The 144,179-nt window shown below is 32.4% G+C and overlaps 9 protein-coding genes and 4 long non-coding RNA genes across 19 annotated transcripts in view; 3 read left to right on the top strand and 10 right to left on the bottom strand.

The window, feature by feature from the left end:
* The window catches only part of LOC117682700 (uncharacterized), a 4,267-nt gene extending 3,516 nt beyond the window's left edge, over positions 1–751 (bottom strand). The window contains exon 1 of one of the 2 annotated variants that reach the window (XR_010713613.1): positions 101–751. This is a non-coding gene — a long non-coding RNA (uncharacterized lncRNA). The other variant, XR_010713612.1, reaches the window with a different exon arrangement.
* Positions 752–3,398: 2,647 nt separating this feature from the next.
* LOC136275137 (uncharacterized) lies at positions 3,399–6,016 on the bottom strand. Its single transcript, XR_010713660.1, has 4 exons — positions 5,795–6,016; positions 5,447–5,682; positions 4,718–4,868; positions 3,399–3,876 (listed from the first exon to the last, which is right to left on the bottom strand). It is a non-coding gene; the product is annotated as an uncharacterized lncRNA (long non-coding RNA).
* A 22,042-nt stretch (positions 6,017–28,058) lies between these two features.
* LOC105329350 (uncharacterized) lies at positions 28,059–31,641 on the bottom strand. Of its 2 annotated transcripts, none has more exons than XM_066083241.1 (5): positions 31,193–31,258; positions 30,448–30,671; positions 30,030–30,177; positions 28,777–28,908; positions 28,059–28,281 (listed from the first exon to the last, which is right to left on the bottom strand). In XM_066083241.1, exons 2-5 carry the CDS (start codon positions 30,565–30,567, stop codon positions 28,238–28,240), a joined length of 444 nt encoding a protein of 147 aa, XP_065939313.1. In that variant the 5' UTR covers positions 30,568–30,671; positions 31,193–31,258; the 3' UTR covers positions 28,059–28,237. The 2 variants fall into 2 exon arrangements, with proteins under 2 accessions (XP_065939313.1, XP_065939312.1); XM_066083240.1 differs by lacking the exon at positions 31,193–31,258 and adding an exon at positions 31,387–31,641 and having other exon boundaries at positions 28,060–28,281.
* Positions 31,642–34,788: 3,147 nt separating this feature from the next.
* LOC105326679 (complement C1q tumor necrosis factor-related protein 3) lies at positions 34,789–35,820 on the bottom strand. Its single transcript, XM_011426830.4, has 2 exons — positions 35,531–35,820; positions 34,789–35,315 (listed from the first exon to the last, which is right to left on the bottom strand). The coding sequence occupies exons 1-2, from the start codon at positions 35,802–35,804 to the stop codon at positions 34,876–34,878; spliced, it is 714 nt and encodes a 237-aa protein (XP_011425132.3). The 5' UTR covers positions 35,805–35,820; the 3' UTR covers positions 34,789–34,875.
* A 10,638-nt stretch (positions 35,821–46,458) lies between these two features.
* LOC117682702 (multiple epidermal growth factor-like domains protein 11) lies at positions 46,459–61,682 on the bottom strand. Of its 4 annotated transcripts, none has more exons than XM_066081152.1 (7): positions 61,473–61,682; positions 51,770–51,942; positions 50,954–51,097; positions 50,448–50,561; positions 48,604–48,669; positions 48,348–48,440; positions 46,459–47,980 (listed from the first exon to the last, which is right to left on the bottom strand). In XM_066081152.1, exons 1-7 carry the CDS (start codon positions 61,544–61,546, stop codon positions 47,913–47,915), a joined length of 732 nt encoding a protein of 243 aa, XP_065937224.1. In that variant the 5' UTR covers positions 61,547–61,682; the 3' UTR covers positions 46,459–47,912. The 4 variants fall into 4 exon arrangements, with proteins under 4 accessions (XP_065937224.1, XP_065937225.1, XP_034306773.2 ...); XM_066081153.1 differs by lacking the exon at positions 61,473–61,682 and adding an exon at positions 54,986–55,074; XM_034450882.2 differs by lacking the exon at positions 61,473–61,682 and adding an exon at positions 53,455–53,832.
* Positions 61,683–73,570: 11,888 nt separating this feature from the next.
* LOC136275005 (uncharacterized) lies at positions 73,571–78,274 on the bottom strand. The gene is made up of 5 exons (XM_066083242.1): positions 78,148–78,274; positions 77,203–77,426; positions 76,793–76,934; positions 74,540–74,671; positions 73,571–74,043 (listed from the first exon to the last, which is right to left on the bottom strand). The coding sequence occupies exons 1-5, from the start codon at positions 78,221–78,223 to the stop codon at positions 74,000–74,002; spliced, it is 618 nt and encodes a 205-aa protein (XP_065939314.1). The 5' UTR covers positions 78,224–78,274; the 3' UTR covers positions 73,571–73,999.
* Positions 78,275–81,614: 3,340 nt separating this feature from the next.
* LOC136274409 (uncharacterized) lies at positions 81,615–82,656 on the bottom strand. Its single transcript, XR_010712729.1, has 2 exons — positions 82,361–82,656; positions 81,615–82,144 (listed from the first exon to the last, which is right to left on the bottom strand). It is a non-coding gene; the product is annotated as an uncharacterized lncRNA (long non-coding RNA).
* A 1,916-nt stretch (positions 82,657–84,572) lies between these two features.
* Positions 84,573–90,344, bottom strand: LOC105326671 (complement C1q tumor necrosis factor-related protein 3). Its single transcript, XM_066081151.1, has 2 exons — positions 89,738–90,344; positions 84,573–86,076 (listed from the first exon to the last, which is right to left on the bottom strand). The coding sequence occupies exons 1-2, from the start codon at positions 89,973–89,975 to the stop codon at positions 85,637–85,639; spliced, it is 678 nt and encodes a 225-aa protein (XP_065937223.1). The 5' UTR covers positions 89,976–90,344; the 3' UTR covers positions 84,573–85,636.
* Positions 90,345–92,709: 2,365 nt separating this feature from the next.
* On the top strand, positions 92,710–97,614 carry LOC105326660 (testin). Of its 2 annotated transcripts, none has more exons than XM_020066577.3 (7): positions 92,710–92,931; positions 94,286–94,374; positions 94,492–94,792; positions 95,151–95,378; positions 96,215–96,430; positions 96,705–96,802; positions 97,329–97,614. In XM_020066577.3, the coding sequence occupies exons 1-7, from the start codon at positions 92,779–92,781 to the stop codon at positions 97,582–97,584; spliced, it is 1,341 nt and encodes a 446-aa protein (XP_019922136.3). In that variant the 5' UTR covers positions 92,710–92,778; the 3' UTR covers positions 97,585–97,614. The 2 variants fall into 2 exon arrangements, with proteins under 2 accessions (XP_019922136.3, XP_011425112.3); XM_011426810.4 differs by having other exon boundaries at positions 92,717–92,931; positions 96,705–96,863.
* A 966-nt stretch (positions 97,615–98,580) lies between these two features.
* LOC105326651 (guanine nucleotide-binding protein-like 3 homolog) lies at positions 98,581–112,755 on the bottom strand. The gene is made up of 17 exons (XM_066081150.1): positions 112,694–112,755; positions 109,333–109,385; positions 108,955–109,015; positions 108,661–108,743; positions 108,428–108,556; positions 106,663–106,752; positions 106,089–106,224; positions 105,720–105,823; positions 104,785–104,929; positions 104,185–104,272; positions 102,878–102,989; positions 101,624–101,689; positions 101,350–101,492; positions 100,712–100,842; positions 99,801–99,976; positions 99,146–99,323; positions 98,581–98,753 (listed from the first exon to the last, which is right to left on the bottom strand). The coding sequence occupies exons 1-17, from the start codon at positions 112,713–112,715 to the stop codon at positions 98,662–98,664; spliced, it is 1,809 nt and encodes a 602-aa protein (XP_065937222.1). The 5' UTR covers positions 112,716–112,755; the 3' UTR covers positions 98,581–98,661.
* Positions 112,756–114,494: 1,739 nt separating this feature from the next.
* On the top strand, positions 114,495–129,243 carry LOC105326638 (uncharacterized). The gene is made up of 7 exons (XM_066081148.1): positions 114,495–114,632; positions 115,477–115,567; positions 115,723–115,855; positions 116,449–116,580; positions 124,231–124,396; positions 127,084–127,206; positions 127,509–129,243. The coding sequence occupies exons 2-7, from the start codon at positions 115,553–115,555 to the stop codon at positions 127,849–127,851; spliced, it is 912 nt and encodes a 303-aa protein (XP_065937220.1). The 5' UTR covers positions 114,495–114,632; positions 115,477–115,552; the 3' UTR covers positions 127,852–129,243.
* On the bottom strand, positions 126,924–139,510 carry LOC105326628 (alpha-1A adrenergic receptor). Its single transcript, XM_011426767.4, has 2 exons — positions 139,050–139,510; positions 126,924–130,009 (listed from the first exon to the last, which is right to left on the bottom strand). Exons 1-2 carry the CDS (start codon positions 139,475–139,477, stop codon positions 129,289–129,291), a joined length of 1,149 nt encoding a protein of 382 aa, XP_011425069.3. The 5' UTR covers positions 139,478–139,510; the 3' UTR covers positions 126,924–129,288.
* LOC136274408 (uncharacterized) lies at positions 137,038–139,178 on the top strand. Its single transcript, XR_010712728.1, has 2 exons — positions 137,038–138,789; positions 139,053–139,178. It is a non-coding gene; the product is annotated as an uncharacterized lncRNA (long non-coding RNA).
* Positions 139,511–144,179: the final 4,669 nt, after the last annotated feature.

Below are 144,179 nucleotides of genomic sequence, written 5' to 3'. Positions count from 1 at the left end.
TGTTAAATTAGAAGATAAAGAGTGTAGAGAAAATTAAGACAATACGGATCGTATCATATATATGCTTTGTATGATTGCAACTTTTTCATTTTAACTTTACCTAAAATATTTTCCAATTGCCGCACTCTGCTCCAATAGTCGGCACAAAGATGGGTGTAAACCTCGCAGACTCCAGGCTAGACTCGTCCCCTATCATAGACTGGTTCCCTATCAAGTTACGGAAGTATTCCTTTGGCCAGGGTATCAGAACACATACCAGAGCACGGATTCCACTAGAGAGCCCGTACCTTTATTTTTTCAAGTTATCCTGTATACAGATGAATTTATAATATTTTTATTTGTAAAGACACTTAGCATCCATACTGTGGAATCATTTCACTTCACGGTAGCCAATTTTTGTGGATTGTGGGTGTTTTGCTTTTTCGTTGGAATTTTATTTCGTAGATGCTTCTGTTTTCAGTTTCAATCAAGAAATGATTTTATTGATTTTTCTTTTGTTCAAAATATCAAAGGGAAAATTAACCGGAAATCTTTATCAAGGCGCATCGATGAAGAATTTTCCGGTCAGTTTCTCATTTGATACGTCCATTAAAAGAAAAATATCAAATTCATTTCCATCATTTTTAAATACTTAAGAACATTTTTAGATCACAAAATGTAAAGTGTCATTCATCAAAGTTGTAAATAACGCAACTAAAGCGACGCTTATCAATACACAACCATTACAGCAACAATATTCCAAATATATGCGCCTTCAGCTGAAGCTGAGGTTTTGAGCTGAATTACGAATAGGAAGATGAAGTCTGAGTTGGCTTAATTAAAAATGAAAGAAAAATGCATGCGATGGCTTTTGATATTATTCACTGTGCAGCAAAATTCGTTAAAACTGGTTTTATTGCGAGTTAAATCGCTGAAATTTGCAACTGGGCATAGCCAGATGCGCCAAAATTATGTCAAACTCTAGATCTTGAAAAATTTGTTTTCGTTGAATATGTAAACTTGTAAGGGAGGGTTACCCACTAATACCACTAAAATTGAGCCATCACGAATTCCAATGATTCCACAGTACAATTACTATAGTAAGTAAATTACGTTTAGATATCAAAAAGTGATATTTGTTCGGTGAAAATGTCTTATTTAACAAATTGCTTAAAATCATTTGATGTCATTACGTTGTTATATAACTGTAAGATTTGACAACACTTATCTAAATTAATACGACAATAGATATGTTTACATGCGATCATCGACGTCTGAGCAGTTTGAAGCAAAGTGTCACTAAACATTGGTTGTTACTTGCATTTGCTGTAGTACATTAAGTGACTCGACAGTAATGAGTTTTGTTAACATATTTCAATGATTGGTTTTAGTTTATTTTCAAAATTTATATCTATTCAAATAAAAAGAAAATGTTTCGTGAAAAATTGCGCACAGAAAACGATGCCTGAAAATAAACATCAGCACAAATTATCGTGGAAAAAAGTGGTTATCGAAATACCTGCATTTTCATATAAAATATAGTGTTAATAAAGCAAACATATTAGCTCAACTCGTTATGGGTAGAAGAGGGTCTCGTACTTAATACCAATAATTAATGGCCACGGGCGAGCTACTTATAACATATAAATAACAAAACCATCGGTACCTAAGAATGTGATTGCTTTGTTTGAAAGGCAAGCTGTTTTTTACAACAATTAACACTCGTGCTGGGCAATAAAACAGGTTATTGTCTACCAACCGTTAATTTTAAGTGACCACTTAAATTAATCAATACCTAGTTAAGGTTTATAAATTGATAATTAAAATCTTGTTCTCAGTATACTATTTTAAAATATTTCTATGATATAAAATTACTAAATATAAAACAAAGTATAAATTTTAAAGGTTTTTCTTTACTCAATAATACTTTATAACTAAACAATTCAATTCTTAAGAATTTATGTCTGATATCTCATTTAGATCTGATGGTTGACCATCCAACTTTAAAAATAAACAAGTTGAATATGTTCGCCATGTTTACTGCTCTTGATTCGTTTTGTTTCAGGACAGCCAATGAAAATGTAGAAGCAGATCGTATTATAGAAATAGGAATTTTGCCGTTTTAAACATAGATAACGTGGAAAATATGATTTTTTTAAATTATGAACTCTTTTCTCTAATGATGATATTTACAGATACTTTATCAAGCCTATCCAAACTCCAAGCATATTTCCCATAAAACCAGGCGAGAGTTTTTACGGCCGCTGAAAAAGAAGACTTTCTGATGTGTTTTTGTTCTGACTTACATGCGTTAATTAGTTTTTTCACTCTATTTTGTCTAAACGTAAAAATAAGGATTTCAGACTGACATAAAACTTTGAAAAGTGATAAAAAAATATAAATAAAACATTTTAGAGTGCACTTTAAATTTTGAATAAGACATACTCTTATCTATATCTAAAAATACCTTACCATTTGTTCCGGTCGCGTAGTGTTCTTTACGCCTGTCTTTAAGTTCACTTGATTACATAGTGTTCTTTATGCCTCTCTTGAAGTTCACTTGATTACAAATACAGCCCTGAGTGTCCTTGTTATTTGATTGTTTATATAAGTTGTACAACGATGTACATTTTTGTCCCTTTAAAATATGACCATTACACGGTATTTTTTTTAACTTAGAATACAGTTTCAAGAAGTTCACTTGAATTTATAATTACAACAAACAAAGAAAGAAAAACACTACAGTGCAGTAAAAATAAAAAGTAATTCCTCGATGTTGACAAAATAATGGAGAAAAAGTTTTCAGTTTTCGAAAAAAAACCAATTACGGCTCTTCAATGACACAGACCATTGGGCTAAGCAGTTAAAATAAATATACAATGTTTAACGACATAAACATTAAGGTTTACAATAAAATGGAACACTTGTAGCAAAAAAAAACAGTGAGTAAGGTAACATACCCTGGTATATACACTTACCTTACATTTATCCTTACTTCTATGTCTACGTTAGAGTTTGACCGAGCCTCAAAATCGTTTGTCCTTGAGAACCCCAATTGTGTCAATTGTACCTGATATCGTTACTTTCTTTCAAATAACCTTGGGTATTCCGCAGTTTTCAACGCAGTTCCAAAGACAAGGATTATGTAAATATACCAGGTGATCGTAAATACCTTCGTTTCTTGTTTTTGTGTAATCCGGTTTGCAATGTACGGCACAAACACAAAGGTGAAAAAAAATCCGTGCATTCGTTTATAATGACTCTTATCTTTATAAGTATTTGCCCGTAAAAAAGGATCAAGATAAATATTTTGATTTCTGTCATTCTTTTAAGTCTTCATATTTCTGGATGCAAAAATGTATTTTATTGTTGAAATTATAAATGTTATAATTTTAAAAAAAATAAAAACATACATGCATTTTACAAAAGGAGTTATAGAATTATAAATGTTATAGGCGGAAGACTTCGTAATTGCCTTTTCTCAGTGACAAAATCAATATCTACCATGTAGATTGCAAAGTATTTTTACCAGTATTGTATTATCAATATAACGAAGGAATAAAAAAATACGGTATCTGCAAAGGTTTCAAACAATTCCTTTGAATATTCCATTAATTTCAAATTCACATTTATTGTTTCTTTGTTTGAAGGAATTTTGCAATTTTTTAAAGCGAATGCTAAGATATCAACTTGTTATAGAAAAAAAATATCATACAATATCACCAACACCAACTTATTACTGCATGAATTTTGTTTAAACGAGAGCATCTAAATTATCTTGAAATGAAGTTTAATATTTGGTTTTATTTTGGATATAGCGGTATAACTTATAAGTTATGTACAACAGAATTAGTCCTCCAGTGCCTCCACCGATCGAAGCAGACAGAATCAGAACATCTAGGTAGAAAAAGAAATCGATGAATTAGCAAACGAGATATCTAAATGGTAATTGTAGTTATATTTTTGAAGAACTTTCTAAAACCCACATGTAAAACACAATTTTGTTCGATTTAAATATATACGAGTTCAAAGAGACATTTGTTATCATTTTTTATTGATTTACTTTTTGCGATCCATTTATTAATTAATTAAAAGAAATTTGTAACTAAAACAATTAAATGCTTTCTTGGATGATTCAATCGCGATATGAAGGTAGCGTTCAAAGCAGAAACAAAAATTACATAAACCGCTTAATCTGGTTATGTTCTTTTTTCTGCAGGATTGTTACTATCATATTCCGCACGAATCAACCAACCCAAAAAATATAGAATTGTTTCAATATCACGCTTTCATAAAGAAATATGTGATACATTTATATTTAAAACAAAATACCTGTCTAGTTTCAATTTTGTCTTTCAAAATATGTACCTTAGAGGTTAATAAAAGAGTCTTAAAACGTGTCAATTAGTCTAAGAATGATATGATGACATTTGACACCCTAGTTTATATGATTTGATAAACGTTTTAAAGACGGAAATACAATTCTGTCAGTGCTAGTATGCATGAAAGCAGTCCATTTTACTATCCTTATAGGCTTTTACCACACTCGACGTTAATCATCCCAATACCTTTCACTTAAACCACCTTTATCAAGATCCGGAAATTATATTTCATATGTAACATATGCTCACAATATGTCTTGACTTAAGCAAACACACTAGTATAAAAAATCTCTTAGATATCACTATCTACTCACAGTTCCACGATACATAAGCAATACTTTTTATATCATACTCACAATCTGTCTCAAGTTCGGCATACACTTTCATTCTAAATTTGACGTTTTTTGTTGTGTTGGCATTGGTGTTTGATTTGATCTGTATCTTGAACGCGACATCTGTATACTTGTTACAGTATGGCGAAGGTGGCATCACAGTGCAATTAAACACCTAACAAGAAGATGATGAAACATATATATATAAAACTAAAACTAACCAACGACACGAACAATAAAGTAAAATATTGTCAAATTTTCGGAACAACCTGTCCCTTCTTCAGGACAACAACAACAAAAACTACATATGAAAGAAACCTCTACAAAATTAGCACTAAATAAAAACTAAATAATATATAAAAACTAAATAATATATAAACACCGGATCGGAACGTGGCAACTACATCTTTGTATTAAATATTTAAAGCCCGAGAAAGAAAAACCCCGTCCGACGCAGCGGACGGTCTGTGTAGAAGTGCTAAAAGATAACGCGAACGAAATCATTTGTATATACTGCTCCTTACAATAAAAGAAAGTCACAAACAATACTTTAACGAATGGAGATTTCATTTTGAAACAATCGCTCATGAATGACAATTGACAATGTTTACCAGAGGATCAGTTATGTTTTATCAGAATATTGCAAAACGGTTAAATTTGGAGAGAAAAAAAAAGTTTTACTGATACTTCATTATGTAAAGCCAAAAAGAGTGTAAAAAAGATGATAAAAATATTTCGGATAATGGTCCTTACCCCAATTTGGTCAGTCGCGATAATGTATCCAAACCAAATGGCACAGTCTGGGTCCTCATAATGTAGAAGGGAAACACAGACCCTGTAAGTGTTTATGCGTGAAGAGTCCCCGCCACTAAACTTCATCATGCTACAAAGTAACGGGTCTATTGGAGTACCGTCATAGGTCACGTGATAAATAGTATCCGCACCAACTGACCTTTGACTGAAAAAACAGGCATCTTTGTCGAACGAAACTGTTAACAGAACCAAAAAATTGTTTATATTGCACATGTTTTATACTTCTGAAATTGTTTAAAATTCAATACATTACATATGTATTTTGATATAATTAAATTTCAATCTGACCTGTGATATTTGCTAAAGAATAGCAAACAGATGGTAAAATCAAAACTAGAATAACAACACAAACAGTCCTTGCTTCCAACATCATGACGATGTTTCTGATTTCCCAGCTTGCATTTGCAGTCTCAGTAGAAAGTTTACCAATCAACGTAAGATATTCTAGCATATAAGGAGTGTTCCATTACTTCTATCTCTGATGCTGTTCATCCTTTGTTAAGCCATAGTGTTCCTTTATCAATATCTCTTCAAAACAACCTTCTTTTAGATACTAATGATTCCCCCTAAAACATTACATAAAGGACGGCAATATTGCTTTTGTCGAATGAATATCGACCTACCAGTTCTAATATGAAAATATATTGAAAACCTCTAATGTTAAACAGTATCTTTTTATTAAGAGTTTTTCAACATTATGAAAAAAATGTTTCAATATACAATACCACAAACCTTATATTAATCGTTTTCGTCATTTTCACCCAAAAATGTACAGAGTAACGAAAAAATGTTCTAGCTTTTAAAAAAAAAACAGTTTCAAACAACGGAAATTTTAATTTCATTTTTCATTAAATTATGCGTATATTGTACATAATCTTTATTCATTTCACAAAAACAATAAAAAAGGAAACGAATTAAACAAATATGTTATAAGGCACTCGTATACAAAAAAAAACACCTTCCCGTTAATTTTGTCATTTCTTTGGCAGAAGTTCTTGAGAAAAATATTTTAACCCTTTTTATTTTCTCTTTCTTTTTCATCTACATGTACATGTTTTTTGTTTAAAACATGTCATTTATTTTCACAGTTTATTTTGTAAAAATTATATGAATATCTACAGCTTATCAGAATTTGTATAGCTGATCATTTTTAAAGATAAATATTTAAAGCAGTATACGAGAACAAATCTTACATTAATTATTAAATGTATATACTGGTATACTTGGACAAAATTCACAATGTTCATAACACTCTTATAAAAATAATAGTTACTGTATTCATTTATGGAAACATGATCATATTTTAATTTAACTAATAGTGATATTCATCTGAGGGTCAGAACCGGAAAGCCCTACCAAAAACACAATGTCAAGATCAGAGTGCATTCATTCCTGCAAATGTGTTCGGAATGTTTTCTTTGTCATATATAAGTATGTAATAAATCCAGAGGTGCTCGAATGAAAACATGCGGGACTTCCCTGAGATTTGTTCAGTTCCTGTGAAATTTTGAGTGGAAATTTAAGTATTCGGACAATATTCTCAAAATACATAAGTTCCCGTCGTTTTTCTAATCAAATTCTACTTTGATTTATGTTAAAACATGAAAATCTATTCAGAAACATGTCATATTTCATCATCTAACGGTCATTTAAACTAAACGATGATATATTTAACAAGGTTACCGTTCATGTTCGACCACTCTACACGTGGTTGAAAATATAAACGTTGAAATGCTTAATGAAACCATAACCATGCTTAAAGCTTTTGGTGTGCAATACCATGCTCTTTAAAGAAGAATGGAGGTCTGTCGTGTATAAAACTTACTATATCCAATTATAGCCAAATTAAAGGAACATTCTGCATAGTTTATTGATGCTAGTACTCGGTCAGGGGCGGATCGAAAATTAATCCTTAGTGGGGATCGCTACTAAGCATGTTAATTGTTGCAATAGCAGAAAAATAACTTCATTTTCTATTGCCATGTTTATCTCTAGAACTCATTTTATCCACTAAATAATGAAGATAAATTTAAAAGATAAATAAACGTCTAGATCTTATTTTGGACTACAAGTACCCAGATTGTAGAAAATAGACTATAAACACGAGGCATGGTTTTTACTGCGAGACTGAAAGATCCCAATAAAAACACGCGGTCTTAATTTAAATGACAATAACATTCGCATGGGTGATACGAGTGTCTTTAGACACTCGTATCTTCAAATCACTCAGTTCAAATTTTTCTTCGATAAATCTTCAAATTTTGAGCATTTCTTTCAATGATTCTCATTATGTAACACAAGGAAGCTATTTTCCTTCCACTATACGTCACAAACATATGCAAAGTGTAAACTCAATCATTTGTTTTAATAAGGATGCTCTCATGACATCGTTGTGGAGAGAAAGCGCTTGCCATTTTTGCAGACAGCAATTGTTGAAAACAGATGTTTTAAACAAAACGTACATTGCTTAATTGAAAATATGTTAAATTAAACAGTTACCTGCAGATAGGCAACCATTTGCATGATGGTATAATCTTTTACTGCAATCACATTTTTCTTTGCACTGATTTCAGAAGAAAGGATACGGGCAAAACTGTCGTTTATTTTATTCATGATATCATGAAGAACAATCTTTAAACGAAGAGTCATTTAATAAAACATTTTTCAATAATAAATTGACAATCATTTGTTATTTAAAACCTACTTTTTATTTATCTCTAGGGTGCTTGTTATGTACTTGTACGTCAATATGTGCATCTAAGGATGTCAATTTATATTCAAACTGTAAATAATTCACTTTAAGAGTGGTTACTTTTTTATTGCTTATGATTTAACGTGAGTTTTGTCTTTACGAAATTTAATATTTTTTTTACCTAAACGTTTTACAACCATAGTATACATGCTCAATATTATTTTTAAAGTTTATGTTATAACTTTGCCAATATCCTCATCGGTATTTTTAAAAGTTCTTGGACATTTTACTTACTTGCATGTCATACTCTGAAACAATAGCTAAAATAACTGCCACTGATCCAAAAGCAGACAAAATTGTAAGAAAACAATCAGTCATCATTTCAGATTATTTTATGAGAAAATGTGTAATTTATTATACTTTGCGTTCGATGGTTTTTACTTTAAAGGAAATTAAGAACAAAGCGGGATGAACGAATAGAACCATACTTAATTCCACATGTATTTTTCCTTATAAGAGTAATTCTTTCGCGTTTTATTAAAAGAATGTTTTTTAATGTATCCTCAATTATCTTAAAATATTAGAGATGCAACAGTTTTGTACAAAGAATTATCTGCATTGATTAGATTCTCAATTTATTAATCATAAAACAGGGTATCTTTTCAAAATATTGCACAGTTTTAGAAATGTCCATTTACTAGAATCTGTTAAAACATTACAGTTTTAAGGTCGTACTAGCAGCTAATAAATACAAATAAACAAATATCTGGGTAACAAAATGAATAGGACAAACAACAAATGGACGAACAATCAACAGAGTTTTTGAGATGAACAGTATGGGTACTTGTACTTAAACGAACAAAACTTAGAATATAGGTTTTATTACATCTATTTGAACGATTTCGATGTGGTTTTTCTTTCTTTATTTTTTATACCTGTTTTGTAATTGACTTTTTTCATCTTTTTTGATGTATGAATTAAATTAGGAAACTCTATGTTTAAATTTTATTGTTTCTAAAACGAAAAATAATAATTTTTAATTAGCGTTTTAAAGCTACGTTTATTTTCATAATATCGCTGCCGTGCCTAGAATAAAACAGAACGAAAACAATGTGTATTTCCTACTTGAACTGGTTTAAACCATTGAAAAAGCCAAACAAAACATTGCCTAAAATTAAGGTTAAAAACGATTTAACTTATTCTGTTTTGGTTTTCAATTCATTACCTTTAAACCATAACGTTGAAAGAAAAGACAAAGACTTTAATCTGAATTTTCTACAATAATTATGTTTTAGAATATATAAGTAATCGCATCTTTAGACTTGCGGAAATCGGTATTTCTTTTATATTAGAAATTATATGAAGACTTTTATTTTAAGCATGTATGCACGTGAGGAAATGGAGAGACCAGATAAACAAGAGGCCCATGGGGCCACATCGCTCACCTGAGCAACAATGGGCGTTCAAAAGATATTGTGCCATATGGCCCTCGGTAGAATAACAAAATAATAAATATTGTAAAGTATTCGAATTTTACACTTATTTTTGCATACACGTAATCTTTGACATTGTACCTTCATGAAATACTGTTTTTACACAGAATAAGAAAATCCTACGCAAGATATAAAACTAAATATTTGGTAGGGGTAAACTGTTAATTAACTTCTAATTCCCTGTATTTTCGTTCTGGCCCCTCCCTTAATAAAGCGAACAAAATATATGAGAGCATATGAGTACATTTTCTTCCTCAACTACTTATAGTTATTGTATTTTATCAAAAAAATCCTACATGTATATATGTGAAGAAGAAAATTGCACCTCAATGCGCTCAATTTCTCAAATTAAAAATATTCAACAATTTAATTTGTTTTCTCCATTATAATTAAATAACTGTTGTTTACCTCGCGTAAACACGTGACTTTAATAACTTTACTCACACTTGATTGATGAAAACACTGGAATGAAAAATGTTGTCACGTGACATGTTAAAGAGCTATGAAAATCAATGTTACCGTATTGACAGGCACATCACTCTAATTTACTATGGCCCATCCATTATTTTTATTTTTATTCAAAAATAACAAATGGCTACAAACAAGGATTATTTTCCGCTGTAATATTTTCTTAGGAATAGCGATAATTCTATTCAACAGAAATGTGTCAGAACTATGGAAACTGTTTTAACGATGTCGTTTTTATTTACTCACATTTCACATTATTCATTGTTTAAAGAGGGGCCCCAAGAGAGAAGTTTATATATACAGCATATCATTCTTTAATTTTTTTGTGTACAAGTATTTAACATACTCTAATTCAAATAGAATTTCTAATGATCAACCAAAATTTCAGCGTCAATGGTAGAATTATAAGCAAGATGAGCTCAAAATTTTGCTAGGTTTGAGTCATAATTTGTTCACATGAGTTTATTACATTCAGCTTAAGATTTTTAACTTGGTATTTCCTATTCGGCATTTAAAATGGAAGAAAATGAATGGCCTCAGATCTGTGTACAAACATAGAATTGTGAGCAAATCTCTGTATCTTGCTTACAATTCGAAGCTTAACAATCAAATATGGTAAGTAAGTAGAATTTGTAAACAATTAAACACAAGAAACATGCACTATAACAAATAAAGAACTCAATTTATTTTTCAAAATGAATCATATACATGTATATACCTATATATTTCCGTCAGCGATTTTAAACTCTATTTAAACTGAATAAACTCGAGAAAATGCCGAGCATCTCAACAAAACATATTGCATTATTCTACCATTACGCAAAAGATGATACCGGAATTACCGATAGCCTGAATGAATTGCATTTTAGTTCTTTCTTAATTTAATACAACAGATGTTGCTTAATTTGTGCAGGTAAACAGTAAACTGTTTGATTTACCGAAGTCTCTGTTTGATTTGATACGTAAAAATCAGGAAATACAAGCGACAGTTCCCAGGTAAACGCAAATCATAATTGAAAACGAAACAAAAATCACAACAAGCTAACACCACCGTCATATGTGAAAACTGTCAACGCATTGAAATATTTAGCCTCGTTTTACTTTACAAAATCGGCACCGATGTATTTTGCATGTTTCAAAGATTCCCTTCGCACACGAACTGTTGCACAACAAACAAATTCATCATTGTCAGATCGACCCGTTTATCATATAGTGTTATGGCTGCTTTAAACAAAGAACCTCGTTTTAGAATTATGGAATACGAGTCTTGGTAAAATGGGTAAGCAAACCCTGGCCGGGGCAAAATAAAAGCCGGGGCAGATCGGCAATCATCAATTCCAATTACGCATTATTTTGCAGCAATATTTACAGCGAATACTGGTATACTGGTCAGTAAATATCTTGAATTCTAATGAGATTGGCAGATTAATAACTGTCAATCTTTTGTTTTGCCCTGGCCTGGTCATGCCTACCCATTTTACCAAGACTCATGGATGCTATAAATTGCTTGAAACACACATTTTCTTTCTTATTATTTTCGTAATAACTCAGATTTGAAACAGAATTAGCCCATAATTTTTGCAATTTATATTTTCCTTTCCATAAGGATTACTTATGCTAAATTACATTGAATTTGACTCCGTAGGTCTTGAGAGGAAGATTTTTAAAAATGCACCCCCCTTTTTCTACAGTTTCGATGTTTTCTCCGCTTTGAATGAAGACCTGTCTCATTTTTGCAATTGATATATGCCTTTTCATAAGAATGCTTTGAGCCAAATTTGGTTGAAATTGGCCAAGCAGTTTTAAATAAGAAGTTAAAAATGTAAAAAGTTTACATACGGACAGACGGACGGACGGACAGACGACGGACAAAATGTGATCAGAATAGCTCACTTGAGCGTTCAGCTCATGTGAGCTAAAAATGAATAAATTGTCTTTTAAGAAAAACCAGTATGGCAATTACTACGACAAACAATGGAAAACACAATAATAAAAGCATGCACATATGTACAAAAAAAATAATAGAGGCAGGAATTAACAAGTCTTTATGAGTTCCATGTCACTTGTTTTTCTCCAGGTCTATACCACTGTTCAATTTTGAACGCAAAATTAATTTACAATCTTTAAAAAAAATCCGTTGCAAAATATCATATACAATACTTAAAACAAATGTTTTAAATAAGTAAATTATTTCCTAAAACTATATACTTATATCATTTTTTTCAACGACTCTAAGATCAAAAACTTATTTCAAAATGGTGTTACGCATGCGCATGTAGCAGCAGTTGCGTTAATTTCGCATTTCACGACCTGTGTTACGTTGCATGAACGAAACCAAGAGATGTGCCAACAGCAATACACCCACGAGGACCCCGACGGAAATGATACTGATTTCAATCCATTTATTCTTGCTTGTCTCAGGAATGTCTTTGAATGCAGAATCCTCTTCTAATTTCTTCGCAATACCTTTAAAATTGAATTCATTATGTGATACCCTGCCATTATGATACAATATGTGAGGAAATATTAGACTGGGCATTTATACATTTAAAGAGCGACAAAATAAACCCTACGAGATGTTCACTTTCGTACCATTGTATACTTTTTAAATTTTATAATGTAATCCGATATACAAAGAAAATATTTAAAACATTTAAAACACATCTTTAAACAAAGGGTTTAATATAATAAAATGCAAAGTTTAAAGTTCATATATGATATTGCCGCAGCTGTATTTAAACAGTTACAAATATCAACAAAATGTAATAAGATATCTTAATATACTCTCAAAAAAGCTCTTTTTTATATAAAAGAAAAAATGAAGAGAGCTTACCTTTCATATTTTCATGTTCTCTTGACAATTGAGATTCTTTCTTACGTTTTGAAGTTTTGATTGAAGTTGTAAGACTTGTATGAACAGATATGCCTTAAAAATAATTCTTATAATCACTTGTCCAATTTTTTTCTGTTAACGACGTATCGTTGTTTTAAAAAAAATTATTTTGCTTTTTGAATGTTTGTCACTTTATGCATCAAGTTTGATTTAAAAAAGATATTAACAAAATAAGCTCAGACATGTCGGATGTAAAATGAAGGTTAAATACCTGTTGTGGGAGTTGGTTTGATCAAAGTTATGTTCAAATTTGTCGTAAGAGAAGCGGACCCAGTATCTGATGAAAAAGAAGTCAATGTTGGCAATGCTGTATTGTGTCTATGAAATGTAAGGTTTATGAAAAAATGTTTTTAGTATATTTCTACAATATCAAGAAAAGAATTTACAAAATAAAAATATCCCATTGTAAAGTTTTTAAGATTGAGAGTAAAATGGCAGCACTCTTCAACTAAAAGACAGATGGCCATTTCAATGTTTTTGTTTTTTATGTATGCTTACCCCCTGGCAAATGATACTAAAAACTTTTTAGGTTAACAAAATGGATAGTAATTAATATATTGATAATTATCAAACTGTTATACCATTGCAATGTGGCTTTAATGTGCAACTATTCCAACAAATCAAGACAATTCATAATTGCACATACTAACTTTTGTTAAAATATGCCATTGAATTATATTGAATAGAAAATAATGTAGCTTTTTTGATTTTCCAAACGTTGCCTAAAATCCAAGGTTAAGGTACATTGTAATGATCTGATTTAATGTTGCAATGTAGTCATTACATGATATTTAAGGATATATTTGCTCTTCTTTTAAAAAAGAATTCATAATGCAATAAAAGTTACTAACGAGTGGTTAAAACAATAAGAAAATGCAGGAAAACGTTTAAACAAAAGTAACTGTCGGCGTTTAGTTCAGGTAATGTTTTAAAAAAACATTGTTTCATAAAATTGACCCTACCTTAATATAATTAAAGAATTGCTAATATCTTTAAAAAATAATTTAATTATTTTTTCTGCAAATATTTCTATGATGAAGTTTCAACGAACGTATAGGGAATTGTTCTAACAGAAATGTTTTTTAGTAGCATTGCCTATATCCTATTCGGTTCACTCTATTTCTTTGTTTGTCTTTGATTTTTGTTTTGACCTCTCATTTTAACAAAACTTACAACATTTCACACAATGAATAATACAAATTTAATGTTAAGTCGTCTTTTGCACAAAAAATGTTCTCTTTGCTAAAGTTTCCTATTAAGTCCACCTGATCGGCTTTTCTTTAATCACTTTTACAGACAGCACAAAATATAGAATAAGCAGCCACATACATACTAGGACCGAACCTTTTTGTTATCGCTATTGATACTTCTAAATCGTGAAGATTCGTAGATAAAAAAAAATAATAAATAAAAGCACTTGACCCATTTATTGATATAATGTATATTGGCAGCAATTATTTTCTTTAACGAAGTTCTGAGACAACCTCGTAAATGTTTGAGCTCTTGCATGGCCTGTCCTGTATGACTCTTGTATAAACGATTTCACAACGTATATCCTATATTGTTAAAAACATGGAAATGATGCCCATAAAGTTTTAAATTTAAGTCGTCAACATTTACTCAACGTTAAACTACATATTTATGTAGCTTATGATGATATAAAGAATGAAAACACCTAAGGAAAAAAATGATTCCGTAATAAGTTAACTTTTTACACTTTAATGACTTACCTGAAATACTTCTACGTGAAGCCAGTCTGATTAAATGAGTGCTGGTGTAGTACGGTGTCTTTTGTCTTTCGATCACTAACGATTTATTTTCATCAATGTTTTGATTGTTGGTTCCTATATCAATAGAAATATCTTCTTTGCTGATACATTATATGTATAAATAAGATAGAAAAAAAATTAAAAAACACACAGGACAAAGTAACATGTACATGTATATGAACCCTGCAAATATATTTTTGGGGGGGAAGGGGGGGGGGGTGTTCTTATCTACGTCATTGGACACTATTTTGAAAAAAAGCGGTTTAAACGTAAAGATCTGAAGTTTGAAAATACATTCATTATTCATTTTTTTCAGTTACATTTTCAAGTTAAATCGTATTTGTCTTATTAAATCAATAACAAAATATTGAGAATACTTCAAACACAATAAAAAAATGCACATAGGAAAACTATTATTTCTGTATTAGTTAAAAGAAAGTAAGACATTTCAGAAGACTAGCCTAGGCTGGTGTATTGGCAGCCATTGGAAGTATTACAACGTTTCCTAGAACATGCGCACGTTCTCTGGCAACCCAATCCATAGCGCGGATAAAGACATCCAAATTCACAGTTTCTCCCGAAAAAACCGGCTGAACATCTTTCAGCTATTGTAGAAAAATCATCAAATTAAGTAGTTTATTAAATGATCTTGAATTATTCTATATAGAAATATTTTTACATTTATATTCTGTAATGACTTTTAAGACAACCATTATTAAAATGCGTCGTTTTCAACACATACATTTTTCCCTATCTTTTTTTTTTATTGATTTGGATAAAGTCATATATTCTGTTGTTAAAGTGACTCGACAACCTACATAGTATTTGAAGAATATATCAAGCGTTTTTAGAATATAATTTAACAATAAAAAGACCAGTGATAACATTCAACAACCTAAGTGTATCTATTTATTTTTGTTTCGTCCTTAAGAAATTTTTTAATGTAGGTAATATTTTATAATATAAACTTTCCGTGTGTAAAATTTGATAGTTTGTTGTTTCACAGTTTTTTAGTGTTAAATTGTTTTAACTTAATAGTTACAAAACAAAACACAAAAAAACAAGAACAACGAAACATCAGTCGGAGAAAACAATGTTGACTTAAAGTGTATTTGTTCATATCAGGTGTCAAATGCAGTAATCTGTATGAGAATCATTGAATAAAGAAAGAGTCTGTTGTCGTTTTAAAATATCCATTAAATCTTAATTACATTGTTACAGTTATTCGGCTCCACAACAAACTAAGTTTGAATTTCAATTTAGTGTACGAAGAGATACGTCTTTGTTTACCTGGAGGCCGGCATCCATTTATATGATGACATGAAAGTGGACTGCAGGAACAAATCTTTCTGCATCGATACCCATATTCTGGATACGTACACTGTAGATGACAATTTCTTCCAGTATATCCGTCTGCACATCGATATGAAAGACCCAAAGAATGAACTGGCTGTACTTGGAAACTGAAATCAAATGGGTTCCTTTTAATAAAAGCAGTAAAGATATAAAGTGGTAAAGATATATGCAAATGTTATAAACAATTATCAATTAAAGCTATCTAAATCTTTCATTTAAAACACTGAACATTGCATCCACAAGCAGTTTAGGTCACTTTATTGTATTGCGAAAATTTCTTTATTGTCATGCACGTATTAATAACAATCGATCATCTAATCGTAAGATGTAAAGATGTAAAGAAAAAATACAAAAAGGATGTAAATATGAAATGGAAAACGCTATTCAATGACTGTCATTATGTATTACATGTGTTATAATATAAAACTCATCTGTGACAAAAATGTACCACACACACACAAAACTAATTTTTAGATTAATTTAATTGATCAGTTGAACAGAATATGATTTGTAAAAAATATAATGGAATAAAGAACCATGAAGTGTTTATTTAACAGGGAACATCAATTTTAAAAAATAGACCCTAATAGATATAATATTAGTGTCAAGAGCCAAGCTAACATTTATAGCATATTCGGAAACAAACTGAGAGACACTTTACAGAATGCGTACACTTCAACTTAGTTCTTGATTTTTGACATTAAATCGTTTCAAACGAGGGTTTAAAAATGAGTACACAAATAATCCTGATATATTTACATCTACCGATAATGTTTCCCTATATTTTTTACGGAAACTTGTAGTTAATTCACAGCTCTGTAAAACAGACAGATTTTAATCTACACTCCCCGCTTATCGATTGGTCAAAACCTGAATTTTACTTACCTTTTACAATCAATTAATTAATTTGTTTAAGATGTAAATATAAACGAAAAAAATGCTTTCTTTGAAGATTTATTCGGGTTATAAAGGTAGCAATCATTGTAGTAAAAAATCGACATTACCCGCTAACACAGGTTATGAATTTGTTCTGCAATGTCCCGAACTTTATATCCTGATCACCAATCACCAAAGAAAGCATTTTAGTGCTTAAATGTTAACCGTAAATAGACGAAACTTCATTAGATACATGCAATATTAAATGTGAAACGAAAAGTATTCCATGTTAACAAGCGGGCTGATTGAAACCGTCACCTTTAGAGTATCTCGTTAAATTATATTGATAATCAAACAAAATTAATTAAATAATTAAAACAGCGAATACTTGCTTCCCTTATGATAATGTTATTGGATTATAGATAACAATCAAACGAAACAGCACCTTGGCAATGGACATAAGTTAACAACAGTCGGCATAAAAGTGACTCACTATAGTGTTGTGTTGTGTCTAAATAGCAGAAATAGTTTGATACTCTGGCTCGTGTTCGTGCACCTTGTACAAACACTATTATATATCTGTAAATGTTACTTTTGCTAGCATGCTATATGTAAAGGCATATATTTATATATATATATAGAACCACGAGCTATGAAATGTTCAAATGAATTTAAAATATCAATCATGATAAATTTGTAAATGTTTAGCAACTTACATTGATTCCAATGATAAAATCAAAACAATCCATCCAACAGAAAGTGTTTCCTTTGCTGTCATTCTTTCTGATTTTTTAAGTCACACACTGAAAGCTGTTATGTTTTGTTATAACGTAAAACAGTTAATTCCCGTATTGAAAGGACATTGCAAATAATGTTTTTTTCTGTAAATTCAATAAGGAAGTATGAACTGAAGTATTGAATCATATGAATGAAAACTAAATTTTAGATATCCGACTTGCCTAGAGTAAACTCAAAACAAACCTTCATGCGATCTCGTTGTAAGCAACAATTATATCTGCTACTTTTGAAACGTTAATGAACAATAAAAAGAAATAATAAAATCTTCCGTTTCCTATAGCCTTTAATTTCGTACGGTGTCATTGGACAAAAATTTGCATATGTTGAAAGAGAATGTGCCTACTGATAATAAAGTTAAACCATTTGACATAGACGATCCAAAATCCATATTCTAAGAAAATTTAACAAGGAAAAAAGTTTTTGTCCTTTCTGATATTCTAAACAAAAAAATATTGAATATATTTTTTTACCTACGCCTTTCACCTTCACTGTAATTGAGATATCTTGTGGATACAATTTAAAAATATATACATATCAACAAAACAGGACCTATATTTGTAAATGCTTTTCAATGTTTAAAAAGAAAAATTTTAAGTTGATCAATTATATTTAATATATTAAATATCCTATCATCAAAATTATGAAAAAAATGAAACTGAGCGAACTTCAAAATTATTAAAAGAATTAAAAAAAAATAAAGCTTTGCACAGATACCAAAACTTTTGCTGAAACATCAAAAATGAAAATTATACTTAATATGTTTACTTTCAGAAACAACTAGAGTGGCCGAAATATTATTTTTTCACTTTCTGTTCATCTTCGTGTTAGATCTTTAAAATTAACAGCATAGCTTATTAATTTGTTTGTTAATTCGTATATTAATGCAGGCTCCTACTCAAATGACGTCTTGATGGATGTTCTGCAAGCACTCTAGTAGAAATGTAAGTAGTTTCTATTATTGGTAGTTTACATTACCATGACTAATTTAAATGTGAAATTTCACTTCCATATATAGAGTGGGGATGGAATCAATTTGTCAAAGGATGAAAAACAATTCACGTCTGTCATCGTAATGGTCAAAACGTCAAAAAAGTCTGATTATTCAGGATGATGGTAAAGATTTACATTCCATAAATACATTTATTACCTAAAAGGGATTTTTATAGTTTATTTAATTTTGATATTTTTGTATATTCTGTATGTGTGTTCAGTTTTTCTCAACTATTTAAACCGATATATTTAACTTCCAGTAAGAAGACTGCGATCTATTGGACTGCCGGTCAATATACTGCAATTTATTGGACAGGTAATTTATTTCCGAAAAAAAAAACACCATCGATTTTATGAATCGTTATGTAACTTTGCGCTTAAATCTAAAAGTGTAATTATGTTATGAAACAATTTGCCGTTGGCAGTAAAACATTCTGAGCTGTTTGGGAAAATATTCTGGTCTATTGACTGCTCAGGCATTAAAACATTGTATAGTAGTTCGTTATAAGAAATGATCTTTAGATCTAAATCGGTGTATTGTGTTAATTTGTTATCAACGGCAACACTTCAAGTTCTCATTATACGTAAACAATAAGCGAGGGCCAACCTAATACATTATTGAATAAAGGAGTGTTTCTATTGCCTAACATGGGGAGATTTTATTTGGTTAAATGAAAGAGGGGAACAATTTATAAATGAATAGTGCATGAGGAGGAAACACTTCTATCGGTATCTTGGCCTGACAAAATTTCAGGAATATGAGGGGTTCACTTGAATGAAGCCGGATATAATTGATTAAGTACAAGCTGTATAATGGATCACTATACAATGACAAACTGATTTTATTATTAAGTACAAGCTGTTTAATGGGTCACTATACAATGACAAACTGATTTTATTAACAAGTAAGAATAGGTTGTTGTTCAGCATAAAAATATAGGAGTAGTGCTTGTTCAACAACTTTTGATACAAAATACGTTTTTTAAGAACGGTGTAGTACGCTAACTGAAAACAAAAAAGACTTTTACTCATACAAATAACTATGATATACATGTAGATGTATCACATAATGCATTGAATATTTAGATTGAATCTTGAAGCTTCCCTCGTCAAATACTTAGAATTGCATTTTTGGTTTATGACTCCATTTAAAACAAAGTCATGGTCCATTTTTGTTATCAATATCACCAATTACTAAATGTTGGTATATGTCATTCAATGTTGATGACTTAAAATAAAAATAATCAAACAATTCACATTCTTCTGAGTGATATTTGGAAAAGTAAAAATTAATTAGAACTATCAAGGTGCTGACTATGTTTAAACACTTAATATTATTAAATAATAATACTTTTACAACGGCATTGCCTATGAGCAAAACATTTTTTTATGTTTTGTAACCTTATTTGTTTTGTCGAAGAATCAAGATACCAACGCGAATAACCAATTAACTTCCAGTGGCATATGTGTCGGAAGGTGGAAGGGGAGGGATATTCAAGCATGATATTGCCTCATTATTTCTTACATAAAGATCGCGGGGGTGTTAAGGAAGCATAGGGAATCTTAGTTACATGTAATTCCGTGAAATCACAAATCTTAGTTATTATGTATATATTCAAATATCTAAGCAACGAAACGCAGACCAAAGACAAATAAAAAATACTGAAGACAATTTTTTTCAGAATTTAGTTTGTATTACATAGATTTACACAGTGCTTACGTCATGATTAAAATTTGAATGGCGTGTGAATTTGATCGGAAAGCATTGTAGACATATTCAAAATATAATTAATCTAAGAACTCTAATAAAGTTTTGCGGTGTAATTTATTGAGAATTGAACATAAGAATACAGGGAGAGATGTTAGTTTTATCAATCATTGGTTAAAAGGTATGTAATTTTTGCTTTTATTTCTCGGCCAGGATTTCCTCTGTCGTTGTTTACGATATAAAAATCCGACTAGAACAACACTTCAACGTATATATTAAACTCGAAATGTTTTACGTATCGTTAGTTTGATCAATACTTAAATTGAAAAGTGCTGCTAGAATTCCATGTTGTGTGTTGTTTTGATGCAACATATCTTTTTCTGTGCAAACTTCATAAAAGTTGGGAAGGTTTTACGAGAGCCGGATGAATAACTGTTTAATTAAGAAGAACATAGAATTCTAGCAGCGGTTTTGGTTAAACTAAGATGTTTTGCTTTCACTTGGTTTGTTTATTATATTTTGGAAACCGCGGGGTATTGTTGTTCTATCTCATTTTATGCAAAGGAATATACGTATTAAGCTAGTTATAGTTGTCATGTGATAATGCACCAATGTGGCAGTAATATACTACCTAAATTTATTGCACTGACATCTTTTTTAAAGGATAACACTGAGTTTTTGATATTTAACAAAAAAATTATTTAATTTCACGATTTTGAATATAACAGTAAAAATAAGACGCTAAATTGCCCATATGCTTCCTTAACACCCCCACGATGTACAAATTTAATATATTTCATAATAATGTAATATGTTACAACATTTAATATAATGTGAATTAGATATAACACAAGCAAAAAAAAGATAACTTTTGTTACCCAATATACTTCAACGACAATTCGATAGAAAGTTTTTATAAATTGGCGACTTTTGGGAGTTTTTCTTTCATTGGGGGGTGGCTAATATGCAAGAATTGGTAAAAGTTGTAAACAAATTTATTAACATGAAAACAATGTGTGAAATAGTTTTCTTTAATGACAATACAGACATTATCCAGTGAAAGCAGTAATCAATCAGTATTGTACCATGAGGAAGATTTCTTGTCAAAGCAATGTCGTTATTCTGCATAGGGAGAACAGCAGTACCAGAAACTGAGGAATATGCATACAAGTCATAAACATCCGAAGTTCAGACACGCCAGCTGTTAAGCATTAACTCAATTGTTTTGTATTCACCAGGATGAGCCATTAAAATTGTTCACGAGAATACGTAAACGCCATCAACTGGAGCGGTAAATATTCCAAAATGTCTGTTGTATCCGTTTCCAATCTTAGTCACCTCGTTGTCGTATATGATGGCGTGATGAGTACCAGGGTAAGTCTCGGATGTCGACATGTAAGCATAAAACGCTATCACGGTCTCGGTTGGTGCAGGGACGATTCGCATTCCTTAAAACAATAAGAAAATAACTGTGTGTGCCAATGATTAAACTGTTTGATATTCTTTGCATATTTGATCATGCTTTATCAGTGCAAATGCTTCTCTCGTAACTGCTTGTATGATTGGATGGATTTTTTAATGAAAGTAAGGGGCTTATCATAAATTTCCATTTTATTTACAGTGTCTAATGTCCGTGATTCTCGAAGGTTACAAATATACATTAAAATACATCATATAATAAACATACCTAGCTTTTCTTGGTTAACATTGTCTTGCATATCCATTATTTTGCTTTTCTGGTGATTGTACGAGTGAGGTGGCGGCTGTTTCTCTTTTTCATCCTGTCTCCGGCTCTCCGTCATAGCCCGTTTGCTCAACCCTTTGTCCCCGTTTTTCAATTCTTCGATTTCCTTTCCGAGGTCTATTATCCTGGCCATTTGTGTTTTAACTTTCTCCTGTAACATCTTCATCACATTTTTCACCTGTTCAAACTCATCCCGAGATATTGCATTGCAATCAATATTTTCTACAGCTGACAACGATGCTACAAATAATACAAAGGCTGTTCAAATGTGCATATACGACATTTTGATGATGCATGCTTTTAATTCTTATCTTTTGTTATCACAAAGGTTATATTCGGCAGAATAAAGATAATAGATCTTTAAAATGTATTTATAATTGCATGCTGTTCCGCTCAGACATTGCACATTTTTAAGTAAAATATTTTAAATTCTCACTTCTAATTCGGATGGGTATTATTGTATAAAAGACTTAGTTTATGATGAATAGATATTTCAATCCGTGTCAAAAGTGTGTCCCTTTGACTTAATCTGAAAATTTATTTTTAAAAGTTGTTTTTACTTTAATTGTCAGTCATTATGGGAGATCCACAAAAACTTATTTTAAGATCAAAAAGCCATTGAATTAGTTTGTCAATGTTACTTGCTTATTTCTTTTAATCCATACTAACAACCTAAATATTTTATTATTGTGAGATTTGGGCAATTGTACTAAACAATATACATATATCATTGACAAACATTTTTGAAATTAATAACTATTATCAGATTGTATATGGTCGAAATACTTATGTCATTGTAAAGCAGGTTAAAGGACGTTGTTTACTCAGGGTTTGAGTTCTCAAATTCGGATTGTTTTAAAGTTTAATGTCATGAGTAAAATTTGTTCTAAACACCAAAAGTATTTATGAAATGAAGTATTATTGACAAACCATTTGATATTTTTACTATATAATGCAATTAGGCTGAAACAAAGTTAGACTTTTAGCAAAACAGAGGAAATTCGGACTAAAATTTTCAGATTATGTTTTTCACTGAAATATTTTTGGTACTACTGTAATATTCAAAGTTAAGATTTTATATGTTAGTCAACATAATTTTGCATATTTTCTGCTGGTTTTATCGCACTTTTTCGTTTATAATATTTGAATCGCACACACTACAAAAATATTAAAAAATGCTTAAAAATGATATAACACACTATATCTCAAAATTTTGATCATTGACCTCATATAACTTTTATGCCTGCAGAGTAAGGTCAATATACCTAGTTTCATGCAATAAATGTTTAGGAATTATCATCATTCAGTTTTTTGTAAAATTGAATCAAAAAAGGGTAGGAATTTGAAAACTGATAGAGGTAATTCGGACTGGAATATTACTAAAAATTGTGAATGAAAACTTAATGTTTTGTGTCTGTTTAGTGTCACTGCCATTCATAAACTGTATTTCATTTTTAAAAAAATTTAGCAATTTGTATTATTTTCACAATTAAGAAAATTTCAATTATAGTGTAAAATTTTTAGGAACTTAAATTTTCAAAAAATATTCAATGGCCATTATCTTAAAAAGTAGGTCATTGACCTACTTTTTTGAAAGTGAAAAATAGCACTACCATGATAGGTCTTTAACACACAATAGATGGTTTATCATTATCATCAGTGGAATTTATTTTCATTCGGAGTTAACGTATACCTTAAGGAGACTAGCTTTTATAATATAATACGTATTTTTTTTTTACCAACTTTTCAGAATCTGTGTAAAATTAGTTTGATTTGATAAAGAAAAACTTTCGCACACATTCTCAAACAAACAAAAATAGTTTAGATTTACTAGGTTCATGGTTTTTATTTAATTAGATTGTGATAGGGTGATACTTTTTTTATAGTAGTCATACATATCCTTAATATTGAATCATCAATTAACAATTCTATATAATTATAAGGTTTTTTGTATTTTAAACCCGCAATATCGGGTTATGTAATTTTTTTCTGCAATGATCTGTACCTTCATAACCCACATGAATCATCAAAGAAAGTATTTTGTTATTTAGATTAACATCTTTCTTTTAACTAATTAATAAATTGATTGTAAAAGTTAGTAAATTCACTTAATTACTGAAAATTTACATAAGTACGTAAGCTTAAAGACACAGCCAAATCGTCTCCTTGAGACTTTGAGTATGGCATGGTCAAAATTATTTCGTGCAGTCCATGATTTTCTTAGATCGCTGTTAGCTACGACCAATCGATAAACAGGGCGTGTCAATTGCAGACCTGTCAGTTTCAGCCGATGTAGATTTCGACCAATCGGTATACGGGGCTTGTAGATTAACCATAAGTTTCCGCAAGGAATAGAGGAAATAGTATTTTGTAGATGTAAATATTGACTTTTAAACTCACAAAAACACCAGCATTACAATAACAAAAAAGTTCAGTTAAACTTTTTTTATGAAGACTTAAAAAAACAAAAAAAGATGTCTGAAAGAAAAATAGGCCGAAAATTTTATCCTATGATCTAGTAATATTTAATGTTTTACTTAGTGCTTCAAAATATGAATTAAAAGCAAAAAGAGAGAGATTCGTTTGAATAAATTCGAGATAAAGTGTACACAACCTTGACATAGAAAAGTAAATACATCTTTTACCAAACACTAACGGACTAATATGTGATATTGTTTGTATTACTCACTAAACAAAGTTTGGTTTTGATTAAATATGAAAATTACAGTTACAAAGTTAAGGAAACTAAGACATTCATTCAATCAATTTAGTAATTCTTTATCCTACATATAATACTGGTATGTTTGGCCTATACCAATTCTTGTAATTTTATTTGTGCCAATAGACTTCGACTGTCAATTTTACTATCCGGTTGGGCTTTTAACACACTGGACGGTAATCTTCTCAATATCCTAAAATTTAATTTAGCATGTCTATCAAAAACCGGAAATTATCTTTAATATTTTAACATTTACCCTCAATGTTTCCATTAAGCGAACACTCAAGTTTACAAAAATCAAAAAGATATTACATGTTAAACACAATTCTCAGATACACGTCGAGCAATTTTTGTATATTATACTCACAAACTGTCTCAAGTTCAGCATACACTTTCATACTAAAATTGACGTTCTTTAATGAGTTGGTTTTAGTGTTCGATTTGATCTGCATTAAGAACGCAAATTTGATGTACTTGAATAGAATGGCGAAGGCGGCCCCAGTGCAATTAAAAACCTAACAAAAGGATGATGAACCATACACATGCATCTATATACATGCACTGTTGCTATGAAATGAAAGTAACAATTTGTTCAAGAATGAAAATTGTAGATTGAACAAAAATAGTTATGGCTTATCAAACATAAATGATAAACCCTTTCATGAAAGATTTTAAACACAACAGGATTTACATTGTATAATATGATCCGAATGTTGAAAAAAATTTAAATTTAAAAAAAAAATACAAATGGTTGGACTGATATTTCATTATATAAAGCGAAAAAAGAATGAAACATCTGATGAAAATATATCTGATATTGGTTTTTATCCTAATTTGGTCTGTCGCAATAATGTATCCAAACCAAATGGCGCAGTCTGGGTCCTCATAATGTAGAAGGGAAACACAGACCCTGTAAGTGTTAATGCGTGAAGAGTTCCCACCAGTAAACTTCATCATGCTACAAAGTAACGGGTCTATTGGAGTACCGTCATAGGTCACGTGATAAATAGTATCCGCACCAACTGACCTTTGACTGAAAAAACAGGCATCTTTGTCGAACGAAACTGAAAATAGTTTGCATTTTCTGTCTCATTAGAATGTTTACCAATCGAGGTATGTAATTACAGTATTCAAGGATTAATTCATTTATTGTCTGCCTGATGCTGTTTTTATCATATATTAAGCCATGGTGTTCATTTATCAATATGTTTTTAAACGAGCATTTTTGGATACTAATGATTTTCCCGATCAAATGTATATAGGCAATATTGCTTTTGTCAAATGGGTATCGACCTACCAGTTCCAATATCAAGAATTTAAAATCTCTTATGTCAAGCAAATATTGGAGGTTTTTTTCAATTAAGATCTTTTCTAAATTATGAAAAAAATGTTTTAATATACAATATCACAAACATGATACTTTAATTTTTTCGTCATTTTCACCCAACAATTGACAGCTAAAAAACGAAAACATATGTTCTCTCTTGGTAAAACATTTTCAAACAATTGAAATTATCATTTTTATTTTTTTATTAACATTATGCGTACATTGTTTATAATCTGTACTGTAAAAGTGTTTTTTTCACGCTATTGGTTAAGTACGCGGATACGTGATTTACCACTCCAAAGTGTTTAATATTTTACCATAAGCGCGGGGGTAATTTACGCGGTTTTCAGCTTACCGTGTAACTAGTGTAAATTTCCCCCAGGCGTAAATAACCATTTTACAGTATTCATTCTACAAAAACTAATCAAAAAGGGAACAAATTGAACAACTATGTTTTAAGGCACAGGTATACAAAAAAAACCTTCACATTAATTTTTCATGTCTGTGGCAGTAGTTCTTGAGGCTTAATCATTAATGATTTATTTGTGAATTTTGACTCAGTCGTTCTTGAAAACAATATATAAAGTTTACGGAGATAGGCCTAGGCAGATACATGTAAATGGATGAACACCGAACATAAAGTGAACAAATGTGATTCAGTTAGTTTAATATGACAATGCCAATTTTCCAAAGAATTAATGGGATAAATGCTTTCCTTTGTGCTTAGTTAACGCGCGAAAGGCTTATAGAGTCTTATAAACTACTCTAACACACTAATTTTTTTTAAGATACTCTACAATATTTTCAACAAATATAAAGCATTGTAGACTTCATATTGCTGAAAAGTATAACTTTCTTGAGTTTTCCCCCCGTTTTGATCTTTCATAAGAAATATGAATGAATAAAAATGTATTCATTTTAACAATCTTACAAATTAATGTCTTCACAATCATGTGTTTCTCATTAAATATGTGGACTTTTTTATTACTCTGGTTACATCAATGTTTGTCGAGTTCTAATTTTCCTTTATTACTTTGCTGAGTAGATTCACATAATTTTTATTTCATTGAGGCGCATACACAGGGTGTGCCAGAATATCTGATTCTATTTGAAATTCAAATTAAAAAATGTTTGGCCAACCCTGTAAATTGTAACAAAAATAAAAAGTAATAAAAACTTAAATGTTTCCCAAAAAATTTAAAGAAAAACGTGCTTTTTATTGAATAATGATGTCACAAAATTGCATGGTATTTCTTTGGTTGAATTGAATTTTATTCAAGATTGATCGAACAAGAGAGCGTTGAAACATTTTCTGTTTTATTTTCAACCACAGACTCCAGATATAGTTGCACGAATAATAAAAAAAAGAATACCCTGGGGAAAACATCTCAAAAAATGAAAAAATTTCTTTAAATAGTGAAAATATGATCCGCTCAAATGGGATGTTGGAATTTTACTCGTCCAATCGGCGTTGTCATTGATTGAAAACGACGATCTTATTTTTGTTGTGGTTTTATAAACAATGCTCAGTTTGTGAAAAACTTATGAATATTTGTGAAATTGGCTGAATAAACATTATTTTTTTCATTATATATGTTTATGGAAATGCATTTGACTTTTTGTTAGATAAATGTAATCAAAAGTTATACAAAGAGTAAATGGTATCAGCTATTCTGGTACACACAGTACGATAAATAATGTCTACAAACACACAGATATAAAATAAATAAAATAATGAAGCCACAGTAGTTTATTCTCAAGTTCCCAAATACCTTACTGCAATATTTACTTCACAGGTCAAATAGATGATAACTTTGTGAAAACTAACGACAATAGTAACGACTAAATAGAATAAAATAAAATCCAGCTGCTAATGCTCAAAATTAAGTACGTTGTAGTCATATATTCAAGTCGTAAATTGAACTTTCGTAAACATCTGTTTCTGAAAATGTAAAATAAAAAAAATAAAGTAAATAACATCTGATAAGAAACTAAAAACTTGTGACATTTATGATACAATTTAATGCACATTAAATTTTTGATATATCATAGCTTACTTAAAACCAAATTGATATTATCGCTTTGGCACGAGAAAGTACTGTATATTTGGGGTTTTTTGCGTGTCACAAAATTTGCGAATATGGAGAGAATATGAAGCATTTTTAATTTGCGTCAGATTATTGCGAAAATCAGCAGATATACGATATACCTTTTACCATTACACAATGTACAACAAGTCACGAAGTCATAACAAAATTGTATTTACATTAGACAATGACCAAAGAGGTATTTTCTTCGAAACTTCATAAATATAAATGATAATGTACGCAATATTGCAAAACAGCTCATCACTTCAAATGGATTCTAAACGAATGCCAATTTTCTTTTATCAGATTCTATATTTAAAGATATGCTTCCATGGTATCTTGACACTCACCAGTTTCCCCCGTGTTTCTCTGTGCTGGGGTCTGTTGCCGACTTCTGTAGATTTTGATGCCGGTGATCAGAAGTACAACGAGAACAAGGCCCCCGCCACCACCACCCATAATGTAAGTAATCAGAGTCATTTCTAAAATAAACACATGAACCTAGCATGGAAATGCATTAAATTTGTATTTACATTGAAAAAATATCATAGCATTGTTCTACATTATCAATACTATGTACCATTCATGAAAATGCATTTAATTTGTATTCACATTGGACAAATATCATAGCATCGTAGTACTTAATCAATATGATTGCTATAATTTGTAGTCAAATTTTTTTTTTTTCAAAATTATATCCTAAAAGGCTCAAAACACAATAAGTTTCTTTTAACCATAAGCAAAATATTCGAATAATGTAAGTTCCTATATTCTGAAATGTTACTAGAAATCGACGAATAAATGTACTTTGTTATTAATGTATGTCATATGAAACTTTAATAGAGTAAAAAATAAATGGCGAAAATTGTCTATACGCTGAAAAAATTGATTTTTTTATCATTTGAAAACTTAATATATGTTAAGAATAAAATCAAATAATTTAATAAAAAAAATAATACACAAATCAATACATCATTGTCATGTCTTTGTTAATGTAACAAAAACAAAGGATGCAAAAAATTAGTACAAAAAAAAAACAAAGCTGCTAACTAGTATTCTTTGAATAATTGCTTAAAATTTTATTGCGTGTGAATGAACCATGAGTTCTTTGACTTGAAATTTCAGCCTTCATATGTTTCCTTTTTAGAATTTTGAAGCATTTTAAGCAATAGATGGTTATAGCTTGTGTACAATAGTCATACCTTATAGAGTATCTGAATTTTATTTTCTTTTAAAACCTTCAGATATAAAAGTTTGAAAACTTGAATCATTTTATAGACGAAATTGTTGGTCAGAACAAAAATCAGACATATGTAAACGATACGTCTTCTTGTTGCTATTCATCAATGTGAACATTGTTTGGTCATCAATATACTTGTAATAATTTTGCCAATTGTGATGACAATTGTTATATGAGAGAAATATACCTAATGCGTTAACTTTGGTTGTGTATTTTTTCTTCAATAAATACCTCCATGCCAGCATGAACTTAAAAAAGAAGGTAGTGTATTATTTAAATGAAACTAGTTCTTTCACTATCTTTAAGGGTGAGTAATTGCCAACATATTTTTAGAGTAAAAAAAACAATAACGTACTGACGTACTATTCTCAGTTTCAAATGCGTTAACTTTGAAAGCAAATGACGCATTCCTTGACAGTAAATCTGCAGTAATTGGTTCGATGTGGATCCTCAAATTCTTATCTTGACCGTAGCAGACCCTAGTTGGCGGAGCATGAGTACAGTTGTATTCCTATGGACATAATGTAAAACGTATAACGCATTATCTTATTCATAATAGTCATATCAATATACATATGTACACATATTGTCTTTGCATTTATTCGAATATTTAAAGCGTATCTTGATTTGCGTAAATGATAAATGATCAAAGCATCTTAGTTATAATAAGTGTACACTAGCATATATTGAATCGTAAGGTTCAAGACAGTCTTATACAAATGATAATATTAATTTGTAGGATACATGATCTTATATTCATGTAAATAAAAGAGATATTTACCTGAGGGTCAGAACCGATTAAGCCTACTAACAACTCACAATCTGGATCAGAGTACACAAGTGTCTCCAGACAAAGTCGGTACCTCTTCAAATTCTGAGCATCCCTTCCCATGATTCTCATTACGTAACACAAGGAATCTATTTTCCCGCCACTATACGTCACAAACACCTCTGTCTCGCCGTCTATCCGGATATCCCCCTCACATCTGTACTCTTCAAATGAATCTAAATGATGGATAAATACAAATGATTCTGAGATACAAAATCATACATTCAAAATCATAGAGAATAATTCTTGTTTTGTATATGTTTCAATACATACATGTATGATACAAAACATTTAAACATTCTGTAGACTAAACTACCTCTAGTAAAATATTTTTGTCATTCTAATAGTGCCAATAAGTTGGATTAACAAAATTCTTCGGTAAATTTGAATAATATTACTGATTTTTTTTTAATTCCAATAAGTATCTCCTCATTTATTCGAATGCTTATCATGATTTGGTATAAACACACTGTAGTGAAAAACATTCAGATCCTGAATGTCGCAATTGAATATGTGGACATTTTGTAAATAAATGAAAAAAAGTATTTAATCGGTCAATTGCTGAAAATTATATAAATATAATAAATAAGAATAAATGATTCTTTCAAAATACATCATTAGGTAAACATTACGGTCGGAGCGTAATCAAATCTATAATGATGTCCTTCTGGCTTCAAGCCACAACTGCAATAACCACCTCATAGTACTCAAAGAAGATTCCTTATTCCTTAGATAAAACACACATATCACCCTGTAAATAAAGTCCGTAAAAAGTCGTCACCATACAGATTCGGTATTATTGTGAAATGGATTTTAGCATAGAGGAATTCTTACCAGATTTTTATAACAGCTGATTTTCAGGAAAAAGATAAATTAATGCGACAAACTTACAGTGCATGCTGAAAATTTCACTGCTCCGGTGGACAATATAGAGAAACGTGACAGAAAAGAAAGCGACGCCTTCCATCTCTGTCTGTCTGCTATTACTATAGCAGGTACGACATATACCTTTCCTTTCATTAGAAGTTTCTAAATTGCTTTTTTAGTGTCTTCAGAATTTGTTATTACTATATAATAAAAGAGTCTTCCACGTGTTGGTAGCTTGCGGGTGTAGAGAAAGGAGTATTAAAGAACAGGATAACAACCTTTGTTTCTCATCAGATATAATAATCATCATTGTTTAATTCATTGGTGTACAGCTTTCATTCAAAACTTAAGTGGCAATTAATATTGAAATTAAATATTTTCCTCGACAAATACTTAGAATTGTGGTATCTTTGGTTAAAGATTTTGAAACAAATTCATGGCCACTGTTTGTCATTATCGTCAGGCACAACTTTATGTGGTATATATGCCATTCAATGATGATGACTTGATAAAAACAAACATTCAGAAAACCCGCGATGAAGTCATCAAATATGTTTTATACCTCTCAAGTGATATTTTCAGATGGTAAAATTTAATCAGGACTATCTGGATTCGGAAAATGTTTCTACACATACATAAGTTGTATAAATAATGGTACTTTAACAACGTGTTTTGTAAATAATAATACTTAACAACGTGTTTGCTTAGAATCAATAATAATTTATATTGTTTGTAACTTGATTTGCCTTACCGAGGAATCAAGACACTAACACGGATAACCAGTTAACTACATATCTAGTGGAGAGTCGGCGTGGTTGTATACAAGCATTTCACTGCTCCTTTCCTCATCACAAAATTTACCATTACATCTCCTTAAAAAAAATTGAAACTTTTTATAAGCTATAAACAAGTATTTAGTTTATTAACAGTCCATTTTATAATTTAAATGGTAATGTTTTCCTTAATCTAAATGAAGGAGTCTTCTTTATAATCATAATAACAGTGTCTAAAAATAGCCACGGCCATTCTTTAATTTATCATAAAACTAACATGGTCTTTCCTGTATTTCGAGGATATCGTGTTGTACATCAATTAGTTCGCGTTTCTTATCGTTTGGCAAGTATAACGGCATTTGCTTCACTTCTCCTTCCCGTCTAAGTCTCTGTGAGCTCGATCCTTCTTCCATGTTTTTCAATACCTCGATTTCCTTTTTTTAGGTCTATAATTCTGGCTTCTTTAAACCTTCTTTAAACTTCCTCCTGTTACATCTTTATAACAATCACCATCTGTCCAAATTCGTCCTAAGATATCGTAATGTGCGCATTTTTTCTCCAGCGGAAAACTAATTTAATGCTACACAAAACACAAAAAATATTGAAATGTGCATTGACGACATTTTGAGAATGTCTGTTTATTAACCTTATCTCTCATTATCACAAAATTAAAACGCAGATCTTATAAAGATCCAGAAATTTCGGAATTTTTTTTATTTTTTCTCATATCGTATTTCATATTCATGTGAAAAATCTAAGTATCTTTAAATCAGATAAATATTTTTCTATTAATTATCTTGGTTACATTGGATATAAATATAGTTCAAACTGTTGCAGAGTTTTGTTATCATTGTTACCATAACTCTACAGTGTATACTCTGTCCCAATATACCCTCGATTCACATTTTGTTTCATTACTCAATAATTATCAATGCCTGAGTGATCTAACAATGTTCGTTTAAAAGTATATAAAACATTTTCCTTTCAAACATATAACAAACGTGTAAGTGTTTAGTTTAGAATACTGAAAGTAAAAAAGATCCTGCCACATAATTTGTCTTGACATATATTTAAAAGTTATACATTAACAGCGTATTCAGCCAGGATCAATAAACACTTTGTTTTGTATCCCAGTTTGTTTGTTGAAGAAAATGCAGTAACGGGGTACCCATGTAACTAAAATTCCTTATATTTACATTTTCAATGTGTCTTTATCTGTTATAACACTACGAACCTAGTCTGTAATGTACAGTTTGATACAGATCATCGATTAATATTTCGATATGTAATCATGCACTTACTGAAAACTATAAAAATATTAGTAATAAGGAATTACTCTTTGAATATAATGAGATGATTAAATGCGCCGATGTGATCAAATCTATCATTAAACCGTTCAGGCTTTGTTGGAATCGATCACCCCGACCCTATTAAATCACTGCATAATACTCTTAATAATTTCTTATTTTTTTATCAGAACTAAATCGAGGCTTGTGCTGGAAAGTGTCCCTTAAATTAATCACAATATTTAGATCATAATTTTAACTTACTTAAGGTGGAATAACACACCTGGAAAAAGTCACTCAAATTGACAGTGAATTATTTGATTATGAAAGATATAATAATAATTAAATGTCCATATGTCAAATAAGCGAAAAATTTGCTTTTTGGGGATAAAAAATGAATCTCAAAAAATTCAATTCAGTGAGTATCAGCAAAAGGCCCTGTCGGATTCAAACTCGGTATGTGCGGAGCACAAGGCCGACACTTTATCCACTCGGCTATGGAGTAATTTACATCTTACTGTCGATAAAATCATCTTAATGTAACAAAATGTCGTTTCAATCAGAAGTCAGCCATTTTGTGACGATGTGTTATTCCACCTTAATAGTTAATATGGAAATCTGCAACATTTAGAAGGCTATAAAGAGCAACATGGAGATCGTTGATATATTCATTCATATAACATAAGAATAAAGAATAAAAACTGTGCCGGTTATTTATGTCATTGCCAAGGTGGCATTTTTGCACCCGTCTTAGATGCATTCTTTCGAATAATTCATATATGCTGTTTGATAGACCATTGCTTCATGAGTTTATATCCACCTTTGTTATCATTTTATCTCACCTGTTGGATATTTACCTTTCAAAACTAAATTCTTACAGGAAAAAAATTTCAATAGGAAAATAAATACTCTTATGGGAAATTTGATATTTTCTATTGGTATGCAAGGACCTCCTAGAGTAATTTAAATTCCGATAAGATTTGATCAAATCTGATGGAATAACTTAATTTCCTATTAAAAAAAACTACCTGTGTCAAGTTCCTATAAATATCTTACTATAAATATAATTCCTAAAGGAGTTTAAGAAAATATTATAGAATTGTCAATTTATCTTGTAAGAGAATCATTTCTCCTGTGGGAATTATTCCGCTGTCAGGTATAACACACTAAAATCATATAGGTTATACTTTTGACACCATGGTCTATCAATGGTCTATCATTTGGTACATATGGATTTTTCAGAAACTGCATCTTAAGCGGGTGCAACAATGCAACCTTGGCACTGGCATAATTATCCAGCACAATGTCAATAGTTATTGTCCAATGTCCTATGCCCTTTATGCTTTGGCAAATAAACAAAACGTATCATCAGATGCAGTTTATTGTTATATGTAATAAGATGTTCATGTCAAACAGCTAAAACAAAATATAATTATTATGAAGATAACACTTCTCTAGTGACAAGAAAGACACCATCCTGTGAACGCAGTGCGCATCAAATTATCACCGCGGATAGAACCATGAGGAACATAGGTTGCATGGGTTCTTGTAAAAACTATGTCATTCTTCTGCATGGAAAGAATGGCCGTGCCAGTGACCGAGGAATAGTCATTCGTGCCTTGAACGAAAGAAGCTCCAACAGGCTGACTATTGAGCATAAACTCAATCGACATGTATTGGCCGTGAGCAGACATAAATATGGTCCAAGAGAAGACATAAACGCCATCAACAGGAGCGGTAAATGTTCCAGAATGTCTGTTGTATCCGTTTCCAATATTTGTAACCGCGTGGTCGTATATGATGGTATGGTGAGTACTTGGGTTGCTCTCGGTTGTCGACATGTAAGCATAGAACGCTATCACACTCTCGCTAGGTGCGGGGACAATTCGAACTTCTATTTAGAAAAATGAAATATGCTTGTGTAAATGCTTCAATTGTTAAACTTTTTCTGTACATCCGACCCTGCTGCTTAAAATGCATTAATTATTAAATTGATAACTGCAGGAAGGTTGTTAGATACAAATAATAAATTTTCAAAATGGAAATCGTTAAAGACACTTTATGTAACGTTTCATTATAGAATAAGTAATGAGTTTTAAAAAGGTTTACTTTTTTGCTCTACTTCTCCCTCCTGTCTCCGACTCTCCGTCACAGTTCGTCTGTTCTTCTCTTCGTCCCCGTTTTTCAATACTTCTATTTCCATTTCCAGGTCCATAATTCTGGTTTCTTGTATTTGAACCTTCTCCAGTAACATTTTCATCCCATTCTTCATCTGTTCAAACTCTTTCCGAGATATCTCTTCATGGGCATTATTTTCTGCAGCTGAAAATGAATTCAATGCTACACAAAATATAAAGACTGTTGAAATGTATGTAGACGACATTTTGACGACGTCTTCGTGTCAGTCTTATCTTTTGTTATTTTAATGGCAATATATTGCATATATTATAGATAAAAAATCCCTTAATGGTGGCTCTTACTCAACAATGTTCTATTGTTTAAGTGAAACATCTTTCAGATTGGTATTTCGCAATAATGACTTTTGTTGTAACTATCTACATCAAAATGTATCAAATGTGCTATCCTTGATTTTCTTTTAAGTGTAATGAAAACGATGATTTGACCTTTTCAGTTGTTTAGGGAAAGCCATTAAATCTTATTTGAAGGATAAAATGATCTTTAAACCTGCTAATTCATTGACGTAAAAATTTCATTTTTTATTTTTTTTGCAACTTAGGGCAATCATACTATTAATGACATGTGGTAATAACGAACAGTGTAGGATCAGGTACCATGAAGGTGTGAGCATCCTCGGCTGATGGATCACACGGTGTGTTCTTTGTCGTAATCGGGAAAACGGAAAACTCCGGAGACAATTATGTGAGTAATTATGGTTTAAAAAACGTCAGTCAGTATTGTCTTTGCTGGCAAGGTCTTTTTATCGACCATATAACTTACGAAAAGATGACTTAAATCGAGACTGTTGGTAGTCCTGTTTTATCAACTTGTTTGTCAGTAGCTTGCCTCAATTTAGAAACTGTCCAAATACGTATGCATGCACTTGCATATTGAATTAACGGAGAGAAAATAACTCCATATGCAGGTGATGAAGGTACTATATCGCTAAATCAGTAAGGAAATTTAAAAGTTAATTATATAATTGAGTTGACTACATAGTGCATTGAATAATGGATCACGTAAATTTACTTACCTTGTTATCCGTCAATTAATGGTGAAAATTCATGGTTGTATTTTTCCCATAGAATAAGTAATATATTTTCAAATGTACACAGTAGAACTACCGATATAATTGTAGAGTAGCTCTTGGAAGAATAATTCTAATAATAATATTTTTTATGTTGTGCATGCGATGATTTATTCAAAAGAAAACAAGAGATTTGTTTTAATCAGTTTTAGATAAAGTGCATGCAATCTTGCCATAAAAATGAGCACCTGTTTTACTAACACATGAACGAACTGGTTATGTTTGTAGAAAGGTAATACGGCAGCAATTGAAATAAATTAAATATCAAAACAATATCATCTTACTGTGACTCAGAATTGAGGACTTATTTTGATAAAAAAAAAATCGGGAATGAACAACATGTACACTTAATACGGTGTGGCTTTGATCAAATGTAAAACCTACTTTTACTCTATATAGCAAAAAATTTTTACTAAAAAATATTATGTTGGACCTATACCTGAAATTGTAATTTTGTGTGTCATCATAGACTTTTTGATTTTTATCCCGATCTTTTCTTTTTCTTTTTCTTCTTCTTACTGGTTGTTTATATCAAATTGTTTTAATTATCATTATAATAATATAATTTATAACGGTTGAAAAATAAAATCGATTGCAAGTCGACCTAATATAGAACCAATCGCTTTGGTTTCATGAATATTCATTGAAAACCAATCTCCATGTATTTCTTTATTGAGTTGATCCAGGAAATTGAATGTTCACAGAAGTTCACATTGTTGTAATTATTTGTATTGACAGGATCGTTGTCCACAAATTAACGCATCCTTGAAAATCTGATTTACATTTAATACGCAAAAACGAAAACATTTGGACAATAAATATTGAAGAAACCAACAGTATAGGGAATAGAACTCGTGTTTGCTTTTATATTAGAAAGAAAATGCCCTAAGACTCTAGAGATGAACCAAGTATAATATGCGTACTGTCATAGTTCATTATAAAAAGTATTAATAAACGAATAATAATCATCATTCTTTAATATAGTTATGCAAAGCGTACTGTCGATATCTAACTAACAATCAATAATGAGATCGAGTCTCCCCTGGCCAAATACTTAGAATTGCATCTATGTTTAGATTCCACTTTTAACTAAGTCATGGACACAGTTTATCTTTAATGCCGATCACCGCTCACAAATGGTAAACGCCATTCAATGATGATGACTCAATATAAACAAAGCATTCAGAAAATCCGCAAGTAACCAAATATGTTACAAACTTCTTAGATGGTAATTTTGAATGATAAAAATAGATTCGAACTATTTATTGTTTCTATGAGCTATGTGTTTCAACACACACATGTATACAAGATGTTTAAAAATAATAGTTTCACGTGTTGTGTAAAAAAAAATACTTTAACAAATTGTTTGCTAAGAATCAAATACACTTTCAGTATTTTGTAACTTGATTTATCATGTCGAAACATAAACTAATGCGGTAAACTAAATACAAACCCAGTGGCATGTTTGTCGGTTAGAGTTTGTGGTGGCATACAAGCATTAGACTGCCCCATTCCTCTTCGCAAAATTGAGATAACTTCATTAAAATAGATCAAATTATGATTAATGTGTTCTCCATACTGGTATATTAACAAGAAACACGAGGGTATATATAAAATGTGATGTAATATAATATAAATAAGAAATAATGTTGTTTGATGACCAATGTCCTTAAACGACAATTCAACAGAAAAAATTTCTACGAGATATCGGCTTTTCTTTTGTTTATTTGTTTTTGTGTTTGATATTCTTATTTTTACTTTTTTTAATTTCAACTTTTTGCAACAATATGCAAGTATGGATAGATGTTTGTCAACAAAATTAATAATCAGGGAAAATAAGACAATATGTAAAATAATTGTCTTTAATGACAGGAAAGACACCATCCAGTGAACGCAGTGCGCATCAAATCATCACTGCGGATAGAACCATGAAGAACATAAGTGGTATGGGTTCTTGTAAACACAATGTCGTTCTTCTGCATAGAAAGTACAGCAGTACCAGATACGGTTGAATAGTCGTGCATTCCCTGGACGTAAGATGCTCCTACAGGCTGACTATTAAGTGTCAACTCAATCGACATGTATTCACCAGGTTGATACAAAAATATGGTCCACGAAAAGACAGACGCCATCAACAGGAGCGATGAACGTTCCGGAATGTCTGTTGTATCCGTTTCCAATATTAGTGACAACATGGTCGTATATGATGGTATGGTGAGTACTAGGGTTGCCCTCGGTTGTAGACATGTATGCATAGAAAGCTACCACGCTCTCGGTAGGTGCAGGCTCGGTTTGTACTCCTGTGAAAAGTACTCGTGTGTAAATAGCAATACGTATACGTAAAACTGTTTTCGAATGGACATGCAGGTGTAGAAAATGAATTATTTAAAAACAAGAGAATAACAACTTTTATCATGTTTTTTCTCTAAATATTATATTTTAATTCTAGTGATACACAGCAAATAATCAATGTCCAATTCGCAACCTTGAGATTAATAGAATCATTCATTATTACGAGTGTGGGATAGTGAAATTCCACAGAGGGGACAAGATTCACGGTCTAGGACGAGGCTTTGCCGAGTCCTAGACCGAGAATCTTGGCCCCGAGGTGGAATTTCACTATCCCACTCGAGTATATAATGATGATTATTTTTCACGCATTATATGTTTGACAGCTTTCGGTTATGGCGTTCAAAAGATTACTTTCAGTTTATCCCTCCGCGTGCTTCAAATAGTGCAAGTCAAAATGAGAGCATACGACAGTTTTTTAATCAAAAATATTGATAAATTGTAATTAATTTAGCAAAACATTTACTTAATGGATAATCTCAATCCACCATTTTGCATTTTCCTACAGCAGACAATGTTTGTTCACGTTTTAATACGACGTAGTAATACACAGTATAAGACAAAAAAATCTCACACTGCTCTCTTACACCGGACAAACCAATCTCACATCGGTGATAATGCGAGAATAAATGTTCCCTTCTTAAATGCTGAAAACGCCATCCTTGGTTAAAGTTATACACGGTATAATTTTTTTACGAAATTATACCCTTTCCCTCTGAAATAGTTCTCACAGTTATAAAGGTGTGGGTCCTTCTACCATTTTTTTATGTCTAAAATTAGCTGGCGGTGTCAGGTGATAGATTGATATCCCATAGGATGAGGCATTACTATCCTGGCAGGAAATAAATAATCAAACTTTTGCGTCTTTGTAACGCGACAGAATTTACAGCATAATGGTAAAGTTTAAGTAACAAGTAAACAAATAATTTTCCGCTGCCATTCATAATTGACATAACATCATCACATACTATAGATTTTGGATCAGGTGCCTAAGAGGAATGAACATCCTCTGCTGACCGGTCACACCCCCCATGTGCTCTTTGTCGTAATCAGGAAAAAAACTGTGTTATCAACTGGTTTGTCAGTAGCTTTCCTCGCCTTAGAAACTGTTCATACGAATAGCATGACCTTGCGTATCGAATTAAAGCAATATGATCATGAGCTGCAATTTTCTTGTTGGATTTTTTTTTTAAAGAAAATGTTATTTTCTACTAAAATGACAAAAATATCATGGTTTTTAAATTTCTGTTAGCTCTGTTTTTGTGTGAAAAGCCATTAAGAAGCCTTAACTGGAGCAAAATTGAATTATTGTCGTCCTGTACAAAAATTGATCTGCTATATATTCCTTATAAGTGAAATATTTCTCCTGACAAAAATTAATGATATTCACAAATCTTATTTGTCATAATAGTTTAAGTAATAGGCCGACTTATCATACCAGCAGGTTTTTGCAGCAAAATAAAATTCTAAAAAATACAGCTCATATTGCTTTACCTGAGAGACAAAAGCACCATATGCAGGTGATGAATGTATGTTGCTACATAAATAAGGAAAGTTGACTAGAGAAACATTGAAGTCATCTCGTTTATCATAAAGTTGTGTTGTTAGGTTACAATCAATGTCCATTTCCAGTAAAATATCCAAATATGAAACATGACGCAGACTCTGTGGTATTTTTTATGTCAAGTTTACTGAGATGTATCGAGTAGAATGTGTCTCAGAAACTATCAATCGGTACGAGATATATTTGTCTATGTCTATTGAGGTACATTGAAGTTGTATTTGCAGGAAAAATATTTGTATATATTTGACAATTGATTTTTGGACCCTTTCTCTACTTCTAAAATGAATTTACTTCAATAAATACATATAAAAATGAAAGAAAAACAAAAACTTAGGACTGGAATACAGATGGTTGTCACATTCATCACAGAAATTGTTTTTAATTGACATTTATTTTTTTTCTATGAAAACATAACGTCAATGCCCCTCATTAATATTAGACACAAGAGTTCTAAGTACAAACAGGATTTTTTTGTTCTAAAAAAGATTCCATGCCGACTGATAAAAATGGGGTACCCTATTTTAAAAGAAAGCTACACCATTAATATGCAAATTCAAATTTTTTCTCAACAAATGGCTGTATAGTTGACACCCGAAAATTCCTTTTATTTTTTCAAATTGTTAAGTCTTCAAGATAAGTCTGCAGCTGCGCAGGTTTACAGCTGTCCTAAGTGATTAAAAAAGGCAGTATTATGCACTTGTTTGCGCAACCTGCTTGCAAAACAATATGTAAAACATCATATTCTATTTTTTTTTTTATCTTTTGACAACAGTTTTGGTCAGTTGATAACATTAAAAAGTCAGTTCCAGAAATGTTTAAATTTTGGTCCACATTTGTCGTAGATGGCCGTACATCCCCTTTAAGATTTCTATAAAACTATGACATAATCACTGTTTGTCAGTTTCAATAAAAGAAAAGACTGTCGAAGTTCTTCCATTTAAATCAAATAATATTTTCTATCAAAATTGCACCCTGTGAAAACCCTGTCCCTCGACACATTTGTCTATTATCTTCTTTCGAATGATGATTGCTTAATAAAGATAGAAAAAAAACCAAGTTAGATTGAAAAAGATCTTGTTACGGAATTTTTGAAAGTTACACTTTAACAGTGTGTTTACGCAGGATCAATAATAACTGTCTATATGTTTTACATCCTGTTTTGTTATAGTCTATCCAAAGATATTTTTTCCGCATGTTTTCCTAAATTATTCGATATTCATAAACACCTCTTGGTTCAGACGATGTTCATTCAATAGTATGAAAAAATCTCAACAGTTTTTGGAAAAGTTTTGCTTGTCAGTTTTCAATACACTGTTAAAAAATAAAAAGTCGATTGGGATTTTCCATTGCTAAAGAGAAGTAGAAAATAGAGTTACGTGGTTACCATGTACATGTAACTACAATTCCTTTTAGAACTAAGTTTATGCAGGTCAAGGTTTATGCAGAAGAGTGCCCCTTGAATTGATCACAACATTAAGATCATTACATTAGGTGTACTTAATGGTGACGGTAACTTCAATCAACAGTATGAAGAGATCATTGATATATTTATGAACAAGAATAAAGAATATTCTATGCCTAATTTCCGATGTCCTTCAAAGACAAATTAACAGAACGTAGTCATCAGATACAGTTTATTGCCATTTGTCAGAAGGGGTAGAAGATTTCAAACAAAGCAAAAACAAAATATATGAAGAAAATGTCTAATGACAGGAGAGACACCATCCGGTGAACGTAGATCGCATCAAGTTATCACTGCGGATCGAACCATGAGGAACGTTGGTCGTATGGGTTCTTGTAAAAACTATGTCATTCTTCTGCATAGAAAGAACAGCCGTACCAGAAACTGTGGAATGGTGATGCACACCCTCAACAAAAGAAGCTCCAACAGGCTGGCTGTTTAGCGTCAACTCAATCGACATATATTCACCAGGAACGGACATAAATATGGTCCACGAGAAGAAATAAACGCCATCAACAGGAGCGATGAACGTTCCGGAATGTCGGTTGTATCCGTTTCCAATATTAGTAACCGCGTGGTCGTATATGATGGTATGGTGAGTACCGGGGTTATTCTCTGTTGTAGTCATGTAAGCATAGAACGCTACCACGCTCTCGGTAGATGCAGGGACAATTCGTTCGAATTTCTATAAACAATCATTATATTCTCCTATGATAATTCTTAAACTCTTTTGAAATTGAAATTTTCTTAAAGGGACTTGGACACGATTTAAAATTTTATTTTTCATTTTCAATGTTTTATTGATAACTTTGGAAGTTGTTAATGCTATGTTAAAATGTGAAAGTCAAATATCAAGTTATAAGCAAGAAACAGAGTTCATAATTCTTTGTTTTGTAAACAAAGCTCGAATATTTTCATTTTTACATATGTGTTGTATTGGTGTAAGTTTTAATCAAATGTATCTTTCTTTAGTTGATACTAGTATTTATGAAGATATTGAGTTAGTGTAAATTGCTTTTACATGACATTTTTCTTAGAAGTGGTAATGTTTTACATTACATATTTTATAAACAACTACTAGTAAAAGACTCGAGCTTTGTTTACATAACAACCAATTCTTATTTTTGTATCTCGCTTGTAACCTGACTTTAACATTCAATATTTTGGTCAATCATTTAAAATGCACCAGTAATCCATTTTATACATGAACAAATAAATTTAAAATTTTTGATCTCAAATCGTGTCCAAGTCCTTTTAAAACGTTTCTCTAACTGTCGCATGAATGGTTAGATGGATGGATGAAAGTTGGTGGATAATACTAATAAATTCTCACAAAAGCATTTATCATAGCCACTTTATATATATAAGTTATGATAACAAACCGAAAATTACAAAATTAATATGCAAGCATATGTATCATGCAATTAACATACGTGGCCTCTCCTGTTTGACATCGTCCTCTTGTACATCAATTGCCTCGCTTTTCTGGTGTTTGGGTGAGCGGAATTGCAGTTGCTTCGCTTCTCCTTCCTGTCTTCGACTCTCCGTCATTGTCCGTTTGCTCGACTCTTCGTTCCCATTTTTCAATTCCTTGATTTCCTTTTCGAGGTCCACAATTCTGGCTTCTTGTATTTGAACTTTCTCCTGTAACATCTTCATCACATTCTTTATCTGTTCAAACTCGTCCCGAGATATTGCATCATGTGCATTATTTTCTGCAGCTGAAAACGAGTTCAGTGCCACAAAGAATATAAAGACTCTTAAAATGTACAAAGACGACATTATGACGACGTCTGCTTGTCAATCTTATCTCTCGTTATCACAATGGTATAACGCGGCTTACAACTGCAGTGTGTTGTATTTGTTCTTATTAAACATAACGTACATGCATTTTTGTAAGACAAAATTAGTTATAACAGTATTTTGTACATTTTTTCCTTAACTTAAACGTATAACATTCTGTTAATACCTACTTATAACATATACATTGTAACGCGGACTGTGTCCGACTTTTTTTTTATCTTTGCTATATGTATGTCAGTTCCAATGGAACAAACCAGATAACCTTATTTCAAGATCAAAGAGGCCGTTTTATAGGATTTTAACTGAATTTAACTCAATTTGAACACCTGTTTCTTTATTATTGAATCATTTATGGGTATAATTATAAATATTGGAAATCATCTGCTACAGAAGAAGTTCATATAGACTGTAGGAAGCACCTCTTAGGTGTATACACACCATAAACATATGATCCTTGCTGAGCAGGCCGAGGTAGATTAGCTCGGGTAGGGAATTTTATTTTCCCCCGTACCTTTAAAGCAATATGAGCTGCAATTTTCAACCTGATTTTTTTTATGAAAATGTTATTTTCTACTAAGATGACAAAAAATATCATAGTTTTTTTTTTTTTTTTTTGTTAGTCTTATTTTTGTAGGGAAAGCCGTTAAGAAGCCTTTATTGAGGCAAAATAGAATTAGGCCAAAATTAAAAATATTTATATTTCCCCTAACGCGACCGACCCAATTAAATCCCGCCGACTGAATTGTTTTTTTCACCACATTGAAAATACATTTTTTTTTATAAAGAAACCTAATTTTACCCAAAATCTTTTCTAGAAGACCCACTCCCTTTTCGTTTTCCAATCATTTTGAAAGCCTCGATCATTAACATGCCAATGGCCGAAATACTCGCTTTATGATCGGTAACTTCGCCGGAATTTCCTCCAAAAGAGAATGTGTTCTGAGTTCACGATCGTGTAGATTAACCCCAGAGACATTAAAATGGTAATCATTTTATTAAATAAGACGTTTCCATAGCCTCAGTTAACCACTGGTGTGATTAATCGATTGTCTTATCTTTTATGGGTACATTGTATATATATGAGCGATGCAACATGTAATCTACTCAACATTGAAAATTAAAACCGATGTTTATTACTTTTAGTGTTGATATCAAAATTAGTTGGTAACTCGTAATTAGATAATAATTCTACCAAATTAATGCTAAAATAATCATAAAACCATATGCCTACAGTTATCTTAAGATTAAAATGATCCTCTACACAATGGTTGTAATTGGGTCAAAGGGTTGGACTAATACCTCCAAAATACACAGAAGTATAGAGACTGATTTAATTTGTCATTTAGCAAACACAATTATTAAACATTTCATCTATAAAATGTATGAATGCATCAAATAAATCAAATTTAATAGATTGGATAAGTTATTAAACTTTTAGAAGTTGTTCTATTTTTTATTAACTTGCTTAAAGTTTAATACAATTTTAATCAAGGTTTAATTTGTGTATATCATCATTCCTGTAGGCTATGCTGTATCAAATATTGACAGTCTCCCTGATGTCAAACTTCTCCCTACTTTTCTGTTAGGGAGAAATAAATCTACCAAAAATTAGGTTGGTACCGGTATGATAAAAGACTCTTTACGTTTTGAAAAATTTAAACTGTTTTCTTAACTTCGTCAAATTTCAAATCAACAGATACAAAAGAGTTGGTTTTGGTTATGACTATAATAAAATGAAATTACATGTAAGTAAATTCACAAAAATCTCAAGTATATAATTATTTTTTCTTCGCTAGCATGATGTTTTAAATTTGTGTTAAAATTTCCTTGTCAAAGAAGAACATTCTCTGCAAGTGAAGTGATTTTGTGTAACCTTTAATATTATTGTTTTAATATACTTTTAGACATTTTATATACCAAATTTTGAAAGATTAATCAATACTTTGAAGTAGGTATATTATGATTATTAAAATGATATTTAAATATAGGTTTACATGTACATCAACATACAAATGATTATGAATGTATTCAAGCACATCTAGTCAATGAATCAAGCAAGTCTAAAAAATTGAAGATGAACAATATCAAATTGTGAATCCGATATTAAATTTGTTGTACATTCCATCAGCACAAGTATAAAAATTTGTTTTACAACTGGTCATTTTTTTTTTAGTTTTGTAATTGATTAAAGAATTGATCTATTTTTTTTTCATTTTTAATCTATAATGTATTTTGTATTGTGCCCTGACAGAAAAAAAAATTATTTACCTACCTACCTACCCAACTTCAAAATTTAGGGTCGGGTTAGGGGAAACATAGATATTTTTAATGATGGCCCAATATCCTCATCGGTATTTTCAAAATTTCTTGAATATTTTACTTACTTGCATGTAATACTCTGGAACAATAGCTTAAATAACTGTCACTGATCCAAAAGCAGACAAACTTGTAATAGAACAATCAGTCATCATTTCAGATTATTTTATGAAAAAATGTGTTAATTTATTATACTTTGCGTTCGATGGTTTGTACTTTTCAAAAGAAATCAGAAACCAAGAGGAATCAACGAATAGAACCATACTTAATTCCATATGTAATTTTTCCTTATAAGAGTAATTCCTCTGAGTTTTATTGAAAGAAAGTTTCTTAATGTATCCTGAATTATCTTAAAATACTAGAGATTCAAAAGTTTTGTACAAAGAATTATCTGCATTAATTAGATACTCAATTCATTAATCATAAAACAGGGTATCTTTTCAAAATATTGCACAGTTTTGGAAATGTCAATTTACTTGAATCATTACAGTTTTAAGGTCGCACTAGCAGCTAATAAATACAAATAAACAAAAATCCGGATAACAAAATGAATACGACACACAACAATGAACGAACAATCAACAGAGTTTTTGAGATGAATGGTATGTGTACTTCTACTTAAACGAACGAAACTTACAATATAGGTTTTATTATGATTATTTGAACAATTTTAATGTGGTTTGTCTGTCTTTTTATTTTAAATCCTGATTTTGTAGTTGACATTTTTTCATTTCTTTTTATTTTATGAATTAAAATTAGAAAAACGGTAACGGAAAATAAATGATTCGTACACCTCGACGACAAAAACTCAATGTTGAAATTTTATTGTTTCTAAAAGGAAAAATAAAACTTTAAAATTAGCGTTTTAAAGCTAGGTTTTTTTTTTTCAATATTGCTGGCGTGCCTAGAATAAAAATTTAAAACAGAACGAAAACAATGTGTGTTTTCCTACTTAAATTGGTTTAAGTCATTTGAAAAGACATACAAAACATTGTCTAACATTACAAAGATTTAAAACGATTTGATTTATTCTGTTTGGGTTTTCAATTCATTATTTTTAAACCATAACGTTGAGGGAAAACAAAGACTTTAATCTGAATTTTTTACCATAATTATGTTTTGGAATATACATGCAATTCAAATATTACTATCATTGTGTAATTGCATCTCTAGACTTGTGGAAATCAGTATTTTTTTTATATCCAAATTTATATGAAGACTTTTATTTTAACAATGTATGGACGTAAGGAAATGGAGAGACCTGATAAAAAAGAATTAATTGTATCTTATGAAAAATCGGAATGGCAATTACTACAAATACAATGGAAAACACAATAATAAAAGCATGCGCATATGTACAAAAAATAATAGAAACAGGAATTAACAAACGTCTTTATAAGTTCCATGTCACTCGTCTTTCTCCAGGTTTATACCACTGCTCAATTTTGAACGCAATTTTAATTTACAATCTTTAAAAAAATCCATGGCAAAATATCATATACAATACTTAAAACAAATGTTTAAATTAGTAAATTATTTCCTCAAACTATATACTTATATCATTTTTTTCAACGACTCTAAGATCAAAAACTTATTTTAAAATGGTGTTACGCATGTATCAGCAATTGCGTGAATTTCGCATTGCACGACCTGTGTTACGTTGCATGAACGAAACCAAGACCAACAGCAATACACCCACAAGGACCCCGACGGAAATGATACTGATTTCAATCTATTTCTTCTTGCTTGTCTCAGTAATGTCTTTGAATGCAGAATCCCCTTCTAATTTCTTCGCAATACCTTTAAAATTAAAATAATTATATGATACCTTGCCATTATGATACAAAACGTGAGGAAATATCAGACTGGGCATTTATACATTTAAAGAGCGACAAAATAAACTCTACAAGATATTCACTTTCGTGCCATTGTATACTTTTTTTTTTTACAATGTAAACCGATATTCAAAGAAAATATTTAAAACATTCAAAACACATTTTCAAACAAAGGGTTTAATATAATGAAATGCAAAGTTAAAACTTCGTATATGATATTGCAGCTGCTGTTTTTAAACTGTTACAAATATCAACTAAAGGTAATAAGATCTCTTAATATACTTTAAACAAAGCTCTTTGTTATATAAAAGAAAAAAATGAAGAGAGCTTACCTTTCATATTTTCATGTTCTCTTGACAATTGAGATTCTTTCTTAAGTTTTGAAGTTTTGACTGAGGTTGTAAGACTTGTATAAACAGATATGCCTAAAAATAATACTTATTATCACTTGTCCAATTTGTTTCTACTCAAAAACTTATTTTTGCTTAATGAATGTTTGTCACTTTATGCATCAAGTTTGATAAAAAAAAAAGAAGATATTAACAAAATAAGCTCAGATACGTCGGATGTGAAATGAAGGTTAATTACCTGTTGTGGGAGTCAGCTTCATCAAAGTCATGTTCAAATTTGTCGTAAGAGAAGCGGATCCAGTATCTGATAAAAAAGAAGTCAATGTTGGCAATGCTGTATTGTGTCTATGAAATGTAACGTTTGTAAATAAAATGTTTCTAGTATATTTCTACAATATCAAGAAATAGATTTATAAATAAAAATAAACCATTGTAAAGGTTTTAATATTAAGAGTAAAATGGCAGCACTCTTCAGCTAAAAGCCAGATGATCATTTCAATGTTTTTGTTTAATGTATGCTACCCCCCCCCCCCCTTTATCTTATCATAAAAATGAATATAATGTCCTACGGGCCCAGTTGTACTAAGAAAAAACGTGTACGTTGGTGAAAAGGTGCTGAATTCTTTCATGCTATGAATTAAAATTCTTAGTTGAAAGATATTTGCTATCTCAAAAAGATTTGTTGTGATGAATTTGACTGTTATTTTCAAGGCAACTTCATTAATTTTCTCCAAAATCGTTCCGGGGCGATTCTACAATTTTCTGCTACATTACGGGTATAAGGGAGGCATTTTAACTGTGATAAGGGCCTTTCCTGAGACACAGTTAGATTATCTAAACTAAGGATAGTGAAGTGAAATTACATTATATGTAATAGCATGATTGTAGGCTTATAGTTTTGTTATGTAAATGTCAATAATAAGGTGTGTCGATGTACCTATTTCGTAAATGTCCGATATGCAATGTAAACCCCTTGCACGCACGGGTCAAAGTCTAGTTAAGACTTTTTAAAATCGCACATGCTAACTTTTGTTAAAATATGCCTTTGAATTATGTTGAATGGAAATACTGTAGCTTTGTTGATTTTCAAGACGTTGCCTAAAATTCTAAGGTTAAGGTAATGATCTGATTTTATGTTGCAATGTAGTCATTTTATGATTTTTAAGGAAATATTTACTCTTCTTTTAAAAATAATTCATAATGCAATAAACGTTACTAACGAGTGGTTAAAAACAATAAGAAAATGCAGGAAAACGTTTAAACAAAATCAACTGTTGGCGTTTAGTTCAGGTAATTTTTTTTCATAAAATTGACCCTATCTTTATCTAATTAAAGAATTGCCAATATCTTTTAAAAAATAATTTAAATATTTTTTTTCTGCATATATTTCTATGATGAGTTTTAACGAACGTATAGGGCATTGTTCTACCAGAGATGTTATTTTAATAATATTGCCTATATCTTATTCGGCTCAATCTATTTCTTTGTTTGTCTTTGATATTGGTTTTGACTTCTCATTTTAACAAAACTTAAAACAGTTTACACAATGAATAATACAAATTTAATGTTGAGTCGTCTTTTGCCCAAAAATGTTGTCTTTGCTAAAGTTTCCTATTAAGTCCGTGCGACCGGCTATTCTTTAATGACTTATACATGCAGCACAAAATACAGAGTAAGCAGCCACATACGCACTAGAACCGAACCATTTTGTTATCGCTATTGATACTACTAAATCGCGAAGGTTCGTAGATGAAAAAAATTGATAAATATAAGCTCTTGACCGATTTATTGATATAACACATATTGACAGCAGTTATTTTCTTAAACGAAGTTCTGAGATAACCTCGTAAATGTTTGAGATCTTATAAAACCTGTCCTGTAAAAGCGATTACACAACTCATACCTAACATTGTTAATAAGAAGGAAATGATGCCCATTCAGTTTTAAGTATAAGTGGTCAACATTTACCCAACGTTAAACTACATGTAAACTATATGTAGCTTATAATGATATAAAGAATGAAAACACCTAAGGAAGGATATGATTCAGTAATAAGTAAACTTTAACATTTTAATGACTTACCTGAAATACTTCTACGTGAAGCCAGTCTGATTGAATGGGCGCTGGTGTAGTATGGTGTCTTTCGTCTTTCGATCACTAACGGTTTATTTTCATCAATGTTTGGATTGTTGGTTCCTATATCAATAGAAATCTCTTCTTTGTTGATACATTCTACGTACAATTAAGATGGAAAAAAATTAAAAAAACATACAGGACAAAGTAACATGTACATGTATATGAACCCCGCAAATATTTTTTTTGTTTTTTGAAAGGGGGGGGGGTATTTTTTGTTCTTATTTTTGTCACTGGACTTTGAAAAAAAAAGCGGTTTGAATGTGAATATCTGGAGTTTGAAGACACATTCAATAATCATCTTTTTTAAAGTAAAATTTTCAAGTTAAATCGTATTTGTCTTATTAAATCAATATCAAAATATTGAGAATACTTTAAACACAAGAAAAATGCACATAAGAAAACTTTCATTTTTGTATTAGTGAAAATAAAGTAAGACATTTCATAAGACTAGCCTAGTCTGGTGTATTGGCAGCCAGTTGAAGTATTACAACGTTTCCTGGAACATGCGCACGTTCTCTGGCAACCAAATCCATAGCGCGGATAAAGACATTCAAATTCACAGTTTCTCCCGAAAAAACCGGCTTGACATCTTTCAGCTATATAGGAAAAATCATCAAATTAAGTAGTTTATTAATATAGATTTTGAATTATTCTATATAGAAATATTTTCACATTTATATTTTATAATGGCTTTTGAGACAGATATTATTAAAATGCATCGTTTTCAACTTAATACATGCACATTATTCCCGATTTTTAAAAATTGATTTGGATAAAGTCATACATTCTTTTGTTTAAAGTGACTCGACATACCTTCATAGCATTTGAAAAATATATCAAACTTTTTTAAAATATAGTTTTTAACAATAAAAAGACCAGTAATAACATTCAACAACCTAAGTGTATCTATTTATTTTTGTTTCGTCCTTACGAATCTATTTAATGTAGGTAATATTTTATAATATAAAGTTTCCGTGTGTAAAATTTGATAGTTTGTTGTTTCACAGTTTTTGAGAGATAAATTGTTTTAACGTAATGGTTGCAAACAAAACACAAACAAAAAACAAGAAAAATGAAACATCAGTCGGATTTGTTCATATCAAGTGTCAAATGCAGTAATCTGTATAAAAATCATTTAATACAGAAAGAGTCTGTCGTCGTTTTAAAATATCCATTAAAACTTAATTACATTGTAACAGTAATTCGGCTCCACAACAAACTGTTTGAATTTCAATTTAGTGTATAGGAACAGATAAGTCTTTGTTTACCTGGAGGCGGGCATCCATTTATATGATGACATGAAAGTGGATTGCAAGAACAAATCTTTCTGCATCGATGCCCATATTCTGGATACGTACACTGTAGATGACAATTTCTTCCAGTATATCCGTCTGCACAACGATATGAAGGACCCAAAGAATGAACTGGCTGTGCTTGGAAACTGAAATCAAATGTGTTCCTTTTAATAAAAGCAGTAAAGATATAAAGCAGTAAAGATATATACAAATGTTATCAAAAATTATCAATTAAAGCTATTTAAATCTTTCATTTAAAACACTGAACATTGCATCCAGAAGCAGTTTAGGTCACTTAATTGTATTGCGAAAATTTCTTTATTGTCATGCACGTATTCATAATAATCGATCATCTAATCGTAAGATGTAAAGATGTAAAGAAAAAATACAAAAAGGATGTAAATATGAAATTGGAAACACTATTCAATGACTGTCATTATATATTACATGTGTTATAATTTAAAACTCATCTGTGTCAAAAATGTACCACACACACACACACACACACACACACACACACACACACACACACACACACAAAACTAATTTTTAGATTAATTTAATTGAACAGTTGAACAGAATATGATTTGTAGTCTGCCAATAGAAAAATATAATGGAAAAAAGAACAATGAAGTGTTTAATTAACAGGGAACATCAATTTTAAAAAATAGACGCTAATAGATAGATAGTATCAAGAGCTAACATTTATAGCATATTAGGAAACAGGATGAGAGACACTTAACAGAATGCGTACACTTCATCATAGTTCTTGATTTGTGACATTAAATCGTTTCAAACGAATAGTTTAGAAATGAGTACGCAATTAATCCTGATATATTTACATCTACCGATAATGTTTCCCTTTATTTCCTGCGGAAACTTATAGTTAATTCACAGCTCTGTAAAACAGCCAGATTTAAATCTACACGCCCCGCTTATCGATTGGTCGAAACCTGAATTTTACTTACCTTTTACAATCAATTAATTATTTTGTTTAAGATGTAAATATAAACGATAAATGCTTTCTTTGAAGATTTATGCGGGTTATGAAGGTAGCAAACATTGTAGTCAGAAATCTACATTTATTTACCCGCTAACACAAGTTATGTATTTGTTCTGCAATGTCCCCAACTTTATATCCTGCACAAATCACCAAGGAAAGCATTTTAGTATTTAAATGTTTACCGTAAATAGACGAAATTTCATTAAATATATGTAGCAATATTAAATGTGAAACGAAAAGTATTCTATGTTAACAAGCGTGCTGATTGAAACCGTCACCTTTAGAGTACCTCGTTAAGTAATATTGATAATCAAATAAAATAAATTAAATAATTAAAACAGCGAATACTTGTTACCCTACTGATTATGTTATTGGACTATAGATAACAATCAAACGTAACAGAAATTTAGCTAATAACAATCAGGATAAAAAGTGACTTAAAATAGTGTTCTGTTGTGTCTAAATAGCAGAAAGAGTTTGATACTCTGGCTCGTGTCCGTGCACTTTGTACAAACATTATTATATATCTGCAAATGTTACCTTTGCTAGCATGCTATATGTAAAGTCATATATATACAACCACGAGCTTATAAAATGTTCAAATGAATTAGAAGTATATCAATCATGATAAATTTGTAAATGTTAAGCAACTTACATTGATTCCAATGAAGATAAAATTAAAACGAGAAGAACAATCCATCCAAGAAAAAGTATTTCCTTTGCTGTCATTCTCTCTCATTTTTTATGCCATACACTAAGAGCTGTTGTGTTTTAATATAACGTAAAACAGTTAATTCCCGTATTTAGCAGTTATTATACTGATATCTTATTGCAAATATCAATAACAATTGTAGTCGATTAAAAGGACATTGAAAATAATTTTTTTCTGTAAATTCAATAAGGAAGAACGAACTTAAGTATTGAATCATGAACTTATTTTGTGATATCCGACTTGCCTAGAGTAATTTCAATATTAACCTTTATGCGATCTCGTTGCAAGCAACAAGTATATCTTCCAACTTTTTTTTAAAACGTTTATGAACAATAAAAAAAATTATAAAATCTTCCGTTTCCTATAGCCTTAAAGATCGTACGGTGTCATTGGACAGAAATTTGTATATGTTGAAAGGGATGTGCCTGATGATATTAAGGTCAAACGTTTGACATAGAACATCCAAACATCATTATTAAAAAACTCAAAAACGGAGAATTTCTTTTGTCCTTTCTGATATTTTAACCCTAAAAAAATATTGAATTTATTTTTTTACATACTTACGCCTTTACACACACACACACACACACACACACCTATATATAAATATATATATATATATATATATATATATATATATATATATATATATATATATATATATATATATATATATATATATATATATAATGAATTAGAAGTATATCAATCATGATAAAGAACAAGATACAGTATTGACATTATTTGGCCTAAAAACAATAAGAAAATGCAGAAAAACGTTTAAACAAAATCAACTGTTGGCGTTTAGTTCAGGTAATTTTTTTTTCATAAAATTGACCTTATTTTTATCTAATTAAAGAATTGCCAATATCTTTTAAAAAATAATTTAATTATTTTTTTTTCTGCATATATTTCTATGATGAGTTTTAACGAACGTATAGGGCATTGTTCTACCAGAGATGTTATTTTAATAATATTGCCTATATCTTATTCGGCTCAATTTATTTCTTTGTTTGTCTTTGATATTGGTTTTGACTTCTCATTTTAACAAAACTTAAAACATTTTACACAATGAATAATACAAATTTAATGTTGAGTCGTCTTTTGCCCAAAAATGTTCTCTTTGCTAAAGTTTCCTATTAAGTCCGCGCGACCGGCTATTCTTTAATGACTTATACATGCAGCACAAAATACAGAGTAAGCAGCCACATACGCACTAGAACCGAACCATTTTGTTATCGCTATTGATACTACTAAATCGCGAAGGTTCGTAGATAGCAGAATATCAGAAAGAGTTTGATACTCTGGCTCGTGTCCGTGCACTTTGTACAAACATTATTATATATCTGCAAATGTTACCTTTGCTAGCATGCTATTTGTAAAGTCATATATATACAACCACGAGCTTATAAAATGTTCAAATGAATTAGAAGTATATCAATCATGATAAATTTGTAAATGATAAGCAACTTACATTGATTCCAATGAAGATAAAATTAAAACGAGAAGAACAATCCATCCAAGAAAAAGTATTTCCTTTGCTGTCATTCTCTCTAATTTTTTATGCCATACACTAAGAGCAATAACAATTGTAGTCGATTAAAAGGACATTGAAAATAATTTTTTTCTGTAAATTCAATAAGGAAGAACGAACTTAAGTATTGAATCATGAACTTATTTTGTGATATCCGACTTGCCTAGAGTAATTTCAATATAAACCTTTATGCGATCTCGTTGCAAGCAACAAGTATATCTTCCAACTTTTTTTTAAAACGTTTATGAACAATAAAAAAAATTATAAAATCTTCCGTTTCCTATAGCCTTAAAGTTCGTACGGTGTCATTGGACAGAAATTGGTATATGTTGAAAGGGATGTGCCTGATGATATTAAGGTCAAACGTTTGACATAGAACATCCAAACATCATTATTAAAAAACTCAAAAACGGAGAATTTCTTTTGTCCTTTCTGATATTTTAACCCTAAAAAAATATTGAATTTATTTTTTTACATACTTACGCCTTTACACACCCACCCACACACACCCACACACACACACACACACACACACACACACACACATATATATATATATATATATATATATATATATATATATATATATATATATATATATATATATATATATATATATATATATATATATATATATATATATATATATATATAATGAATTAGAAGTATATCAATCATGATAAAGAACAAGATGCAGTATTGGCATTATTTGGCCGCAAAATTTACGATTCTTTCAACGTCTTTGTCTGCGTTATTGAAGTTGTGCATTGTACTATTTATGTTATTAGCGAAATCCTACAGGCACTAAAATGACGTCATTTTTCATTATGACGTCACTAATGTGCGCTAAACATGGAATGCTCGTTTAAATGCGTTACTATTACTTATTAGGTTAGTTACTGACTCACTACGGAAATATATTGGGTTGATCAATCTCATAGATGGCGAGGCGAAGCCGAGCCGTCTATGAGATTGATCAACCCAATATATTTCCGTAGTGAGTTAGTAACTAACCTAATAAGTGTTTTGTTTTCCCGAGGACTATCAAGAGACATATTCATTTACAAATAGCGGTGATCTACGCTAAGCCATTACAAGATGCATTACATCTCGTCCAATTAAACTCATTTAAACTCTTCAAAATTATAAATACCACCTTTCAAATACGCTTAAAAAATCTTCGCTTCACCCATATTACTTACAATGTTTTGTTGCTATTCAATTTTAAACCTCTGCAGAGATTTGAGCAAATTTAGACGCTGCCATTTTGTTCTGCTCCAGACACAACAATGTGACGTCAATATTCAAAGGGCAACTACTCTAATTTTAAAAAAAAATCCCAAAGGGCCACTACTCTAAATGTTTTGAGGACTTACTGAACACGATTTCTGTGTTAAATAATATGAAATATCGAGATAAGTAGGTGAGGCGGCGGCCAATGACGGCCATATTGCCTAATATTAATCCTCAAAGAACCTACATAGAGATATATGAGGCAATCACGTGCCATGTTTATTCCAATGAAAATATGACATTTCAGTCCGAGGGAAAACAAAATTTGATGTTTTATGAGTATTTTTCGTTAAAATTAGACACTTTCACATGCGACAACCACTTTTATAGTTTACGTGCCGGCTCATGATTTCATCATTTATTCTTACACTTAAAATGGTGTTGGTTGTCACGTATGAACAATATGAATTTTTAAGAAAATGAATACAAAAAATGATATCTTACTGATGTCAATAACATTTTTATCTATTGTTATCGACGTCAACAACGCTATCATAGCTGAGTGAGAAGCTGATTAGTAGAATGCATTTAAAATTGACAAGTAACTTTTTAGCCCTAAATATTGTTCCACTGATTCTTAAATCATGCACACAGTACAGCTTACGAACACGGACGGTGCGACACGGCTCAACAATGTGTAACACCCAGTGTATACATATATATGTAAAAAAAATATTGAGTATTCAAGAGCAATACTTTTTGGTTTATTTAGTTCTTTTTTTAACAAACTTGACTATGTATTAATTTACTAAATAAAGAGAAACTAAAGGGGAAAAAATAGAAAACAACAACAGCAGCAAATTACAACACAAACGCTTAAACCTATACGAGGGTCAATCAAAAAAATACGAAGACTTTTGTCATAGCTATGTTACTTAACGTCATAGCAATACTAAATTTAGTAAACTGTTAAATATGACTTTCATACAAAATATATGATAGACAGCCACATTGTCTTCGCATTTTTTTGATTGACCCTCGTACAATTGTTCCGGTGGATATCGCCGACATATTGAAAGGCTTAATCAAAACACTAATAATTTCTTTTTTGTTAAGTCACTTTATAACTATAAGATCGTATACGCAGTAGTCTGATCAATTTAAATAGCGCTTAGAATTCTAACGGTAGAACATATATTGTCTCCCGTAATATTTTCTCACGAACTCTTTTCAACGAAATCAACTCTAAGGGCGGATGAAAACAATTGTACTTTCTCAAAAAGAAAAACGTAGTTTTATATTTTGTGTTATTTTTTTTTCAAAATGCATGTTTGTTATGTACATTCACATGTCACATTGTAGGAACATAAGTGTACAATTTTAGGTAGTGATGTTTGTCGAAGCGAGAGAACAAATAGCGCTGCGAACTGTATTTTGACCGTACAATGTACATTATAGACGGAAAATACGTAAATAACTAATTTCTGGAGGGGCAGTATCGCGATTTTTATATGGTTAATTGTTAACTAGAAAAAGTTAATCTTTATGCTCGTCATTTAAATCTTAAAATATATCTTCGGAAAATATTTTTATTGGATCAAAACAGTGCAAACATTCAATAAGAAATCGAATCAACATTTCAAGAGAAGTGTTTCTCATTTCTTTCACAAAACATGTCGTTTCTTGTTTTGAAAATATTTCCCCAATACGATATCTTTCAGAAAAAAAACTACGTATATGAAGGAAGCAATGCATTCTTTAAATTTGAAGGTTTTTCGGGGGGGGGGGGGGAGGGGGGTTACCATGCCTCGATTTTGCTCACTATACGCGTAGCTCTTATAAGTATGCACGGGTAGGTCTGATTTGCAGATGAACATCTGTATGCGTAGCTTCGAACAGTACAATAAGCTTTATTACTTTTGTTGACTGAAATTACGTTTTGTAAGACTCGTTTTTTTTTGTTTTTTGTTTTAAAAAAAGGTAAAAAAAAACAATTAAGAAAAAAATCGGACACAATTGTATACAAAAAAACCAAAGCCCATTGATTTGTAAAATTATTTCCCGCGCTTGCGTGGGATGTCATCTAGTTATCTATACTACTATATCAAAATAATAGACTCGAGTTTTTGGGCTTTAATACCAAGAATTCGGAAGAGAACTGTCTTTTGTTTTATATATTTTAAACATCATTGGTACTTGAAGTTTACCAATTTGTTTTTATATCTTCCCAATCAAGCTTCGCTAATTAATAATCAACGAAAAGTCCTTTTAAAAACCCTGAAATCATCTGGATTTTTTTGGATTTTACAATCTTGCGCATGCACATTACATTCACGCTAAATCATGGGAGGCTCTTTTCTTTATGTTTCCACAATATCACATTTGCATGGAGAAACTCAAACGATTACAAATACGTGTAAATTTTCATTGAAGCTTTTTCATATACTGTATATTCCTTATTTTTCGCGAGTACTTAATTCCGCGATTTAACGATTCTCCATCAAATTGCGAGAACATAAAATAGTGAATGCCGAAATTTTATCATAGTTTCATGTAGTTTACATATGTCGGAATATTAAAAGCGAGATTTTAGAATTCGCGAGACGAGTTTCTCGCGATTTTATGCTGATATTAATTCGTCGCGTTTAATTAGGAATATATAGTAATATGTTCATCAAAGGAAATACGGGAGATAATTCTAGCTCAGTGCATTTAATATGAAAAATCCCGAGAGTTCCAAGTGTCAACATGGTGAGGAGATTCGAAGCGAGTAAAATACGTTTGTGAAAAAGTGTTGAATTCTTCATTAATATAAATAAAGTTTTAGATGAAAGGTATTTACAGCCTCAAAATGGTTTGTTATGAATAATTTGACTGTTATTTTTAATGCAGCTTCATTAATTTTCTCAAAAAATCGTTTTGGAGCGATTCTGCAATTTGTTGCTACATTACAGGTATATAGGAGGCGTTTTAACTGTGGTGATGGCCTCTCCCGAGACACAGTTAGATTATTCTTACTAGGTAGAGTGTAGTGAAATTAATAGTATTATTGTAGGCTTAAAGCTTCGTTATGTACATGCCAACAATACGTTAATGTCCGATATCACATGCAATGTCAACCCGTGCACGCACGGGTCTAAGTCTAGTTTATGTATTAAAGGTTTTGATATCAATTGCGTATACTGTAAGTATATTATAGATAAAGTTTCTAGTTCCACTTGTCAATATAAATACTTGAATCCAAATACTTGTGCTAGGACTCCGTTTTTAAATCTTATTAATCCAAAACCTATAGAGTTGTTTTCAAAATAGCACTCGTGTACATATGGTAGCTATGTAAAAGGATGTGCAATGTCGATTAAAAAACTATTAATTACAAAATACTGCAGCAAAAATATTTGTTTTCATCATTGAAATTTTTTGAAGTGGTGAGTTCATTCATACAATGGTCATTCTATTGAGTTAACTAACCATTACAAACCAATGCTTAATGATAGAACCACGCATACAGTAAAATTTTAAATATATATGTTTAAAATTGCGTTACGCGTACAGTATGAAATAATGACAACTCATGATATTCTGAGGATTTTTTTCTAATTTTATTTGCAATGGTATCAAATTATCAGATTATTCTCTTAAAGTATACATCTACCTCCACATGTCCCCTATTCAGTCGTAATATTTTAATGATTGTATTTCCTACAAAATAATCATTTCAATTTTGGAATGTGACCTTGGATATTGATTGTCAAAAAGTTCATGAAAAATCATGTGAATGGATGAAATGAATACAACTGTTTATATTTGTGCCAGTTTATTACCATAACGTATTGAATTGTTAAGGAATTTTTTTTAGACCCATTTATCAATTCGTTTGATTAAAATCTTCGACTGTTCGCAGAGCTACCTCATCTATTTGTTTATTTGCTTCGACAAACAGTGCTGCCCATAACTGTACACTTCCGTTCCTACACTGTGCATGTGGTATATTAGTTTTTATAGAAGGAATCGTAGAATCAGTGGATCAATATATAAAGTTCCTTCCGTGATTTTGTCTTAAAGTTTTTGACTTAATCTTTATAAGACACTTTAAAGGTTTAGATAAAGTTCCTTCCATGATCTTGTTTTAAGGTTTATCAGACTTTTTAAACACTTTAGATAGAGTTCCTTCCGTGATCTTGTCTTAAAATTTCCACTTCATCTTTATCAGACAATTTAAACATTTAAATAAAGTTTTTTCCGTGATCTTGTCTTAAAATTTTTGACTTTATCTCTATCGGACACTTTAAATATTTTGTTCAAACATCATTTAATTGAAGAAACTGAGAGAGAGAGAGAGAGAGAGAGAGAGAGAGAGAGAGAGAGAGAGAGAGAGAGAGATATATTTCATTTGTTATTCACTAATATGTTATCGTTTAAAGTAATACACATTGAAATAGAATCCAACAAAGCAGTTTCAGTCCACGTACTATATCTGTCAATCAAATTAGCCCGCGAGCAGCACCACGTGCTCTTTCCGTGATAAAGTTTTTCCAAGTCCAAAGAAAATAGAAATATGTTTGACAATAAAGTATTTTATAGTGTTTTTAATGTATAATATGATTCTTACACACTCTATGTGTGAAAGTTGATTTGTTTACATACTACGTTATTTAAGCAGAAAACTACACGTGTAAACCCCCTTCTCTCTCTCTCTCTCTCTCTCTCTCTCTCTCTCTCTCTCTCTCTCTCTCTCTCTCTCTCTCTCTCTGAGTGTAGATTTGGGTGCGAACAATATTGTGAAACATGAACAGATCTAATTTGCTTATTAACATCTTTCAAGTCCAGTCCAATCATTCCCATTTCCATTTCTTTTTTTATCCAATGATATTTTTTAATTGAGATTGCTTATCAAACTTTCAGAGAGTCGAAGACCCCCCTCCCCCTTTTCCCCTACCTTCTTCGAGTTCGTTGTTCATGCATTTAAAATTAAGACTGACGTCGCGTTTAAAATTTTAACGTCTTGCTAAAAATGGAACAGTTTTCAATATAAATTTCATGATATATATGTTTAAGTCACATATATAAATTATATACCACTGGATTTGATAAATTCAAGGCTGTTTAAAATGTTTGGTGCTGTGCATATTTGAAACACGGCAAATTTCGGCCAATAACGTCCCTTGTTCTTTGTAAATGTTAAGCAACTTACATTGATTCCAGTGATGATAAAATTAAAACAAGAAGAACAATCCATCTAAGAAAAAGTATTTCCTTTGCTGTCATTCTCTCTAATTTTTTATGCCATACACTAAGAGCTGTTGAGTTTTAATATAACGTAAAACAGTTAATTCCCGTATTTAGCAGTTATTATACTGATATCTTATTGCAAATATCAATAACAATTGTAGTCAAGTAAAAGGACATTGAAAATAATTTTTTATTATAAATAAATTATTTGATTGTATTGAATTTACTCTAGGCAAGTCGGATATCTCAAAATAAGTTCATGATTCAATACTTAAGTTCGTTCTTCCTTGTTGAATTTACAGGAAAAAATTATTTTCAATGTCCTTTATGTATATATATATATATATATATATATATATATATATATATATATATATATATATATATATATATATATATATATATATATATATATAAAACAGGAGCTATGTTTGAAGCGAAATGTTATTTATTATGTTAAATGTCTTATCATCAAAATTATGAAAAGAATGAAACTAGGTGAAATTCTAAGATTACGTATAAAAAATTATAAAATTTAGAATTGCACAGATACCAAAAATTCCACTGTAACATCAAAAGTGAAAAATCAACTTAATATTGTTTACTTTCAGAAACAGCTGGAGAGGCAGACATATTATTTTTGTGATCGGCTTCGGCCGATCACTGTTGTGTCCATATGAGGCATCCGGCAAATGCTTCCACGTGCGCACACATTCTGCTTGCATACGTTGTTCTTATAAAAACTTGAAGTTTCGTTTAGTATTTATATAACATTTTACTCAGTTTATTTCAGTTCATTTACCTTAAGAGATGCAAACATACATAATTACAGTTCGACCTGTTAATTCGAGAATGCACATTTTGTCTCACGAGTAAGAATTTCGATCGAAAGATTCATTCAGTAATGCAGTTGACCTCGATGAACTGACCTCAATCATAAGAAGATGCTCCATGAACTGACCTCGATCTATTGATGTTGCATAATAGTAGCTAGGAGGACGGCTTGATTTATAAACCACTGTAGGCATGCTTATGAAAATTTCTTATGATACGTCTTAAGAGATATCTTAGGGTATATCTTAGGACGTATCTTAGGACATTCTTATGAGATCTCTTAGGATGTAAAACGAAAGCGTCTTAGAAATGTATTAGGTTAAGATGTCTTAAGTTTCATCTTAATTTTTTTTCATGTACAAAACAAACGAGTTTGCCGCTGTGTTACGTGTACAATTTTAAATGATAATGGAGAAACGAGACCATTATAATTAAGCGGTCAATACCAATGGCCAAAAACTTGTTTTATTATAATCTAATACAAAATATAAAAAAAAAACAATAAATGATATGAACTTATTTTCAGCATTACTTCATCGTTTTTAGAACATCTCTCTCTCTCTCAAATAAATCTAAATTTTTGTGTAATAAACAGTACTCAGTAGACCTAAAATCAAGGAACAATTCCATTGATTAGAAACCATATAAAAAGGCTGTGCAGTCGGTGCTATGTAGTACATGTACATGCAGAATGGGCGAAACACGAAACCCAAACTTCTCAGAGGCCGAAATCCAAATATTATATATTAAACAAAGTTGAGAAAAAAAGGACCGTGATTTTTTCGAAATTAACTAATATCGTCACCAACAACCAGAAAAAAAAAAGACTTTGGGAAAGTATATGTGATAAAGTAAACTATGTGAACACAAACGCCATGTCAGGACTGTGGACGAGGTTCGAAAGAAATTCTCAACATATACAAGCGATACAAAAAAATTGTGTCATTGTAAAAAATAAGTTTTAAAGATTAATTGTTGCAAATGAACGAATCATGAGTGCTACCTGGCCATTTAGCAACAATGTTCAAAAATTTCTGTTTAGAATAACATTGGCATTGTACATTGATGGAATGAAAATATTTCCTGTAAACATAAAGGTGTTCGTCGGTAGTTTGGGCTTTTATTTTGATGTGAGTGCAATCTTTTGCGTCGATTGCGTTGGGGAATCCCTCTATCTCATGAAACCCACGTTTAATTTCATTCAGGGCACCTTGATTTGTTGGCATAAATATGTAAGTGTTGGCTACTCTTACAAGGCATTCAATTATATCACTGAGTACATACGATACACTCTGCCGAGAAATGTTATGAATATCACTAGCTACAGCCTGAAAACTTCCAGTGGCGAAAAACCTCAGTTGAAAAAAACCATAAGGCAGCAGCCATTTTTGTTTAGTATTAAACAAAGATATGTCTTAAGTCAAGCCCTTGTTTGTCTTAAATTTAAGATATTTCTTAAGAAGGCTCTTAAGTTGAGACATCATCGATGGACTGACTTAAGAATAAGACGTTGCTTAAGTTCATCTTAAGATATGTCCTAGTCTTAAGACACCTTCATAAGCATGCCTGCAGGTTACGTTATAATGCGACCTCAATAGCAAGTTATGATGGCATTCAATGTTTTCCAGCCGCAATAAATTGTTTTAATACAACTCTTTCTTTGTATACGTGTTAATGCTCTTTGAAGAGCCCTACTCAGTATTTTGAAGAAGAAGAAGAAGATACATTAACATTTAATAATTACGTTAAAAATTATAAAACTAGACAAGGAGTTTTCGAACGGCTTTCCCCAAATTTATTTCAAAATTAAATTTGTTGACGGTTTATAATTATGAAATTATGGTGTATATGCAGATTCAAAATATTCCAATTTTGTAAAAATACATTACTTTTTTAATTATTTTACATCAAACTGATCATGTTGATTGCTTCTAGCTATCAATATATCATTATTGCCGATCATACCTTTAAAAGGAATACTTGTTTCACTTTCTGTTCATCTAGATCTTCGTGTTTAAATCTTTAAAATTAACAGTATAGTTTAGCCGTTAATTCGTATACTTATGTAGGCTCCTGCTCAAGTGACGTCTTGATGGATGTTCTGCAAGCACTATATTGGAAATGCATGTAATTTCTATTATGGGTAGTTAACATACCATGACCAATTCAAATGTGAAATTTCACTTCCATCTATAGAGTGCGGATGGAATCAATTTGTCAAAGGATGAAAAACAATTCACGTAACTTTGCGCTTAAATCAAAAGGTGTAATTATATAATAAAACGATTTGCCGTTGGCAGTAGAACATTCTGAGCTATTTGGGTAAATATTCTTGTCTATTGATTACTAATGCATTAAATATTTGTATAGTTGTTCGTTATAAGAAATGATCTTTAGATCTAAATCGGAGTTTTGTGTTAATTTGTTATCAACAACAACAACTCGCGTTTTCAATATACGAGAGACAACCTAATACATTATTGAAGGAAAGAATGTTTCTATTGCCTGACGGGGGAGATTTCATTTGGTTAAATGAATGGGGGGCTTTTTATAAATGAATGGTGCATGAAGAGGAAACACTTCAATAGGTACCTTGGCCTGGCAAAATTTCGGGAATATGAGGGGCTCACTTGAATGAAGCCGGATATAATTGATTAAGTACTAGCTGCAGGTCTGTAGCTCCCGGTCTGAAAAAATTCGGATGGACGACCTGGGAGCTACAGTGCCTCCCATAGTAAAAAAACTGCAATTTACGGCGCACAAAAAATTGCGCTAGTTTTGGACTGATTAATCTCATTCCGAACATATTCTGTACAAATATTTGATTCCAAAAAATTCCTCGGAAAATTTACTACAGATATCGTCACTTCACTTGCCTCTGATATTCTTCTAAACACGATCACCAGCCCTGTAAAGTGAAGCGGTGTAGCTTGTTTACATGGAAAAATGGCGACTCTCGATCTCGACGTGAATTAATATACTTTATTTTCCGAGGTCGGTTAGCATGTTTCAAAGAAAGTCTGAAACAAGTAAAGTAACAGTATCATTAGTAAATTGCATGAAAAAATTCAATGGTACTAAATGTTTTGCCAGAATTTGTGTGAAAATAAGGTTAATCAGTCCAAAACTAGCGCAATTTTTTGTGCGCCGTAAATTGCAGTTTTTTACTATGGGAGGCACTGTAGCTCCCAGGTCGTCCATCCGATTTTTTTCAGACCGGGAGCTACACACCTGCAGCTAATTAAGTACAAGCTGTATAATGGGTCATTATACAAAGTCAAACTGAAAGAATAGGTTGTTATACCGGATAAAAATATACGAATATTTCTTGACCAACAACTTTTAATACAAAATATGTTTTTTAAGAACGGTACAGTACGCTAACTGAAAACAAAAAAGACTTTTACTCATACAAATAACTATGATATAGATATATCACATAATGCTGCCGAGGAGCTGACATATCGTTTTTTAAAGGGCTTAATATTCCAGCATTTATATATAAAGATATAATATATATATATATATATATATATATATATATATATATATATATATATATATATATATATATATATATATATATATATATATATATATATATATATATATATATATATATATATTATATCTTTATATATATATATATATATATATATATATATATATATATATATATATATATATATATATATATATATATATATATATATATATATATATTATTACTTATTAGGTTAGTTACTGACTCACTACGGAAACATGTTGGGTTGATCAATCTCATAGATGGCGAGGCGAAGCCCAGCCGTCTATGAGATTGATCAACCCAATATATTTCCGTAGTGAGTCAGTAACTAACCTAATAATTGTTTTGTTTTCCCGAGGACTATCAAGCGACATATTTATTCACAAATAGCGATGATCTACATAAAGCCATGTACAAGATGCCTAACATCTTATCAAATTTAACTCATTTAAACTCTTCAAAATTTTCAATCTCACCTTTCAAATATTCTTTAAAAATCCTTGCTTCACCCGTGTTTACTTACAATGTTTTGTTGCTATTCAATTTTAAATGTTTTCTCCCTTTCCTCTGCAGAGATTTGAGCAAATTTCGACGCTGCCATTTTGTTCTGCTCCAGACAAAACAATGTGACGTCAATATTCTAAGGGCAACTACTCTTATTTTAAAGATTTTCAAAGGGCAACTACTCCAAATACTTTAAGAACTTACGGCATGCAGTTTATGTATTAAATACTATGAAATGTCGAAATGAGTAAGCGAAGCGTCGACCAATGACGGCCATATTGCCTAATATTATTTCTCACAAAACAAATAGTTTACACAATTTAGTAACATGAAAAAACAGTATGTGAAATAATTTTTCTTTAATGACAAGACAAACGCCATCCATTGAAAGCAGAACGCATCAAGTAATCAATCAGTATCGCACCATGGGGAGGAAAGGTAGCAAATGTTCTTGTAAAAACTATGTCGTTCTTCTGCATAGAGAGAACGGCGGTATCAGAAACTGAGGAATATGCATTCAAGTCATAAACATAAGAAGCTTCGACACGCCGGCTGTTAAGCATTAACTCAATTGTTTTATATTAACCAGGATGAGCCATTAATATTGTCCACGAGAATACGAAAACGCCATCAACTGTAGCGGTAAATATTCCGGAAAGTGTGTTATATCTGTTTCCAATATTAGTCACCTCGTTGTCGTATATGATGGTGTGATGAGTACCAGGGCCAGTCTCTGTTGTAGACATGTAAGCATAAAACGCTATCACGCTCTCGGTGGGTGCAGGGGCGATTCGTATTCCTTAAAACAATAAGAAAATAACTTTTGTGCCAATGATTAAACTGTTTGATATTCTTTGCATATTTTACCATGCTTTATCAGATGCTTCTCTCGTAACTGCTTATATGATTGTATGGATTTTTGAAGGAAAGTTAGCGGCTTATCAAAAAATTCCATCAATTTTATTTACAGTGTCAAATATACGTGATAATCAAAGGTTACAAATATACATCGAAATAAATCATGAAATAAACATGAAGCGGGCAGCTTCTTGGTGTATTTTTTTAGCAAGAGTTATTCCCCTTTGATTAATTGATTTTTGATTATTCAATTAATGTTTCCAATAATAACCAATTATTGTGATGATTATTTTTATACAATAATAAATATTCAATGTAACTAAGGTGTTGTGCATATGTAGTTTTGGATTAGGTTGGGTTAGTTTGTTTATTTTTGATTTCCTGTTTTAAGATACCACGAATTATTGTAGTCCGGCACATATATAGGGACAGTGTCAATTGCGTTACTAAACAACGACTGTTTGGGGTTAAATTTGAACAGGTACGGCTAGATTGAGTGTGAGGACATCCCTGCTCTTTCTAATCTTCGTGTGATTTAACCTACGATACAGAGTGTGCGGTCATCCCTGCTTTGTATCGCATTAATACAACTGTGTGCGGTCATCCCTGCTTGTATTGGTGGTGGTTGCGGCGGAGCACTAGTGTGTGGTCATCCCTGCTGGTGTTCTGGCCTTTCTAGCGCAAGTGTGCGACACTCCCTGCTTGCGTTAGGTTGAGCTGTTGGCGCAAGTGTGCGGTCATCCCTGCTTGCGTTAACGTTGGTACCTGTTCAGTTGCGTGGGAGTGCGGTCATCCCTGCCTGCGTAACGTTGAGTCCCTATATATGTGCAGGAGCGGTGATTAAAGTCTGCACTTGTAAATATTGGCAGCAATCAGGGCTATCCGATTCTATCCCGGGTACGGGCCCCCGGGGATCACAGGCAGTGACCCCCTTGCACGTTACAAACATACCTAGCTTTTCTTGGTTGACATTGTCTTTGTTATCAATTATTTTACTTTTCTGGTAATTGTACGAGTGAGGTGGCGGCTGTTTTTCTTTTTAATCCCGTCTCCGACTCTCCGTCTTAGTCCGTTTGCTCGACCCTTCGTCCCCATTTTTCAATGCTACGATTTCCTTTTGGCGGTCTATCATCTTATTTTCTTGTGTTTTAACTTTCTCCCGTAACATCTTCATCACATTTTTCACCTGTTCAAACTCATCCCGAGATATCGTATTGCAAGCAATATTTTCTGCAGCTGAAAACGAATTTAATGCTACAAATAATACAATGGCTGTTGAAATGTGCATATACAACATTTTGACGACGCCTGCTTTTAATTCCTATCTTTTGTTATCACCAAGATAATATTCGGCAGGTTAAAGATAATAAATCTTTAAAATGTATTCATTATAGCACGCTGTTCCACTCAGACATTGCAAGTCTATGTAAAATATTTTTGTTTCTCACTTCTAATGCGGATGAGTAATATTGTATATACGACTTCGTTTATGATAAATAGATATTTCAATCTGTGTCAAAAGTTTGTCTCTTTGACTTAATCTGAAATGTAATTTTAAAAAGTTGATTTTACTTTAATTGTCGGTCATTATGGGAGATCCACAAAAACTTATTTTAAGATCAAAAAGCCGTTGAACTAGTTTGTCAATGTTACTTGTTTAATTCTTTTAATTCATACTAACCACCTTGATATTTTATCATATTGAGATTAGGGAATTGTACTTAAAAATATACATAAATCATTGACAAAAATTTTTGAAATCAATAACTATTATCAGATTTTATATTGTCGAACTACTGATGTCATTGTAAAGTAGATTTAAGGAGACTAGCTTTGAGAATGTAATAATATATTTAACCAATCTGTTTTAAATTAGTTTGATTTAATAAAAAAAACTTTCGCACAGGTTCTAAAACAAAAAAAAATAGTTTAGTTATAATCAGTTGATGTTTTTTAATTTAATAAGATTGTGATAGGGTGATACTTTTTATAGTGGTCATACATATCCTTAATATTGAATTTTCAATTAACAATTCTATATAATTATAAGGGTTTTGTTTTTTTTTTAATTTTGTACCCGCGTTAGCGGGTTATGTAAATTTTTCTGCAATGATCGCTACCTTCATAACCCACAGTAAATCATCCAATAAAGCATTTTATTATTTAGATTAATATCTTTCTTTTTTACTAATAAATAAATTGATTATGAAAAGTTAGTAAATTCACTAAATTACTGATATTGTACATAAGTACGTAAGCTAGAAGAAATAGCCAAATCGTCTCCTGTGAGCCTTTAGTCGAGCATCATCATGATTATTTCGTGCAGTCCATGATTTTTCTTAGGTCGCTGTTGGCTTCAACCAATCGATAAACAGGGCGTGTCAATTTCAGACCTGTCGATTTCTTGTCAGTTTCAGCCGCTGTAGACTTCGACCAATTGATATACGGGGCTTGTAGATTTTAGTCTGTTTGTTTATATAGAGCTATGAATTAACTATAAGTTTCCGTAAGAAATAGAGGAAATAATATTTGATTGATGTAACTATTGATTTTATACTCACAATAACACCCCCATTACAATAACAAAAAAGTTCAGTTAAACTATTTTTATGAAGACTTAAAAAAACAAAAAATGATGTCTGAAAGAAGCATAGGCCGAAAATTTAATCCTATGATCCAGTTATATTTAATGTTTACTTAATGCGTCAAAACATGAATTAAAAACAAGAAGAGAGAGAGAGATTTGTTTTAAGCAATTTGAGATAAAGTGTACACAACCTTGACACAGGAAAGTGAATGCATGTTTTACCAAACATGAACAGACTGATATGTGATGTTGTGTGTATTTAAGTTTTGATTGAATATGAAATTTACAGGTACATAGGTAGGGAAACTAAGACATTCATTTAATCAATTTAGCAATTTTATATCCTACATATAATACACGTATGTTCAGCTCTTACCATTTCTTGTAATTTTTTTGTGTTACAATAGACCTCAACTGTCAATTTTACTATCCGTTTGGGTTTTTAACACACTGGACGGTGATCTTCTCAATATCTTTAACTTTGATTTAGCATCTCTATCAAAAACCAGAAATTATCTTCAATATTTTAACATTTACCCTCAATGTTTCGATTACGCGAACACTCAAATTTACAAAAATCAAATAAATATTACATGTTAATCACAATTCTCAGATACACGTCGAGCAATTTTTGTATTATACTCACAATCTGTCTCAAGGTCAGCATACACTTTCATACTAAAATTGACGTTCTTCAATAAGTTGGTTTTAGTGTTCGATTTGATCTGTATTAAGAATGCAAATTTGGTGTACTTGAATAGTATGGCGAAGGCAGCCCCAATGCAATGAAAAACGTAACAAAAAGGATGATGAACCATACACATGCATATATATACATGCACTGTTGCTATGAAATGAAAGTAACAATTTGTTCAAGAATGAAAATTGTAGATGGAACAAAATAGTTATAGCTTATCAATCATAAATGATAAACCCTTTCATGAAAGATGTTAAACACAACAGGATTTATATTGTACAATATGATCCAAATGTTGCAAAAAAGTTAAATTTTAAAAAAATACATATGGTTGGACTGATGTTTCATTATATAAAGCGAAAAAAGAATGAAACATCGATGAAAATATATCTGATATTGCTTTTTATCCTAATTTGGTCTGTCGCAATGATGTATCCAAACAAAATTGCACAGTCTGGGTCCTCATAATGTAGAAGGGAAACAAAGTCCATTTAAGTGTTAATGCGTGAAGAGTCCCGACCACTAAACTTAATCATGCTACAAAGTAACGGATCTATTGGGGTACCGTCATAGGTCACGTGATATATGTTTCCCAACCTGACCTTTGACTGAAATAACAGACATTTTTGTCGAACGAAACTGAAAATAGAAAAAATGGTTTATCTTGCACATGTCTTATATTTCTGAGATTGTTTAAAATTTAACACATTACAGATGTATTTTGATATATTTCAATTTCAATCTGACCTGTGATATTTGCTAGGGAGTAGCAAACAGATGGTATAAACAAAATTAGAATCACAACACAAACTGTCCTTGCTTCCAACATCATGACGATGTTTCTTTTTTATACTCCAGTTTGCATTTTGTCTCATTAGAATGTTTACCAATCAAGGTATGTAATTACAGTATTCAAGGATTATTCCATGTATTCTCTGCCTGATGCTGTTTTTATCATATATTAAGCCATGGTGTTCATTTATCAATATGTTTTTAAAACGAGCATTTTTGGATACTAATGATTTTCCCCTGAAACATCAAATGTATGTGGGCAATATTGCTTTTGTCAAATGGGTATCGACCTACCAGTTCCAATGTTAAGAATTGAAAATCTCATAAGTCAAGCAAATATTGGAGGTTTTTTCAATTAAGATCTTTTCTAAATTATGAAAAAAAATGTTTTAATATACAACATCACAAACATGATACTTTAATGTTTTCGTCATTTTCACCCAACAATTGACAGCTAAAAAATGGAAACATATGTTCTCTCTTGGTAGAACATTTTCAAACAAATGAAATTATCATTTCATTTTTTAATTCACATTGTGCGTACATTGTTTATAAACTGTACTGTAAAAGTGGTTTTTCACGCTGGTGGTTAAGTACGTGGATACGTGATTTACCACTCCAAAGTGTTTAATATTTTACCATAAGCGCGGGGGTAATTTACGCGGTTTTCAGCTTACCGTGTAATTAATGTAAATTTCCCCCACGTGTAAATTACCATTTTACAGTATTCATTCTACAAAAACTAATCAAAAAGGAAACCAATGGAACAACTGAGTACCGGTCAGACCTAACAGAAAGGAAACCCCAACTTAACCCTCGGTTTACTTTCTGGGTTTACTCTGGGTTTACTAGAGTGGACCCAGAGTAAACCCAGAGTGAACCCCAAGTAAACCCAGAGTGGACACAGAGAGTAAACCCCGATCAGAAGAATATTCTGAAAGCAGACGCTACATGTGTATTCGGAATATACAAGGGGCAGGTATCACAGGTAGTAGGATGATAAGATAAAATACAGGTCTGCCTCACACTTCAGTGCGTATAGTTGACTCCAAAAGCAATTCTTGAGTAAACCCAAAGTAAACCCCGAGTGGACCCAAATTTTCAAAACGTAAACCCAAAGTAAATCCATATAGTAAACCCGGGGTTTAGTTGGGGTTTACTATGGTGTTAGGTTGGGTCTGATCGTACTGTATGTTATAAGGCACAGGTATATAAAAAAATACCTTCACATTAATTTTGTCATTTCTGTTGCAGTAGTTCTTGAGAAAAATGTTTTAAGGCTTAATTTGTTTCTTTTTCCTTCATTTTTTAAAGATTATTTGTAATTAGAATAATTCATTTATTTCACCGGGGTTTTTTTTTCTATTCACTAATGATTTATTTTTGTGAATTTTGGAATTGAGTCAGTCGTTCTTGAAAACAATATATAAAGTTTACAGATATCGGCTTAGGCAAATAAATGGATGAACGCCATAAAATGAACAAAAGTGATTCAGTTAGTTTAATATGACAATGCCAATTTTCCAAAGAATTAATGTGATAAATCTTTCCTTTGTGCTTAATTAACGCGTTTAAGGCATATAGACTCTTATAAACTACTGTATCATACTAATTTTATATTTCATATTTTATATCATATTTTATATTTTATTCGTATTTCTTAAAAGTATAACTTTCTTGAGTTTTCCCCCGTTTTGATCTTTCATAAGTAATATGAATAAATAAAAATATATTCATTTTAACAGTCTTACAAATTAATGTCTTCACAATCGTGTGTTTTCATTAGATCTGTGGAATTTTTTTTACTCTGGTTACATCAATGTTTGTCGAGGTCTAATTTTCCTTTATTACTTTGCTGATTTGATTCACATGATTTTTATTTCATAGGGGCGCATATACAGGGTGTCCCAGAATATCTGATTCCTTTTGAAATTCATATAAATTTAAAAAAATGTTTGGCCAAACCCTGTAAATTGTAACTCAAATAAAAAGAAAAAAGTTAAATTTTTCAACAACAAAAAATTAAACAAAAACGTGCTTTTCATTGAATATTGATGTTAGAAAGTTGCATGGTATTTCTTTGGTTGAATTGAATTTTATTCAAGATTGGTCGAGCAAGAGAGCATTGAAACATCTTCTGTTTTAAACATTTATTTTCAAACACATATTCCAGATATAGTTACACGATAAATAGAAAAAATACCCTGGTAAAAAGAACTCAAAAAGTAAAATATTCTTAAAATAGTGAAAATATGATCCGTTCAAATGGGATGTTGGAATTTTACTCATTCAATTGACGTTGTCATTGATTAAAAAGAACGTCATGTTGACTTTGTAAACAATGCTCAGTTTGTGAAAAACTTATGAATGTTTGTTTTGCCTGAATGAAAATTTACTTCATAAACGTTTATGAAATAGTGTTTTTTAGATAAATGTAATCAAAAGTTATTTAAAGAGTAAATGGTATCAGATATTCTGGGACACACAGTACAATAAATAATGTCTACAAACACATAGGAATAAAATAATTAAGCCACAGTAGTTTATTCTCCAATTCCCAAATAGCTTACTGCAACATTTACTTCACAAGTCAAATAGATAATGACTTTGTGAAAATCAACAACGATAGTAACGACCAAGTAAAAGAAAATTGCATCCAGCTGCTAATGCTCCAAATTAAGTGCGTTGTAGTCATAAATTGAAGTCGTAAATTGAATTTTCGCAAACATCTGTTTCTGAAAATGTAAAATAAAAAGAATAAAGTAAATAACATCTGATAAGAAACTAAAAACTCGTGACATTTATGATACAATTTAATGCACATTAAATTTTTGATATATCATAGCTTACTTAAAACCAAATTGATATTATCGCTTTGGCATGAGAAAGTACTGTATATTTGGGGTTTTTCGCGTGTCACAAAATTTGCGAATATGGAGAGAATATGAAGCATTTTTAATTTGCGTCAGATTATCGCGAAAATCACCAGATATACGATATTCCTTTTACCATTAAACAATGTACAACAAGTCACAAAGTCATAACATAATTTTATTTTACATTAGACAATGACCAAAGAGGTAGTTTTTTCGAAACTTCATAAATATAAATGATAATGTACGCAATACTGCAAAACAGCTAATCACTTCAAATGGATTCTAAATGAATGCCAATTTTCTCTTATCAGATTCTATATTTAAAGATATGTTTCCATGGTACCTAGACACTCACCAGTTTCCCCCGTGTTTTTCTGTGCTAGGGTCTGTTGCCGACTTCTGTAGATTTTGATGCCGGTGATCAGAAGAACAACAAGAACCAGCCCTCCGCCACCACCACCCATAATGTAAGTAATCAGAGTCATCTCTACAATAAACACATGAACATGAACCAGGCCTCCGCCACCACCACCCATAATGTAAGTAATCAGAGTCATCTCTACAATAAACACATGAACATGAACCAGGCCCCCGCCACCACCACCCATAATGTAAGTAATCAGAGTCATCTCTACAATAAACACATGAACATGAACCAGGCCCCCGCCACCACCACCCATAATGGAAGTAATCAGAGTCATCTCTACAATAAACACATGAACATGAACCAGGCCCCCGCCCCCACCACCCATAATGTAAGTAATCAGAGTCATCTCTACAATAAACACATGAACATGAACCAGGCCCCCGCCCCCACCACCCATAATGTATGTAATCAGAGTCATCTCTACAATAAACACATGAACATGAACCAGGCCTCCGCCCCCACCACCCATAATGTAAGTGATCATAGTCATCTCTACAATAAACACATGAACCTGGCATGAAAATGCTTAAATTTGTATTTACATTGAAAAACTATCATAGCATCATTCTATATTATCAATACTTTGTACCATTCATGAAAATGCATTTAATTTGTATTCAAATTGGACACATATCATAGCATTGTAGTACTTAATATAATTGCTATAATTTGTAGTCAAATTTATTTTTTTTTTAATTATAGCCTTGAAGGCTCAAAACACAATAAGTTTCTTTTAACCATATGCAAAATATTTGATTGATATAAGTTCATATATTCTGAAATTTTACTAGAAATCGACGAATAAATATACTTTGTCATTAATGTATGTCATATGAAACTTTAATAGAGTAAAAAGTAAATGGCGAAAATTGTCTATTCATACGCTGAAAAAAATTGTTTTTTTTATCATTTGAAAACTTTATATATGTTAAGAATAAAATCAACTAATTTAAAAAAAAATAATACATAAATCAATACATCATTGCCATGTCTTTGTTAATGTAACAAAAACAAAGGATGCAAAAATTAGTACAAAAAAACAAAGCTGCTAACTAGTATTCTTTGGATTATTGCTTAAAATTTTATTGCGTGTGAATAAACCATGAGTTCTTTGACTTCAAAGAACTATATATGATAAGAGTTAAATTTGGCCCCACATAATTCGCCATTGTTTAAGTGTTTCGGGTAAAATAAAACGTTCACTAATTTTTTCGAAGAGTTGATATAAAATATATTTTTCATCTATTTATTTGATTTATTTGCACTCACGGGCAGTATATATATTGTCAGAAGTGACGCCATATCTATAATTCAATCAAAATCAGCCAAAAATTAAAATTGTTCTTATCTATTTACGAACGGGAAATATAGAGCGCATGCTTGAACAAGGAAAAATTTTTGTCACTTATTAGTCTTGGCTAGATACATCTCTGATTAAAATAATTTATTTGTTCAAGAATGCGCTCTATGTTTTCGGAAGGAAAAACTGCTTGAACACAAGCTGTTTTATGTTAAAAGTGCAGAAAATGGCGGGAAAAGGTTGTCTTTTCAATGTCATATTTCTAAATTGTGGGCACTTGAACCAAAATGAATATTATGTAAACACATCACATACATATCTGTACTAAGAAAACAAAGAATGATAGTAAAATGATGATGTTCATTTTAGGGGGCCATTTTAGGCCCTTATCATATATAGTCCTTTCAGCCTTATATGTTTCCTTTTTAGAAATTTTGAAGCATTTTAAGCAATAGATGGTTATAGCTTGTGTACAATAGTCATACCTTATAGAGTATATGAATTTTATTTTCTTTTAAAATCTTCAGATCTTATAGTTTGAAAACTTGAATCATTTTACAGACGAAATTGTTGGTCAGAACAAAAATCGGACACCTGAAAACGATACGTCTGCTTGTTGCTATTTATCAATGTGAACATTGTTTGGTCATCAATATACTTGTAATAATCTTACCAATTGTGATGACAATTGTTATATGAGAAAAATATACCTAACACTTTAACTTTGGTTGTGTTTTTTCTTCAATAAATACCTTCATACCAGAATGAACTTAAAAAGAAGTTAGTGTATTATTTAAATGATAACTAGTTCTTTCACCATCTTAAAGATGAGTAATTGCCAACGTATATTATTTTAGAGTCAAAATAAAACAATAACGTACTATTCTCAGTTTCAAATGCGTTAACTTTGAAAACAAATGACGCATTCCTTGACAGTACATCTGCAGTTATTGGTTCGATGTGGATCCTCAAATTCTTATCCTGACCATAGCAGACCCTAGTTGGCGGAGTACAGTTGTATTCCTATAGATATAATGTTTTACATATAACGCATTATCTTATTCATAATAGTCATATCAATATACACATATTGTCTTTGCATTTATTCGAACATTTAAAGCGTATTTTGATTTGCATAAATGATAAATGATAAAAGCATTCTTAGTTATAATAAGTGTACACTAGCATACATGAACCATAATCGCAGTGTTTAAGACACTCTTATATAAACGATAATATTAATTTGTAGAATACACGATCTTATATTCATGTAAATAAAAGTGGTATTTACCTGAGGGTCAGAACTGATTAAGCCAACTAACAATTCACAATCTGGATCAGAGTACACAAGTGTCTCCAGACAAAGTCGGTACCTCTTCAAATTCTGAGCATCCCTTCCCATGATTCCCATTACGTAACACAAGGAATCTATTTTCCCGCCACTATACGTCACAAACACCTCTGTCTCGCCGTCTATCCGGATATCCCCCTCACATCTGTACTCTTCAAATGCATCTAAATGATGGATAAATACAAATGATTCTGAGATACAAAATCATACATTCATAATCATAGAGAATAATTCTTGTTTTGTATATGTTTCAATACATATGATACAAAACATTTAAACATTCTGTAGACTAAACTACCTCTAGTAAAATATTTTTGTCATTCTAATAGTGCCAATAAATTGGATTAATAAAATTCTTCGGTAAATTTGAATAATATTACTGATTTTTTTTTAATTCCAATAAGTATCTCCTCATTTATTCGAATGCTTCTCATGATTGGGTATAAACACACTGTAGTGAAAAAAAATCAGATCCAGAATGTCGCAATTGAATATATGGACATTTTATAAATAAATAAAAAAAGTATTTAATCGGTCAATTGCTGAAAATTATATAAATATAATAAATAAGAATAAATGATTCTTTCAAAATACATCATTAGGTAAACATTACGGTCGGAGCGTAATCAAATCTATAATGATGTCCTTCTGGCTTTTTTGGATTTGATCAAGCCACAACTGCAATAACCACCTCATAGTACTCAAAGAAGATTCCTTATTCCTTAGATAAAACACACATATCACCCTGTAAATAAAGTCCGTAATGAAGTCGTCACCATACACATTCGGTATTATTCTGAAATGGATTTTTACATAGAGCAATTCTTACCAGATTTTTATAACAGCTCATTTTCAGGAAAAAGATAATTTATGCGACAAACTTACAGTGCATGCTGAAAATTTCACTGCTCCGGTGGACAATACAGAGAAACGTGACAGAAAAGAAAGCGACGCTTTCCATCTCTGTCTGTCTGCTATTACTATAGTAGGTACGACATATACCTTTCCTTTCATTAGACGTTTCTAAATTGCTTTTTTCAGTGTTTTCATAATTTGTTATTACCAGATAATGAAAGAGTCTTCCACGTGTTGGTAGCTTGCGGGTGTAGAGAAAACAATATTAAAGAACAGGATAACAACCTTTGTTTCTCATCAGATATAGTAATCATCATTGTTTAATTTATTGGTGTTCAGCTTTCATTCAAAACCTAAATGACAATTTATAGTGAAATTGAATATTTTCCTCGCCAAATACTTAGAATTGTCGTATCTTTGGTTTTAAGATTTTGAAACAAATTCATGGCCACTGTTTGTCATTATCGTCACTCACAACTACATGTGGTATATATGCCATTCAATGATGATGACTAGATAAAAACAAACATTCAGAAAACCCGCGGTGAAGTCATCAAATATGTTTTATACCTCTTAAGTGATATTTTCAGATGGTGAAATTTAATCAGGACTATCTGGATTCGGAAAATGTTTCTACACATACATAAGTTGTATAAATAATAGTACTTTAACAACGTGTTGTGTAAATGATAATACTTAACAACGTGTTTGCTTAGAATCAATAATAATTTATATTGCTTGTAACCTGATTTGCCTTATCCAGGAATCAAGACACTAACACGGATTACCAGTTAACTACATATCTAGTGGAGAGTCGGCGTGGTGGTCTACAAGCATTTAACTGCTCCTTTCCTCGTCACAAAATTTACCATTAGATCTGTGTGTATGTGTATTTTAAAAATTTGTAAACTTTTTATAAGCTATAAACACGTACTGAGTTTATAAGCAGTCAATTTTCAAATTTAAATGGTAATGTGTTCCTTAATCTAAATGAAGGAGTCTTCTTTTTAATCATAATTACAGTGTCTAAAAATAGCCACGGCCATTCTTTAATTTATCATAAAACTAACATACGTGGTCTTTCCTGTATGACGAGGATATCGTGTTGTACATCAATTAGTTCGCGTTTCTTATCGTTTGGCAAGTAAAATGGCAGTTGCTTCATTTCTCCTTCCCGTCTCAGTCTCTTTATCGTTCGTCTGTAAGCTCGATCCTTCTTCCATGGTTTCAATACCTCGATTTCATTTTAGGTCTATAAATCTGGCTTCTTTAAACCGTCTTTAAACCTCCTCCTGTTACATTTTTATAACATTCACCATATATCCAAAGTCGTCCTATAATATCGTAATGTGCGCATTTTTTCTTCAGCGGAAAACTAATTTAATGCTACACAAAAGACAAAAAATATTGAAATGTGCATTGACGACATTTTGAGGACGTCTGTTTATTAACTTTATCTCTCATTATCACAAAATTAAACCGCAGATCTTATAAAGATGCAGACATTTCGGAAATGTTTTTATTTTTTCTCATATCGTATTTCATATTCATGTGAAAAATCTAAGTATATCTAGTTCTGATAAATATTTTTCTATTAATTATCTTGCTTACATTGGATATAAATATAGTTCAAACTGTTGCAGAGGTTTGTTATCATTGTCATCATAACTCTACAGTGTATACTCTGTCCCAATATACCCTCGATTCACATTTTGCTTCATAACTCACTAATTATCAATGCCTGAGTGATCTAACAATGTTCGTTTAAAAGTGTATAAAACATTCTCCTTTCAAACATATGACAAACGTGTAAGTCTATAGTTTAGAATAGTGAAAGTGAAAAATATCCTGCCACATAATTTGCCTTGACATATATTTAAAAGTTATACATTAACAGCGTATTCAGCCAGGATCAATAAACACTTTGTTCTGTATCCCAGTTTGTTTGTTGAAGAAAATGCAGTAACGGGGTACTCACGTAACTAAAATTCCTTATATTTACATTTTCAATGTGTCTTTATCTGTTATAACACTACGAACCTAGTCTGTAATGTACAATTTGATACAGCTCATCGATTAATATTTCGATATGTAATCGGGCACTTACTGAAAACTATAAAAATATTAGTAATAAGGAATAACTCTTTGAATATAATGAGATGATTAAATGCGCCGATGCGATCAAATCTATCATAAAACTGTTCAGGCTTTGTTGGACTCGATCATACCGACACTATTAAATCACTTCATAATACTCAAAGAATAATTTCTTATTTTTTTATTAGAACTTAATCGAGGCTTGTGCAGGAAAGTGTCCCTTAAATTAATCACAATATTAAGATCATAATTTTAACTTACTTAAGGTGGAATAACACACCTGGAAAAAGTCACTCAAATTGACAGTGAATTTTTTAATTATGAAAGATATGATAATAAATAAAATGTCCATATGTCAAATAAGCGAAAAAATTTGCAGTTTGGGGATAAAAAATGAATCTCAAAAAATTCAATTCAGTAAGTATCAGCAAAAGGCCCTGTCGGATTCAAATGTGCGGAACACAAGGCTGACACTTTATTCACTCGGCTATGGAGTAATTTACATCTTACTGTCGATAAAATCCTTTTAATATAACAAAATGTCGTTTCAATCATAAGTCAGCCATTTTGTGACGATGTCTTATTCCACCTTAATAGTTAATATGGAAATCTGCAACATTTAGAAGGCTATAAAGAGCAACATGGAGATCGTTGATATATTCATTCATATAACATAAGAATAAAGAATAAAAACTGTGCCGGTTAATTATGCCATTGCCAAGGTGTCATTTTTGCACCCGTCTTAGATGCATTCTTTCGAATAATTCATGTATGCCGTATGATAGACCATTGCTTCATGAGTTTATATCCACCTTTGTTATCATTGTATCTCACCTGTTGGATATTTACCTTTCAAAACTAAATTTTTACAGGAAAAAAATTTCCATAGGAAAATAAATACCCTTATGGGAAATTTGATATTTCCTATCGGTATGCAAGGACTTCCGAGAGTAATTTAAATTCCGATAAGATTTGATCAAATCTGATGGAATAACTTAATTTCCTATAAAAAAAAAACTCACCTGTGTCAAGTTCCTATAAATATCTTAATATAAATATAATTCCTAAATGAGTTTACGAAAATATTATAGAATTGTCAATTTATCTTGTAAGAGAATCATTTCTCCTGTGGGAATTATTATTATGTTCCTATTGGATATTATTTTATAGGTAAATACCTCACCTGTCAGGTATAATACACTAAAATCATATAGGTTAAATACTTTCGACACCACGGTCTATCAATGGTCTATCATTTGGTACATATGGATTTTTCAGAAACTGCATCTTAAGCGGGTGCAACAATGCAACCTTGGCACTGGCATAATTATCCAGCACAATGTCAATAGTTGATGTCCAATGCCCTATGCCCTTTGTGCTTTGGCAAATAAACTAAACGTATCATCAGATGCAGTTTATTGTTGTATGTAAGAAGATGTACATGTCCAACAGCTAAAACAAAATATAATTATTATGAAGATAAAACTTCTCTAATGACAAGAAAGACACCATCCTGTGAACGCAGTGCGCATCAAATTATCACCGCGGATAGAACCATGAGGAACATAGGTTGCATGGGTTCTTGTAAAAACTATGTCATTCTTCTGCATGGAAAGAATGGCCGTACCAGTGACCGAGGAATAGTCATTCGTGCCTTGAACGAAAGAAGCTCCAACAGGCTGACTATTGAGCATAAACTCAATCGACATGTATTGGCCGTGAGCAGACATAAATATGGTCCAAGAGAAGACATAAACGCCATCAACAGGAGCGGTAAATGTTCCAGAATGTCTGTTGTATCCGTTTCCAATATTTGTAACCGCGTGGTCGTATATGATGGTATGGTGAGTACTTGGGTTGCTCTCGGTTGTCGACATGTAAGCATAGAACGCTACCACACTCTCGCTAGGTGCAGGGACAATTCGAACTTCTATTTAGAAAAATGAAATATGCTTGTGTAAATACTTCAATTGTAAAACTTTTTTCTGTACATCTGACCCTGCTGCTTAAAATGCATTAATTATTAAATTGATAACTGCAGGAACGTTGTTAGATAAAAATAATAAATTTTCAAAATGATAATCGTTAAAGACACTTTATGTAACGTTGAATTATAGAATAAGTAATGAGTTTTAGAAAAGTTTACTTTTTTGCTTCACTTCTCCCTCCTGTCTCCGACTCTCCCTCACAGTTCGTCTGTTCTTCTCTTCGTCCCCGTTTTTCAATACTTCTATTTCCATTTCCAGGTCAATAATTTTAGTTTCTTGTATTTGAACCTTCTCCAGTAACATTTTCATCCCATTCTTCATCTGTTCAAACTCTTCCCGAGATATCTCTTCATGGGCATTATTTTCTGCAGCTGAAAATGAATTCAATGCTACACAAAATATAAAAACTGTTGAAATGTATGTAGACGACATTTTGACGACGTCTGCGTGTCAGTCTTATCTTTTGTTATCTCAATGGCAATATATTGCATATATTATAGATAAAAAAAATCCCTTAATGGTGGCTCTTACTCAACAATGTTCTATTGTTAAATGAAAAATCTTTCAGATTGGTATTTCGTAATAATGACTTTAGTTGTAACTATCTACATCAAAATGTATCAAATTTGCTATCCTTGATTTTCTTTTAAGTGTAATGAAAACGGTGATTTGACCTTTTCAGTTGGTTAGGGAAAGCCACTAAATCTTATTTGAAGGATAAAATGGTCTTTAAACCTGTTAATTCATTGACGTAAAAAATTTTTTTTTTGCAACTTAGGGCAATCATACTATGAATGACATGTGGTAATAACGAATAGTGTAGGATCAGGTGCCATGGAGGTGTGAGCATCCTCTGCTGATGGGTCACACGGTGTGTTCTTTGTCGTAATCGGGAAAACGGAAAACTCCGGAGACAATTTTGTGAGTAATTATGGTTTGAAAAACGGCGTTGTCTTTGCTGGCAAGGTCTTGTTATCGACCATATAACTTACGAAAAGATGATTTAAATCGAGACTGTTGGTAGTCCTGTTTTATCAACTTGTTTGTTAGTAGCTTGCCTCAATTTAGAAACTGTCCATACGTATGGATGCACTTGCATATTGAATTAACGGAGAGAAAATAACTCCATATGTAGGTGATGAAGGTACTATATCGCTAAATCAGTAAGGAAATTTGAAAGTTAATTATATAACTCAGTTGACTACATAGTGCATTGAATAATGGATCACGTAAATTTACTTACCTTGTTATCCGTCAATTAGTGGTGAAAATAAATGGTTGTATTTTTCCCATAGAATAAGTAATATATTTTCAAATGTACACAGTAGAACTACCGATATAATTGTAGAGTAGCTCTTGGAAGAATAATTCTACGATATATGGATTATTTTTTACAAAATGTTTGGGATCTGTGAACCCTTAATTAAATATATCTAACGAAATTTGATTTACATTTTCGAATAGAAATATTGTTGTTTTATAGCAATTACCAGTTTTGATTTACTATTAACAAAAAAGGTTAAGTTAAATTAGTTTATGAAATCTTAATTACAAAAATATGTTTGAAAGAAGAATATTGAAAAAAAATCTTACAGACTAGTCATTTCTATTTTTTATGTTGTGCATGCGATAATTTATTCAAAAGAAAACAAGAGATTTGTTTTAATCAGTTTTAAATAAAGTGCATGCAATCTTGCCATAGAAATGAACACCTATTTTACTAACACATGAACGAACTGGTTATGTTTGTACAAATGTAATACGGCAGCAATTGAAATAAATTAAATATCAAAACAACATCATCTTACTGTGACTCAGAATTGATGACTTATTTTGATAAAAGAAAAATCGGGAATGACCAACACTTAAAAAGGTGTGGCTTTGATCAAATGTAAAACCTACTTTTACAAATGTGTTTTAAAAAAGATACTCATTTACTCTATATAGCAAAAATATTTTACTAAAAAAAATTATGTTGGACTTAACCCTGAAATTGTAATTTTGTGTGTCATCATAGACTTTTTGATTTTTATCGCGATCTTTTCTTTTTCTTTTTCTTCTTCTTATGGTTGTTTATATCAAATTGTTTTAATTATCAATATGATAATATAATTTATAACGGTTGAAAAAAAATCGATTGCAAGTCGACCTAATATAAAACCAATCGCTGTGGTTTCATGAATATTCATTGAAAACCAATCTCCATGTATTTCTTTATTGAGTTGATCCGGGAAATGAAATGTTCATAATAGTTCACATTGTTGTAATTATTTGTATTGACAGGATCGTTGTTCACAAATTAACGTATCCTTGATAATCTGATTTACATTTAATACGCAAAAAAGAAAACATTTGGACCATAAAAATTGAAAAAACCAACAGTATAGAAAATAGAATTCGTGTTTGCTTTTATATTAGAAAGAAAATGCACTAAAACTCTAAAGATGAACAAAATATAATATGCCTACTGTCATAGTTCATTATAAAAAGTATCAATAAACTAATAATAATCATTATCCTTTAATATAGTTAAGCAAAGCGTACAGTCGATATCTAACTAACAATCCATAATGAGATCGAGTCTCCTCTGGCCAAATACTTAGAATTGCATCTATGTTTAGATTCCACTTTTAACTAAGTCATGGGCACAGTTTGTCATTAATGTCCCTCACCGCTCACAAATGGTAAGCGCCATTCAATGATGATGACTCAATAAATACAAAGCATTCAGAAAATCCGCAAGTAACCAAATATGTTACAAACTTGTTAGATGGTAATTTTGAATGATAAAAATAGATTAGAACTATTTATTGTTTCTATGAGCTACTTGTTTCAACACACACATGTATATAATATAAGATGTTTAAAAATAATAGTTTCACAACGTGTTGTGTAAATAAAAATACTTTAAAAACTTGTTTGCTTAGAATCAAATACACTTTCAGTATTTTGTAACTTGATTTATCATGTCGAAACATAAAGACACTAATGCGGAAAACCAATCAAATACAAACCCAGTGCCATGTTTGTCGGTAGGAGTTAGTGGTGGTATACAAGCATTAGACTGCCCCATTCCTCTTCACAAAATTGAGATAACTTCATTAAAATACATCAAATTATGATTAATGTGTTCACTATACTGGTATATTAACAAGAAACACGAGGGTATATATAAAATGTGATGTAATATAATATATACAAGAAATATTGTTGTTTGATGACCAATGTCCTTAAACGACAATTCAACAGAAAAATTTTCTACGAGATGTCAGCTTATTCATTTTTTTTTTGGTGTTTATTTGTTTTTGTGTTTAATATTCTTATTTTTACTTTCTTAAATTTCAACTTTTTTCAACAATATGCAAGTATGGATAGAAGTTTGTCAACAAAATGAATAATAAGGGAAAATAAGACAATATGCAAAATAATGTTCTTTAATGGCAGGAAAGACACCATCCGGTGAACGTGGATCGCATCAAATCATCACTGCGGATAGAACCATGAGGAACATAGGTTGTATGGGTTCTTGTAAACACAATGTCGTTCTTCTGCATAGAAAGTACAGCAGTACCAGATACTGTTGAATAGTCGTGCATTCCCTGAACGTAAGAAGCTCCAACAGGCTGACTGTTGAGTGTCAACTCAATTGACATGTATTCACCAGGTTGATACAAAAATATGGTCCACGAAAAGACATAAACGCCATCAACAGGAGCGATGAACGTTCCGGAATGTCTGTTGTATCCGTTTCCAATATTAGTGACATCATGGTCGTATATGATGGTATGGTGAGTACTGGGGTTGTTCTCGGTTGTCGACATGTAAGCATAGAACGCTATCACGCTCTCGATGGGTACAGGATCGGTTTGTACTCCTGTAAAAATACTCGTGTGTAAATAGCAATACGTAAAACTGTTTTCAAATGGGCATGCCGGTGTAGAAATGAATTATTAAACAAGAGAATAACAACTTTTATCATGTTTTTTTCTTAATATTATATTTCTTATTCTAGTCATACAAAGCAAATAATCAATGCCCAAAACGCAACTTTGAGATTAAATGTTCCCTTCCTAAATGCTGAAAACGCCATTTTTGGTTAGAGTTATACACGGTATATTTTTTTACGGAAATTATACCCTTTCCCTCTAAAAAAAAAACACGTTCTAACAGTTATAAAGGTGTTGGTCCTACTACCATTTTTATGTCTAAAATTAGCTGGCGGTGTCAGGTGACAGATTGATATCCCATAGGATGAGGCATTACTTTCCTGGCAGGAAATAAATAATCAAAATGTTGCGTCTTTGTAACGCGATAGAATTTACAGCATAATGGTGAAGTTTAAGTAACAAATAAACAAATAATTTTCCGCTGCTATTCATAATTGACATTACATCATCACATACTATAGATTTAGGATCAGGTACCTAGGAGGAATGAGCATCCTCTACTGACCGGTCACACCCGCCGTGTGCTCTTTGTCGTAATCAGGAAAAAAACTGTGTTATCAACTGGTTTGTCGGTAGCTTGCCTCGCCTTAGAAACTGTTCATACGAAGAGCATACCCTTGCATATCGATTTAACTGAGAGACAAAAACACCATATGCAGGTGATGAAGGTATATTGCCACATAAGTAAGGAAAGTTGACTAGAGAAAAATTGAAGTCATCTCTTTTATCATAAATTTGTGTTGTTATGTTACAATCAATGTCATTTCCAGTAAAATATCCAAATATGAAACATGACGCAGACTCTGTGATATTATTTATTTCAAGCTTACTGAGATGTATCGAGTAGAATGTGTCTCAGAAACTATCAATCGGCACGAGATAAATTTGTCTATGTATATTGAGGTACATTGAAGTTGTATTTGCATGAAAAATATTTGTATATATTTGACAATTGATTTTTGGACCCTTTCTCTACTTCTAAAATGAATTTATTTCAATTAATACATATAAAAATGAAAGAAAAACAAAAACTTAGGACTGGAATACAGATGGCTGTCACATTCATCACAGAAATTGTTTTTGATTGACATTTAGTTTTTTTCTATGAAATATAACATTAATGCCCCTCATTAGACACAAGAGTTCTAAGTACAGACAGGATTTTTTTGTTCTAAAAAAGATTCCATGCCGACTGATAAAAATGGGGCACCCTATTTTAAAAGAAAGCTACACCATTAATATGCAAATTCAAATTTTTTCTCAACAAATGGTTGTAGAGTTGACACCCGAAAATTCCTTTCATTTTTTCAAATTGTTAAGTCTTCAAGATAGGTCTGCAGCTTCGCAGGTTTACAGCTGTCCTAAGTGATTAAAAAAGGCAGTATTATGCACTTGTTTGCGCAACCTGCTTGCAAAACAATATGTAAAACATCATATTCTGTATTTTTTATCTTTTGACAACAGTTCTGGTCAGTTGATAACATTAAAAAGTCAGTTCCAGAAATGTTTAAATTTTGGTCCACATTTGTCGTAGATGGCCGTACATCCCCTTTAAGATTTCTATAAAACTATGACATAATCACTGTTTGTCAGTTACAATAAAAGAAAAGACTGTCGAAGTTCTTCCATTTAAATCAAATAATATTTTTTATCAAAATTGCACCCTGTGAAAACCCTGTCCCTCGACATATTTGTCTATTATCTTCTTTCGAATGACGATTGCTTAATAAAGATAGGGAAAAAAACCAAGTTAGATTGAAAAAGATCTTGTTACGGAATTTTTGAAAGTTACACTTTAACAGTGTGTTTACGCAGGATCAATAATAACTGTCTATATGTTTTACATCCTGATTTGTTATAGTCTATCCAAAGATATTTTTTCCGCATGTTTTCCTTAATTATTCGATATTCATATACACCTCTTGGTTCAGACGATGTTCATTCAATAGTATGAAAAAATCTCAAAAGTTTTTGGAAAAGTTTTGAACGACCCCTCTAGCTTGTCAGGTTTCAATACACTGTTAAAAAATAAAAAGTCGATTGGGATTTTCCATTGCTAAAGAGAAGTAGAAAATAGAGGTACGTGGTTACCATGTACATGTAACTACAATTCCTTTTAGAACTAAGTTTATGCAGGTCAAGGTTTATGCTGAAGAGTGCCCCTTGAATTGATCACAACATTAAGATCATTACATTAGGTGTACTTAATGGTGACGGTAACCTCAATCAACAGTATGAAGAGATCATTGATATATTTATAAACAAGAATAAAGAATATCTTATGTCCAATTTCCAATGCCCTTCAGTGACAAATTAACAGAACGTGAGTCATCAGATACAGTTTATTGCCATACATGTATGTCAGATGGGGTAGAAGATTTCAAACAAAGCAAATATAAAATATGTGAAAAAAAAATTGTCTAATGACAGGAAAGATACCATCCAGTGAACGTGGATCGCATCAAGTTATCACTGCGGATAGAACCATGAGGAACGTTGGTCGTATGGGTTCTTGTAAACACAATGTCGTTCTTCTCGGAGACAGAACAGCCGTACCAGAAGCTGCAGAATGGTGATGCACACCCTCAACAAAAGAAGCTCCATCATGCTGACTGTTTAGCGCCAACTCAATCGACATGTATTCACCAGGAACGGACATAATTATGGTCCACGAGAAGACCTAAACGCCATCAACAGGAGCGATGAACGTTCCGGAATGTCGGTTGTATCCGTTTCCAATATTAGTAACCGCGTGGTCGTATATGATGGTATGGTGAGTACCGGGGTTATTCTCTGTTGTAGTCATGTAAGCATAGAACGCTATCACGCTCTCGGTAGGTGCAGGGACAATTCGAATTGAATTTCTATAAACAATCATTATATTCTCCTATGATAATTCTGAAACTCTTTTGAAATTGAAATTTTCTTAAAGGGACTTGGACACGATTTAAAATGTTTTACTGATAAATTTGGAAGTTGTTAATGCTATGTTAAAATGTGAAAGTCAAATATCAAGTTATAAGCAATAAAGTTCAGAATTCTTTGTTTTGTAAACAAAGCTCGAATATTGTCATTTTTTACATGTGTTGTATTGGTGTAAGTTTTAATCAAATGTATCTTTCTTTAGTTGATACTAGTATTTATGAAGATATTTAGTTAGTTTAAATTGTTTTTACATGACATTTTTCTTAGAAGTGGTAATGTTTTACATTACATATTTTGTAAACAACTACTAGTAAACGACTCGAGCTTTGTTTACATAACAACCAATCCTTATTTTTGTATCTCGCTTGTAACCTGACTTTAACATTCAATATCTTGGTCAATCATTTAAAATGCACCAGTAATCCATTTTATACATAAACAAATAAATTCAAAATTTTTGATCTCAAATCGTGTCCAAGTCCTTTTAAAACGTTTCTCTAACTGTCGCATGAATGTTTAGATGGATGGATGAAAGTTGGTGGATATTACTAATAAATTCTCACAAAAGCATTTATCATAGCCACTTCATATATATAAGTTATGATAACAAACCGAAAATTACAAAATTAATATGCAAGCATATGTATCATGCAATTAACATACGTGGCCTCTCCTGTTTGACACCGTCCTCTTGTACATCAATTGCCTCGCTTTTCTGGTGTTTGGGTGAGCGGAATTGCAGTTGCTTTGCTTCTTCCACCTGTCTTCGACTCTCCGTCATTGTCCGTTTGCTCGACTCTTCGTTCCCATTTTTCAATTCCTTGATTTCCTTTTCGAGGTCCACAATTCTGGCTTCTTGTATTTGAACTTTCTCCTGTAACATCTTCATCACATTCTTCATCTGTTCAAACTCGTCCCGAGCTATGCATCATTTGCATTATTTTCTGCAGCTGAAAACGAATTCAGTGCCCCAAAAAATATAAAAGATGTTAATTTAAAAATGTACGTAGACGACATTGTGACGATGTCTGCGTGTCAATCTTATCTCTCGTTATCACAATGGTATAACGCGGCTTACATTACAGTTCACACAACTGCAGTGTGTTGTATTTATTCTTATTAAACTAAACGTACATGCATTTATGTAAAACAAAATTAGTTATAACAGTATTTTGTACATTTTTTCCTTAACTTGAATGCATAACTTCCTCTTAATAACTACTTATTACATATACTTTGTAACTCAGACTTTGTCCGAGTATTTTTTTATCTTTGCTATATGTATGTCAGTTCCAATGGAACAAACCAGATAACCTTATTTCAAGATCAAAGAGGCCGTTTAATAGGATTTTAACTGAATTTAACTCAATTTTAACAACTGTTTCTTTATTATTGAATCATTTATGGGTATAATTATAAATATTGGAGATCATCTGCTACAGAAGAAGTTCACATAGACTGTAGGAAGCACCTGTTAGGTGTATACACATCATAAACATATGATCCTTGTTGAGCAGGCCGAGGTAGATTAGCTCGGGTAGCAAAGGAAGCATATTAGAGCCACATTGGCACTTCTTTTTTTCGTACCTTTAAAGAAATATGAGCTACAATTTTCAACCTGAAATTTTTTTATGAAAATGTTATTTTCTACTAAGATGACAAATAATATCATGGTTTTCTTTACTTCATGTTGGCCTTATTTTTGTGGGGAAGGTCGTTAAGAAGCCTTATAATTGAAGCAAAATAGAATGATTGTCGTCCTCTACAAATATTGAACTGCTATATATTCTTTAGAAGGGAAATCTTTCCTCTGACAAAAATTAATGTTTTTTACAAATCTTATTTATCATAAAAGTTTAAGTTACATGCAAACTTAGCATACTAGCAGGTTCTTGCAGCAAATTAGAATTCTAAAACATACAGCTCATATTGCTTTAAAAAGTGTAAAATTGACACTTTTAATTAATTTATAAAATTTACATTTTAATCTGTAAATTTTGCACGAGTATAGGATACAATTATCTTCCAAGTATACTAGTAGGAAAGAATGCATAGCAGTACTTTTGATACTTTCACATTAGCCAAGGCTCAGTAGGATATTTACGCAGTCCATAAACTTCAAACTCAATTCATTAAGTAAATGAAATTGTTCAGAATAAGATACATTAAATTTGCCAGCTAGAGATTAAAGATGGATGATACAGAACAATATGTAAATTTTATAGATTTAGTGTACTAAATATTTATATATTAAATAATATTTAAGTTTGAATTTAGCAGATCAATGTGTAAATACACATTAAAGTATATAATTAAATGTGCTGAAAGGAAATTAACAAAAATTGGATGTTGGACCATTAACATGCTAAAAAATTAAACAGGAGGCGCTGTAACAACGCACTTTGAAACATTTTTTCAAAGAGCATTAATTTTAGGACCAAGTCAGCGCACTTTGAAAAGCGTTGATAGCGTCGATATTAACGCACTTTGAAAAAATATATGTTCATGGTTTAGTGAAAATAGTTGATAGTTTTATATACAATAAATGATTGTTTCAACCTTGTTTAGCTAAATGTGATATATTTAAAAAAGAACTCATTGCATTCTCAGCCAACTTGATGAACAGTTTCTGGATGAGAAATTTTTTTTTCTCATAAGACAATTATTTACAGAGAAAAAGAATTTGGGAGGTTTGAATTATCCAATATGACATACATTGTAAACTTCATCGCTTAGCAACTGCGTTTTCCTTTTGTGAGTATGCAGCAAATTTACCTCTTATCTAGTATATTGGGCTATGTCCGAACGAATATGATTTATATATTTGAATGATGGAGATCAATGTATAATATATTTCAACTGCATGGCTTATTGCAAATATGATGTGAAAAAAGGATACCTTAGTTATGTTTATAAAAAAAATGATCTTTTAGAAGATCAGTGCGAGAAAATTAACCAACATCCTAATGCTTGTTTTTCAGTTTATAATAATTTGATGTTCGTTAATGTTAATATCCTTTTATTGAAGTGATTTATTTGATTAGAATACGAAAAGAGGGTTACTGCTGAAATACATAGATTCATTAACATTACATACCAATGGAGAAATTATTGTTCGACCAGCTCGTTTTTTTTTTCAGTAACACTGCATGTACTTATACAGAACATATTTCTTTTTCCGATCTTAAATGTTTACCCAAAGTTGCTGAATATCATATGTTTTGGAAGGAAAATGAGGGGTAGGGGACCTTCTTCTTGTAACCAATTAAATGATGCACTAGTATTTGACCTGTATCTTTGGTTAAACCCCACCTCCACCCCCATCCTCGTTTTAAATACGTTAAATTATTTTTTTTTCTATTTTTTTCAGTGGGTTAACTTGGTCCAAAATTTAACGCACTTGAAAAATTTTCAAAGTACGTTGATATTGTCCAAAATTTAACGCACTTTGCAAAAAATTGTCAAAGTGCGTAATTTTTTCAAAGTGCGTTGCCACAGGCGCTGTTGTACAACAAATACGTTAGAAATTGGTGGGATTCGTATCATTCTGAAGTTCGTCTAAAAATCATCTGATTAAATTTTCGCTATGAAAACGTAGCTAAGTTCGAACAGTATAAATACTCATCATTAGATATACTGATTGGGCATACAGTATGTGCTGTGCTATAGCTGGAGTGCACGTTTATATATTCCCTTCGAATTAGATGTTTTTCGGCGCATGCTCTTCAGTGATTGAAAATATTTTTTGTTATCTGCTGTGTGTGTTTAATAGTAGGAGAAAATTGTTCACAGATGCTCGTGGATTTTATCATTTTGAATTTACAATGGCGTATGGACCAGTTCCTGTGAATAGAAAGGTAAAACTGACACTCCTGTGATGATTCACACAATTGTTTGAATCCAATTGCTTAGATGATGTTGACGTTTTGTATGAATTAACCAATATCTCGAATTGGGATACAGAGGGGGGGGGGGGGGGAGCATGAAAAATTTAATATATACGTGCTATTTTCCCCCAAAAGAGAAATAATGAAAATCACTGTTTTCATGCAGATCTAAAAAACCAAGGCATCTAAACTTAATAATGGTCAGTCTGTGTCTGTCATGAAACAGCGTTCTCACTTGTTTTCCCATGCAAGGCTTATGCTGGCCTTAATTTTACTTCGTAGTTACCATGCGATCTAGTTGGATCATCCGTCTTGATTTTTATGATTTCATTTCGTATTTGAATACATGTAGTTTCAGCATTATTCAGATACATAAAATGATACGCAAAATGTCTGTTAAGCAGGTTACCGGGTATATAACAAATCTTAATATAAGTATGCTTTACAAATTTTGTACATACGTAACATATAGTAAAAATGACTCAGCAAATTCATCAAAGCCATGAATACGACTTCTCATCAGTTGTCCGTTTGTTTTGATAGTACTCCGCACTTGCCTGATAACCGCCAATAAACAACTCACTCCGCCCTGCTGATAAATTTTGTTTACTTTGCCCTGTGTGGGAGGCTTTCGGCAGCAGAGTTTTGTTACAGCGAGAGCTTGTCTTGCAGATAAAGAACTCGAAATCGTCTGAGAAATTATCCCTAAGTTCTTTAAGAAAATCACAAGAATCGTTTTGCAGCGTTTGAGATATCAGATAAGGCGTGCGATGGTTCGGTGCATCAATCTTCGTACAGATAACCGTTACGGTAACGTTGTTATATGTTATGTGTGGAAGCTGGTCCAACAGTTAACTTTATATACATCACTGTAACGTACGGACAGACCGGTACATTACATTGTTTTAAGGAGGCTGAGTGGTCAACATATTAACCATGATATCTGCCTTAAACTTAACATGATATTTTTGGGCCATAACTAATAGCAGTTAAGTTAAGGTAAAAGGACCACATATTTTAGATTAAAATTTGAACATTTCCTATAATATAATCTCTATAAACTAAGAGTTTTTCATCTGAAGGAGGCAAATATAGCCTAAAAATGACCAAGACCATCCATCCCTCTTAACATTAATTCCTAACCATTACATGTACATATGTTGTATGTAAAGCCGAGTATATGAATATATTGTACTAATGGTTTGAATGTGCTTTCACTAATTGAACTTTGGGTATGGTAAATATCTCAACTATGAACTAAATTGAATATAATCTCTGCACTTTATGTAGTTAATGTAACAAAATTAATTTCCTCCTTATCTAGGTAGAATTTCGGATCCCTCTGATCCCCAAGTATCAGCGCTGTCTGAGATGTGGAGACGATTGCCCGGGTCTCGAGCTTCATTACTGGAGGTATAGAGTATTGATCAGAACCCAGATAGATCAGCATGTTTTGATTTAATGCGCTTCTCTTAAAGATTTATCTCTTTCCAACATCGGTTAGAAAGTTCTTCTTGTATTACACCTTAGAAAAATATGCAAACACTGCCGCTGCTCTAGAGAGGACCACGATCTCCATGGAAACGAGAGCGATGATGGTCAGCCCATCGGAATGCTTCTTGATAGTATTCCTCGGCCCACGGGTAGTGTCCACGTGATCAGTGAACAGCGAATACCCGATACCCAAAACTGTGTTACCTCCATAACATCCAACAACTGTCGCGTGTCTGGGAGTACTGGGACAGCCTACGTTGATGACCCAAAAACACTCACTGATATACATGGGTCAGAAACAGACATTGTTCTATCGCGGGTCATTGCAGAAAATATAGTAAGTTACCAGTAACACGCGAAACAAATCATAGACAACTTGTTTAAGACTGTGTAGGTTTTAGAAATAAATACATGTAACTTTTTCTATATCATATTCACGTCGTGCTTAAAATGTATAAAGTATTGTGTTGATTTGAATTCCAGCTTTAATAGACCATATACTTTCAAAGCTGATAATTCATTTATTTATGCTTGACAAATAACAAAATCAGTTAACATTCTGATCCCTGTTCGTTTGTTTGAAATAAGTTCTGTGGTAACCTTAAACCACATTTCGTTGCGGAGAGAAAATTGCGCAATTTGTTTATAAAAGATAATGGTATAGGTAATTTAGACACGTTTTGTACTTTGGCTAGCGATCACAGAAATACATCTCCATGATGCCGCCAGACAAACAGCTGTTCGCGGCCCAGCTTAGGAGGAGGCAGCTTCAAAAACAACTCCCCCTTCACGACCTTCACCCCAAGTTCTGCAGCAGTCTGACCGAAAGCGAACTCGCCAAGTTCCACAAGTTCTGTTACAAGCGACGGCAGAGGGCTGCCGGGGTGGGTCAGGTCATGGAGGTTAAAGAGGCGACCAACTTTGTACGTGGTGAAATCATTACTTATAATTTGTCACTCACAATTGACTTACTTAGAAGCGGTTCATTTAGCCAACACCAAAACCACTAAAACAATGTAAGCACGGAACAAGGAAGCTAAAACTAATCAAACTTATTTTTCTAAATAAAATTACCATAAACCTGGTCTTTGAGCCCCCTCCCCTTTTCCCGTCAAACATAATTTAACCTCGGCCCCTCTCCCCATTTTCTAGATCGCGCATGCTATAGGTTTTCATGGAAGCCTACACTATTTGCTGTGATAAAGCCCCTTCCCTCCCACCCCACCAAGCTGTATGTGTTTCCGAGTCCCTGGGGTTGTATGTACATGTACTCTAGATACTGTCTCGGAGTGCTTAGAAATCTATCACTAAACATATGGTGATCTATCTGCTTCTCAGAACGACTGAAACACGTGTCTTTGGCATCAGGAGCAGGAAGTGGGGTTGTTTTACATGAAGTTACAACCAAACCTAAACCTAGTCCCTGCAAGAAACCAGATAATTAGTAGCTAAGATTTCAATGCAACAAGATTTTCTGGTTTTGTTTGCTTATCATAACGATCGGATTTGTTTTGATGCCCAAAGGGTGGTGTTTTTTTCATGGCTGCCTACGTGCTTCTTGGCATTTTAAAGAAAATCCATATAGCAGAGTGAAATAAATTTGGCAACTTTTGCATCGTATGTCTCTTAATTCAATCAAATCATACTTTTTGATAGTTCTATTTCAAGTTTATGATACTGTAGTATTTATCCCTAATAGCCTTATCGGACTTATGATAATTATTTCACAATCAAGAATTAATGTGTCACTTTCTTGTAGCGATGTCATCGATGTATTAAAAACATAACATCCGGGGGATTCTGCGTCACGGCGGCTCATCTAGGGTCAGGCACGGGGTGGCACCCGGGCTGTTTCACCTGTGCTACCTGTAACGAGCTTTTGGTGGACATGATATACTTCTGTAGGAACGAAGAGATATACTGTGAGAGACACTACGCAGACACTATCTACCCTCGCTGTGCGGCGTGCGACGAGGTGCTGAGTAGACTGTATAGAAGTGAATTTGAATTGAATTTTCAAATCTGATTAGTTTGTTGAATTTATGATTGAATGTATAAATGACGAGATTTTGCTAAATTACAAATCTGATAAAAGTTCTGCATATACACATCAACAATGTCTTGAATCAAATCAAAAGCCTTGTGTAATTTAATTCCTTAACTAAATTCTTGGTACATTTTATATACCAAGAAAATTTTATTTAAACAAATTAACGAGCTTATTCTGGATTCTTGTTGGTAATTTGTAGATAATCCTTGCACGTGAATACACGCAAGCTGAGAAACAGACTTGGCACGTGGAACATTTCTGCTGCTGGAATTGTGATGCGCCCCTAGCGGGCCAGAGGTACATAGCAAAGGACGGCAACCCCTTCTGTATGATCTGCTTTGACACACTTTACAGCAAGGTGTGTGTACAACTATGCTTGGCTTTGCTTTATAATTTCTTAATGAGAGCTCTAGTTATTATATTCTTTAATTTAGGACACTTGCAATAGAAAAGATTGTATTCATTATTACAGTGCAGCTGTAGCATTAGAGTTTAAACTGTTTAATCGATCGATCTAAATCTTGAAATACATATCTTATATCATAAAGTCTAGATCGTGATACTTTTTTCATTGATTACCAATATTAGATAACAAATTAATCATGAATTTAGTTACAAGAAACAATATTTTATAATAATATATAATGGTTTATATTCTTAGAATGATTTTCTTTTAGATTCTTTTGTGATATTTTTTCTTTGATGATATTGTTACTGAGCGTTGTTTAACAACCATTGAACTAAGTGCTTGCATATTAAGTAAACAATATAAGTACGCGACTTTTCTTCATTTTTGTAATTTTTTTTCTTCATATTTTCTAAGTCTTGCAACACGTGCAGAAGGACCATCACGGCGGACTCCCCCGGGCTTTCACACGGGGACTTCCACTGGCACGCCTGTCCCCACTGCTTCAGCTGTAGTGGGTGTGGCGGCAACCTCATCAACCAGCAGTTCTTGCTCAAGGACGGACAACTCTTCTGTTCCGTGGACTGTAAACAGAGAACGATGCTCAGCTGGACCCAGAACGGACTCCAAAACTTACACATTCACTGACCAAACGCAACTGTTTATCATATAGATTATATAGAATAAATGAAAAGGGACGCCATTGTGATACTATTTTTATGATGGTGGACAGGGTTGTGCTCGATTGGGATTTAGTTTAGCATCACAGACGACAGCTGAAGTCGAAATAATAAAGTCGAAAACTTCCGTTTGCCAGCATGAATTACTTATTTATAACAAAACATCTTCAACAACACAGCGTATCTTTTTTATTGCTAGTCTAGTTTGAGAAAATAGAAAAATCAGGGACATTATACAAACTCAAAAATTCTTAAGGCTGCTTTCGCACAGCGTTTTTTTTTTAAATCAAGAACAGGTAGCTTGCAAGTCTATTTTTACAGGAGGGTATACAGTTAAAATTGTTTGAAAAGGGAATAATTCTTGTGAAGGTTGTGCAATGTATCGGTGTGAAGTTATTTGACAGGTATTGTTTATTCAATTTCCAAACTAGTCTGGGTTTAATTTAATATTTGCAAACCGAGACTCCACATATATATACACACATCTTTTTTTAGAAATACAATACCTCCATCCCATTTCTAATCTTTCACATTTTACCTTCCATATATTCCCTTGAAATTATCTAAAAATCTTGTACCCAATATTCAACATCAGCAAGGTCTTAACTCTTGGTATGACTTAACACATCATCACAAAATGGCTGACCTCTGATCGAAACGACATTTCATTTTATTAAAAGGATTTTATCGACGACAAAAGGTCACTTACTCCATAGCCGAGTGGATAGAGTGTCGGGCTTGTGATCCGTACATCCCGAGTTCGAATCCCGAAGAGGCTTTTGTTGTTACTTACTGAATTGAATTTTTTAATATTCACTTTTGATCCCCAAACTGGAAATTTTTCGCTTATATGCCATATGTACAGCTTATTTATGATTAAATCTTTCATAAAGAAATAATTTAATGTTAATTTGATTGACTTTTTCCAGGTGTGTTATTCCACCTTAAGTTTTACTTACATTTAGTCTATTACAAAATACAATGTATACTGCAGTTGCAGCAATAAATTTTAATACTTTTCGCCCCAATCCCTTCACTTGAGTTTCTTTTCATCACATAAAGATTTTTATTTACATTTTCATTACATTAAAATCGTAATTTTCTCCATCTTGTGCACTGAAGGCTGACGTAAGAGCTTCTGATAATTCACCGGCAACTTTATCTACAAAAAAAAAATTATCAAAAACATATTAAATGATGTTCAGGTAATCTCAAAATATTATAAAGACGATTTTCCTTAAAAAATGGATATCAAATGTAAAACAAAACTTTTTACAATTAAAATTAAACTTTGTATTGAGATTAAATAAATATGAATCGGTTCAAGCTGTTACATGTAAGCTAAGATTATTAACTATTGAAAAATGGATATTGTAAACAATACATGTGTGTACCTTTATTCACAAAAATATAGTAAGACACATAAGTACTATTTTGCAGGGGAAAATATTAGCAATGGCAAGGTTCACAGGAAATTCACACTTTTTTTTTGGTTTGCATTCAAGAAGGTTTAAATATTCACTGAGAGGATTTTTTATGACAAAGCTCACTTACCTGATCGTTTCCTCTGTTTTTTCATCTTTTTGAAGTCCTTTTTGCGGTCCTTGTTGAGCTGTTTGAGCCCCAGGGCCTGACCGGTAGGGAGGGGTTTCTGGGGAGCGTCAGAGCTGACTGACGACTTCCTCGATGAAGACCTAGTGGACTTCACAACAGGAACCGATGTAGCCTTCAACTGGTTAAATTTGACAATTTGATCAGAACTCAAATACAGTTGAACTTCGATATCTCGAACACCGATATCTTGATTACATTGGATATGTCGAAAAGATTTTTGAGTCCCAACCACTTATTTTTTAAGTATATTACCCTCCATATCTCGAATACTGTGATATCTCGAAGTTTTTCAACAGCCCCATTTAGTTCGAGATAACGCAGTTTGACTGAATGTTATATCTCCTCTGTCTTTTTATTTATGAATACTACTATAGACTTACTTATGATACACAATTCTCATGAAATTTTAATCAAAGGATTGTTTTGTACTAGTATACTTTTACTTAAACTCATTTTGGCTTCTTACAGCCTCTCAATAAATCATGCCCATAAAAAGTGATTTTCAATTAGAGAGGTTTTTAAACATGGTAATGATATTTGAAGGTGAATTATGTTGTACTTGGTGGTTAATTATTACACTGAAAACTTAGCAAACCTCTTCCATGTCATCATCCATATCATCTTCCATTATTTCCTCCTCTTCCTCTTCACTATCATCTTCCTCTTGCATGTCTTCATCTTCATCTACTTTGATCTCTTCCTCGGACATGACAATTTTGGCAGGTCCAAGCGAGTCCACCAACATGTGACTGGTTGTTTTTGATTTCAATCCTGAGGGGAAAAAATATTTTTGAATTCTAGAAGTTTTTTTTACAATTCTTTACAATCATTAACTACACAATATATGTAAATTTTAAGATTTTATGTCTATTTTATTCCTAATAACTTTTTCAATTGAAAAACATCAAAATAAATTTAAATTGAGTTTGCATACAGCACAAATTGACACCTCACCTCTCTAGCATTTACTGAATACAAGGTTAGCTTTTAAAAAAGCTAAGAAAGTCAGCCATCAGAATTTTAATTTTAGAGCAAAAGTGAATATACAATCTATTAAAATACAACATGTACTAAATAAATAGTTTCCAGAACAATAATATGTGGGTGCACATCTAGTTTGTAGCCTTATTTTTATGGCCGTACATGTAGGTGAGGAGTTAAGCGTGTAGTGGTGAAAATGCAATGTATGACTGCACACCTACTTAATACTTAAAACTGTAATTTTGTAGACATAACTCTCTACTTTTCATGCTCTGGTGACAAACTACAATATATTTACATTTTAATCTAAGAGAGTTGGGAATATATACTCGGACTCCGCACTGTGGCTGCAGACGATTCCCATTGACAGTCAATGCAGAGTATGACCTAGAAACTGACCGGTTTCATAATGTCTTTGGATTTTTCTAACACGAACTGTTTAATTTCTTCCCAGAATTCCAATTTACGCAAGCGCAATTGAAGTTTCATCCTAACTTAATATAGTCAGTCCGCGTTTCCCTTTACCTTCCAATACATCCAGTTCCTCTTTCAGAAGGTCGTCGATGTTGAACTCCTTGCTCATCTCTTGGACAATGGACGCACTTACATGTGTCATTTGTTTCTCTGGGGGATGTGTGTAATACGTGATTTTACCACTGTGGAAAGAGAAGGATACGTGTTAAAGCAACAATTCTCTGCAGCTCATCAAAGTCATTTCAAAAATGTTAGCGAGAGATTCTCTTTTCATTACAATAGGATATATTATTTCGATATTCCATACTACCTAATCAGTTTATTGACTGGCAATACACACGTATAACTTCCTGTAGATTCCTTTTTTATGCAAAGACTTAATTCTAAGATTCTGCCATTTTATATCAAATCATGAGAATATGAATCCGCAAGCAACAATCTTTTGTTGTAATTATATATAATTAACAACTGTTGAAAAATATAAGCACAATATCAATATCTGCCAGAAATGCTTCACACGATTTTGCATGGATATAAAATTTTTGCATTTACATTAAGTAAAACTAACACTAATTTTTATCAAATAGTTGTTTCAATGGCTCTTCATTCTAACTTTTTTCAAAAATTTTCAAAATTAAAATATACAGGAAGGACAATTTTAGAGCCTATATCAGACGTAAGTATCTCACCACGTCCACTCTTGTAATACCGCCTTGGCGGCTTTGTTAATATCTGGAACTCCCCCTTTCTTCAGCTTGCCTTGTCGAGTGGCCAACAGAGAGAGAAACTCATTGGTATCTTTGAAGTCTTGAACTTTAAAATGAAGCATCAACTGGAAAAAAATACAGCTTCAACTGTAAAATTTGATTTTGAGTTGCAAAATACATTGACTTTTGACAATTGTGTTCATATATCCTTGTTTGAGACAATGAAGGTTATCTGTATCAAAAATTTAGAACATACCTGCTCTTTAGAACAACGCTTCAATATGGCATCAACAGGGTGAATCGGATCCTCTAAACTTTCCAGCTAAAATTAATTATGTTTATAATCAGTAAACAAATAAAATAAATGCATCTAGATCATTCAGAATAAAATTAAAAAAAGAAAGCCAGTGAGAGCAAAGTTTAGCATAACCTCAAGAGAATTGCAAAAAAAGAATTTGAAACCCAACAAGTTAAAACTGCTTGGTCCGATTTTATATCACATTTTATGCACGCTTTTAAACGATGGCTATGCTTAGTATATGTATAATAATAGACATTGCAGTAGTTTTACCCGTCAATTATGCCAAATTTCAATTAAAAAAAATACGTACAAAATTTGCAAACAAAACAAACGACATTAAAAGGTACCGCGTTATTTCGCCTCATGTTAAATTTCATCCCTGTCGACGAGACGGGTATGGTTGTATTACGAATTCGACATCGCTTTAAATAAAGGTCGAAATGATCAGACAAATTACAAATAAACATGTGTACCTTTTGTTCGCTAATATTTCCAAAGTCTGCTTTCTTTACAATCGATGCATAGCATGCGGGTTGAATAACCCCAATCATTCGGGGGACGAAACCAAGCAGTTTCCTTTTCTAAACATTCCCGTGATGCATTTTGGTTTGTTTTTTCGTTCGCCCAAAGAGAAATTATTTTTATTTACTTTGAATATTTCTAACTTTGAAAGGAGACTGATTCTGCTGGTGTAAATAGGAGAAAGCCCATAACTTTCTAAGATAAATGATTTGTATGAAAAAAATTTTGATACTGTAATTACAAAAAAATCGGACCAAACAGCTTTAACAAGCAATACTGTCCCTGATGTCAATTTTAACTTCTGTTACTGATTAACTTCTTTCCCTTAAAGAAATTGTCTCACTTATATATAATGTACATACACAATACCAACATATCCTTTCAAACTCGTTTTGAGTTATATTAAGATTAAAGAATTTAACTATCAAGTTTCTACAGTGGAATTATTAAGTTTAATGGGCACCAATTTTCCATCACTGCCAATTTTTCATAGATTCATTGAATAAGGTATTGTTGATTTACTTGAATGCTTTATGAATTATTACTGTGTTTTTAAATTCACCGAGGATGTACATGTATATTTTTGGGAGAGGGGGACCAAAAAAATCCCCAATATTGAGCCTCCACAATTTCTAATGCGATTCCCAATAGGCTGTAAGCTCTCTATTTTGGAGTTCTTGGACCGACCTTGACACAGTTCCTGAGGATGACCGAGGTGTCAGAGGAGCTGGCCGTCATCACCACCCCCGGGCTGTCCAGCAGCTTGATGTGTTTGTCCAAGTGTACCTCCTGCATTGATCTACCGAACACAAAATGAAATGTATAATGTACACCCTGTAATACACAGAATAACAATCATACCAATGTCTCCTGCATTGATCTACCGAACACAACATGAAATGTATAATGTACACCCTGTAATAAACAGAATAACACCCTGTAAATACACAGAATAAAAATCATACCAATGTCTCCTGCATTGATCTACCAAAACACAGCATGAAATGTATAATGTACACCCTGTAATACACAGAATAACACCCTGTAATACACAGAATAACACCCTGTAATACACAGAATAACAATCATACCAATGTATCCTGCATTAATCTACCAAAACACAAACTGAATGCGACATCTTAGTCCAATTTCAAATTCTCAAGCTTAAAAACACTTCAAATGTATTTAATAAAAAAAAAAATCAAGTCACTTCCCATCAATTTAAGTACAATCTCTAGTAAATAGCCTTGAATGTCTCTTTTGGGGTGTATTTGGGATAATTATGTCATTAAATTTAAAATACATTTATAATCTTAAATATCAGCAGAAAATACATTGCCCATATCTAAATCAAAGTTTATGAAAAGGGGGAAGGGGTGGTCATTGTTGCCTACATAATACATGTGATGTTGTTTTTTCTCTAGTAGGAGAGGCCAAATACCCTTGTGAATCATCCAGATTAAGAAAAAATACAACACTAAATACAACTTCATTTATAATGGTTTACCTAGGAAACATCTAAAATTTTGCAGCAATAAAGAGTATATAAAGAACAATTAATTTCCTTTTTGTGAATTTTTCAGAAGAAAATCACTGCATGTGTGTGAACAAAGGCATTCTAAAACAAGTGCAAACAACATGTAAGGTCTTATTAATGCAATCTATATCAAGTTTACAAACTAAAGGTATTTACAGTTTGTTTCATTTATCAAAGGATTTATAGCAGACCAAGAGCTGTAACTATTTTAAAAATAGAGTACTGTAAATTCCTTATTTTACGTGAGCACTTTATTCCACATTTCTGCTGCGTTGCATCAAATTTCGAAAATATAAAAACGTGGGCACCAATATTTTGTTTTAATTTCTTATAGCTCAAAACTGAATAATAAAAGCAAGATGTTAAAATCCACAAGAACTGTTTCTAGTGACTTTACGCATATACTTATTCCTCACGTTAAGTAAGGAATCTACAGTATAGTACTGCGAGTCCTTACTTGGTGACTCCTGGCATGGCGCCTACATTGCATGTCCTGGACCTCTTCAGGCTGTTAATCAAGCTACTTTTTCCTGTGTTAGGCAACCCTGGAATTTCAGAATGTTCAAGTAAAATTGTGAAACAATCAAAAATAATAATTTAAATTCTAACTTAAAAATCAACTTTAGTCACGAAAATATAATAAGAAAAAACCTAAAAAAAAATTTTTTATACAATCAACTAATTTTTATTTCAGTTAATGAATATTTACAGGAATAGAGGTGTTGCGACAAGCTTCCCTATGCATTGACATACCGTATATCCGGGGTTTTTTGCGTGTCACAAAATTTGTAAAAATAGGGAAAATATGTAGCATTTTTAACTTGCCTCAGTCAATTTTTGTGATTTTAAAAGTATCTTACTGAAAATAATACAAGATATAATTTCTGCGTATTCAATATTTTGCGATTTGAAAGAGATCCCAAAAAAAAGTGAAAATTAGATCATCGCAAAAATTACCAGATAAACAGTATTTCCCCAACCCTGATCCAATTCAGTCTTTATGCCCTAACAAACAACTGATGTAATGTCCAACTACTACTGATGGAGATAAACTGACCTACTACCCCCACCCTGATGGCTGTCTTGATGTTCTGGTTCCTGCAGTAGTTGCCCAGCAGCTTCATCAGTAGGTCGGCCCCCAGACAGTGGCTTGACTTCAGCAGGTCATCACTGGCGTGCTTCAGGGCCACCTTGGTCTGACTCTACAACATACACAAACTCTGTACATGTGAGGGGCCCAAACAGACAAGAAAAGGGTAATATTTGTTCTAAAAATACAGTCATTCAACTCAATGCAAGTGTACTGACCATATGAATTGATACATATTGTAAAGGTACGGTCAGACGATATAATTTTCCATCAGATTTTCTCATCCGATTCGCTTTCAACTATATCGGTCCATGTGACCACCTAAGTCAAAAGTCGAAAGCAAAGACTGAAGTCGATTTAAAATCTGAAGTGCGTCCGAATTTCAATCGACTCTCTGATGAGAATCTTGACGTCACAATAACTTTTTCCCGTACAACAAAAATACTGAATAGGTTTTATTAATCAAAAATGGGTTGTAAAATCATATCGTGTGACCACCTCATCAATCTACTCCAATCGATTTACCTGAGCAAGTTAATTGAAAATCTGATGGAAAATCGCATTGTGACCGCACCCTAAGATTTATTATGTATTAAGCAGGATTTAATAGTATGTCAAAAATCATCTTTAATTTAATCAGCACTGCTTTATTTTGTGTCTCTTTAAAATTACAAAATCAATTCAAACTCAATACTTGGTACAATAAAATTTGAAATCATTTCTAATACAATACAATAAAATTATAAAATCATTTCAAATTCAATACAATCTAGATTTTCATTATTTCTTACACCAGAAACAGAAGTTTAAATATTCGGTTTTCTTTAAAAAGCATGATTAGTTATGCTACTTCTTTCCTTAATGTACGTGTAACAAACAGAGCAAAGTCTATAATTCCTTACCAGATTTTCACTCTGTGTTTGAGTAGATGCCTTAAAGGCAACTGTGGGGAACTCATTTCTCAGGTATTTTAACCAGTCTTCTACATTCTCCCTGGGAATCAAATCTAAAAAAAATCCATCATTGTTTCTTCAACTGGTATCAGTTGCAATGCAAGCATTCAGCTGTATTAATCATCTTTTCAATCATGAACAAATTAACTTCTCAATTCTTTTTACATAAAATTAGCAACAAAATAGCCTCTTCACAATATTAAACTGGAATGCTGAACAAACCATTTTGTCCTGTAATACATACAAGTGTTAACTGTTAAATATTATATGTATTTCCACAAGATCATATATGATTTATGCTCACATTACTATACAAACCTATTTTGTTGAGTACGAGAACCAGTTTTTTGTTGGTTCCACTGCTGATGATCGTCTCCTCCATCTGAGCGCAGCGACTGCCGAGGGGATCGCGAGCATCCAGTACCTCCAGTATCACATCCGCTGCATCCACTACCTGTCAAGCCATTGAGATAAAAATACATTACCTTTCGCAGATAAATTTATCATATACATATGTAATAAGAGGGCTGTATCATGCCTGGATGGTCATGACCATTTTATACCATATTAATCTCCTGTAGAAGGAAAGCTTTGTATGAAAATATAGAAAAATATTCAAGTTTTAAAGCAAAAGTATACTGATTTTTTTCTTTAATAAATAATAATTCCTGACTTAAAGAATTATATTTCAAAAACTTTTGGTAGATCTGTAAATTTGCTTTTGATCTACCTTTCTTAGGAATCAAATATCTCTTGATTTTGGTGGCAGTGAACATGATATCATTCATTATCATGAAAGTTCAGATTTGTACATTCATTTGATTAAAAACTATAAGTATAAATCAGGTACAGATAATATAAGCAAGGAACAATTTCACCTATCTTTTTTTACCTTTTTAAATTCCTTGTAGTATGCTTTAAGAGAGGTTTCAACAGATTTACCACTAGAGAACTGGCTAAGGTTGGTTCCACCCACATTTTTCTGAAATATAAATAAACAATTACAAACACATGTGATATCCTTTCAATGTTAACCATCATCAATATCAATACAAGTACATAACCAGAGACATTATGGTTTTGTGAGCATTTATAATATTGACCATTCTTTGAAATTGTCTTTCGAGTTTAGTGGGTTTTTTTAATTAAATTTATCAAATGAACATTTCAAATGTAAACAATCTTCCTAAAAACAGGAAAACGGGTGCATTGATTTCATAAAACATTAATAACTTGTTTTTGCTTGATATGTCCGACACCCACATCCAGCTGTGAACACCCTACTGTGGGCCGACACAATAAACTTTTATCTTTTTCATAAATTATATTCATTAAATTTCAATCCATTACACATAAATGAAAAAGTTAAACTTTTTACTTTATGAAAGATTTTAGATGGTTGTTTGCATTGTTTGATGGATTTCAAACAAAATACTTTATAGATCCCTAAGATTATATGTGGATGTGTCCAGCCACCTCAAAGCATGATATTGTTTGCAACCATGCATGCAAATGGTGAGATTTCTGTTGCAAAAAGCCAGTGCGAAGAAGCCAGTTGTTATATAAATTAATCATAATATTGTTCCATGAGTTGACCAAAGGCCCATAAGATTGTGCAAGTTTGGCCATGGTTTTCCAGTGATGCATCATATAATGTGTATGATCACAAATATAGTGAACTACGAAGAAGTTTTACATAGGCATTAACTCCAGAAAAGTTTCAATGCAATGGTTTTTCTGACCTTTGTCCAATGAGATCGTAGTAGGCTTACCGCTTGTGACTGAGAGAGAGAGAGAGAGAGAGAGAGAGAGAGAGAGAGAGAGAGAGAGAGAGAGAGAGAGGGGGAGATCATCATTAGTTATAAAGTGGCTAATAAAATAAAGTCCATTTTAACCTAAACTGATGTAACTTTGAAGTATTTGGCTCTTTTCGGTGTATTTCGAAGTATTTCAGTGACAACACAGTCTAGCTCTATATAAAAATTGGGGTGATGTTTTGCCAAAACATCGAAGATTTTACCACTTCTGAACTAGGATTTGAAAAACTGTTCCCAAGAAACTTTGAAATATCTATATTTGTCAACATCTAATGAATGTATGCCAAATCTTTCCAAAACTAAACGTAAGTTGTACTTTTGCTGGTTAACACATGGTAAAAACATTAGTATTACTGGGTTGCGAATTCAGGATATGAGGAATTGAAGAGTTTTAGGTCGGCGCTGGATAAAGAACATCCACAAGGGCTAAGTTCACGTATATATATAATGCTATATAAGGTGTGGTAAAAAATCAGATTGCCTAGACCCCTTGGTATAGTGTCTTCTGATTCACTATATCATCATTCGTTTATACATTTCTATGTTTCATGCCCGTATTTTCTGACTTCAGGAAATTGTTTTGGTAAGTTACGTCATACGTAGACATTGTTATCAACAGCAAAAACTTTTTCTCTCTCCTTCTCTCTTTCTCTCTTTCTCCCCCTCTCGTCACGAGCAGCAATGTCTGAACTCTGCCCTACTACGATCTGATTAGACAAAGGTCAGTCAAAACATTATGTTGAAACTTTTCTAGAGTTAACGCCTATTAAAAGCTTCTAGGTAGTTCACTGTAGTATCCAGTCATTAGCATGACATCTACATAAATTCTATTCAGTGTACCTTCCTCTCAAATGCCTGTGTCTTTTTCTCCGCATCTTTCACTAAAGAAACTAAGTTTCGCTTTTTATTCTGAAGCTTTTCCCTCTCCTTTTTCCTTCTTTCCTTTAATTTTTCTCTTTCCTCTTCTATCTATGAAAGAAAATGAAATTTCATTAATACTGTATAATACTGATGTGGTTATTTTATTTTGTTTCATTGCAGTTCTCTTTGGAGACCCCTGTTACAATCAATACCTTTCTTTTACGTTCTTCAGCTTCCCGTAATACTGACTCCTTAAAGGGCAGACTGTTTGGAATACCTGGGTCTTTTCTTTTTTCTGCAAACAAATTGACATATTTCAGATTTACATGTATCATAATGAGAGCAAAATCATTTGTTTAATATCATACTCTTTGTTTAAGGCAATCTGTCCTCAAAAAATAATAATAATCATCATGATAAACAAAAAATTCAAATTTAAATTATTACACTGTACAAAGAAAACACTGCCCCAAAGATAACAAATGATATATCCAATGATTACTCACTAATAAATTTGTTTGGGTTCTTCTTTGCTTCCTTTTTGGCTTTTTTGTTGTGTATGCGAACCTGTTAATAACAAAACCTAATTATGCCAAATGGGAGTTAAGCATGTACAAAAAAATCAGTACATGTATTATATGTTCACATAATTACATACATATCTTACACATACAGTTCAAAGGAAGCATGAATATGTCTGGCACAGTGATAGTTTTAATCATACAACTGTTAAGTATATAAATTATCTTTTCATTTCTTTTTTTTGGGGGGGGGGGCTCCATGATTTACAGATATTAGATATATTACATGTACATCTTATCTTTTTAATTACTTTCATACAGCATTCACTCATTGTCTTGTAAAAACAAAAATGTGTACATTACCAGCTTTTCTATCTTGTATCTTTTGGCAGCAGATACCCTCTTGCTTTTTTTATCTGTAAATGAATAACTTTATTAATATTATTTTGTTAGGTATGAGTATATAAATAGGCATTGTAGTAGTTTTACCCATGCATTAAACAATATTTAAATTGATAACTGATATCCAATCAAAGGTCTTCTTTACAAAACAAACTTAATGTTTCAACTAATCAAAAGTAAAATATGCATGTTAACAGTTTACACTAATCTTTCTGAAGTTTGTTGTATTTAAAATTATTGCAAAAATGCCAGCTAAATAAACCCCAGCAACCAGGGGCTCAAACACATTCATTTGTATGGACATACTTAATAGTTATACAGATGAATGCTAAAAGGACAATCTATAACAATTTAACCCATAGACTCTCAGAGATAAGAGGACTACAATTATACTTATACATATAGTGAGCAAGGCAAGCTCCACAGACAACGTGTATAAACGGAGGAAATTTGAGTTAATATCTGCACATTGTTCAAAGAAATTTTTGTGGACCCGTTCGAAAAAGTTCAATATCCTAATAATCCATTGCAGTACATAGCAACATGGTGGAACAGGAAGAGTTTCTAAAGAAAATTCTTACCTCTAAATCTCATACATCTATTTCATTTAACAATAAAAAATCCTTTAAAAACACAAAAGTAAACAACACATATGCTTACATAAAATAAACTGTACCAATCTGAACTTTTGCTGACATATGATGTCATTTCCTTCCCCGAATTTATCCGACAATTTACGAGAACTGTCCTGCTATAATTTCCTGCGATAAATTTTGAGGTGGATCAAGCAATGTGTAGTAAGTACTCAGTATCAGTGTTAAAGGCGACTCTTAGACTGATTAGTTTTGTTTTGCTATTTTTTTCTTGCTTAGTAAATACACATGGAAGTTGCATGCTTAATATACTGTCTTATTGATCCAATCCAATTGCAACTTTTTGGGCCTTTCCGGCAGGCTCCGAAAAACACCTCGAATGTATTAACATTACCAGATGTTAGAATTTTATACAAAATGGAGTCGCTTCCCATTAAAATGAGTATCGGCTGGACAGCCTTATAAGTCGCTTCTGTGTTATATTTTAGGGTATATCATTTACTTTAATGAAGTCTAGCTTATATCTCAATAGATCTTTAAATGTGTTGTATTCATGTCCAAGTTTTATAAAAAGGAAGGTTGTCATGGATGCCTAGGTAATACATTCGAGGTGTTTTTTCAAGCATGCCAGAAAGGCCAGAGAAGTTGCATTTAGATCCAATCATATATGCATACGTTAGGTAGTTGACACAAAAAAATTTTTTTAAAAAAAGTCTAACTATTATCAGAACTATGTGCAGCCATGTCATTTTGTAATAAATAAATAAAACAAAAAAGAGAAGAAATAAACTGTTAAAATATCTACATGTATTTGTTAGTTGCATATGTGGCAAACCTATAAAAAGTATATTGGATTTCATACACTAAAAAAGGGGGAGGGCACATGTCTACAATGCATACATTATATAGCATACAAAATAAAAAATCAAAAACAAAATTGATGTTACAGAGGAAAACAATTAAAACACAGATAACAACAAGGTACAAAATGAACTCAAATGGCTTTGTTTTTATCAAAATATTTTAAAAAGTCTGTTTACCATTTAATTACCGGTAATGCTCAGTGGCAGTTTGTTTAAATGTATTAGCCTAGGTTGGGACAATTAGAATAAATGTTTGATAACTTCCGGTTCCTTGCGGTGGTAAAAATTTTCAAGACAAAGCCAAAGTTTTTAAGTTGGGGCAAGTACATGGGTTAAAAATAATGAGAGATGTTAAGTTCCTTCTGCGCTTGTCCCAACGGTCACACCGTTAAACATACAAGTCACTGAAAATCTGGAGGATTAAAAGATAATCTTGGATTTGGCATACATGTTAGCTCTATCAATTTACGCGGAAGTCTACCGCTTTTTAGCTTAATTTTGTCTCCCGCCTACTGGTTTTATTAAAAAATCTACCGCTTTTCTTCAAAAGATGTTCCTTGTTTTGATAGCTAGCCATTTTGGAAGCAATTGTGGTCCAAAAAATCTTGTTGGGTTTGAAATTGGCGCGTGACTTTATGAACACAAACACTTTTTTAAGTTGGGTGAATGACAAGGTTTTAAGCATGTGTTTTACATTCATTTGAACAATGAAAAAGATCACATTAGTTACAAGACATGTCAATATTAACACTGCAAAGGAAAAAGAAGCTTTGCAATTCCACACATGGCTTTAATGATGACTGAATATATCGTTCAACTTGGCCATAACAGTAAACTTGACTTGCAGTTAATTGCAATGCTGCATGATTTGTTTCAAATTGATTTTGAAAAAAAGTATATGATTTCCTACTATACTCTGTCCAGATTTTTTGCTTCCAAAACTTGTCACTTCATATTTTGATGATAATAAATACCTTTGTGCTCAAACTATGTTTAATATCCATAAATATGAAAAATGTCCAGATTATCTGTTTTGAAATGCCACCTCTACTGCTTCAGGTTTCAATACACATCCCAAAATAGAAAGTCTGTGGAGATTTTGCATTGCATCAACCATAATTAAGCCCAAGTGAGAATATAGTACGAGGTAATCTGAGAGAGTTCCAAATGCAGAAAAGATGTACACATTTCCCATTATGCGTAGTTTTATTAAAAATCATCAATAAGTGATGGAAGAAATAACTTGTGACAGACTATAGTTCTTAATTCTCTTATGTGTTTTGGCAACTTAACCTTTTTTTAACAAAGGCTATTGTTAAAGTCTCTGCACTCAAATACCTTTAATCAGTATGATGATAAATGCATGCAAAAAAAAATTTATTGCATGTGTTAATATTCAAAAATATGATTTTCACCAATCTTATATTTTAGTGGATATTTTTAATTGCATATCAGAAACCCTTACTTACATAAATATACATGAACTGATGAAATATATGAAATCAATGCGAAAAAGGCCGCGTGCAATGCTACCGCTCTTCGGTTCAAATCTACCTATTATTCATCACTGGAGGTTAACATAAATAGAATTGGCTTTTCGTGTTTATCTCAGGACAACATCATAGGTCTGCTCTGAAAATTAGACCTAAACTTCACTTTTGTCGAGTGATACAGGAACTTTTTTTTTTTTGGACTACATGCACATGTGCTCTAGTATTCTCTTTTGAGAAGTGGACAATGTCAGGCATAGCCTACATCCACTTCTAGTGTTCAGATGTTAGCTGATCCGTATCCACAATTTTCAATTCAGCTAAATAGAAACGTATAACAGTAAAAGAACATTAAGAAAGGAAAGAGGAAACTTACTGAGGAATTTCTTATTAGGCATTTTCTCTGTCTGTCAGACCATGTGTACGCTTAATAATAATCAATGTCTAATACCCTCTTTTTAATTCTAATCAATTTCTTTGTTAAAGAAAAACACATAGAAGATGCAGGACAAAGCAGGTAAGTGAAAACCGATAACGTATAGATCCGGAAAAATAGTTGAAACGTCTAGAGATACTGTTTCTTCTCTGATTTTCTTTTTTATGTATATATTTCAATAATGATCAGGGATCGGGGGAGGGGGGCTGGCCTCCCCACTTTTTCTAGCGGCAAAGATTTTTATAGAATGTAAAATTATCACAGAGTTGCGCCCCCCCCCCCCATTTTTTTAGGGAGTATGTAAATAACGAAATTAAAGGGGCATGGTCACCATTTTGGTCAAATTCTATCATTATGTTTTTATTATTTTCAATGCTTTAGAAATGAATTTCTAATGATCGAATAAAATTTGAGAGTCATTCGTAGAGTTATAAGCAAGATACAGGGCTCACAATTCTTGTCATGTAAACAAGGCTCGTGCCCTGTTTTTGTTTACATAGGTTCAATATACCAGTAAAAAATCTTTTTCCAACTTATTTGTCTATCTTTTTATTTATTTTAAGCAAAGATAAACAGTTCCTAACGTTTAAAACATTGGTTTAGTTTTGAAACTGAAATTTTCACTTCAACGTTCAAAATGTAAACAAACGCCTTGTTTACATAAGGAAGAATTTCTCGCTTATAACTCAGCGAATGACAATCAAATTTTGGTTGCCTATTAAAAATGCCTTTATGATTCATTGTAGATATTAAAATCGGAAAAATAATTTTTGACCAAAATCGTGACCATGCCCCTTTAAGACAGAAAAAAGTTACAGATAGACTACGCTACCCCCCCCCCCCCCCCTCACGGATTAGGATTTTTTTATGATTTTGAGAATTTGGGAATTATTTCCCTTTTTTTGGCGTGTCAAGGTTTTTTCGATGAGTTTAAACTCAATTGCAATTGCGCCCCCCCCCCCCCCCCCCCCGTTTCAAAAACGATGCTACGTGCCTGATGATGAAATGTGCAAGTCGTAAGTATCATTTTATAAAATTATATAATATTTTTTATGTCTGAATATATTGTTTTAACGAAAATTTATACAATGACTTTTTTATAAGCATTCAATTAAATTGCATTTTGCTTGCCATTATAGCTACACATGTAGGCTAAAGAAGAAAAACCCATAGCCTGCATGGTAATGTACCCTAGAAATATTTGGAATAAATTATCTAAAATTTAGAAAAGTCCTATGTATATATACACACATGATATTGGCCTAAGTTTAATTTGCTCCTGAAGGTCCAAGCCCCCGTGAAAATCTATATACATGTATACGATTGATTCACATTAAGATCTTCACGCAATTAAGCGCAGACTCGGGGTTTTTTTTCGGGGGGGGGGGTCATTTTTACTATAACCTTCACCCCTATTCCAATCCATTTCGATTACGAAAAAAGATAGGATTGGAAAGGCTGATAAAAAAAAAGCTACTTAGTAATTATTTCGTTGGGATGGATGTGGAGGGAGGGGGTAGCGAAAGGTCAGCTACCTATTTTTCATAACTTTACTATTATGATGACTAGCTCTCTCACTTCTTTGTCACTGCCCCCCCCCCCCCAATCCAACTTGCAAGTGTGTGTGAGAGTGGTTGCCAATGCTGGGGACCGGACCGGGCCTGAAAAAAGGGTAGGAGGGTATGACACATACTTCCCCTCCCCGGCGAGTTTACGTTTTACATGTTGGTCCGTTCATTTCACAGGGGCACACATAACAAAAACTGATGAGTCAGAAGCCAATCCCTGCCATGACGAGTGCAATGTCGATGCTTACTGACATAATTTAAAAAGTAATTCAGTAAGGGAGGCATGTGTTTATAAATACTAGCTTAACGAGGTAAGATATATTACAGCTCTTACTTAACACTATCTGCATCATGTTGGCCTTAATTAAACAAATCAATGCATTATATGCTTTACAAAATATAGGATATTCAAATGAAATATTAACTTAAAAAACCAATATACGAGTTTGATAGATATATATATATATACTTGTTTTTATGTAACCGCTAATTAAAAATGAACACTCAACCTTAATTGCATATAAAACTTTGATTTTTCAGAACTTTGTTATTTATTAATCTAAAAACGCTCATCAAAATACGTATTTCTTACATTACAAAGCTCTATTTATAAACATACTTTTTATAGATTGGGTATTTCCAGTTTTTTAAATAGCACTGCTTGTTTCAATGACTCGCAAGCACTCTTGTATAAAAAAAACCTAACAAACCAAAACAAAAAAAAAAAAAAAAAAAAACATCAAAGGACAACAGTTTGGTTTCTCTATCATTGAAGTGGGGCCCCGAACCCCACCATACCAGCCCCTCCATTGATCAGCTTATGAATATTGCACATACTTACAAGTATGTTAAAAGGCTAGTTTTCCAATTTTTTAGGACATGTTTTGAAATGGTGAAGAAAACTCACATAAAGGAATAAAAAAATCAGATATTAGACAGCTAGCCTAGCTCTAGTTGGTGGAACCTATCCCTCTTCCACACTATAGATGCAGGGTCTGAAAAAATTAGATGACCCGACCCAGCGAATTTTTTCAGACATGCGGCTTAAACAATGTTTTACGTTCCTGATACATGCACATTGATTTACCAACTAAGATACCGTTAAATTAACCGATAATAAACACCAATTTTTCATTTTGGTTTTTTTTTTCACAGTTAACCTTCAGCTTGTTCTTTCATGGCGAAGTCCAGAAGACTCTCCTTTTGACAATGGGAATTTATATCAACACTAATGGATACCAAAAGGGTGTGTACTATAATTTTTTTAATAAAAAAAAAATCACATGACTATATATTTAATGATATTAATTAATATTGCTTTGATTAATTGTCCGACAAGTACTTCACTTTCTCAGTGGTATCGAAAACCACATATAACAACTGTTAAACCGTACTTTGTAGATATCAACTCTAGTCCTTCCGTTGATGTCTGCTGTGTGTGTTGTCCTCAGTCAATCAAGGTCTACTTGCCCAAGGAACCAGGTCTTGCACAGAAATTATGACAGATGTTGTCAGTACGTCAGTTGCAAACCTCGTAAGTATAACACTTTCAGTATAATCCTCACATCATAATTAATTGATCAATCGATAGATTGCCTGATTGATTGATTGATTAACTGATCGATTTATCGAACAATTATTTTTTTCTTCAGAATACCCCACTGGTCCAGAGCTGTTTAGTTTATCAGAATTAAAGATTTTCCTTCATTCTAATTGCATGCATGGTTGATAGTATCTTTATAAGACATATACAGCCATGCTTTCTTTTCCTAGATAAAGAATTGCATATTATGCGCTAAATTAAATATACTTACATCCACTGAGTATGTAAACTGCTACTCGAAGATACAATATTTTTCATGCTTTAAGTCACGACATTTGAGTAATAAATCTCACAAAAGAATGCTTTTATCTTCATATGGGTATAAGAATTGCGATCATTGCAGGTTCAGTTAACTTAAAAGTATTTATGTAATTTTGCTACAATGCCTAAACTGAATTAAAACTAATGAACTTTTTCCTTTCTAATTTGTTGAAAGTTTACTTAAAATATCAATTTTGATTGTTAATTCTCATATGCACTATAGATACGGTCATTTTTCTTAGTTGAATTTGGTCCTTTTTCAGAGCATTATGTAAGGGTCTGTGACAGGGAGGGTGGGGCCGATGTGTGTGTCCCCTGCGGCCCTAATGCTTACCTGGACGATCCCACAAACAGTTACTTTTTGTTCGACTGTCTAGAGAAAAACTGTGGCGAAGGTACGTATAATTAAACACACATGTATATACAGTTGTATAACATTAATATACAGCACAAGAAGATTGGCGATGTTTATTCTTTTAAGAGGGAGGTAGGTAGGGTACATGTAGGTCTCACTCTTGTCCCCTTCCAAAAACGATGCAACATGCCTGAAAGGATCGTACGTTGAACTATTCTAAATGCGAAATCTAATCTAGGCAATCAACTATTGAAACAAGCCCACAGACTACCGGCAAAATGTTATATAAAATAAATAAAGCTCACACATCAAAACAATTTGAAATAGTTGAATAAAAGCTTACTTTGGACAAATGTTGTCTAGTTTCTAGAAACCATTGACTGATGGGCGGACAATGACATAAACAGGCCAGTCAAGCAATGCCTGCATATGCATTCCAAGTCCGTGGTTTTGTTTGAAAAATGGCCAACAATATGTTAACCATTTGGTCATTTCTTTCTAGATCCATATATTATTGCTATTCATGATGTGACTTAATTTTCACTCCTACAGTTATCATTGGGCTGCTCTATTGACTCAAAGACATTACCTTTTCGTAAGTGATTAAAATATACGACCTGCATACTGGCTGTTCATATTGATGTCAAGTTTCAATGCATGGTAAACAATTAGTTATTGGCCATGGTAATCTTGTTTGGGTTACTTTACCATGCGGGAAGGCGTAGCGCTTGCACTTAAATGGGGCTTACATTTGCATTTCTTGTTTTTACACAGATAGACATTTCATTCAGCCTATTATCTACAAATCCAGGTTACATATTTATATAATTTTTTTATGTATCTTTTGGTTTCCAGAAATTTTTTTATTCCTTTGCCATTCAATAAAATGTTATCATTTTTTAATCAATTAACAAGTAGACTTTTTAACATATAAACTTTTTTTTTATATCAACCCAACAAGAATGTTAAAGAGGTCGAGGTTTTTAATTTTTATTATTAGCAATAAACAGTAACATGATATTGATTTTCACAAAAGTAAATAAACTTACTTACCATGTAAATTCAAATCCAAAATTCAGATTTATCAAAACAGTATAGACTGTTTAAAACTTGTAATGTGCATTTATATAATTTTTATATACACTTTTTATGAATACCTTTCAGCAAATGCCCAATTTGCACATTTTCTCACAGGCTCAGAACAAATCCAGGTCCAAGATCTGAGAGTATGATATTCTATAGAATTAAAATGTTAGAATGCGTCTCTATATTCCATTGTTTTCATTCAATAAATGCAAACGGTGAATATTGATATCTACTGACAAAATTGTTCTAAAACTGGGTTTATATAACACAGAATGGTCACAGCTCTACTGATCCTTCTGCTCCTGTCATTACTTACTCATCTATATTAACTTCAGCGAAATGTTTGTTTGGTCTGCGTTTGTTCGATCAGGGGTTCTATTTGTCACGAGAAATTTGGCGCCGGCGGGAAACACCCGTTCTCGTTCCATGTACATTGCAAATTTCTCGATATTTCTTGGCTGCCAATGGCTTGGTGTCGAAGTGTCAATGGTGAACACGATGATTTTGTCACCAGAGGGGCCACACGTGGGAAACATGACAGCTTTCTCGAGTTCCACGGAGGAAGAAACAAAAGACATCCATGCAAACTTGGTGCCTTCCTGATATTTTTCGAGATCGGTCGCCGACACTCGCATCCTGCGGTACGTGATAGAGCTCTCCTTGCGGAGTTTGTTCCAGAACAGAAGGAGGAGCTGATACATCAGGACATACGGACCTAGCGCCAAGTCGTCTGCCGTTGGCATGTAGTCAGCCTGGCGTTGGCGCCTCAAAGCCGTGTTCAGATGGTCATACAAGTAGTTTTCCTCAATGGTATAGGCATTGATGATAGCTTCGTAAAATTCTTGCTTTCGTTTGCATGCTTTGATGTTGTTGCAAGTTTCTTCACAGACGACATAAGCCGCTTCAGCCACTTTGTCGCGCGCTACTTTCCAGCGACCAGGCACAGCGTTGACATTCTGCCAGACCTCGCGCAGTAAGTCGTTGAAAGTTTTACTTTCGATTTGTTGTGGTTGAAAGGCTGTTTTGTAAGCGGCCAGAGTAACTTTTAACAGGCTGAGAACATAATCCTCCAATCCCGATGAGAGAGGGTGAAAGGTTTCTGGAGCCTGTGCTCCTATACGACTTACGTTATTTTTTAGCAACTGAGCAATCTCTGTTCGCTTGAATCCCGAGGCGATTTCTTCTGCCGATTTCCCACCTGTAGGACCTATTTCAGACACACCCTCTTTGGCCTTGATGCGGATATCACAGGTGGGGAACTGGAGCAACTTATTGACAACGGAGTAGTTGTTCCACCAAATGGCCTGATGCAGTACGCCCCATCGCCGGTTTTCTGGGATACAGTTCAATAAAAATGGTTTGCGGGGTTTTGAAGGATGTCCTAAAATCTTCCACACTACATTCCACTGTCCATTTTTTGCCGCATACAGCAGTGAGTTAATTTCCTCCGCATCTACCTGTATTTCGCTGACGGACGTCATGATTGCCACGAGAATTCTGCTCTGTATACATAATGAAACCAGTTTTATATACCTAGAAACGAAAATAGAAAAACCATGACGTTATAAATGGGGAAGCCCATTTTACTTTTTGAAAACCAGTTTCTCTAATTTTCGTATGCCTGTTGGGTACATCAATTATGATATTTGCATAATGCATAAAAGTGAATTGCAATGTTTGCTGATCGACCCCTTTTCCTTTTATCTAAATACATGTATATCTGATATCACAGCAGATCGACGCACACTAATAAAGCCCAGTAACAACTAGACGTGCTTTGTCTGCATTTATGATGAAACAAATCATTACACACGAATAGCTCTAATTGAAATATCAAAATATAATATTGCTTTATCAAAATGTTGGATGTTTTTAATTTGTAAATATACACGTAGCTAAAATGAAAGTAAGATCGAGAACTTTTTTCGTCCGAATCTAAATACAGGTATTGATTGCTTGCCAAGTCGGTTAAGGTGGATATTTTTCTTTTGAACAGTCAATGTTAAAAATAGAATAGAATGCTACTATTTTTCTAGCAGTCAAATTTTAACCTCGCCTTTTAAAATTTGAATTATATGTTTATGTCAGGCTTATTTGATTTGGGTTGAAATTTTTTATGTTTACAGTTGTAGCAGGTCAGTGCCGTATATGTTTTTATCAGTACTTCGCGTTGTGTTTATTTTTGTTTTGTGACTGAATTAGACCTCTACATTAAGAATTAAACTTTACTAAATTATAAATAAGGTATGAAAACGACTTTACTCTCACTATAGATAAACCAGATATAATAAACCAAACTCAAAGTAAATGAAAACCAAGATTAACAACCCTTTATAAATTTATTATAACAAAATAAGAACACAAGGCAATAGCAAGTACTAAAAATCCCCCAACCCTAAAACCTAACTTTAACAGGGACTTCAAATAGACAGACGAGACGGGGACTCAGGAGAAAAGTAGCTAGCGAAACCAGCTGTCTCCCTCCCCCTTTCTGCTTGCTTGGAGAAAAGTAGCTAGCGAAACCAGCCGTCTCCTTCGTCAAATAATGACTTACACGGCTTTATATATGGGACAGAACAAAGACAACTGTCATTAACGTTATTGGCTATCGTATAAAGTGGGCGTTACCAAAGTAATAGAATAAATCACATCGGGATCGGAATACTAATAATAATAAATAGAAACAAAATCCCGATCTACCACATTCCTCCCCCCTTAAAGACAAATGCTATGCATTTGATTAAAATGAAGTGAAGCTTTCAATCAAATTCCCTAGAAACATACATTATACAAAATATAAGCAAAACATAATCAGAGGAATATGTCACATTGCTAAGTTCACCGTGGCTTCACAGTACCAGTCTTCGTGGTCCTCAGCAATCACTAATTGGAACACAATCCAGAATAGGATACTATGGGTATAACACAACATTTACACACGATTAACACAATATTCACGGATATCGCTGATTCCAGAATGAATACAGTGGATACCGGTATAACATCAGATATTATGAAGGCGATCAGACACTTGAAATATATCGAGTTGAATGTATCAGGTTCCAGTCCATTTCCAAATTTTGCATTGGTCAACCTGGTGTCTGGATAAACTGCAATAAAATTGGTGAATACATGGTCTGAAAAATCAAAAGAATTTATTAATACACATGTCATAAATATCATAACGGAATCCATATATCAAATCATCACACAGAACACGGAACTTTACAGTACATTAAAGTATTACATGTTTACACGGGTTATTAACAGGCATACTATCCCAGTTTTGTCAACAAGATCGACAGAGGATAGTTACTGTTAGACTAACCTACTAGATTTACGCATGTTTAATAACCTATTAAATCTTACAAAAAATCTAATTTAGTTTATAAGCCACAAAAATAAACAAATCAACGAACACGTAAATGCTACACCGCTCTAACTTTCAACTGACATTGATATATCAAAACACATTTAGCCAATTCCCTTCGGATGCTCGGGTCGGCAATAAGGGTACAATACTGGGTCGACGGGCTTGTACATAGAAGTAGTACCCACGAACGACAACTGTAAGGGGATTTCACCGCTAAGAGAAGAAATAACTTTACCAGGGGGAACAGTTCTTCCATCGAGCTTCCATTCCAGGATGGAATTCGCCATGTGCTTGTTCTCTTTCTTTCCTGGTAAATCTGAACAAGTTTGAGAGTTTGTTGTAAAAACATTTACTTCGGGGTTCAAGGTTTCATAATTTTCAACCAAAGGTGCTAAGTAATCGGTCTGCAACTCAGTGTCAGAACGCTCGGATTCATCTATTACAGAATTACACGTAGAACTGGATATTACGTCAACAGGCACATCGTGTGCTACAGTAACTTCACCAAAACATGCATTTTCTTCGGAACATTGAACTTTACCCGGCGTTTTACCAGTTTCTGTTTGGTTCTGCGACTCTACCTCGAATGGTCGACTGTGTTCGGTAAGGTTTGAACGGCCTGAAACTAATGACCCGACCATGGCATTAGTCCCTGAATGTTTTTCGAGAGTAAGAGTTGTTTCTAACGAGCTTGAACTTTCAGAACAATGACCAACCAGATGGCACGATTTATTGGTAATATTAGGAGGAACGTTTTGGCAATCAGACATGTTTGAATTCTGTAAAGACTCAACTTCATCAACATAATGTTCACAAGACGCTCTCTGAATTTCTTCCCTAATAAATGCTTTTAAATCATTAAAATCGCTGTCACTTGTGTGAATTGAAACAGGCATTTGGTTTGCGACAAAAATTACTTACGAAACTCTCATATTCTATTGCTAAACCTATCGCTTTCTCAATTGTGGAGGGATGTTTAAACTGAACATGCTTTTGCAAATCAATATCCCCTAAACCAAAGATAAACTGGTCAACAATATGAGGTTCTAAGTATTTATAGGGAATATGTGGATATGATTTTAAGGCTAACCTTTTCAAAGCATAACCAAAATCTTCAACTGTTTCCCCATTTTGTCTACGCGCTGTTTTAAACTCAACTTGGTAAGCTTTCACATTTTCTCTGGGATTGAAATAACTTTTGCAAATATTTTTTAAATCATCATAATTGTCAGATTTTGTCAAAAGAATTTCGGATAACACATGTCTTGCAGACCCCCGTAAACTCATAATAAGCTGACTTGCACATTCTATCTTACTCCACCCATTCCACTTAGCAACCTGTTCAAACTGAATGAAAAATTCATGAATATCAAAACTACCATCAAATGTTGGCGACTTAATTTCTTTCCTATGCTTTGAATGACGTGACTGTGCCAAATAATTGTCAGATTGCACGTGCGTTCGATTCTCTCTAGCCGTCTGACTAACATTTTCAAAAGCAAAACCATTTTTAAAATACTTCGTTTTAAGCTCTTTCTCTAAAAAATCACACTTTGCTGATAACTCTTCTATCTGTCTATCAATAGTATTTACTCTAACTTCGTTGGACTTATCTGAACTTTCATAAGGGACACCATTCCCGGTCTGAATATGTGCTGGGGGATAATTTCTCTCACGCAAAAATGCTCTATCATCTCTAAACATAACTGCATGATGAAAAAATGCAGCGTAAAAAATCAAGTACAAAAATAATCTACTAAATATTTCAACTCACGAACAACATGAATTCTCAAACCCACAAATCCATTACAAAGAAAAGCGACAGCTAAAGAAATAAAAAAAACCACAATACAATAGAAAATGATAACAAAAGAATTCAGCAAAGTCCGAATCTCTCAAAGTGAGTAGCACGTGCCACTGACCATTGCTATCCTGGTCACGGTTCACCAAATAATGTAGCAGGTCAGTGCCGTATAGGTTTTTATCAGTACTTCGCGTTGTGTTTATTTTTGTTTTGTGACTGAATTAGACCTCTACATTAAGAATTAAACTTTACTAAATTATAAATAAGGTATGAAAACGACTTTACTCTCACTATAGATAAACCAGATATAATAAACCAAACTCAAAGTAAATGAAAACCAAGATTAACAACCCTTTATAAATTTATTATAACAAAATAAGAACACAAGGCAATAGCAAGTACTAAAAATCCCCCAACCCTAAAACCTAACTTTAACAGGGACCTCAAATAGACAGACGAGACGGGGACTCAGGAGAAAAGTAGCTAGCGAAACCAGCTGTCTCCCTCCCCCTTTCTGCTTGCTTGGAGAAAAGTAGCTAGCGAAACCAGCCGTCTCCTTCGTCAAATAATGACTTACACGGCTTTATATATGGGACAGAACAAAGACAACTGTCATTAACGTTATTGGCTATCGTATAAAGTGGGCGTTACCAAAGTAATAGAATAAATCACATCGGGATCGGAATACTAATAATAATAAATAGAAACAAAATCCCGATCTACCACACAGTGTTAAACTGAGATCGAGTTATTTCTAATTCCGAAGCAAATTAAACGTTTAATGTCTTTTGCTGAGTTATAGGCGATATTCAGAACTCACATGGTGGCCCGAGCCATGTGTTGGGGGGGGGGGGGATTTCTACAGAGATAATTCTTATTTTCTAGTTCTTTACTCTTGAATACAATAAACTGTTTTCTAGTATGTGTCATATTCAACCTTGTTTTAAACCTGCAGCCATGTTCATGAAACTTTCCTAAGAGATGACTCAGGGGAAAAAGTTAAAGAACATCCTAAGATTATCTTTATTTTACATTTTGAGTGCTTAATAGAAACTAATGATGTTCATTAAATTAAAAAGAAAGAATTAAGATAAAGTTATCGTGGATGACAGTGGTGGTAAAAGCAAAAGATCGGACTTGGTTGAGGAACTGTGTGGCTGCCTTTATGTGCCACCTGGTGTGAAGAGTCAATGAATGAATGAATGAAAAAGAGCATACAACGACATCTGACACTCTCTAAATATAAACATGTATACGTACATGTCTTGCTGCATGGCTTAATTATCACTCAACGCTGTAACAGCATATCCCCCCTCCCCCATCATTGCCCCTACCCACTAACCCCCCCCCCCCCACTCTCTTTTACTTGTATATTGTATAGCTATGCCGATGAAGTAATAAGATTTGATTATCTTTCCTTATTTCAGACACAGTACCCATCGAACTCCCAGCCACAGAGTTCAATGGCTCCGCTTGCACTAAGCGATGTCGCTGTAACCCTGCCAAGAACTACTGTGGGACAGACCCCTGCAGGTGTCGGTACACTCTGTGCAGTCAGGGGGAGACCCTCCTACAGAACTGCACCTGCGTCAGGTATTTAATGATGCTTCATTTATATTGTAATGGCGGCTGAACAATCTTTGATTTGTCGCTTGAAAAGACTTTCTTATTAATTTCTTTGATGAATGTCTGGGTAATCAAGGTCTTGGAAGACCTTTTCAATGACGTTTTATAACTGTCTCGGCTATTCTTAGTTGGCTGATATTTGTTACTAATGATTTATGCAGTAATTACTAAGAGCTATATCTATACGTTTCCTATGAAATAAAACAAATTCTAATAAATACATTGTATTTGAATTGTAATTTTAACGACTTTAAGTTCGACGTACACCTGACAATGATACTGTTTGATCTAAAAACTAGAGTAACCCCCAACGACCCACCTTGTTATATAAAAATACACGGCATCAAACGTTTCCAGGTCATCCATACTGCGATACAGCATACGTAAGATTTATTGATATTGATCTACATTGATAGCTTTAGATATAGGTAAAGATATACTAGTAAATGATCTTACAATAGACATGGTTGGACGATGGAACGGATAACAGATGCATTACAATTTAAAGTGAAAGCCTTTTAAGTGATTTAAGATGATTAACTTAACTTAATAATTTACAATTTGAAATATTATGGCCCATGTGTTAACAGTTCTTCTGTCATATAGTGAACATACATATTTTTCTTTGTAATCTAAAAATTGATATTTTTGTTTAAAAATATCTCGATTACTCCAGGCTATAGAAGGCAATCTAAATGTTTGCTTTTTTATAAGTATCGAGGCTGTGAAATGCATTACCCCGGCCATAGGGTGGGACTCACTATTGATTATATATAAGGAAAGTGCATTTAAACTCACTCTTGATAATTCTGTGGTAAGAGAATTCAATTGAGAATACATGTGCTTTAAAACTGTCGAAGTATTTTGTCACCGTCAACAAACACCGCATACAGAAAAGATTTTATTTATTTATCATTAAACAAGGGTTAAATGTATTGTAAATCGGTGTAAGTACTAGTATTCAAGTGGATTGATCCATTTTTTAGCAGAATTTTGATCATTGGACTTCGTTATCTTTGATTATTTAGATTTGATTATAAACCACTGTTAATTAAGTAATTGATAACGTAAGGAATGCAAGTAATTTTAATTTCTTATGATGTTAGACACAACAAATTAGATCTTTAATGATACATTAGATAAAAAAAAAAGAAGAAATTTACATATGCCATAAATAATTAATATTTACAACTGGATAATGTTCAATAAATTTCAGAAGATGGTGAAATAGAATTCTGATATATGAATAAAATGAAGTGAATCCTCCTTGCACAAGAAGTATGTCATGAATAATAAAGTGGAATTTAGTTCTAATGTTTGGTTGGTGAATTTGAAAATTTGTTGTGGAGAGTATTAAATTTCGTTCTTTCTCATGCGCGTCATAGCAACGGAAGTTCTATATTCATACACCTCCTTCTCCGAAGCACTGGTTGAAATATACTGTTTTGAAAGTATAGTTTTTATTATAATAAACATTACCTGATTATATTGTTGATCTGCAGACATTCTACGAAACTTTTTTTTTAATTTATAAAATTGATTTTCTATACTTAATAATTAAAGAACGGATAATTTGTAGAATCTTCATTAGACTGTTTTATGTTAGGCGATCGATTAGGTCATGACAGATTTTAATGTAATGTCTGAATTTTTCAAAATTAGCTAGGTGGGTTTGTTTTACTTGGGAAAGATAATAAATTAATGTTTTGTTGATGCACTCAAGCAAAGCTGTTACCAGGCCCTACAACCACAGGCACTTGTTTCTGAGAAAAAAATTTATCCTATAGTATAATAATAACACGTGTTATTACTATTCTATAGGGTAATTTTTTTTCTCAGAAACAAGTGCCTGTGCCTACAACCATATAAAGTATTCTGAAATAAAAAAAATTTATCTAATTTTGAATTAATATGTATTAATTTTTATCGAGTTAAAAAAGAATCTTTTGTTGACTATTTCCCATACAAACCTGCAACAGAAATTTCATTCAATTATTAAAAGTAATTTAAAAAAGTTACATCAATTCAAAAGGCCAGCTAGTTTAACGACAATGTTTTATATGACCACAACTGGGATTTCTTTAACTATTTAGTAGATGTAAAATATTTGTATGTGACAACCCAGTAAAATGATATTGTGCCATGCATAATTCCTCTGTGTTGAAGATGCAAAAAACGAATGTTTCAACATACATGTATTTAATAATAATCATTTTCATTTTGAAAGAAAATAATTCCAACCTGACCATTTGACAATGTGTAATTGTACTGATTAACTTTAAATGGCTGTTTTTATACTGAAGTGTACCTTGAAAAGTCAAATCCTATTACATAATGATAAAAAAAAATATATTTTTCTGAAATATTTTATTATATTGTGATTAACAATATGTAAACAACAAATTAAGTTAACGATAGAATAAATCAAGAGCAAGTAAAATATGCTGTCATATTATACACTGATAATTTGTTAATTTATCATTTAACTCGTTACATTTTTATATTTGTTAATGGTATATAAATCAAAAAATATCTTATCCGTTACACTTAAAAAAAAAAAACTGACTCTAGTAAAATATTTAGGGAAAAAGCAAAGCCCAATTACATTTTTACATAAAACAAAAGCCCAATACCTTTTCTACTTTTATTTTTAGAGACCTTTTACCAACACCGTCCGCCACTACACAGGAAGTCAGAGTCTCTGAACCTCTTCCTGTAATCCCCACTGGTCAATCCCCTTCTGACGTCACAGATTCTGATCCGGTTACTGAAGACATGTACGTACGATGTATCGATACTTCGGTATATTGCTGTAAAGTTCCAATTACAGTGGATAGTATTGCTTACCACTCGTATCCTACAAAATATATATATCTTCATGTTCGTTTTTAGGGTCTTCCGTTTCCAAAATTATTTAAAAACTTATAAAAAGGAAGTTAATATAGTAACTCGTACCAAATGTCAACATTTTAATTCAACCCTATCATTAATTCATAATCAAACGGAAGACCCACTCGTTGCTCGCAACGAGATCGTGTCTAGTTTTTTTTCTAATTTTAATTTATTCCAAACACTCTAGAGAGGAGGCACAAGACGATGGCAAAACAAGTATTAATATACCAGATTTTCCTGATGACCCGGGGAATGTCTCCAAACCAGAAAGGAACAACTCGTGGATAATTATAGCAGTTATCGGTGTTTTAATCGGTGTGATCATTGTCGGTGCAATTGGTGCTATGTTCATTTCGCCAGGGAGGAGAAGTAATTCATCGTATTCGAGTATACATGTAATTAATAATAACGTTAACAATCACACAGTTCACAATATTCACAATAGCCATGTGCAAATTGGTGATGAGAACACCCAGAACGTTCTTGGGTCTGTTTTTGAGCATGATAGTGCATCATCAACAGATGAATAGTAAACCAAGATGTGGTATTGCTATATATGTGGCATTTAGTGATTTACATTCTTGGCATCAATGATATAATGCTTAAAGATATTGACTTTTGTGCATTGTATATTCAAATAACTTTACTTAAGACAATTTTTACAGTGATTTTATGACATGTGTGTACAGTGTGACGAGGGCAATGATCACAATAATGATCTCTGGTTTTTATGAACATGGGGATTTAGCTTAAGATACTACTCATCATCCGGGGTCAAAATATGATAAAATTAATGTTAGAAAAACTTTCAAAAAGAATGGTTAGGAGTTCCCTCGCCAAAATTGTTGGTTTACATAATCATCCAGTCATTCCAAAAAATTGACAAGGAAATTGCAAAAAAATAAATCTTGTTTTTCAATTGCAAATTGGAAATTGAACAGGCCTGTACGTTGTGGCATGTTAAGGTGTAACCGTACACAAATTTGTGTCACAATTACCTAGTTGTAATTGTTGAATGTGAACAAGCTTAGTCCGAATACTTGAGATACTGGTAGCTCACGAAATGAGCTTATGCAAATCAGTCAACTAAATGTTTAACTGAAAAGGTGACTGAATGACATAGCTATATCACTCAGATACATGTACCTTGTATTTACTTTGCAATTATGTATATCTTTTAAGTCGAGTTAAAGGCAGAACTTCATCCTGTGTGATCAGGCCCCGCTGTCACCAACTTTCTTGAAATCAATTCTCAGCTTCAAGTCTGAGTTTTTAACCCCAAATATATGCACTTTTCTTTAAAGGATTTGAGTTGAGGACTGAGTCGAGCTATTTGAAAATTTTGGTGACCGCGGGGCCTGTATATACCTGTATGTCAGAATAAAGGTGCTTGAGAGTCTATGGGTCGTATGTTGATAGTTTATAAAATGATAGACTAGGTTTAGAAAAAAAAAATATACATATAATATATATCAGTGAAGAAATTGTATTGGAGATTAATTATACACTCGATCTCAAATTTCCGTTTATTAGAAAAAATATCGTTATGATTTGTTATCGACCTGACGACTGTCTGAACATGATATTAATTTGGTTTAAAAAAAATTTATTGTCAAATATTTTATACTTTTTTATGATAAAAAAATAAATGGTGTTTGGGACGTTTGAGTATTTCTGGTAAATTCTAACTGAATGTTTTGAATAACATTTCAAGCCTATTTCAAACATTTGAGTTTCTTCCCTTTTGGTACATGTAGAAACTAACTTTGAATGTTGATTTTAAAGTATAATAGATGCATTGTATTACTTTTACACAAACTGTGAACCATCCTCTGGTGTGTCTTACATTGTGCATGTTTTACTAATGTGAGTAGTTTATGTTTCTATCAGATTTCGTGTTGATTAAACATTCCGACAGTGAATTTTGTTTCTATCTAAAGAAAAAGCTGTTATTTGTGTCGCTCTTGCTATCGATGTCTTCCTCTCAGTACATCCTGGAAAGCGGTTCGGAATTCTGAACTGCTAAAATTATACAAAAACGGATTCAACGTGGAATTGAAGTACGTCAACCAAAATACTACTGAATACATCAAGTCCGACACTAAATCCGGGCGAATCGCTGTGACGTCATAAACAACATGGAACGGAACCCAGCAGACGAGATAACCAACGATGATGTAGGTCAGGGTTATGAACACTCGAGCGTCTTTGTTAGCCTTTGTAACCCGAGACTTTGGTTTGACTGTCTTATGGTCCCCCATTTTAGGCTCTACAGAAGTACCAGGAGACGAATCAAAAATAGATTCATCTTTATTCATAATAGGTACTTGCAGTTGGTTACTAGCATCATTTTCGCATACATACGAAACAGACGGAATGTTGTCCGTTTCGCTGCCTTGGCAGGTGTTTATATCAGACGCCATTTGTTGGCGCCGACTTGCCATAGAGGCAGTTGCGCCGCTTGTCTTGTTCTCGGCCATTGCTATTTTCCTTTGACGACGGACGACAAAGAGCACTCGAAGATAGCATCCGAATAGAACAAGGAACGACCCGTGATGTCCGAGGACTCCAATCACGATGACCATGATCTTGTTCAAGGACGGATCCCAGATACAGAGGTCGTCTGCTACATCGTTCTGAACTCGATCCAACACACATGGTGGAAGCCACAACACTAACGTAAACAACCTATAACAGGAATTCGGGTTTTTTAAGAAAGAAATATATATATTAAAAATCAGATAATATTTCCATGCAAAATTAAACGTATATTTTGAAATAAGACGTTCTTTTACAATTTGGGTTTTTTATCGCCTTCATAGATTTTGTCTTATTCGACACGAAGGGTGTTAGCTTTAAGCGTAATAAGTCTAATGAAAAATAATGCCATCCAACAAGTCAGATTAATTTCTTGTGGAATAAATTATTGTCTCAATACTCCAATAATCCGATTTTCTCATTTATCTTGTAAACTATCACGGCATCTTCTTCTGTCGTTATCATCACATAACTGGTCTAGTGTAATAATTCAGGGCTTTCAACTTCGTTCAGAAGGCTATATTTAGGAAAAACATGACTTTCTATGCATTCCAGTTTGTGGATCCGGAAAACCAATATCGATCAATACACATTTATACTGTTTATCACTGTTTTTATTAAGGTCTTCCGTTTCCAACGGAAGACCTTACTATTATTCTGAAAAATTTTCAAATTTCTTATTATTTTTTTTTTTCTTCTAGACGCCAACTTTGATCCTTAATATCTCGTTCGTTTGTTCACCGATTGTTTTGAAATTTTCAGGACTGATAACATGCCGCGTGATGTTGTCGTTGCATATTTTAGTTGAGGAAAATCCCCATCCGGTTTTGAGTTATTCCCCTTTTAGTAAAATTTAACGACTTCTTTTGTCCAGGGGGGTTTAGCTTTAACGATGACTGGCAAAGTCTCAAAGATGGGCTGGTTTGGAAGCTAATACATTGAATTTGTGCGAGATATATTTTATTTATTATTTAAATGCAAATAAAAGGGGTGGTATAGATGTTGAAACAAAGGTAAGAAAAAAAATCAAAAAAATTTGCGTATTTTCCGTGTTAGTTTTCTACCTGATGAAAATTTGTTATAACATGTATTTTAAAAGATCTTGGTCTTACCAAGACCTTTCATTTGGTATACAGAAAAAGGGGCTGGCCCCTATAATTAGGGAGTTAGATGCGTCAAAAGTTTCTTGTCAATAACTTGTAAAGGAATAAAAATTTCTAATGCATTTTTGAAGCAAAGTTGTAAAGAAATTAATTTTGAATCCTTCCGTGGAATTCAATTTAATGTTTTCGTAATTTATAGCCAGTATTTGCAGAAACAATTGTTGTCAGTTCGGTCCATTTTTGTGGGGGTGTGCACGTTTAGGAGGTAATGAAAGGGCTTTTTGTAATGCACTAACTGATACATGTAGCGCGCAAAAATAATTCCACATAAAATTCCCAAATGTTTTTATTCATATGTACATATTCATTTCATAAAGATGAACCTCTTTGACCTTATTTTTGTAGTTTGTTTCATAACTGTGCCCCTTTCTATATTTAGATGCATTACGAGACTCAGGTAACCGATCGATAGAAGAGTCGCTAGCTGTATTCAGGCCGTCGCCTTGACGACAGTGCATATGCTTGTCGAGCTGGACGTACACATGTTTAACGCCCCACTGTGTTACTGTAACAGAGACATTTTGAATTGTTTCAGTACTGGGAGATGTGTTAATAAAATGGTTCGAATGCATGGTAATTAAACTCAACTTTTCTACAGTACGTATACACGGCCGTCATATAAAGCACAATGTGTATTACTGACATGACAAATGTACGCTGGCAATTTAAACGAACGCGGGATTGCTCCCGATTGAACATTTCTTTTAAAGCGAAACAAAATACTGATTTCCGATGGATATTATTATAATATTATCATCGTGGAGATGATTTTAAAATGTGAACTTAATATTCGTATACGATAATATTTGAATCCAAACCCGCTATTTTTAAGTAACGGTTATGAGGGATATTTATTATGACTTGCCCCGCGTTTCACGTTTTTTACTTGCAATGCATCTACAAACGAAAATACCAAACAACCTTCGGCAGCAATTTATAAATTATTTATTACATACTAGTACACAATATTAAAGAGATAATTAACTAAATTGTGCTTTATAATTGTACTCGCTATCTTCCTTGGAAATAATGGCATGGAAAAAATGTTGTTCAATGTTTATCAAAAACGATGTAGCCTTAGCAATCGAAAATAATTAACAAACTGTATATTGATAGATTGACACATTAACAAACATTCAGACCCGCAATGTATTTTTTGCAAATTCTATAAACTGTAGACTCAATAAGTGAATTTTTCCGTTTGGGGTATTTTAAATCACATGTGTACGCTATGTGTACATGTACATATAGATTAATAGCCATATAGATAAACACTTTCAGTTTTGAATTTTTAAAAGATATTTTGTATTTGCAAAGCAATGCAATGCAAGGGCTATTAAATTCGAACAATGTACATACGGTAGGGATCGAACTGATACTGGTTCTGCTTGTTCTACAAACAGCGAATGAAATGCGAAGTATTAGGGTGTCATTTTTTAAACAAATAAGTATTGCTCTCTTAAAACCTTGCATTACTAAACAAAGTATTTCATCGGAAGCATTATTAGTTACCTTAGCTACTAAACAAAGTATTTCATCGGAAGCATTATTAGTTACCTTAGCTGCATATATGTAGCTCTCCGTCTGGAAAAATTGAGTACCATCCGAAATTTTTCATACAAGGGCTATACAGACATTAACTTAGAATTTGCCGCTGTTCATAAATTCATTAAAAGACGCGCAGATTCAAGTGGTTATATGTCGTTTGATATGGGATTTATGATGTCTATTTATATTATTTTAATTAAGGGCAGACGAGACGTTCCTCAATTTTATATAATTTTCCTTGATATTTCATTCCTTAATTTTTAATATTTAAACCTGTTAATTCCAAAAAATTTAGAGTACATTACCAGGCTCGTTTTGGAGCTAGAATATTTCGAACTTTCCTTTAAATAGCACGCAAAATGCATTTGAATGCTTATAAGTAAAGTCATACTATATATTTTAATTTGAACACTTTATATTCAAACCAAAATAATCATATTACATAAAGATTTAATTATGAAATAACAAAGTGGAAATCTTCACATTGTGGAGATAGGAAAAAATGGAAGATACATGAAGGTCGCGTCTGACCTTAATATTATACAAGCAATAGCTTTCCAAAAAGCTTGCCTGACTACCCAAATTTATTCAATGGAAGCATGCATGTATCAATTAGGCTATCTTATAAGAAATGAAATCTAATTTTCGCTGCGGATCATAAATTATTAAACTGAACGTGCAGAGTTTAGAAGCAATTTCAATCTTTTTCTTCGATCGAGTGCATGTACCTGTACATCACTGGAAATTAAATTATTTCATTATTTTAAATCATTTTAGGAATGTACATGTATCCAGAGGCGGATCCAGCAATTTGAAAAAGGGGGGGGGGGGGTTCCATTTGATAAAAACCAATATGTGAAAAATTCTTAATTTGTCAATAAACACGGACTTTTTGAACGTTTTCCGTGCGTATACAACTGTATTTAATAAACATTTATCTCATCACTATTTAATTCACATCTATTTCAACAGAGGAGTGCACTGCATTATTAAGCGTTTTGCCGTTTAGGTTTAGGTAAGGAAGATTTGCATAATATCTAACCTAAAAAACTCAAGTCTCCAGCAATGAGAAAGTTCGTCTATGTTTGATAGAAAAGAAACACTGAGAAACAAAAAATAACTCAGAATTATTACGACAAACTATTATAAAAATTGATATTTTGGTAATTTTTTTTATGTCTTTGATGTGTATAAATTCTGAACTGTTAATCGATTTTGATGTTTTAAATAAAGGTCTAAATGATAGGATATGACAAAAGAATGGGAATAATTTATCTGCTGAATAAATGATGCGTGTGTAATACAATGGTAAAAGCTATTGTCGTCCCAGGGAACTTGATAAGACCTCTGTAATGGGTGCGCTACATCATCTGGCACTAGTACAAATGCGATCATATTTAGAAAAGTTTTGGAAAGGTGGGCATTTTAAATAAAAGTAAATATTCCAATTATATGAATTTATATTTGTTTTAATTAATCCAAACTGATGATTCTTTGTTAATGATGATAATCCAACACAAACTATTACTTACATTGTACTACTTAGACAATGTGTATCATCTTGTTGCGATGACACCTCCCTCTCTTTTTTTTTTGACCTTTCAAATATGGCAATCTATTTTTAAATCAGGATTACACAGGTGCAATGTGAAAAGCCCTTTTAATTGAACACTCTTGCTCATTGTTGCTTATTACATCCCATATAACGTTTTCATCAATTATGAATATAAATGTTGACACATTAAAGATGCATCGTCAGGCAATTATTAATTCAAGCTTGTGGGAGCCCCCCCCCCCCCCCCCCCACACACACTTTTTCTCACAGCAACTAATTTTTTTAAAATTTACTTATAAAAAATTGAATTATCAAGGATGTAAAAAATTTATATAAAAATAAGGAAATTAGGATTGAAATTGAAGTTATATACATACTACGCCACCCCCCCCCCCCCCCCCCCCCCGGATTAGGATTTTGAAGATTTTGGGAAAGTCTTTTTTTTTTTTTTTTTTTTTTTTTGCTTGTCAAGATTTTTTGGATGAGTCTGCCCCCCCCCCCCCCACTTTCAAAAAGGATGCTACGTGCCTGCATAAAGATAACAATATTCAAGGGCCTTCCGTCATTTTCAAGCCATGATAAACATGATAAAAAGGACTCTCAAAATAAGAAAATAGACGCAAAGTAAACTGCATTCACGGCATATGTTCACATTGTATGATGTGTCTCAAAATTCCTATTTTGGACGCGTCCACTATAACTACGAAAAAATTAATGAATGAGACATTCTGATTCTGGTGCGGAGTCTTGTAAATGAAATTTCCATTGATCTGAATGGATTTTTCCGTGAGGGCCGGGGTAGGTATAAAAACAAATTTAATCGTTCAAAGTTTTGAATTGTTAACAACGATATATCAGATCGAATGTTTTAGAACGATTTATAAATCCAAAATACAGTCATTTTTAATCGATTGACGCGTGAGCATATGTATTAAGTTGGCGGGCATCCTTACACCCTATTAATTGAAGACAAATGAAATCGCGTCCAGCAGAACTCCCTGGCATTTTAGTGTATGTTATTATGAATTTATGATTTTGTTTGCTAATAACAATTCAACATCAATTATTAATTAACAATGTACACTCTAGTACGCTAATACACAATTTTGTTGCGATGACCCCCCCCCCCCCCCCCCGGCCATTATACCTATTTTTAAATCAGGATTACACACGTGGTTGCATGTGCAGAAGACAATCTGGAACTTAACTGATAACTATATCATCTCTTTGGAAATTTATTTCTCCGTAAGCAAATACGTGTAGTAACTGATACATACAATTGTGAAAACCATAGAGGAATGCATGATCTGCGCATAATAACTAACTGCTTGATACAATATTTCTTTTTTCCAACATGTTTTAAGTCAATGATAATATGAAAATATATGCTTGACTTCATATCGGAAATTACTCATTTTCTTTATTCCCCTTTTCAATAAACAAAACAAACCAACAGACCAAATTGATCCAGATAAATATAATTATCAAAAATAAACCTAAAAAACAAACTACACTTTCATCCTTCACCCACAATATTGCCTTTTCGATATTTGTCATCGTGGTAGATCCGTGTAACAATCTATTAAGCAGGGGGCACGACATAGAACCGGCCCTTGCTGATCAACGTTTTCATTAACGCATATAAAGGAAAAAATATATTTAGATTTTTTCTTGGATTTATTTTGATGTAAATAAAAAAGAGAAGAAATTAGTTCTCAGTCTCACTTTATGCTTGTTTGTTAGCGGTTAATCTAAGTTCATTTTGTATATCCTTTTGTAATTTAAAAATATGCGATGTAAATCTTTTTTCCATGCAATATTTCGTATAAAACAACGAAGAGTAGTATCTTGAAACTTCATTCAAAATTTTATTAGACCTTTAAATTGTAAAATGCTAACATTGAAAATTGTGCCCGATTTCTTTTTTTTTTTAAGGTAAAACTTTATTGATTAAAAAAAACTGATTCTTTGAGACAAAATAAATTGACATAATCAGTTTGACATTCTTTAAGTGCAGGTCTGTAGCTCTTAGTCTGAAAAAGAATCGCATGGACGACCTAGGACCCAGATCGTCCATCCAAATTTCTTCAATAATGCCATTTTTGTACGCGGACGCATGTTGGCCGAATACTCACCGAGACTAAATGGTTCGCATTTTAAGTTTTAACTGCGTTTAAAGGTAATATTGGAATTCCGATAATTTTGAAAATGATTAATTAATAAAAATGGTTAAAATTACCTTTAATTACCGGCATCGGTCTTCCCCATGCGCAAATCTAGAAGAGTAGGGTGAGGGTTCCAGACCCCATCCCAACCCCGCAAAATTTCTTTCCATTACATGTACAATATAAAATTACAAAAATATGCCTCAGACATCCCCAGGCAAACTCAAATAACCGTCAGACACTCAACCCCCACCCCAGGAAAATGTTTCTTATCCGCGCATGCCCCCCTCCCCCCCCCCTCCCCCCTCAAAAAACAAAATTATTCTTCAGAACCCCTGTAAAATTTCCAGGATCTCCGCATACATTCTAAAAGATTCATTGGCCCTTGCTTTTGATAAAAAATGCGAGTAAAATGTTTGGTCTTTTTACGTTCATACCGGGCATACCCACTGTGTGATTATAATCGTCGTCCATATTCTGTGTATATTGAGTCAATTATGATGATTAGATAAGTTTCTCAAAATAAAATGCACATGCAAAAAAACAACATGCAGCAAATCAAACTTCAGACAACTTTTAAAGATCTGTATTTGCTTATATACATGTACTTTGTTTCTTTTACACAGTGTTTATACATCTAATATTGCACCATGGTCAGGTATCAATTTTTGTATTACGTCACAAGTATGACGCAGCTACGACGGAAGACCTAATCGTTGCTTGCAACGAGCTCGTCTCTAGTTTTGTTGTATTTTCCCTAAATTTGCTCTGCCTGCTCAATAACCAGAAAAAACTCGTTCAAAATTTCAACGAGTGATCATGATAAACATATAATAAATTCTTTTTGATTAGAAATACCTTTTATGTTTTAAAAATCGTTCAAGGTTTGGCAATGAATTGACAATACTCATCAAAAATCAACTAAACTTCACACCGGTCTATGATGAAGAAGGTTTACATGGCTACTCATTAAACGACAAGGATGTAGTTCTAGTTTACCCTTTAACTGCATAAATAGCTGGTTTTGAAATCATCATCGATCATTCATAATTAAGGAAACCTTCTGAAGGATGAACAAGACAAATAAAATATGCCAAAAATCAAGAGGAAATGCGTTTTGTGCGTATTATTTCAAATAAATATATATAATGCCATAGTTTTAATCAGTAAATGTATTTGATGTCCGAAGTATCATTTTTGAGAAAAACTGCTTTGAATACCGAAAGTGTAAGCTTTTAGAAAAATCACACAATCAAACTGAGAGGACAGATTGGCCTGAGCCAGCGTTATGCATGTTCTGTGATATAAAAGGTGTATCGGTTATTTTGATTTAGTTTTAAAACAAAATGTCGGCCAACATCCTTAAAACAGTTTTAATTTAATTCAATGGTGTGTAAATATATTATTTTGCCCATGTTCATTGCTAAATGCGGTTTTGTTTCCAAGAATGAGACTTTTCAGCATGAATGCAAAATGTTAACTGCTAGAGAGTGCTGTACATGCAAGATAATTTTATTTAATAGAGTTGGTCTTTGTTCCATAGTTTTGCAGTAGTCTATTTATAGTCTAATGGGACACGAACCGATTTCCCTGAATTGTAGTGACCAACTAAACATTAAGAAAAAATGTATCCTAAAAAATTGAGCGCTTTGGAAAAACAATACCAATCCATAAATTCTTGTCCAAAGTTGCGTAGAGCATTTAAATAAAATAAATGTTCTCCGTTGTGACTAAAATGGCTCAGTGGTTAGAGCACCGGATTCCACACCAAAACTTGAGGCAATAGTGTTTATTTGTCATCGTCTCGAGAAATAAATTAAAAAGTGAACATTTCCCAAGGAGATCAAAATGGTCTAAAATGGCCAAGATTATCAAGCCGTCTTCTCTGTCATATGGTTATCAAATTCGATTAGTGCAGCTACTGCTTACATAATTATGTAGTTTAAGTTGACTGCTTGTCAAATATAACTTGACTACTAATATTGCCATTGTGCAATGTGGTCTACTAAAGCATATTGCCCGCTTGGTGTGTTTAACTGTAGTGCATTGTTATATTTGGTATGCCGTCAATTCACGGTCTTTGTATTACAAACGTATTTGCAATTTAACCAATTTCTTTACGAACTAAGACTTAAGGTTTCCAAACATGCGCGCAGTCAGATTCGTCAATGTTCATATCTTACTTATATACAACGCTCGTCTTCCTGGTAAAGCTAATAAATAGGTCTTTGGTAATTATATCTAACATTTAAAATTCTCATTTATACCTTGCATCATTATCTTTTATTAAATCCTATCCTTTTTTTCGAATCTTAATCTTACTTTTCAATAATGAATTATGTATATTTTTTTCTTTATTCATTTATATTTCTTTGATATTTTTTGTAAACGGAATATTCTATTCGGGTCGATAAAATCTCTGAATGATACTTTTCAGAGAGAGAGAGACAGACAGACAGACAGAGAAAAAGAGCTAGCTGTATAATTTACACTGTACAGGTAATACCTTGAAGAGATTTGCTATGAAGATTGTTGATAAACGAACCTTACCTTAATTTTATTTATATATATTTAAAAAAAATGTAAATGTAAACTGTTAATCTCACCCCATTACTAGTATCTTTCAATAAAAAATTGACCAAAAAAGTTCAACACAACCTAAACCCTGCTTGACATGGCCAACTATTTTGTTAAAAATGAATAGTATGATAAGTCATTTCATTAGTAAGCAATATAATGAATTTTCAAAACTTACTCACCAGACTCCAGCCACCATACCAATAGCTTTCTTTGTGTTGTTGTGCGACTTGTAATGTATAGGCCAGCTCACTGCCCAGAACCGGTCAATAGAGATAATGCAGAGAGTGAAAACTGACACGAACGTCATTCCGTAGTCGAAGAAAATCCAAACACCGCACATGATCCGCCCAAACGGCCAGTACCCCAAGATATTGTCCAACGTGTAAAAGCTCATGGCGGTAACGGCAACTAAAACATCTGTGAGAGCCAGATTGACCACGTAGATATTGAAGACGGTCTGAAGGCGCTTGTGGCTTTTGACGGCCATGAGGACCAGGATGTTGCCAAAAATAGTCACCGAAACAATCAGGTAGAGAAACACACCGAGCAAGATCTTGCTCCAATGTACACCCGGGCTCGGCTCGACGGAGGACGCCGATACATTCATGGTGGGGTTCCGACCGGTTGTTATGCTCTGTGGTTATAACACTGTATAAGCCTAGTGCTGCAGAGATATATCGCGTCCCGGTTATATTCCAGTTAATTTTGTGTCAATACTCGCCGAACACTATGATTCAGGCATACATCATATGGAGATATTCAATGGTGGTATTCATAAGGTTTTACTTCTAGATTGAGCGAACGAAGAGCCTGTTTGTTTATTCATGGTTTTGATGTGTATGAAATAGATTTAAGTATAGATTAAATGAAATGAAAAATGTCACAATGCCTGATCTTTGCAGTTCATTGTTGTTGAATGTACAAGTTAACAATGGTTCTTTGAAAAAACTATCTTTTTCCTCATGCATCGGTATTACGCAGTCATCCTACCACACGCAGCTTTCCTCTGTATTGTCAAAACTTCCTTAAATATTTTTTTTTTATATAAAAGAGGGTTCGAAGTCAACGTCATTTAATATTTTAGACAGTATTGATCTTCTTTTAAAGAAGAATACTTGTATGTAAAAATATGGGGAAATATCCATTAAATAAGTAAAAAATATACTTTTTTTTGCTATAACTAGTTGATGATAGCTTAACAGATCATATAAAATAAGTCAATTTTCAATCGCACAATTTTTAAAAGACAATTTTTCAAAGTTACAATGTCTTTTTGTGCCTATGTTGTATAGAAAACTGATGTTGACGAATAAATGTACAAAGCATATTTATAAAAGTATCAATATAAAAGATGTTAAACAAACTGTATTTTTGAAGTGGAATACATAACTGGTGTTAAAAGGCTTCGCAGAAGTGGAGCTACATGAAAGATGTATTCAAAGTTTGCTTAAATATTGCCTGTAAATTAAATAGAAAATAAAAGTAAAAGAAAATGAAACATGTACTTTTTGTGAAAGTGAATGTGAAACTATTTTGCATGTATTTTTAATGTCAACTTAAGTGTTGCATATGTAATCCACTACTTCCATATGAGTGGGTTTTATTGTTAAAAAATATTCTGTTTGGTGAAACTTTACTTATGAATGAAAACCATGTTACAAATGTTATAATTTTATGTGCCTAACAGGATATTTTTCACTGTTTAAAAGGTAGTAAAACATCAAATCTCTGGTTTAGTAGGTCATTTGAAGGTGTATTAATATAATGTTAAAAATTTTACATCTGAAAAAAATCTACTGTTAATAGCTTTGAAGTTCTTTGGTTACAATGGAAATATATATATTAGAAGTATGATTTATTTTTTGGAATCAGATGTTTTTGATTTGTCTCTGTTTTCTTTTTCTCTATTTTTATACAAATAAACAAAGTTACATAAAGTTTCTTTTTTTTTCTTTTCTTTTTTTTATGTAACAGCTTAGCTTGTAATCTTACCAAAAATATATTTTATATATGTTATGAGTGATGTGTGCAAGTCTGTATAGATGTTCTATGCAATGTATAGTAGTATATTTGTCTGTATCAATAGCATAGAAATAAAGCATTATTGAAAAAATTAAGTAGATCTGATATATATATGGTAGACCAGTCAGCCTTCATTATATAAATAGCGCCTGATTGGGAGAGTAACAGTTAAAATTGACACCCCGAGAAAACCATACAGTTGTGACTGCGTAGATTTTACGGTGTTAGGGAATTCTTCTGAAACTGCATCCGCCGTGTGCAGTACGAACGGGGTGAGGGAATGCTGGCGTAAAAGGAACACGTTATAAGGTTGAGGCGCGCTGTGGGCCGTAAGTTAAAAACGAAGGTTATGAGTATGCCGTATTCCCAAGGATCCACCAATATGAAATTCCAGAGAGATAGAACCAAGTGATGGAGGATTCCGTATTCATTATCAATCGAATTTAAAAGATGAACAATAACAAACAAATAAGGGACACAGACGGAAGTGGCCGGTAATTCGCCAGGCCTCCGAACTGAAGATTGACAAATACAATTCAGTTTATATAAGAATCTGAACAGTGAGTAAAAGTGACAATTTGATGACATCAAATGAATTGAGTGAAAGATTCACAGGTATTAGGTAATAAGATTAACTCAATGAGTCTTTGATGGCCAGGACATGAAAGGCATATAATTACGCAATGTTGTTTCAAGAGATCAGAAGTTCTTGGGAGAACCATCTGTTTGATTTGTAATAAAATCAATTAAAGAGTCTGCCAGGCGTCAATGGCTAATTCACTTTGTAAATATTAAATCATTAGAAAACATGACAAAACAAACGTTGAATTGGGAAAGTCAAGTCCGAAATCAAGTTAATTAAAGAACAATCATTTTTGCACTGTGATACATTTGTCAACCGATGCGAAGCGGAGTTTGAAAGCATTTTTTGAGGGGTGTCAAATTCAACTGTTACCCACCCAAACAGGCACTTTTTATTTTATTATACTGAATGTCTTAATTTTAAAGAAAACGTTACTGCTTTTAAATAGAAATGACGTGAATTTTACTGCAAACTTTACCCATCATTACCGCATAATTTACGCGCATGTAACAATTCGGTGTGTTAACCGTTGCCAAGTGTGTTGCTAATGTTGAGGGTAATAGAAACGATTATCAATTACGTCTAAACCAATCAGATTTCAGTATTTAACATGAAAGTATAATTAAACATACTACATCGCAGTGTTATTCGCTGGCGATGAAATCGTCTTATTTTTACGCACTTTTTCCAAGCTAATAGAAAAGTTTCATCAAATATACAGGTCAATGCATTAATGCACATAATCATAAAATGCACATAAAACAAAGAATAAATGTACAAAAACTAAGACTTATACCACACGCTGACTACGAGTTTCAGGTGTGGACTGTTTTAATGAAACCGAAGGGTTTATGTACCTGTGTGACGGTGCCTATTTAGGAGTCGTGTTCAGCCTTTAAAAGTACAAGATCTCTCGGCTGTCAGGATAACCTCCGAAGTCGAAAAATGTAGTTCTTATAATACATGTACAGAACATGTGGTGTTACTTTCTGAGAGTTACAGAAATCGAGCTCACAAATTTAGATTACCACGTTTTATTCTACGTAGCATCAAATAATTCATGACGGCTGTTCTGTGTAACCCCGAAGATTTTGTTTGTAATGACGTTTCGTACAACCGAAAAGCCATATAAAAAAAGAAACCTTATGTTTGATAAATGCGAGATTTTTCAATGCAATGTGTCTAGCCGTTTGTCTTCCTTGATATTGAGAAAAAATACTAAAATCGATATCAAATTTTGGGTCCTGTAGAGTTTTAAAATGCATTAAAAAAAATGATAATTGCGTGCTGATGATTTGTCACACTGAGCTGTCGTGACTTATTCTATGACGTCATATTGACTTGGTTTCTTAGTTTTACGCTAATTATCAGCACGCAATTATCATTTTTCTTTGCTCTGATAATCCTTTGATGACGTTCATTACTAGTATGTATTGTAAAATAATGACCGAGGCCCTTTTTTGATCCCGACAAAAATGTAAAATATGGAATTATGCACGGATATAGTATGAAAAAAGACACCATTCAACATATGAAACTTTTTTTTTCGTTTAATTACACGAATAAACAATGTTATTTAGGATAATGAGGAAAACTCTCGCGCGGACAAATTGATTAATATTAGTTAAATCGATCGCTGATTGTCAGTAGATTGACTAAACACTATGAGATATTTCTTAAGGAGTTAAAACTCTCACTCTAGATGGAAGAATGATATATGCTACGACCCTTGTGTTCCTATGTTCCTGTTATTTTAGATATTATATTTAATAGAATGTGTGATGTCTTTAAACAAAAAGTTGTTAACGATATAAGCAGTGCATCAAAATGTATATTATATAAACATGTTGTTGATCATTTTTGTTTACAAGTTTACCTAAAGAAACCAATTCATGTAAAATATCGTAAATTAATTACACGCTTACGGTTGTCCTCATATGACTTAAAGATTGAAACAGGGAGGTATGATAATTTAACACGTGATTGTCGAAAATGTGAATCTTGCAACTTAAATGTAATTGAAGATGAGTTCCATTTTTTACTTATTTGTCCATCACTTTGTAGTTTAAGAAATAAGTATATTAAAAAATACTACTCCCGAAAACCAAGTGTCTATAAAGTTATACAGTTATTATCTACCTCTAATACTAAAGAACTGTGTAATTTAGGTAAATATTTATATTATACAAACAAGCAACGAACTCTTAATGTGAATTATCCAAATTGATTATGTACACTTTGTTTTTCTTACTGTTTATTTAATATGTATATGTTCATATGTATAACCTATGAGACATTTGTCTCTTGGAATAAAGAACTTGAACTTGAACTTGATCATTTTAGCTTGGAGTACTAGTATTCATATCACATAAACTCCTTTATCATTGCGGGAAATTAAATCCAGATACATTGTCGCCACGGATAAACGAGTATTAAAGAGTGTGCACAAGTGACTCGTGTATATGCTGCTCGATTAATACCAATAAAGATACACTTAGAACTGTGCTGTCTTTACATTTTTATTACAGTAAAAGCACAGATTATGAATTTCTCTGTAAGGAAAATAACAACGGATGAAAAGAAGAATATACTGAGTCGACAATAAATATTGGCTATCAGCCTCACTGAAATGTACAATACATGTAGTTTTCCTTCAGAATTTCTTTGAGAGACAACATAATCATAATCATGAATTTCATATCCG

This window comes from Magallana gigas, chromosome 4, assembly GCF_963853765.1.
Source record: "Magallana gigas chromosome 4, xbMagGiga1.1, whole genome shotgun sequence".
NCBI lineage: Eukaryota > Metazoa > Mollusca > Bivalvia > Ostreida > Ostreidae > Magallana > Magallana gigas.
This window is presented reverse-complemented; position numbering and strand designations above follow the sequence as displayed.

What these genes read in the sequence shown, in the direction of transcription:
- LOC105329350 (XM_066083240.1), bottom strand. Translation starts at nt 31,462, where the DNA reads ATGGAAGGCGTCGCTTTCTTTTCTGTCACGTTTCTCTATATTGTCCAC. An exon ending in TGAAATTTTCAGCATGCACT is followed by an intron (nt 30,672 to 31,386) that starts GTAAGTTTGTCG and finishes TCCATCATTTAG; the next exon opens with ATTCATTTGAAGAGTACAGA. An exon ending in GAGAAACACGGGGGAAACTG is followed by an intron (nt 28,282 to 28,776) that starts GTGAGTGTCAAG and finishes TTACATTTTCAG; the next exon opens with AAACAGATGTTTACGAAAGT.
- LOC105326679 (XM_011426830.4), bottom strand. Translation starts at nt 35,804, where the DNA reads ATGTCGTCTACATACATTTCAACAGTCTTTATATTTTGTGTAGCATTG. An exon ending in GGGAGAAGTAGAGCAAAAAA is followed by an intron (nt 35,316 to 35,530) that starts GTAAACCTTTTT and finishes TTTTCTAAATAG; the next exon opens with AAGTTCGAATTGTCCCCGCA.
- LOC117682702 (XM_066081152.1), bottom strand. Translation starts at nt 61,546, where the DNA reads ATGACAGCAAAGGAAATACTTTTTCTTAGATGGATTGTTCTTCTTGTT. An exon ending in TTCACGTAGAAGTATTTCAG is followed by an intron (nt 48,670 to 50,447) that starts GTAAGTCATTAA and finishes CTTTTTTATCAG; the next exon opens with ATACTGGATCCGCTTCTCTT. An exon ending in AGAACATGAAAATATGAAAG is followed by an intron (nt 47,981 to 48,347) that starts GTAAGCTCTCTT and finishes TTAATTTTAAAG; the next exon opens with GTATTGCGAAGAAATTAGAA.
- LOC136275005 (XM_066083242.1), bottom strand. Translation starts at nt 78,223, where the DNA reads ATGGAAAGCGTCGCTTTCTTTTCTGTCACGTTTCTCTGTATTGTCCAC. An exon ending in TGAAATTTTCAGCATGCACT is followed by an intron (nt 77,427 to 78,147) that starts GTAAGTTTGTCG and finishes TCCATCATTTAG; the next exon opens with ATGCATTTGAAGAGTACAGA. An exon ending in CGCATTTGAAACTGAGAATA is followed by an intron (nt 74,672 to 76,792) that starts GTACGTTATTGT and finishes TGTTTATTGTAG; the next exon opens with AGATGACTCTGATTACTTAC.
- LOC105326671 (XM_066081151.1), bottom strand. Translation starts at nt 89,975, where the DNA reads ATGAAGAATGTGATGAAGATGTTACAGGAGAAAGTTCAAATACAAGAA. An exon ending in TGTCAAACAGGAGAGGCCAC is followed by an intron (nt 86,077 to 89,737) that starts GTATGTTAATTG and finishes GTATTTTTACAG; the next exon opens with GAGTACAAACCGATCCTGTA.
- LOC105326660 (XM_011426810.4), top strand. Translation starts at nt 92,779, where the DNA reads ATGTTTTTCGGCGCATGCTCTTCAGTGATTGAAAATATTTTTTGTTAT. An exon ending in GGGTCATTGCAGAAAATATA is followed by an intron (nt 94,793 to 95,150) that starts GTAAGTTACCAG and finishes TACTTTGGCTAG; the next exon opens with CGATCACAGAAATACATCTC. An exon ending in TTGACACACTTTACAGCAAG is followed by an intron (nt 96,864 to 97,328) that starts GTGTGTGTACAA and finishes ATATTTTCTAAG; the next exon opens with TCTTGCAACACGTGCAGAAG.
- LOC105326651 (XM_066081150.1), bottom strand. Translation starts at nt 112,715, where the DNA reads ATGCCTAATAAGAAATTCCTCA. An exon ending in CACAGGCATTTGAGAGGAAG is followed by an intron (nt 106,753 to 108,427) that starts GTACACTGAATA and finishes TTTATATTTCAG; the next exon opens with AAAAATGTGGGTGGAACCAA. An exon ending in GTATTACAAGAGTGGACGTG is followed by an intron (nt 100,843 to 101,349) that starts GTGAGATACTTA and finishes CTCTTTCCACAG; the next exon opens with TGGTAAAATCACGTATTACA.
- LOC105326638 (XM_066081148.1), top strand. An exon ending in AGAGAAAAACTGTGGCGAAG is followed by an intron (nt 116,581 to 124,230) that starts GTACGTATAATT and finishes TCCTTATTTCAG; the next exon opens with ACACAGTACCCATCGAACTC. An exon ending in CAGAACTGCACCTGCGTCAG is followed by an intron (nt 124,397 to 127,083) that starts GTATTTAATGAT and finishes TTTTATTTTTAG; the next exon opens with AGACCTTTTACCAACACCGT.
- LOC105326628 (XM_011426767.4), bottom strand. Translation starts at nt 139,477, where the DNA reads ATGAATGTATCGGCGTCCTCCGTCGAGCCGAGCCCGGGTGTACATTGG. An exon ending in GGTATGGTGGCTGGAGTCTG is followed by an intron (nt 130,010 to 139,049) that starts GTGAGTAAGTTT and finishes TTCCTGTTATAG; the next exon opens with GTTGTTTACGTTAGTGTTGT.